General features: G+C 39.0%; 6 protein-coding genes across 7 annotated transcripts; 5 read left to right on the forward strand and 1 right to left on the reverse strand.

The window, feature by feature from the left end:
- Window positions 1-21,213: 21,213 nt before the first annotated feature.
- On the forward strand, window positions 21,214-28,855 carry LOC105201688 (hypothetical protein). Of its 2 annotated transcripts, none has more exons than XM_039457783.1 (4): window positions 21,214-26,827; window positions 27,048-27,334; window positions 27,600-27,732; window positions 27,809-28,855. In XM_039457783.1, the coding sequence occupies exons 1-4, from the start codon at window positions 26,728-26,730 to the stop codon at window positions 28,042-28,044; spliced, it is 756 nt and encodes a 251-aa protein (XP_039313717.1). In that variant the 5' UTR covers window positions 21,214-26,727; the 3' UTR covers window positions 28,045-28,855. The 2 variants fall into 2 exon arrangements, with proteins under 2 accessions (XP_039313717.1, XP_011168108.2); XM_011169806.3 differs by having other exon boundaries at window positions 27,048-27,448; window positions 27,809-28,852.
- Window positions 28,856-28,888: 33 nt separating this feature from the next.
- LOC120359633 (putative nuclease HARBI1) lies at window positions 28,889-33,266 on the reverse strand. Its single transcript, XM_039457781.1, has 4 exons — window positions 32,173-33,266; window positions 30,221-30,658; window positions 29,939-30,085; window positions 28,889-29,752 (listed from the first exon to the last, which is right to left on the reverse strand). Exons 2-4 carry the CDS (start codon window positions 30,502-30,504, stop codon window positions 28,963-28,965), a joined length of 1,221 nt encoding a protein of 406 aa, XP_039313715.1. The 5' UTR covers window positions 30,505-30,658; window positions 32,173-33,266; the 3' UTR covers window positions 28,889-28,962.
- A 12,142-nt stretch (window positions 33,267-45,408) lies between these two features.
- LOC120359651 lies at window positions 45,409-52,417 on the forward strand. The gene has a single exon (XM_039457871.1). It carries the CDS (start codon window positions 49,809-49,811, stop codon window positions 50,619-50,621), a length of 813 nt encoding a protein of 270 aa, XP_039313805.1. The 5' UTR covers window positions 45,409-49,808; the 3' UTR covers window positions 50,622-52,417.
- Window positions 52,418-90,020: 37,603 nt separating this feature from the next.
- LOC120359670 (activity-regulated cytoskeleton associated protein 2-like) lies at window positions 90,021-90,506 on the forward strand. Its single transcript, XM_039458025.1, has one exon. The coding sequence runs from the start codon at window positions 90,021-90,023 to the stop codon at window positions 90,504-90,506; it is 486 nt and encodes a 161-aa protein (XP_039313959.1).
- A 41,211-nt stretch (window positions 90,507-131,717) lies between these two features.
- On the forward strand, window positions 131,718-132,638 carry LOC120359671. The gene has a single exon (XM_039458032.1). The coding sequence runs from the start codon at window positions 131,718-131,720 to the stop codon at window positions 132,636-132,638; it is 921 nt and encodes a 306-aa protein (XP_039313966.1).
- Window positions 132,639-141,158: 8,520 nt separating this feature from the next.
- LOC120359672 lies at window positions 141,159-141,806 on the forward strand. The gene has a single exon (XM_039458034.1). It carries the CDS (start codon window positions 141,159-141,161, stop codon window positions 141,804-141,806), a length of 648 nt encoding a protein of 215 aa, XP_039313968.1.
- Window positions 141,807-144,179: the final 2,373 nt, after the last annotated feature.

Raw genomic sequence — 144,179 nt, forward strand, 5'->3', positions numbered from 1 at the left:
CTTAACCAAAATAAACTTATTTATAGTGTTTTGGAAAGCTCTCGAAATCGACTACAAGAAAATGCAATGAAAAATATACCTGTTTCAGACCACCCGTCCCACCCTTTTAAAACGTAGGGATGTGCTTGTACAAAAAAATGGCTCAGACAAAATTTGCATGATTTCGAGGGATCAACCTGATGATGATCTTGAATTCGACCTTGAGATCGATCTTGGGCATAAAGGTATAAGTCAAAGTAACATTTTTAAAATGTAAAAACGAAATAATCGGTGCCGCCTGTAGGTATTAGCGTTACCTAAGGTGTACCACGTGTAGGTAACAAGATCGTACTTACACCTTATCGGGGTGCTTTTTTAAGGTGGTTCCCCTCGCCGTCACCTTTGTCGGGGTGCTTTCATAAGGTGGTTCCCCTTGCCGTCACCTTTGTGCATACGCATGTTGTTCAGTCTCGATGTTCAAAATGTCCACCACGTGCATTTATACAGGCTGTTACCCTACTTTGGAAATCATCCGTCGCCCGACGAATTTCGTCAGTATCTAGAGACTGAATGACTTGTCGAATTCTGTTTTTCATATCTTCTGCAGTCGTAGGTCGTTCGCGGTATACAAGGTCTTTTATTCGTCCCCACAAATAATAATCTAAAATTGTAAGGTCCGGTGATCGTGGTGGCCAATTATGTGGACCATGTTTACCTATCCATCGGCCGCGAAATATGCGGTTCAGTTGATGACGAGCAATGACAGACGTGTGGGCGGGACATCCATCCTGTTGAAACCACATATTTAGACGTAATTGGAGTGGAATATCTTCAAGTAAACGTGGAAGTTCGTTTTCGAGTAAATCGGCGTATAAAAAACGGTTTAAATTCTCTTGAAAGAAAAATGGTCCCACGATATGCGTATCAACAATTCCGCACCAAACATTGACTTTCCAGATACGTTGATGATCCATTTCTCGATACCAATGTGGATTCTCTTGTGCCCAATAACGAAAATTATGTGTGTTTATTTCGCCGTCACTTTTAAAGGTGCACTCATCAGAAAATAAAATACTTCTATGGAAATTAGGTAATTGTTGAGTAATCCAATTACAGAATATCAGTCTTTGTCTATGATCGTTCAATGTCATGGCCTGGTGAAGTGACATTCGATATGGATGGAATGAATTTTCACGAAAAATTCGACTGATCGTGCTTCGACTTATTCCACTATCTCTTGCTCGTCGCTTTAAAGAATCATTCGGGGTTACAAAGGCAGATGCAATTACATCAGGTGCTCTTACTGAACGAATTGATCGATGAATTTGCCTTCCCTTATTATGATCCGGCTGAACAATATCTTTTACAATTATTCGACGTTGTAAGCGACTGAAAACTTTGCGCGAATGTGGTGTATGATCGGGATATTCATTTCGCCACATTATTTCAGCTGCTCGAAAACTTCCAGCTCTACCCAAAACTGACATCATTAACGCAGCTTCTTCGTTCGGGTAAGGCATAACTACAAATTACGCTTACGACCGGGTTGCTTATTAGAAAACGTGAATTGGTGACGAGTTGCGTAATATTATGAATTCTAAGCAATGACTTTTAGGAGTGGTATGTAAGGGTGCTTTTTCGTGAAAATTACTTTATTGCTACAATAATCAACATTAAATGAAGATTAATATTAATAAATCAAGAATAAACGGCATCATAGAGCTGTACCGAATGTTAGAGATCTCGGTAATTAGGTATCTTCAAAACTCTACGCGTAGGACTATAGGTACACGCACCGGCAGAAATGGTGTCTCTCGACGCTAGCGCTCGGCTGCCGCACACACGCGGAGCCGCGCTCGTACGTGTGTCTAGGCTGCGCGGCGACGATCGGGGTGCGGGCGGAAAGTGGTGGGGGGCTTTACGATAGTGCATCCTCGCTCGACGCTGGGTCGAGAGAGAAAGCATTATTCGACGTGATACCATGGGCGAAGTCGGTGTCCTCTGCTTATATTTTTCATTGCATTTTCTTGTAGTCGATTTCGAGAGCTTTCCAAAACACTATAAATAAGTTTATTTTGGTTAAGGACTTTCCGAGTTATGACGCTTGAAGGTTACAGTACACCGTAACTTTCAAGCCTCACAACTCGGAAAGTACTGAACAAAAATAAACTTTCTTATAGTGTTTTGGAAAGGTCTTGACACCAGCTATTAGATTCTGGAACCAAAAATGAGGTGTCCTATTTAAAAAAGTTAATGTTATTTTGATCTGACCTTGGCGACGCCATCCAAGGTCAAACTGATAAAATCAGTAAATAGATCTTTTAAAACCCTACAACTTTTGTCTGAAACATTTTTCTTTAAAATGTCGCGTTTACGAAAAAATCGGGTGGGACGGGTGGTCTGGGACACCCGGTATATGACGCTTTCTTAATTGTTATAGCTATTGTTTAAAGTTGCGTGATACGCGAGTTGAATTGCCGGAATTCACTCCGAATTGAGTGCGAGCGAGAACTGTGTGAGCGATTAATTTTATCGGTGCTCGGACTAGATACAACCCTGAGCGCGCGATTACGAGAGCGAGTCCGACGCGAGAGCGCGAGCAATGACGCACAGTGGGGCAATAGGGCCGAAAACCGGACATTACCTTTTACATTTGTATTTTTCGAAGAACAATTCAAAATTTAGTAAATACGTGAAGTAAAATAAATAAAAAAAAGATAAATGCATAGTTTAACATTATTTTTAAATACATAACGTGTTCCGTAAAAGTATATTAAACTACAAAAATAATTTTTTCTTTGAGTATGTTGAAACTTAAACGATTATATTTTTCACAGTTATTTAAGAGATTGTAGCCTCACAGTTATGTAATATTTATTATTTGGGACGTGATTTTTTAATAAAATTTGACGACACCGCATAACGATACTCCATTGACAATTCTGTCTTCCGCAGTAGCCATAATACTTTCTTTTTCTCTATTATACAATTTTTATATATTATTTATATTTTTTTAATTGTTACATTTTTATCTTAATTTAACTTTTATTCTTTTGTGCTCTTAGCGTTATCCAGGATCAACGACTAGGACGTAGCACATATCTGATCCCTTTGGGGTGCTTGTTTATTGTGAGTCTCCTTGCCTCTCACATTTGCGAAAAATATCACAATAAAAACTATTTTTATTCAAAATAATTGAATATCTAAACAAAGTTTAGCATTTCATTCATTATGATCAATATCATTATTATTGAATTCTAAAAGATTTTTAACAATCTCAGAAAATTCTTTTGTCTTATTCTTGATAAATTTCCGCGATGATGAAATAATTGGGTCAGATGCGATTAACAAATTGTTAACAATATCCGTATTGTTGGATTTTTGTGACATTTTCCGAGAATAATTTTCTCTGTACTTTCTAAAACATTTGTGGTTTGCTTCTTGAGCCTCTTCAGATAGCCGACCAATTGGTACTACCTCATGTTCAATTATATCTCCTCCATGAAGAAAAAGTTTATGAACAGAGACTGGCATGTAATACCACGGGTACAGAGAAACATATAATTCAGCAGTTTGAAAAGCAAACGCAGTAAATTTGGAAATATTAATTTTCTTCCCACTAGCAATGGCCTGCAAAAGAATTGAAAATCTAATTATTAAGTTTTCATCTAAATCTGTAATCTTTGCTGACAGTTGTGGATTACCAAAGAACTTTCTTGCTGTATTGCCATTATTAGAAGTGCCTTTTCCTTGCTTCACAATATCTATTAAAAGACCCTTGTGTGACTTAAAGCCGATTGTATATTTTTCTTCCTTTCGTCAGTTCTTTTTTTATCATCTTTATTTCTAATTGCCCAACATTTGATATCCAGTCTATATGAAATATGCAATAAGCATTCGAAGCATCTGATCCAACAGTGCAAAGATGACTGAGGAGGGGGGAGAGAGAATATGTAAACATTGTGTAGGACAGATTTGTTGACAGTATAGAATAATTTTGAACTCTGTTATAATGCTTCACCACGTTATTATAACTTTAAACTTAATTTTTTATTAAAAAAGGTGCCCAAAGGTGGGAACAATGATAGGTTTCTGTAAACTAGACACATTTTGCAATCTATTAGTGTATTGCGCATATTGGACCGTATTGCACCATAAACTTTTTGGTAGTTTGAAGTATTGGATTCCGATTGTATAAATTCCATTATTTTAAATATATTGATTAGATATATCCGAATAACTTTTCAATATAAGAATAATTTTTACATTAAGTTTGAAGTTAATTTTTTGTTATAAAAAAATTTCCGCTATCGTTTTAGTTTAGTTTTAATGGGAGATTTCTCTAAATAATATGCATCGAATTGATACATCGTCACTACTTACTTCAAGTATGAACTTTATTAAATAATTTCAACAAGAATTCCAATCAAAATTAATGATATAAATATATTTTTCTATAAATTTGAGGATGTACAATAAGAAAAACATGATGAAACTACACATTTTTAAAAATTACTTTTTTGTCCCGATGTCCGGTTTTTGGTCGTATCGCCCCACTGTGCGACGGTAACGTAACTTTGTATAATGAGAGAAATGGGAGGCGGGAGATGAAAAGAAGGCGAACAGAGTGATCACTCAATGTAATTAAGGGTTCAAAGTTAATCGTCTTTAATCACTGAATTGTTTACCATGTCTCTGCCTCGTTGATTGGCAAGAGCATCCGCGCAATTTTATTCAATAAGCGCGTGTCGACAGTGAACGCAAACTCGCGCGCTTTATAACTCCCGACACTTCCCGATTTCCATCTCGCTCGGTTACGGATACTATGTGAACTTCTTGCGTCGCTTCTCGAATTTGAATCTGTGAATCTCTTGCAGAGAGAGCAAACCTCCCTGCTCTGGTTTAAGCGAAGTAAAGCCGGGAGAAGCAAATTCGGCGGGAAAATGTCTCATTGGCTTGGGTGGACTAATTATTGTATCGTCATCGACGATTTAAAACGGCAACCGGACCGAACTAGTAAACTCACTATTTGCTTAGTCCGACCTTCTTTTGCCTGTACGGACGACCACGACAAAAACTTATTTGCTTCTTATACAAAATATTATTCTCGTTACTGTCGAAGTTTCTCTTATTCTTACTTTCGAATAACCAACGAGACAGAATATTCTCGACGAGATACGGCGCGTAAAACGGATGTTTTGATGAATACAATGATATGATGATTTGCACGAATTTCATAATTTTGAATTTGATTAATAAAATAAATTGAAATTAATAAAATAAGAAAAAACAAAGTACAGTAACTTATAATTAATCTGACTCGACTATACATATTTATTTTGACTTGAAACATCGTATAATTATTTGAACTCGAAACAATGTTGAAAAACTTAATTACAATAAATTTGCAAAAATTAAATTCAGTAACTTCAATGACAAGTGACGAGTGAAACTGAAAGTGACAAGTGAAACTGAAAAGATCTCTTCTCGCAAACGGACTTCTGCCAAATTTTTTTTTTGGGGAAATAAAACAATATTTTCCCATCAAGAATTCTTGAACTGACCTGACACCTTACATCCGTCTTCTCTCCTTTCGAGCTGAATGGTTAAGCTGCTCTGGCGAAAGTTACCTCAGCTTGCCATTCTTCGATGCTTGATTGGATGCAGTGCAGCTTGTGTTGACTAAGTACTGTCGTGTGCTTTTCTTCGGAATAGCACCAAGCAGGTGTGCGTCTTTACCTTGTACCCACTAAAAGAGAGTTGTGGCAGTCCGTGCTTTCTTATAGCTGGCGTAACATACCCACTAAAGAGAGCTGGAGTTTATATTTTCTTAGAGCTGGCGTGGAATACCCACCAGAGGAAACTGACGACAAGTCGTTACTTACTTAAAGCTGGAATAGTTCCTTTTCCCTATATTTCAAAAGAATGGAAAATAGTGCTCGCCTAACTGGATGAGCGGCAGCTTGCGTTCATTGAAATCCGTCTACCTTTGCATGGGCGTGGTAATAACCCCCCAAAATCTAGAAAATCTAGAAATCTTGCAATTCTGTTAATTCTAACAAGTATAATTGCAAGTTGGAGCGGCAATTTCAGCCTAAAAAAAAACTCCCTAAAATTCTAGCTCATTTTCCTATACTTCGAGAGAACGGGAAATAGTGCTCTCTAATCAGATGAGCGGAAGCTTGCGTTCCTTGGAGAAAAGTAGTTTGAGAGAACGGGAAATAGCGCTCTCTTAATCAGATGAGCGGAAGCTTGCGTTCCTTGAATAAACACCAACCAAAGAAATCTTGATGAACTACGCGAACTTAAGCTAACAAGCATTCTGAAAGTTCAAGTTGAACGGTAACTCTTACATTCCTACCAAAAGCAGGAGCCGGCGTTTCTTGTCTTTGAGAATTAGCACAAAATTTTGCTAACTTATTGAAATGCACATTTTGAAAACCATTACAATAACTGAACAAATTTCGGATCAATAAAACATTAAATATCTATTGAAAAATCTTATGCAGTTTCACGTCACTCATTCAAACCAATTAATATTATTTCTTTTGACAGATAACTTAGAAAATTTTCTGAGGCTTACTAAAGTATCAGAAAAATTCATGAAAGCCGATTTTCTAAGGGAAGCCTCTCGCCGATTTTTTCTTAGCCATTAAAACTTAAAAAAATTTTCAACAATTTTTATTGTCAAGAAAATTTATAAAGTACGATTTCACTAAGGTGAAATCCTGTTCAATTTACAAAACTTAAAATTTTGTAAACACTACATTTCCATCCCCTGCTCCTCGAGCGATTAGTCGATGTGTAGCGTATTCTTATATGTCATGATCGCATTAGCTTTTCGCGAATACCCATCCTTAGTTAAGTTGATTAACTAAGCACATAGCCCGTAATTACGAGTCACGATTGCGTCAATCATTCAACACTCTTTTTCCCCTCTCCCAAATTTCATCATTCACATAATTATTGTACTCAAAGAAACAGAACAGACAGAATTACCCTCATTAGACCCTTTTGAGTTTGAAGAAGATTTAGATTCTTATCTTCCGGATACATTAGAATATGAAGATTTGCTAAACCCAAATTCCACTTTTGATTTGATAGAATATTGCGACCCTTTAAACGAAGAAAACACAGTCACGAATTCTAGTGAAGAACATAATTTAACCACGTTTCCAGAAATAGATTCTTGCAACCCTTGTGAATTAGTAGATATTGAATTAGAAAACGATATTCGATTAACGAATTATCTCCTTGTTATCGCTGAAACCTTTTTGCTAAGTAACTTTTCTTTTAATAATTTATAACGCGATTGATCTCTTACTTTAGAATCCAGCAGTATCATCTCACGTTATCTCTGCAGCGTTTACTATGGAAATTCCATTAGTAAGCATCATAAATACATGTAATTAACAATAACCTAGCTTACTAACTCACTCAGAATAAATTTAACTCCCTTGATAGCAAATATCGCACGTGCGAAGGACCAAACGTCATAGGAAACCAAACAAAATAAAACGCCTCATACGACGGCAATTGCAGCAACTGAAGAAGCTTAACCTTCAACTACAAATTCCGAAGGAAGAAATTATTAAGGAAATTTGCGAACAATCGAGAAGGGTATTCTCTCAGCCTTCCCCTTCTAAATCTAGTGTAACAGAATCGCTCTTACTAACTTTTAGCATCCCAGATAAAGTAAAAGAATTATCTAAACCTGTTTCTAATTCTCCCACTCACGAAGAAACCATAGAGCATCGCTCTCAGGATTTGCTAAATTTTGAAGAATCAGAGATTAGAGATCGACACACACAGAATCCTTCAGTACTAGAAGAACTTTTGCATTTTAGTCACATAGATCAAGAAACAGAATACATTAGAAACAGCGCCCTTCCTTCAGATGAGTTCTGGTCAGAAACGCAGATTTTGTTGGATAACCCTCCCTTGACTCCTTAGTAGGAAGAAGCGGGGCAGATTGATGCAAGGGGCACATTGATGCATCATTCGTATCTCCTAATCGACAATATGTAATCGAGTGGCGACATCACTAAAACTTGACTATACCTGGCTAAGCGCAACAGCTGCGATTCCACTCCCATTCAGTTAGTCGATGGCGTTTGGCGAGAGCTAATGTGTTTTGCATGCCTCCGAGTAAAAAAAATCGTGAAATATTAATGTGTTTAGACGTGTTTTTGTGCCATATTTCTACGATCTCAATATACGAAAGGTGAGTTAATGAATTTAACAACAGGATACTTTTTTATTATTTTAAAGAAATTGATTGGTTTATTTGTAGTTTTTTACTTTTTCACAAAATGGTCTTTGGGGCACATTAATACAGCAAAATAGAGGGTACATTGATACGCATCAATGTGCTCCGCTGAAGTTCGATTCACCCCAAAAAAGTATTCTATTTATAAAGTGAAATTTCCTGTAATTCTATACTCTAAGCGACATCCTTTATAGAAAGAGTATTCCTCTTCCAAAACGATATCAAGTGCACGATTAGCTCAGTGTTAGCGTGTTAGGTTATGATTCCAAAGATCTTAGATTCGAATCCCGCTGGCATCGACATGCCTTTTCAAAAATTTATAAAATAATGCGTAATTGTAATAAGTGAAGTAAAATGTTATATGTGAAACAGTGAATACAGATATAAAGCTATAAGAATAATAAAATCTGTTTAAAAAAAGTTTTTTTTTTTTGTTCTTGCAAACATCATGCTTGGATCTTTACGTTAACCTGCCTATCAGAACTAATTGAGGATTGCAACAGAGGATTGCAACATCCTGAAGGAATAAATACAGTCGGGGAAATAAACTCTCAAACTGCTAGCGTGGAAACTCCAACCAGAAGCATAATAAATCTCGAAGAGTTAGGACCACCCACAAGTTATCTGGAACATTTCCTCGTCTCTAAGGTTATTACTCCGTCATTGTACTCCTTCGTATCACCAGCCTAGTTCTCGGCATTCCCAGGTATTGCCGGCCCAGCAGGTAGCCTGAAATTAAAGAGAGCACCCCAGTTTCATGTGACCGAGGTACGCACAAAATCGGAATTATCTGACCTCCGGGACGTGACAGTTTTTGAATTTTTTGGTGGCAGCCGTGGGATGGCTATAAGGCTGGTTGAAAAAAAAATAATACTGTTGGAAGATACGAGCGGTGACTGATTAAATCATTTTTATACGAGCAGTGGGATAGCCAAAACTGAATAACATTACAAATCTTTGTGATACAAACGGTGAAATCATACAAACGATTGATTTTGGAACATACTTTTCTTGAAGCATATTTGAATAATAAGCATCTAAAATGCTTACTACGCGTTCGCAAGATTCAAACCTCTCTTCAAACCCGCCCTTAGAGAGAAATTTAGACACTGCCTCTGGTGGTTTTTCAGCAATGTCTCCAGCAGAACTGGAAAGTATTAGCAGAAAATTGATCGACAAAGAGAGAATGTTACGAGAACACGCTCAAGCTTTGAGACTCCGAGAAAAAGAAGTAGAGCAAAGATGCAGAGAAACTGAACAAGGACGACCCTTGATTGATACAAATATAGATTTGCGGCTTAACTCAATGAAACAAACCATAACTTTGTTAACGGTGGATTTGCCTGATCGATTAGACGATATGTCTCAACGCATTACAAACTTAGATGAAAAAATCAATCATGGTACTTTTAGAACTCCAAGAGATGAGGAACCAAGATTACGAACTCATGGACTAGGACCGGAATCTCCAACTGAACCCCCAATGTCCCCCATTTGCTTAAAAAATGTTATAGATAGCATTCCAAAATACGACGGACATAAAATGTCGGTATTTTACTTCTGCAAGATGTGTGAGCGAGCACTCAAGTTGATTCCACAAAATCAAGAATATCATTTGGTACAATTAATTCTGAATAAGTTGCAGGGACACGCATAGGCCGCAATAGAAGGCTCTGAATATACATGAACTAACTGTACATGAACTAACTAAAAGATTGAGAAAAATTTTTGGCCCAAATAAATCCACTGATCAATATCGAGGTGAATTAGCTAACATTTACATAAAAATAATGAGAATCTCTTTGATTATATTGAACGTGTGAAAAAGTTACAAACCGCCATTGTAGACGGCGAAAATACCGACTACGGCACTATTGATTCAACGACTAGAGCTGCAATTAAATTTACTACAAAGGAGAGTTTCATAAATGGACTCCCGATCTTTTGATAAAAGTAAAATTAGAGCAATGTTATACGTTAGAGGATACCATAACAACTACGATTCAATTATCTAAACAGTTGGAAGCTGAAAATTTACGTAAAAGAAGTCATCCAAATAAAGAGAAAACATACAATTACTCATCGCGCTGATGCACCGCAAAACCGTGATCCATCACTAAGTAATAGAGCAAGAACTGCTAGGACTTTTTAAAATACATCCAATCTTAATTCAAGTAATCCCCAGAGAGGAAGCGCAGGCCCCTCTTTCATTAAACCCCTAGCCCCAGGACGACCTGGACCAAATGCACCTCAAGCATGCTTTTATTACAAAACTCCAGGGCATTTTATGAATGAATGCCGTAAATTAGCTTATCGACGAAATATGGAGGGAGCAGCTGGAGCAGTTACTCCTGATTCGGGAAACGCAACGAGCGTCCCGGGTACAAGCGGCGTTGACCGCGATGCGACCCCGTCCGGACGCCCAGTAACGCAAATTCTGATAAGCCGGAAACCGGCGTCACAAATTACACCTCTTCCTTGCCGGAATGAACACAGGAAGTCCGTCTGGTTATCCGATGATTACTCTATACTTGCTTGATACTTTGAAACCTTGCTCATATATGATAGATTCAAGCTCAGGAGTAAACTTAATCAAGTAGAGTTCCGTTCATCCTTTGTTTCCTTGGAAAGATAAACGCACTTATTCTCTAAAAGGCATATATCTCCCCACCTTGTGGAAACTTTAGGCTCTGTAAAGATATCATTCATGGGAAAACCTACTCTTTTTCATGTTTTATTCGACTCAGTAAATCTTATTTCAAACGGAATACTTGGCAACGGATTTCTCTATGAGCGTAATGCAAATATTGATTACAAAAATAAATGCTTGCACTATGACAACAGTAGTGTTCCATTTTCAGAAAAGTTTAACGTAATAATTAAGAAAAGAACTGTTTTTCCATGCTATTTGATTATCACTAATTCTGAAATACAAAGTGGTTATGTGCCACGAGTGACTCTAAAGAAAGGTGTCTACTGTGGACGCTATTGTAACAAACATTAAAAGGAAAAGCATATCTGCCAATAATAAATGTAAACGAAATAGATTATAAGGTCGAGATACCTTTTATAGAACTGGAAGAATTCGAAATTTTGAAATCTAGTAACGATGATGAAATAAATATAAATAAGCCCCCTTGCGAAACTCGCGACCATAAAATGGCCGAGTCAAATACATGTACAATAATCTCTGAAGCGAGAGAAGTTCATAAACAATCTCACGACAGACGTCCCGATAAAGATATCGAAATCCGAGGACACACGATGAAGAATGTCGAGTCAACTGCTGAAACCCGAGGGCACACAGTAGTTCTGAAGAATCTTGAAGATTATAACTCACTGGCAAGGCCAGGAGTTCTTGTGGAAAATACGCATCTCTTTGGTGCGATCGGCTTTGTGAACAAGGCGCGATCAGGAGTCTTAATGAATTATTATTGTTACGACTCAATGCTGCAAGATGGCGGCATGCACGCACCGACCGATACTCAATCGTAATAGGTGGGGGTAACCCCGAGCAGTTGCTAGAGGAAAAAGAAAGGGAGGGAAATCAGCAGAGAACGAGAGAGAATGAAAGAGAGAGAGAGAAAATAAACCTGGGTAAAGGAGAAGGAGAGATGGAATTTATCCAAAATTAGAAATCTTCCTTTTAAACGGGCTCTTCAGATATTGCAAGGATTGTCGGCTTGGGATCCTCGTATGAGGCGGAGTGTTCACATTCAAGAAACTCTATGAAAAACATTAAGTTCACGGGGCACGTTCCGCAATCGCGAATTACCTGAATGGTAGTGAGAGAAACCCGCCAGAGTATGCAGTTTCTGATTATAATTTGTGCCGATATTTATATAATGGCGGTTCTTTTATTGTAATGCTCAGAAATATTCGAAGGAAAGTTCTGGTGGCAAGTCTCGCAAATGATATTGTGATGGTCCAATCGATGACGGAAAAATACGGCGCGTACACAGCAAGCGGTTGCTACCCAGTCGTATTAGGCGACAGGCAAATTGCTAGAAACTACCTGACGCGATTGAGAGGCCTAGATAAGCAGGCACATTATTTGAGAACTCGGCGAACGAGAGAATTGACACGCCGTAATATTGACTAATAAAACCCCGGCATTAACCTTATTTGTAGAAAGGAGTGGATAAGCCTCATCTCTCCGTGGTAGTGCTCGGTCTCACGCCGTGGTTTCCCCGGGTAGAGTAGATGCTACGCCACTGGATCTCTCACTCTCGGCAAGGACTTATGGTAGTCTTGTTGCACACGCGAGTGAAACACGTGGCATTGTGTAATGTTGCGCAATATTGTGTAGGATCAATAGAATTGAATTAGACTGAATTGTATATCTGGTAGGAGTGACACCAGGTATTTAAAATAAACACAGGCTCTATTGTTACACACCATATAATGTTTAATAATATCACTTATCTTTACACAAATCTAATATTACAATTTATGGCCAGGTTCAATGTTTAGCTCTATGCTGTATTACGCTCGAACTTAAATTAAGTTTAGAATTATTATAATAGAGTAAACGAATTTAAAATTAATATTGAATTTAGAGTTAGAAAAGCAACAAGCATTAAGTTGAATTTAGAATTATTATTATAAAATAAACTAATGTAAAATCAATATTAAATTTAGAATTAGAATTAATTTGAATTAGAAATAAATTTAGAATTAGAATTGGAATTGAAATTAGAATAAGATCTAGTAGGATTTAGAAATAGGCGTAACTTTACAGCACGCCACGTGGTCTGAAAACGGAGGACGTGGCGCGAGTGTGTTCACATGTTCGAGTCCGGCGACGAAGTGTGTGGCGTCGACTTACGGAGGCGTAGCGTTGCCATCCCATGCGGCCCTATGTGACCCATGCTACCGAGCGCGACGCTGATATCGAGGAAGGAGACGCTCGCATGTACGCGGCAGGCTGTCGTCGCCATGTGGTTTTGAGTGACCCACGCCACAGGGCGCGGCGCTGATATCGAAGAAGGAGACGCTTTCTATCCTGTTTCCATGGATACAGTCTTAGTCAAAAATTTTATATTTTAAGCTTTATTTGATAACCAATCTTGTAAAAATTTATGTCGGGAAATGGCGGATGTAACACCTCCCCCCATTGATGAAAATGTTGATTGACCATGTCCAACATTTTTCCTAATCAATCCTACATGTATATTAAACTTATACTTACTGCTACGGTTATACTTCATTATATATATATATACAGGGTGTTTCAGACCACCCGTACACCCCTTTTCTCTTCGCAGGATTAGGACCAATCAAAAATATGTTCAGACGAAAGTTGTAGGGTTTCAAAAGATCTATTCAATGATCTTATCAGTTTGACCTTGGATGGCGTCGCCAAGGTCAGATCGAAATCACATTAAGTTTTTTAAATGGAACACCCTATTTTTGATTCCAGAATCTAATAGCTGGTGTCAAGACCTTTCCAAAACACTATAAGAATGTTTATTTTCGTTGACTACTTTCCGAGTTGTGCGGCTTGAAAGTTACACTACCGCCAGCATCAGCATTACTCAAGATGTACCATGTGGTGGTTACTTAATCGGATTTAATCTTGTGTGTGGGTGTGTGCATACGTGCATGCGTATGTGTATGGGGGAGGAAAAGGGGAGTCAAAGTTTTATGTACTCTGCTTTTGTTTATTAACTGGATTGATTATGTTTGATGATCAATCATGTCCAGATTGACTGTATGCATTTTCCCGTGCTTAGCATTATCCAGAATGAACGACGTGGACGTGACGAGAATTTCATCCCATTGGGGTGCTTGATTCACGTGAGTCCCCTTGCCTCTCACGTTTGGGGTGCTTGATTCACGTGAGTCCCCTTGCCTCTCACGTTTGGGGTGCTTGATTCACGTGAGTCCCCTTGCCTCTCACGTTTGGGGTGCTTGATTCACGTGAGTCCCCTTGCCTCTCACGTTTGGGGTGCTTGATTCACGTGAGTCCCCTTGCCTCTCACGTTCGGGAATGAATGAGTGTATGTTTTGTTAAGCGACTAAATGTTCAAAGTGAGCACCATTCTCTGCGATGCAAGCATCAACTCTATTTTGAAAATCATTGCTTGCTCGAAGAATTTCCTCGGCACGTAAGGATCGAATTGCTTCACTTATTCTACGAATCATATTATCCCTCGTAGTCGGACGTTCATGATAGACCAAGTTTTTTATCCTTCCCCAGAAATAATAATCAAGGACGGTGAGATCTGGTGATCGGGGTGGATAATTGATTGGACCGTATTTGCCTATCCACTTGTCGGGGAACATAGTATTTAATGCCGCACGAGCAACTCTCGATGTATGAGACGGACATGCATCTTGTTGGAACCACATGTTCAGGCGCAATTGCAGAGGAATATTTTCTAGTAAGACAGGAAGATCTGTCATTATCAAGGCGGAATATCTATCACCGTTTAGATTTTCGTCAAAGAAAACAGGACCTATGATTTGACTTCCAATAATTCCACACCAAACATTGACTTTCCAAATGGTTTGATGATCTACTTCTCTCAACCAGTGAGGATTATTTTGTGCCCAATAACGAGAGTTCCAAGTATTAACAGATCCATCACTTTTAAGTGTACATTCGTTAGAAAATAAAATTTTCAAGTGGAAATCAAGTGGTTGCTGTCTTATAAAGTTGCAAAATACAAGTCTCTGTCTAATATCGTTGTAATTCAACGCTTGATGAACAGACATTCTGTAAGGGTGAAATTTGTTATTTTTTAGAATGCGCCAAACACTGATTTTACTAACACCAGAATCTTGTTCTCGTCGTCTTAAAGAATCATAAGGGTTCAATTCTGTCGATGCAAGAATTTCCACTGTTCTTTCATCCATAATCGGACGACGAATTTGTGTACCTTTGTTATGTTGAGGCTGAACGACACCTTTAATTTTGATTCGTTTAGCCAAACGTGAAAAAACATTTCGCGAGTGAGGAGTCCGATCAGGATAACGTTCCCGCCACAATCTTTCCGCTGCAATGAATGTACCTCGACACTCACCTAAAATTAGCAGCATATCATATGCTTCTTCATTGGAATAGGACATGGCTAAATAAACCTAGACTAATAAAGAGGGTTGGATTTTTGTTGCGCGATTGATACTGATATGACGGTTATTGAAGACGTAGGTGACAAGTTTGAGAGAGTTATTGTCACTCGTGTTGAGTTGAGTCACAATAGCGTTGTGGTGAATACATCTCTACTACATCCTATGCAAATAACAATATGTATAAAATCACGAGTTAGACATCGTTACGCAGAAAGCCGCGCTCGTTATTGCTCGTGTGCTACCGTTAAAGTAATAATGTAATTACATAATATTATGACATACATATGTATGTGACTATCTACGGTCGCGACAGCTAACTTTCACGATTTTTCATGATCTGTTTTTGTTGGCCCGGCTCGCGTGTTTACTTTTTTTGTGTCGGCTGCACGGCTTTTTGCGTAACGCGTGATTTTATATTGTTATTTACATGGTGTTGGCGGTAGTGTAACTTTCAAGCCGCACAACTCGGAAAGTTGTCAACGAAAATAAACTTTCTTGTAGTGTTTTGGAAAGGTCTTGACACCAGCTATTAGATTCTGGAATCAAAAATAGGGTGTTTCATTTAAAAAACTTAATGTGATTTCGATCTGACCTTGGCGACGCCATCCAAGGTCAAACTGATAAGATCATTGAATAGATCTTTTGAAACCCTACAACTTTCGTCTGAACATATTTTTGATTGGTTCTAATCCTGCGAAGAGAAAAGGGGTGTACGGGTGGTCTGAAACACCCTGTATATATATATATATATATATATAAGAGAGAAAAGAAAAAAGAAAAATTTTTATTACAAGTTTTCGGTTTCCAAGTATTTACGCAGTTGACTATATGATTGCTCGGTTGAAAGTTTCTCGCTCTGCCCCTCCGTTTGCTTCGTGGAAGTCGTTTCTTGGTTGAATATTATTTTCCCGTCTCTGGGTTCCGGGATAAGGACGTACTTCCTGTTGACGACTTGTGTAGGCGTTTATTTCCTATGTGCAGCAAAATGTTACTGAGCTCCATATGGCACCCAATAAGTGCATACTCCATCCGTAAATAGAATGTAATGCATACCCATATATAAATGTGTCGATGATTAATTTTACGATTCTTATGACAAATATTGCCAGCACTCCTGCGCTAAATGATCCAAAAATCATGAATCCGTTCCAGATTCATTTACCTGCCTCTTCCGCAATATGATCTAAGGATTTCTCGTCTAATAAATTTAGCATTGAAATGCTACCTGATGGTATGTCTTGTCCCGCTTGGGTTATTGTGTTTAGCATGGAAGGCTTTTCCACTGGGAACATTATGTAATCCCTGAGACTATCGAGGTCTTCCGTGGTGTATATTCCGCTAACTGCCAAGGAATCCGAGCTGACATACTTCCATGACGGCTGCGTCAACGGTTGTATGATCGGCGGGGCAATCGTCTTCTCTGGCCTAGTGGTGACACGGAACCATGTATCCTGGATTTTGTACATCGTTGGAAGTAACCCATGACAATCTCGCGGTGTCCCTTTCCGCGTGAGAATTCGTGACCTTGGTAATAAGACTCAGGTAATAAGATTCGTTCCGGTACGTCACGGGAAGTTTGATATGGCAACTCTCCGTATGTCGGACTTTGCATTGAACCGGCACGTACTTAATCAGGTGAATTACTTCATCGGAGATTACAGCGGTGTACCCCGGTATCTTCATCATGCGGAATGCCATCTCGTCTGGGGTAATGCTGGAAAGAGATAGAACGTTTTGCAGCACTTGCCACTCCAACGCGCACTTTCGCTCCATCGGGTCCTTGTGTAATCGCGTGAGTTGCAATTTTATATGCTTTTCAACATACACAAATTTTGAATTCACATACGCGAACATGTCCAAGTCATTTACTGACACTCGCGATCGCGATTTAAACGTACGCCCGCGTTGAGTTTTGAAAATCAACAGCTTTGGATGCTCCGTTTTAAATAGTTTATATCCGCACACGTTTACATCACCACTCTTTGTTAATGCGAACGTCGTGTCCCTTGAAGTTACCGTGTATACGACAGGCGTTACTTGACCCTTTGCTGGGGAAAGTTTATTTGCTATGCCCTCGTATAGTATATCATAGCGGTCAAAATGGCAGCTGTCGGAGGGGACCATTTCCCAGTATGTTTCTGATCCGTCGGCATCAAAACACACGCTCACGGCGCAGCGCGTTCCAGACGGTAGGATCTCGCAGGTTGATTGCTTTGTGTTTGCTTCGAAGGTTCGAAGGGAGATTTTGGCCGTTGCTTGAACAACGACATTATCCCACGTGCCATAGCTATCGGTGTATTGAGCTCCTTAACAGCTTCCATCGGTTGCAATTCTTCTAGTCAGAGTAATGCTCCGCAAATTTGTAGAATTTGCTGCCAGTTTGTCGATCGTGGTCGTTGAAACAGTTAAGGTTCCCGTCTCATGGAGTCGGCGGCATGCGTCGGCGCCCAATTCTCGTATGTATTGTCGCCACCCGTTGCCAACAATTGATACGTGGGAGTGTATCCCGCAATAGTAAATAGTCCGGTCTATTTCGACGGGACACTGCCTTGCAGATATGGGATTGTAGTCTGACAGCTCCATCAATTAAACGTAAATTTCATCGTTTATGGGTTCTACGTCATCGAGATTGCATGATCCAGTTTCCAGTAAAGAGAGGGTTCTTATATTTAATCCTTCTCCATGACAGTTGTAGCCTATCAGACCACGTACACACACGGGTATTACGAATAATATTAAAATGGAGCTCGCGCACATGATTTCCCTTTAGGCTGCTAGGTATCAATTAACTGACGGGGAGTCGGGTCCACTGCTTTCCTTTCCACGCTGTCACTGCTGGATGGTGGGGGAGCTGCCTCGGGAGGGGGGGGGGCTCCGCGTGAGCTATCTTTAACTTATCGCTATGTACTACCCTACATTTACCGCTGCTTAACTTAATCTTAATATTATGCTTATCAATAATTTCGCTTACTTCATACGGTCCCGTATACTGATTGTCGAGTTTATTTCTTACTGGTTCTTTAAGCATGTATACAAGATTGCCTACGCTAAAAGTTAGAGGTCTTATTTTCCTGTCATAGTAATGCTTCGATCGTAGCTTAGCTCTAATTAAATTTTTGCGCGCTATTTCTTGAGTTTCGCGGATTTTACAAAAAAGGTTAGTAAGGTAATTCTCGTAGGTTTCATTCTGTACGCCTTCTATCTACGGGTCCGGTGCCGGGACTTCTGCTATTTTCCCGAAGACCAACTCGTGTGGAGTATAATGGGTGGCCTCGTGCACGTTTGTGTTATAAGAAAATGTCGCAAGGCTGCTCCCTCTTGGGTCGACCCCTACAGAAATGCAGAGTCTTGTTTTAAGAAATTTGTTAGCGGGTGCGCGATTTTTGAAAAGTTTTGAATAAAACGGCGGTAGTAACCGGCCAGCCCTAAGAATTGCTTTATTTGTTTAGGATTTGTGGGCCTCGGGAATTCTTTGACGGCACGAATTTTCTCGTAGTCAGGCTTAACTCCATTTTCTCCTATCACGTGACCTAGGTACGTTACTTCCTTACGGAGAAATTCATATTTATCTGGCTGTAAATGCAGGTTTGCCTGTCTAAGACATGCAGCTAATTTTTCGAATTTTTGCATGTGCTCCCGCAGCGAGCTTGAATATATAACAATATCATCGAGATATACGAACAATTTGGTGCCTTGAAGTCCGGTCAATATCAGGTCCATTAATCTCTGGAATGTAGCCGGAGCGTTTTTCAACCTGAAGGGCATTCTATTCAAAATAGCCATATGGCGTGAAAAATGTAGTTTTATGCGCGTCGGCCTCGTCTATCAGTATCTGATGGAAACTTGACGCTAAATCAAATATACTAAAGTACTTTGCACTGCCGAGCTGGTCAAGGATTTCTGTTATATTTGGCAGGGGATATGCATCGCCAATCGTTTTTTCATTGAGCATTCTGAAATCTATGACTATCCGCCAGCGTTTATTACCCTTAGAGTTTGGTTTTTTGGGCACGACCCATAAAGGAGAGTTATACGGTGAAACGGATGGTTTTATTACGTCATTCTCTAGCAAGGTTTTAACCTGTTTGTCGATTTCTTCTTTGTGGATCGAAGGAAACCGATATTGTTTAGTCTGTACTGGTTGCTCGTCCGTAGTTTTAATTTTATGTTTTATTACATTGGTACATTCAAGTTTATCGTTTGGCAGTTGGAATATATCGCAATGTTTCTCGACTATATCGTCAACGTGTTTCAATTCCTCCTCATTCAAATGCTTTAAGCGCAATAAACTTTTTACTTTATCCTTTCTTCCCTTGACTCCGGCATCGCTAAGATGTTGCTTGAGTCGTTACCCTTCCCTAAGGCGGGTGTGGGGGGGGGATCCCTTGTTCCGGAAAAGACTGTTTAGGCAAGTTAAAGTTTTAGAGCTCCACCGTAGGAGTAGGCAGGATAATATTCCTGTTCGACGTATTGTAAGCGCGAAGGTAGGCTTTACCCACGCGGTTTGAAACTATCGCTTCACCGAGATAGATGTTTTTATTGATTGCTAATCGCGGGACATAGCCGGTTGCTACGTCGGTATTTAATATGTTTATGCACACTACTACACTTGAACGCGCCGGAAATTTAGTCATTTCGCGATTTAAAAATGGAAACGAGGCATTATGCCACTCTAACGTTTGTTCAACAAAATTTATCTTACCCGCGCCACGAAAGAAATCAGCTCTTAAGATATCGTCGCACGAGACTGGGAATTCCGAGGGTATGACGTGGAACTTGACTTCTCGTCCGAGCATTTTCGCAATGACGCACTCTAAGGTTTTAATACGTCCCTCCGTGATGCCCGTGAGAAAGATACTAGAGCTAGAATCAATTTGAACGCTAGGCAGTATTCTATTAATTTTAATCAAATTAGGCGCCGCTCCCGTGTCGACCATTAAAGCGACATCCGGCTGGAATATATCACTAGTTATATTAATAGTAGGTGCGTGGCTAGAATTTTTTATTCGGAGGAGGCCGATTTGTTCTTCTCCTTGAGATCCACTTCCACACATTTTACCGGACGATTCGGCGGGGGCCCGGCTCGAGTCGCACCCGGTCTGCTCGAGGGGCCGGGTGCGTTTCCCTGTCTATTCTCGTTATATTGCCTTTTACGGCAATCCTGGATTTTGTGTCCCGGATACTTACAATACCGACACCATATCGAGCTAGTGTCTTGAGATGCATTTCCGGCGTGTTGATTTGTTGTATTCCTTACAACCCGTCGGTCATCGTAATGCTCACGAGGTTTGCGCAAGTTTCGATATTTGGTCGATCTGCGGTACTTGTCCGCGGGAGTGTGAAGTTATTTGAATGATTGTTATAGGACTCGCGTATATCGCGTGCGGCTGGATAATTAATTGGCTCCCAATATCGGGCCGAGAATCTCTATATAGTTTCGCGTAGGGGCATTACCTGAGAAGGGTCGATTTCCCCCTCTCCTATTCAGGCGATAGTTAGGGTCGTATCTTTCTCTTTCTAACTCATCGCGCTTGGCTATTGCTTTAGCGGTGGCGAAGGCTTCGAAAGGCTTGCTCTTATGTTCGCGCCGCATGAGCATACGGTACCGCAGCGGGAGACCATCGCAAAAAGATCTTGCCGTTAATTCATCAACGTCATTGATTACTGCTGCGTCTAATACGCCTCGTGTTCGACGCTCGGCATCTAAAATGGTTGAGCGGAGCTCTTTGATTCGCGATATAAAATCTAAAATGTGCTCATTAGGTTTCATGCATGCTCTACTTAATTCCCCGCGATATTGGGTAATGCTATTAAGTGAGCCGAAAGCTTCGTTTAGCAAATCAATGAGCTGAGTAACCGTCTCGCAGGGCTCATCCTCGACGGCGACGTATGCGCGGTCCGACAATTTATTTACTAAAAGTCACGTTAAATGCTTTTCATGGTTTGCGGGCGCGATTTCTCGGGCGCGCCGACGGGCGCGTGCAAATTGCGTTAAGAGAACATGGTATCTGTCAAAGCGTGGGACATCCTCTAAAATTTCACGAAAGGAGAGTTTTGGTGCGCCCGAGCGGTAGGGAGAACCCCGGCGGCGCGTTGGGGAGGGGGTAGCACTATGCATGCGTTGCCCAGCAGGTGGAGTAAGGCTCCGCGTAGCGCTGCGGCAGTTTCCTACATATTGCCGTAACATATTAATTTCGTGCATCATCTCATTTTTTAGGGCGGACAATAATCCACGCATGTCTGAGGCAATGGTGCTCTCGGTATTTTTATTACGTTCGAATTCTCTTTTTTTGCGATTCAACCAATTTCTTTCTTTATCGAGGGCAGCGGATTCGACGCGGAGACGCTTTTCATGCTGTGCTTGTGCCATCCGTATGGCGTCGAGCTCTTCCTCGGAGAGCGCCTTCTTTGAGGGAGGCTTAGCACCGCCGCGCGTTTCCATAATTAACGAAATTCAATATCTATACAATAATAACGCGTATCCCACCGCTGTCACCAGTTTTATGCTACAACTCAATGCTGCAAGATGGCGGCATGCACGCACCCGTCGATACTCAATCGTAATAGGTGGGGGTAACCCCGAGCGGTTGCTAGGGGAAAAAGAAAGGGAAGTCAGAGCAGAGAACAAGAGAGAATAAAAGAGAGAGAGAGAGAGAGAGAGAGAGAGAGAGAATAAACCTGAGTAAAGAAGGAGAGACGGAATTTATCCGAAATTAGAAATCTTTCTTTTAAACGGGCTCTTCAGATATCGCAAGGATTGTCGGCTCGGGATCCTCGTATGAGGCGGAGTGTTCACGTTCAAGAAACTCTAGGAAAAACATTAAGTCCACGGGGCACGTTCTGCAATCGCGAATTACCTGAATGGTAGTGAGAGAAACCCGGCAGAGTATGCACCGTTCCTGATTATGATTCATGCCGATATTTATATAATGGCGGTTTCTTTTATTGTAATGCTCAGAAATATTTGAAGGGAAGTTCTGGTGGCAAGTCTCGCAAATGATATTGTGACAGTCCAATCGATGACGGAAAAATACGGCGCGTACACAGCGAGCGGTTGCTACCCAGTCGTAATAGGCGGCAGGCAAATTCATAAAAACTACCTGACGCGATTGAGAAGCCGGAATAAGCGAGCACATTACTTGAGAACTCAGCGAACGAGAGAATTGACACGCCGTAATATCGATTAATAAAACTCCGGCATTAACCTTATTTGTAGAAAAGAGTGGATAAGCCTCGTCTCTCCGTGGTAGTGCTCGGTTTCACGCCGTGGTTTCCCCGGGTAAAGTAGATGCTACGCCACTGGATCTCTCACTCTCGGCAAGAACTCATGGTGATCTTGTTGCACACGCGAGTGAAACACGTGGCGTTGTGTAATGTTGCGCAATATTGCGTATGATCAATAGAATCGAATTAGACTGAATTGTATATCTGGTAGGAGTGACACCAGGTATTTAAAATAAACACAGGCTCTATTGTTACACACCATATAATGTTTAATAAAATCACTTATCTTTACACAAATCTAATATTACAATTTATGGCTAGGTTCAATGTTTAGCTCTATGCTGTATTACGCTTGAACTTAAATTAAGTTTAGAATTATTATAATAGAGTAAACGAATTTAGAATTAATATTGAATTTGGAGTTAGAAAAGCAACAAGCATTAGGTTGAATTTAGAATTATTATTATAAAATAAACTAATGTAAAATCAATATTAAATTTAGAATTAGAATTAATTTGAATTAGAAATAAATTTAGAATTAGAATTGGAATTGAAATTAGAATAAGATCTAGTAGGATTTACAAATAGACGTAACTTTACAGCACACCACGTGGTCTGAAAACGGAGGACGCGGCGCGACGCGTGTTCACATGTTTGAGTCCGGCGACGAAGTGTGTGGCGTCGGCGTGCGTAGGCGTAACGTTGCCATCCCACGCGGCCCTATGTGACCTATGCTACTGAGCGCGGCGCTGATATCGAAGAAGGAGACATTTCCTATCCTGTTTTCATGGATACAGTCTTAGTCAAAAGTTTTATATTTTAAGCTTTATTCGATAACCAATCTTGTAAAAATTTATGTCGGGAAACGGCGGATGTAACACTATAACTCTGAGGTGAATCCTAGAGTTCTGAATACTTATTAGAAGGGAGAAAAGGAAGCTCATTTTTGTTTTAATTGTGTTACCAAAAGCCGAAGGCACATGGAGCATAATTCTGTTGATAATCCGATATACTTTTACGACTCAATAGGCAATGATGACGAAAGAAATCGTCTTAGTAACATTCTTCCACTTTTACGTCTAAACCATTTGAATTCTGAGGAAAAAGAAAACGTAATATCTTTAGTTAGCAAGCATGTGGATAGATTCCACTTGCCTCGAGAAAAATTAGGAGTCACGAATGCAGCACAACATTTTATACCTATAATTAACGAAGTACAAATTCATGTTAAACAATATAGATTTCCGCCGATCCACAAAACTGAAATTGATAATCAAGTTCAAAAGCTACTTTCAGATGGACTAATAGAAATGTCTACTTCACCGTACAATTCCCCCGTGTGGATCGTACCCAAGAATAGATTCTTTAGGTAATAAACAATGGAGAATGGTAATTGATTATAGAAATTTAAATGAAAAAACTATTGGAGATGCCTATCTTTTGCCGAACATTTCCGATATCTTGGATCAATTGAGAAATGCAAAATATTTTTCAGTTCTTGATTTAGCATCAGGATTTCATCAGATCCCGATGGCATCGCAGGATGCCCCGAAACTGCTTTCGCAACGCCCTACGGACATTATCTGTTTAAAAGAATGCCATTTGGATAAAAGAACGCTTCCTCAACGTTCCAAAGGCTCATGGATAACGTTCTCTCTGGTCTACAAGATAATGAATTATTCGTTTACATGGACATAGTTATCTATGCAAAATCTTTAAGAGAACACAAAATAAAATTTGAAAGATTAACGAAAAGATTGAAAGAAGCAAATTTAACATTACAGCCAGATAAATGCGAATTTTTACGTCGAGAAGTCGCTTATCTTGGACATATAATCTGCTCTGACGGAGTCAGATCAGACCCGAATAAAATAAAAGCAGTTATTGATTTTCCTGAATTAAAAACACAAAAGAATATAAAACAGTTTTTAGGACTTGTTGGATATTATAGGAAATTCATATCCAATTTTTCTAAAATTGCAAAACCATTAACTGATTTATTGAAGAAAGATTCAACTTTTACTTGGCAATTAAAACAAGTCAAAGCTTTTGAAGAATTAAAATTATCATTATGTTCGAAACCTATCTTGCAGTACTCTGATTTTCATAAGCCGTTTAATTTGACTACTGATGCATCTGGATACCCGGACAGCACAGGGACATCCTAGGCATATGCTGAAGATATCGCAGCAGTAGGTCACGTGTATCCCGAGGATTTACGAGATCCCGACTGCGATATACTGTGGGAAATGCTGAGCACCTTCCTATGTCCGGCGTGATTTGATCCATAATAAATCCTGAGAATATCTCGCAGTATGCGCAGAGGATAAGAACCGTTAAGGTGCAGTATTCGAGGTACCATGCAGTATGCGCAGAGAATGGGAACGGTCAAGGCGCATTAGCTCATGTATACACGCATACATTTACGCATCATTGAGCGTGCGTACTCACACGTGTTGGATTAGGTTAGGTTAGGTTAGATTAGGTACGCGGGAAAGACTAATGTCTTCTCACTCGAAGTTGCACGGAAAATCGAAGTATACTCGGTACGTGCAATGTGTTCCAGCCTTCTTCACAATGCATAATATCGAGCATTAGAAAAAAAAAGAAACACACACGCTAAATATACTTTCATATGCGTACAACTTCGTATGAGAAGGCATTTCTGCCCCCGGGAGAGTTCCGATAGCGCACATCCCGATAGCCCACCAATCAATCATCTTGACTTATCTAACCCAACCTACGGAAAATCTCTAGGCATCTGCCATTGTGAGTGGTTTGTGTGCTATCGAGACCCGCCGTCTGCCCCCATGTATATCTTTCAATAATAAATTTCACAAAAATGTAGAATTTTATTTAAAGATATGTGTACCTAATCTAACCCAATAAAATTTTACGTATCCGTGGAATTTCATTTAAAGGTTAAATTAAAGGACTTTTATTTAAATACAATTTACAAATATATAATTTATTTTATCAATGAAATATCAGTTAAACAATAAATCAGTTAAACAATACATGTATATAAATCAAGTAAATCAAAACAATAGAAAATACAAAATACTTTCCGCAATAGCTTCCGTGAACAATTGAATTGAGTGTTTATATCATCTTTTCACTTTTTTAAAATATACTTAAAAAATATTTTAATTTTATTCATAAAAATAGCGTTGGAAAATACGAATCATAATGACAATACATTTTTGTAGATTTTTAACAAAGGCATTTGAATGCCTTCGTTAAAAATTGTCTATTTTATAAGATTTAAGTACTTTTTGAAGCAAAATAAATTTTAATCTCTAAAGTTGCGATCGTAAATTATACGACACTTTGGTTACAATAGTCTCTTGAGTTGAAATCATCAGCCACTATCAGTGATTTTGTGAATTTTTGTGATGTAGTCCACCGTACAAACGTGTCAGGGCGTTACGTCTATTTGATTCGCCCACCATCCCGAAAACCTTGATAGAGAAGAACGTGTTACTAACTCCGGTACTCACACAAAGGTACAAAGACCCGAATTAATTTTCTTCATCCTGGTTTTCTCCTCGGTTTTCTTTTAATGTTCCTCTGTTAAACCGTTCAGGAGCATGGGCTAACCATATTTTAATTGGTGCTGCAATTTGATTTGATTTTTTTTGCATTTTTTTTTACACACTAATGAACATTAAAGCCCGTATTCCAAAATTCACTGTCAGTACTGAAAATCTATGATGTACAAAACGTAAACTATAAAGTGTCAATACAGGCAGTGGTTTTTGGAATAAAATATTTATTTGTTAAATATATGTAATGTCGAGATACTTACATGGAGATTTAAAGACTCTGAGTCGCAATTATCAGATGCACCCACCAGAAGTACAGAAGTAACTTGTTGAACAAATAAAGTATATGATAAAGGCTGCGTTCCGTTTCGCGCATTATGCGCACGGATTACATAGAAAACGTTCCGTTTCACTCAATGCGCGCATAAACAGCGCTTAGATTTCCCTAGATCCCCACCACCTGCAGCGCATAACGCACGCATCAGCTACCTCAAGTTCGAGCTACGGCAGCTTATGCGTTCCATGCGATTGCGTAATTGCATATGGCGGATTGTGAAATATTAGTTCACGGGTCCGTGTTGTACAGTGTTGTAATTCATTGTAGTTCTTCAAGAAAGTGAAAAGTGAGAAAATATGGAAGAACCATTGTTCGAATTCCCAGTCTTCTTTGAAGAAACGCAGAGCGTCATCACATTATTTCTTACTCAGGAAGTAATGAATAAAGTTCAAACAGGTAACCTTTAGCGGATTTAACCGAATATATTTGCAGGTTATGTATAATTTGAACAAACATAAATAAATGGATATCTCTTATGGAAAAAAAACCTTTTGAAAGTAGCGAAAATACTCCTAACTAGTATATTTTCGCTACTTTCAAAAGTCATTTTTTTGTAGATTTTCATATTTATTTGATTTTTAAATGTAAATATAAATTATGAATACTACTGTTACAGATGAAAACTTGCTGCAATCGCTCGTGAACGAAGAAATCGCTAAGAATAATTCTTCTTCTACTTCTTCAAGAATCAGTCAGACTTCAACGTCTTCTGAAAATCTTGATTCCGACGAAAACTGTTTGACTACTAATAAAGGATTTATATGGCCCGATGCTGCGGTATATTTACTATTAGAGTTGTATCGGGAGAAAGAACTTGACTTCAGTTCAGGGTTCAAAAGAAGTACTACTATTTGGGCTGAGATAGCAGAAAAAATGAAAGAAAATTCAAATGGAAAGTATGCTGTAAGTAGGCTGCAATGCTCTGTAAAAATGTCTGGTCTTAAAAGGACCTTTAAAAACATAAGCGACCAAAATAAAAAAAGTGGAAATTGTCGGAATACATGGGCTTTTTATTCGGTAAATCTATATTTCTTATTTCTCTAAATAATTCATTAAAAAATAAAACAAATTTGATACTGTTAAGTTTATATGTAATCTCTTTATATTTTGAGTAATTTTTTAAGTAATTGATTTATATAATTTAGTAAATGTTTTTATAATTTTGAAGGTGATGGATTCAATTTTTGGAAAGAAGGCTTTTGTGATGCCATCTGCGATTGCATCGAGCGAAGGTCCACTTAAGCCAATAAATGTGGAGAACTCGGCAGTGGCCGAGTCAGAATCACCCTCATTGCCTTCTAGTAAATAATAATAAATCAATGATTTCAATTCTTTATAATTTGTACATATCTGTTTAGTAATTAATTTCTATTTTAGATCCATGCAAAAAGCGGAGAGTTGAGACTCTCCTCGAGTCTTTTATTGGTGATATAAAAGAAAATAGAGAAATAGCAATGGCCAAAAAGGAAAAAGAAAGGAAAGAACGTGAAAAGTTAAAAGAACAGCGGTATGCTGAACGTAAAGAAGAACAAAAGAAGATTCACGAAGATAAAATGGAGGTCCAAAAATCATTGATCGAAATCATGAAAGCTTTAGTTGAAAAACAAAAATGATTTTGATGCCTTTATATTTATATAATAAGGTCCGGCGCACAATAGAGACATATTAGATTTTAGAAATAGGAATTAGAATTTTAAAATCAGTTTCATCAATAAACACTATAAATCAATAATAAATTATGTTGTATTTTGTACATTTATATCTTACATCTTATTCGTATTTATTATGCGTTACGATTAATGTTTATTGAGGAAACTAATTTTAAAATTTAATTCTTATTCTTAATATCTAATATTCCTTTATTGTGCGCAGGACTTAACTCAAAATATTGTTGATATTATTACTTCCGCATTGATATTATAGCGTTACTTTGGCGGTGTGCCTTATATTTTATTTTCTGTGTGATAACTAGTTTGTAACAAGTCTGTGATCTATTGATCTGAAGATCTAACTTTATTAATACTATCATACACATTTAAATTAATAAAGTTTTACTTTTTACGGAGATTTAAAAAATACGGGTGATTGACTATTAAGCAATACATACAAGTGATAATAATGCAGTATTAATTAGTAAAAACTTGTAATATTTGTAGTTATATACATTTGTAGAAAAAGTATTTTGGAAATGAATGATATTGTCTTATATGTATGTATAAGTGTTATTGAATATTTTAAACATTCATATTAAAATAATATTCAGTTTAAGTATTATTTTTAGTTTCAGTAAGAACTTTATAAATGGAGTAAGATTTTATGTTCTAACTGCCAAGTAAAAAATTGGTGTTTATTTATAATTTTATACTTACATTTTATAATAATTTCAATATGCGAATTATAATTTTGTACCAAAGATGTATGTATGAATTCACAATAAAATAATAAATAAGCAAAAGCAACGTTTAATTTGTTTATTACATAATATATGCATTTTTATTTTTATACACATGATGTCGAGTTACGCTTTAATATTATATTTTCCTTGGTAAAGTATTCATAATTACCGTTCTTTTAGCATTTCCTAACTCAACTGTGTTATCATGTAAAATAGGTCTCACTTCTTCTTCATTTGGATATATACCCAGTTCAATTATATCGTTTTTCAAAATACAAATGTTGTGCAATACACAACAGGCTAAAATAAATTCTGAAATTTTTCTTATATTTGTTAAAGGTAAACAATCTAAGAGAATTCTAAAACGAACTTTGAGATGACCTATTGCGCGTTCAATTGTCATTCGCGTAGATGATAGACAATAATTGAAATTTTTTTGCGCATTTGTCAGATGACCATTGTCTCTAAAAGGTACCATACAATGTGGATGGATACTATACGCAGCATCTCCAATAATGTGTGAATTATCAGGAAAATAGGTTTCAGGTAATTGAAGAAAATCTGCCACTGGTGAGTTCCGAAAAACTCTTGCATCATGTACAGAGCCTACATGTCCGGCATAACAATGAGTAAATAGTCCACGCGACTCACAGACAACTTGTACATTAATTGAGTGGAAACCTTTCCTGTTTATGTATGAGACTGGATCTTCTTTTGGAGCACGAATCTTTATATGAGTTCCATCAATACAACCTATCACGTTAGGAAAACCACAAACTTGTTCAAATTTCCTCATTACATTTGTAGCAATTGCACCTTTGGGCCATTGAATAAACTGAGGAGCAATACAATGTAGAGCATACGTTACTCGTCTTAATGCTCTAAATGCAGTTGCTTTTCCAACTCCGAATTTCGTTGATACTGACCTGAAGATAACAACACAAATAAAATATTACTCTAAAATAATTAATAATTTTTTAATCTTCTCTCATGTATGTTTGAACATTGTCGATTTTAATTTAACTTATTATAAATTAATAATTTATTTGTTTTCTTTCTTTAAATTTATATAATAATGTTTTTATATAATAATGTAATAAATGAAATCATACCTATAAGAGTCAGGAGTAGACATAAACCAAATTGCAATCAGGAGTTGCTTTTCGGCAGAGATTGGTTTTCTTCCAGGCAATGCATTTATGGCTTTTAGTCCTGGCCCGATTAATTGTAACACCTCTTCGAATGTTTCCGGAAACATTCTGCAAAACATAAACTAGCTACTATAATTTCTTGTCATTGCTTTAAATTGATAAACAATTGAATATGGAAAATAAGTGATACTTTAAAATATTTACAAATATACCAAATATTGTATAGAAATATTTTGCACTCACCGAAAATGTTCTTTGAATATGTGCCTTGTGTATCCAGGAATAACTCTTTCAACAAAATCTGTTATTTTTTCTTTTACAACCGTTTCTCCTCGTGTTTCACCCACCATTAAAATTAAATATAAAATTTCCAATTCGTAATCGATATTCAAAACGTTCTCATATTCTTCGCCACTATAGTAGTCGTCAAAACTGCAACTAGACGATTCGATGTCACTTTCATTAATGTCATCAATTAAAAACTTTGTCACAATAGTGATAGCGCAATTTATTGTTGTGGAATCCATTTTGATTTCACGCTTCTAATGCGTTTAACATCGTTCCATTTCAAAGCGTACATAGTGCGCATATTGAAACGAAACGTATCCAATGCGCTAAGCATATGTTATGCGAACAATGCGTGCTATGCGCGAAACGGAACGCAGCCAAAGAGAATCTATGCTGTAACAAAATAAGAAATTAATTAATACACACTAATGGACATTAAAGCCTGTATTCCAAAATTCACTGTCAGTACTAAAAATCTATAGCATACAAAACGTAAATTACAAATTTTCAATATAGACAGTGATTTTCGGAACAACTAAAATCGTCGAATCATAAAGAAAAAAAACAGGTAATACTGAAGGAGACGGTCTTCCTCACCGATTTTGATGAAATTAGGATCATTCGATGCGTTTTCACATGAAACTAACGAATCTGGCAGAAAAAAGTGTCGCTCGGCCACACGAACCGAGATATCAATCGTCAAAGTTAGCGATTGTACAGGTTAGAATATCAGTCATCTCGGCGTAATGTAACGAACTGAGCATGCGCTGTGATAGAAATATGCACGAAATTTGAAATGCTTATTAATAATTATATCACTGCCACATTTACTACACTTGCTTGTACTTGCTAAAACATTATGTTGGATTAAAAAAGTTATTAGTTTTTGTGCAATGTAGATTTTTTTATTAAGGCATGAAAACAATTTATTTTATAAAATTAATTAATTTAATTAATAGACACATTCCACTTACAGATATCTTGAAACGAGGTCTACATATGTATTGCTCCCTCCACATGAGTTTGCGACTTTCCATACGAAGGGAGGTCCACCCCATTCCCACCCCCGCGCGCGCGGGGGGTGGGATGGGGTGGACCTCCCTTCGTATGGAAAGTCGCAAACTCATGTGGAGGGAGCAATACATATGTAGACCTCGTTTCAAGATATCTGTAAGTGGAATGTGTCTATTAATTAAATTAATTAATTTTATAAAATAAATTGTTTTCATGCCTTAATAAAAAAAATCTACATTGCACAAAAACTAATAATTTTTTTAATCCAACACAATGTCTACTTTTTATTGAACATTTGTATAATATATTTTATAATTAACAGGGAGGGAGGAATAAAATATACAATGATGTAATTATTAATAAAGAAACGTTTCAAATTTCGTGCAAATTTCTATCACAGCGCATGCTCAGTTCTTTACATTACGCCGAGATGATTGATATTCTAACCTGTACAATCGCTAACTTTAATGATTGATATCTCGATTCTCGTGGTAGAGCGACACTTTTTTTGCCAGATTTGTTAGTTTCATGTAAAAACGCGTCGAATAAGCCTAATTTCATCAAAATCGGTGAGGAAGACCGTCTCCTTCAGTATTACCAAAAACCATAACGCGGTAAAGTTTTTTTAAGCAAACCGGCAACTTTTGGAGCACCCAAGATATAGGTTACGTTCCGTCTCACGAATAATACGCATCCAATCCAGTTACTATGAGCTCTCCTTCCGCAACAGGAATGTTACGGCCACACATATAATGTGCATAATGCATTATTTATCCTTGTTTAATATTTAATGAATAATAATAAGGCTGGATGCTTCATGTATATGCGTGACACGGAACGCATTTGATTATTACAATTACATTGACTATTATTACAATTTATATAATACGTACCACGAAAGCAATAAAAAATTACAACGATTATTTATAGCACATGAAAAAGCACTCAATCCACTTGATTGAACTTGATTACATTAGCTCGGATCACGGATCAAAAGCCGTTCACGCGGTTAAGAGTTAAGCAAGAAGAAACCAGAACAGGAAACGTAGCAGACGGCGCTAAGATCGAGCGCATGAGTGCGTTCAGAATAAACGTCCGGGTGCGCCCAGATGTCGTTTTATCTTTGTTGTTTACCGAACATTAAACAAGGATAGAATGATGTCTGGGTGCACCTAGACGTTCATTCTGAACGCAGCTCAGTTTAGAGTATCTCAAGTAATATTATTTTAAAAACATATATTAAATCATAAATTTTACAAGAAAATTAATATCTATCTTTTTTTTTATTTCTTATGTATTCGACCATACGCGCGGATAAAAGCGTATTAATTGTATATCCTACGTCAATCCTGTGCATATACGTACGTGGATATTCTGAAAAGCGATATCCTGAGGATGATTCTAAGCTGATACGGATGATCGTAGTATGATCAGTATCAAAATGGGATGATACTCAGGATATCCCCTGGCGGAAATAATTCTCCAACTTTTTATGCAACAACTGTGCCAAACTACTACCAATTACGAAAAAAAATACGCGGAAACTACAAGTAAAGTAGAGATTCTACATGAAAATAAGAAGTTTTAATGCTAAACAATGCTAAGATTACAACTAATCACAAAAAATGCGCGATTTCGAAAACTTTCTTAATAATTGTTTGTAGATGAGTGTAAAAAATACTCAAACATTTTTAACAACTCCGCCAAACTACAACTAACTACGACAAAAAATCCGCGGAAACTACAACTAAGTTAGAGATGCAATTAACTTAATGCCAAAGTACGCTAAAATTGCAACTATTCACGAGAAAATGCGCGGTTTCGGACAGTTTTTTTATTTGTTGTAGATAAGCATACTAAGACATAGAAATCATTAATTATGCGTAGAAACTTGTTACGCATAATTTCTACGTTTTTCTCCGTCTAATTACAACTTAAGATGACATTTTATGGGCAATAGAACAGCAGCGACAGATCGTACTGATTGGCTACAAAATAGAGAAGTTCTTGAGTTTTTAGAAATTCTCTGTCTTGTAGCCACAATCGGTACGATCTGCTGCTGTTGTTCACTGCCCATGAAATGTCACCTTTATACATATAAATCTACGTAATAATTTTAATAAACTTTATTCAGTATACATAAAATCTACGTAATAATTTTAATAAACTTTATTCAGTATACATACATACATACATACATGTTGAGATCACTTGCTTATGCAAGATTTACAAACACACAGGTCAATTTACCGGAACGTCCTCGTAGAACAATGACGCCAAACTCTCCGATGTAACGTAATATATTAACGGATTAACGCAAACGTGTGCATCGTTGGTATACAAAAACAATTTATTAGGAAATAAACTCTTGAATGCAAGATCTGTCTCTTATGCGCAGCGCTCGATACTACGAGATCTTAATAGGCTTTATCAAATATATAATTGAATATATAAAAAAATACAAAATATAAAATCAAAATTTCCATAATCCAACTTTTCTGCAAAATATTCTAAGACTAAGGGAATTACAATTAAGGGACATAAGTTCTTGAGGCAATGTGTTTCCTACATGTACGGGGATCCAAGATTTCAAAATCCAAAGATTCTAAGAGCAGAAAACTCTCGAGACATCCGAGCTTAAGGACTAATGAATTTAAAAACACAAAAATTGTTTAGATGCTTTTTACATGGATTTTACGAATAAGATCCTAAAAATATTGTGTGAACACTTACAATTTTGTAGGTTTACATTGATCATAAAACAAAAATATTTAGTATTATGTATCTATATGTTATACAAGAAGTGTTAACTGTAGTTTATATAAAAGTAGTTCATATAAAAAAAAACAACGTACATATATTAAACTAAATCACAAAATACTTTGATTAAATTGCACGTTTTACGAACACACTTAGCGCACAATGAAAGGAATAGGGAACAAGGAACAGAGAACATTAATATTGAACTGTTTCCTATTCTCTGTTCCTTGTTCCCTATTCCTTTCATTGTGCGCAACCCCTTAAAGTACGCTTTGGCTGTAAATAAAAGGAAAATAAAAAAATTATTTCTGACTCATATATAAACTTTACATTAATCACAGCTCGCTTCCGAACTCTGAGAGCAGGAATGCTCACTATCTGACTTGTCGTCTCCAGAAACTTCCAAATTTTGTAAATGTTCAGTTGTAGGGTTCTTTTTTTGTGTCACTTCAGGATTGGGCGTTTTTATGGTCTTGTAATTAATTTTCTTCCTGGCTGCTGAAATTGCCCCGTTGAAGTATTTGTTCAGTTTAGTTCTATTCATTTGCTCCTCAATAAAAGTCTGCGGCATATGTTTCTTATCTCTCATCCAATGGCAAAACAATGATGAAACTGCACTTTTTTTAGTAGGAGTTAATGTCGGTTCCTTAACATTACGTTGTTCACGCACAGAACGTTCAGCCAGCTTGTCGGGTCCCCAGACAGCATAGCATGCACTTTTTATGAATGAAGTGAACTCTTTCTCACGCATAAGTTCCTCGTAAATCATTGTAGGTATCCAAACATCATTTCCTATATGGGTTGTTCGTTCTTTAAACGCATTAATTTTATTCTCATATTTCGCAACTTTTGCGAACATCCTACCGAAGGTGTTGATGGATACCGCCGATATACTATGTCGACATGTGTACCTCCGAATCGCACAGATACATCTATAAGATGTAGAATGCAAAATGCGTTAAATAATGAAATTCTTCCAGTTATGAATATGGGAATTAAAGGCCCGTCGGTACTGATAAATCTGGAAGGATTTAATTTGGTAGATGGAATAGTACCTGATTATATGCACTCTGTTTTATTAGGAGTTACTCGGCAATATACAGAGATGATATTAACGTCACGAGGAGAAGAATATTATGTTGGTTCGCCCAATCAGTTAGCTATAATAAATCAGCGTCTAACTTCTATTCGACCACCAACATGTATCACACGATTACCAAGAACACTTGAAGAACGAAAGTGTTGGAAAGCTTCGGAATGGCGTTCTTGGCTCTTGTGGTACATGTTGATATGTCTGCGGGGATTATTTCCTATGAAATATTTGCGGCATGTGGCACTATTAATAACTGCCATTCATATATTATTACAAAAATCTGTAACAATAGAAAATATTGATCGTGCTCACCAGTTGCTGATTAAATTTCTGGTCAAATTGCAAAAGTATTTTGGAAAATCTTCTATGACGTTCAATATGCACTTGCTCTTACACTTAAGTACGAGCGTAAAGAACTGGGGACCTTTGTGGACTCATAATACTTTTCCATTTGAAAATGAAAACAGATTAGTACTTCAGATGAAGACTAGTCCATATCTTATAGCTGTACAGATTGCGAGGAGATATTTCTTTTATAAACAACTGCCCATGCACTTGAAAAAGTTTCCAAATGGTAATAGATTTATAGACTTTTGTGCACATTATTTTCAAAACAGATTGAAATATGTTTGTAAAATTGACGATTGTGTATTACTTGGATCAGGTAAAGACTATACTTTAACTTTAGAAGAACAAAATTGTTTTGGAAGTGCTATATCTTGCAAAGTATTCCATAAAATGCTTTGCCACGGACTTCGTTTCACAAGTGAAATTTACACGCGAGCGAATAAGTCCAATGATTCCATCATTGTTACTCGAGACGATACGAAAGGTATAATTACAAATATATGTTCTTATGAGATTACTGAAAATGATCGAGTGGTAAGAAAAATTGTTGTGTTTTTTCGAAAAATTAATATATCATGTCAACCGTATCTTGCAACCAATGATGTGATCGTAACTCATATTAGAGAATGTTTCATCACCGGCGGTTTATTGGAGAAATGTTCTCCTGCATTTATTCAAGGTCACTGTATCATGATGACGTTGAATGGTAAACATTATATTAGTGACATACCAAGAGGATGTCTTGGCGATTAATATTGATATTATTTTCTTCCTAATTTTGTTAATAGTAATATCTGTAACAAATCTTTGTAATACAAATAAAATTAATGTAATTATAAAAAATTGTTTTTTATTTATCGAGTTAGCTTTATTGTATATTTATCGAACAACTGTTGAAAGTTGTAATTGATTGTAATCATTTTAATGCTAATGTACGATTAAATACGTCTTATTTTGCAGAAGTTCATATTATATTTTGAAAAAGTGTAGAAATTTTTTACGCGAAATTACGTCTTATTACAACATTAATAAATTTTTATTTTAATGCCAATGTACGATTAACTACGTCTTATCTTGCAAAAGTTCATTGTATATTTTGAAAAAGTGTAGAAATTTCTTACGCGAAACTACGTCTTATTACAACATTAATAAATTTTTATTTTAATGCCAATGTACGATTAACTACGTCTTATTTTGCAAAAGTTCATTGTATATTTTGAAAAAGTGTAGAAATTTCTTACGCAAAACTACGTCTTATTACAGCATTAATTAAATTTTTATTTTAATGAGATTTTACGATAAACTACGTCTCGATCGCAGAAGTTCATTGTATATTCTCAAAAGTTGTAGACTTTTTTTACGAGAAACTACGTTTTATTACGACATTTACAATTTTCATACTTTTTCTTACTATTTCGTAATATTTCCTATTTGGTTGCAGAAATGCGTGATTTAACAGTAAAATCACGTAGTTCTTTGTAGTTTTTTTTCCGCCAGGGTCGTATGCTGTATAGGTATGCAATTGGAGGAGTTCTTAGTCACGGATAAATTGGAAAAGATTTACCAAAGCTTACACTTCGAGAGTACTGAACAAAGCCAAACAAAATTATTCTACAATTGAAAAAAATGTTTAGCAATAGTATACTGCGTGAACCATTTCAGACCATATTTGTACGGAAACAAATTTACAATAATCACTGATCACAAACCTTAGGTTTGTTCGAGTTGCTTAAAATCCCTAAAAATTTTTGCACTCGAGATGAGATAAATATATATTTGATCGTAAGAAAAAGAGAGACGACAAAGAAAATAATTCAAAAAGGGCAGCAACACGAACAGGCCTCTTTAGTATGGTTACATTCAGTTAAGGACCGTACTTCTAGATTATGGAAATGGCGTCTTAAATTAGAAGAATACGAATATGAAATACGAGGTGTGATCAAAAAGTAAGGTGACTTTTTGAATTTTGCGCGCTCTGTACACTCAAATTTCAAATTTTTTTTTGTGTGTGTTGGTACACCTGTCACGATCATATGTTCACAGTTTTGACTATATATTAGGAGTTCAAATTGAAAACCGCCGTTTTCCAGTAGATGGCGCCAGCGGTAAATGCTGGCGCCAAACGTTAGATCAAAAATTTTAAATGTAAGGTTGGGCATCTGGCAACAATTCCTTATCATTACAGTTGTGAATTTTTATCGGCGTTATATATTTTTTTACGATCGAAAATGTCGAAATTTGTGCCCAATAAGCGTCATTTGCGGGAAGTTTTGCTTTTTGCCTTTAATTCGAAAAAATCTGCGGTTGAGGCGCGTCGAATGATTGTAAAAACTTATGGTGAGGCTTCCATTAGTGAAAGAACGTGTCGAGAATGGTTCCAACGCTTCAAAAGTGGTGATTTCGGCGTAGAAGACAAGGAGTGTCCCGGACAGGTGAAAAAGTTTGAAGACGCACAATTGGAAACATTACTGAATGAAGATTCATCTCAAACGCAACAGGAGCTTGCAGATTCATTGGGCGTAACTCAACAAGCTATTTCACATCGTTTGAAAACCATGGGAATGATCCAAAAGCATGGATACTGGGTGCCATACGAATTAAAGCCGAGAGACGTCGAACGGCGTTTTTTCGCGTGCGAACAGCTGCTCCAACGGCAAAAACGGAAGGGTTTTCTGCCTCGTATTGTAACCGGCGATGAAAAGTGGATCCATTATGATAATCCAAAGCGAAAAAAATCGTGGGGCTACCGCGGCCATGCATCAACATCGACGGCCAAGCCAAACATCCATGGCTCGAAGCTCATGCTGTGTATTTGGTGGGACCAGCTCGGCGTGATTTATTATGAGCTGTTGCAATCGGGTGAAACCATCACAGGAGTTCGCTACCGAACATAACTAATGTGTTTGAGCCGAGCATTGCAGGAAAAACGGCCACAATACGAGCAAAGACACGAAAAAGTGATGTTGCTGCACGACAACGCTTGGCCACATGTTGCTCAGCCACATGTTGGCCACAGGTTGTTAAAACCTATCTGGAAACATTGAAATGGGACGTCTTACCTCATCCGCCGTATTCTTCTGACATCGCCCCTTCAGATTACCACTTGTTCCGATCAATGGCGCATGGCCTGGCTGAGCAGCACTTCCATTATTACGAAGAGGCCAAAAACTGGGTCGATTCGTGGATCGTCGCAAAAGACGAGCAGTTTTTTCGACGCGGGATTCGTATGCTGCCCGAAAAGTGGGAGAAAGTAGTGGCCAGCGATGGACAATACTTTCAAGAATAAGTATGTAATTATTTTTCAACAATCAATCCTCAAATTTTGACAAAAAACGGCGGTTTTCAATTTGTACTCCTCATAGCATGTGTTGTTGTTATGTGAGAGGCATAAAGGTTAGACTCGTGTTTGCGTGCTCGGCGATTTTTTGCTGTTGAAAATAATGGAGCAGAGAGTTTGTATTAATTTTTGTGTAAAAAATGGTATTAAGTGTTCAAAATCTCTTGAAATGTTGACAGTGGCGTACGGTGAGTCAACTTTGAGCAAAAAAAATGTTTATAAATGGTATAAGTTATTCCAAGAGGGCCGAGAAAATATTAACGATGAATCTCGCTCTAGACGGCCCAACACGTCAAAAACCGACGAAAATGTTCAGGAAGTGAAAGAAATTGTGTTGAAAAATCGTCGAATCACGATTAGAGAAATAGCTGATGATCTTAACATATCGTTTGGTTCATGCCAATCAATTTTAACGGATGTTTTGGGTATGACACGTGTGTCAGCGAAATTCGTTCCAAAACTGCTTAATTTTGATCAGAAGCAGCGTCGCATGAACATCGCCCAAGACATGTTGAACGACGTCAATGATGATCCTGATCTGCTCAAAAGGGTTATAACTGGTGACAAAACATGGGTATATGGTTATGACGTCGAAACCAAAGCCCAATCATTGGAAGAGCCCGGGAGAGCCAAGACCGAAAAAGGCACTCCAAGTTTGTTTGAATGTGAAGGTTTTGCTCACAGTTTTCTTTGATTACCATGGCGTTGTGCATCAAGAATTCCTACCACAAAGTCGTACGGTAAACAAGGAGTATTACCTTGAGGTTATGCGGCGTTTGCGTGAATCAATAAGAAAAAAACGTCCGGAAGTGTGGAAAGAAAATTCATGGATCTGCACCATGATAATGCACCTGCGCACACGTCGTTACTACTGAGTACTTTTTTGGCCAAAAACAATACTATCATCATGTCTCAGTCACCGTATTCACCAGACTTGGCCCCCTGCGACTTTTTCCTCTTCCCAAAATTGAAAAGGTATATGAAAGGACAAAGATTTGCGACGATTGAGGAGATTGAGGCTGCATCGCTGGAGGAGCTCAAGGCAATACCCAAAAGTGCATTTCAGAAATGTTTTGACGACTGGAAAAAGCGCTGGCACAAATGCATTGTATCAGAGGGGGATTATTTTGAAGGGGATAACATAATTTTGGATGAATAAATGAATATTTTTTTATAAAAATGAAAAGTCACCTTACTTTTTGATCACACCTCGTACAATACAAAAAGGAAAATTAAACAGTAATGCAGATGCGTTATCAAGGAACCCGGTTGTTAATTTAACATATCCACTTTAGGCGAATCAAAAGACGTCTCGTCCGACGAATTGATATTTTCGACTAGCAACAAAAACGATAAAAGGAAAAAGGTTAGATTTCAAGATAGCCCTCAACTTAGAAGCGACGAACCCGTCGACGATAATGCAGATTATGTAGACATAAGCAGAAGCAAGGAACAGGAGCCGTTGCATCCACTTGCTCCTGACATCGATTAATTCCGACGAATTACTAAACCCTAAAGACAAAAGTGACTCTGATGAAGATGAAGATGATCACCGAGAAAGTTTAGTAAACACTGATTTTGATATTGATGATGATCAAGCATACCAAGAAATTATGGACCCAATAACTTTGCCCTATGAAATTAGAGAAACAATTTCTGTGCCTCAAACTCAGAATAATCGAAACTCGAGATAATTTAATAAATTCGCACGATAATCATGTAATCTTTATTTTAATGGATGGAGAACCATTTGATAACGGTGCTTTAGAATATTAGAGAAATAATCCATTGCCCAATTATCAAAATCTTACTTATGAGAGAACAAACGTTAGACTCAGAAACATGCATCATGTATTAATTTCTATCCCCATAAAGTTCAATCATAGGACTCTTGCAGAATCTCAAACTCTAGATAATTGCTTACAATCACTGGTAGACGTAATAACTGAATTGGGTCTTCCATCCATCAGCATTAGTAAAACCGAACGTTTTGATGACATCCCTTGGCGTCATATAATTAAAAGAATTTGTGAATATTTACGAGATAATCATATTTCGGTGACAATATGTGAAAATTTGATACAATCTACCCCTCAGGAACGCGAAGCGCTCATAACGGAAAATCATTCTTCTGCATTAGGAGGTCACAAAGGCGTAACGAAAACGTACAACAGACTAAGAGCTAATTATTATTAGAATACAATAAAGAAAGATATTCAAAAATTTATTCGGAAATGTCGACAGCGCCAAATTAAAAAATTAACTAGAGTAAAGACTAAACAGCCGATGATAATTACAGATACACCCGGCACTGCTTTTGATAAAATATCCTTGGATATAATGAACCATTACCAATCACTAATAAAGGAAATAAATATTTGCTTACCATTCAAGATTTGTTGACAAAGTACTCTGTAGCAGTCCCGCTAAGAGAAGCAAATTTGTTAGCAATAGCAGACGCTTTTTTGAAAAGATTCATCTGTATATACGGATCACCTAGAGCAATCCTTATGGATCAAGGAAATAATTTTCTTTCAGCATTTATAAGGAACTTAACCAGGAAATTTAATATACGACATTATAAAACTACAGCTTACCATCCGCAGTCGAACGCATCACTTGAAAAATCTCACCATGTCTTAATGGAATATTTACGAACTCAAGTTGATAAGGAAGAAAATTGGGATAATTATATAGAATTAGCAATGTTCTCATACAATACTAGTGTTCATGAAGAAACACAGCATACACCCTATGAATTAACGTTTGGAAAACTAGCCCGCTTACCTTCTGCACACGTACCTATTGATTGTAATTTAGAATTAACTTATCAGGAATATTTAATTGACCTATTTAACAAAATACATGATTTACAAGAAATAGCTCAACTTAATTTAATTCAAGCAAAACAGAAAAGTAAAGAATATTATGATAAGAGAATAAACCCAAAACTATTTAACGTAAGATCTAATGTATTCTTGTTAAAAGAGCCATTTAAAGGAAAATTTGCGACTCAATATAGTGGACCATATCGTATTATAGAAATGCTTCCTAATAATAATGTTAAAATTCTAATTAATGACAGACCTCGAACGGTCCACGAAGACAAGCTAAAACTATCTTACATTGATCCAGGATGAAATAATAATTTAACCTTGTGGTTTTTAGCTCATGTTATGGTATAGGAATCGTCCTCATGCGACATTCCTGGAACCAGACCCACCAATTGCTCCCCAGTATATGCTGAGGTTCACAAATTGTGGACGTTTAAGGTGCTATGTAGACTATAACGCGAGTGTAGTTTATTGCACAAACTGTTATTTTATTTAGAGGATTTAAATTCGCCTTTCAATTTCAAACTATTACTATCGCATTACGTTGTTGATGGAATTACAAAACCTCATATGCCGTGTTCAAAATGTTTCAAGGAAATACCAGAGTATAAATTATTACGCGAATGTGATGTCTGCCAAAGAAAGTACTTAATTTTCCTCGCAAAGAGAGAAATCAAGATGTCGTAAATGGAGATAAAACCTTTATAGTAATTCAGAGTGGTCAAAATTTTAGCTTATCACAGCCTAATGTGCATACTGATAATGCCAGGACCTAAACCAATCTTGAATCTGTTCCAAGATAATCTCGAACTTGTTGATAATTTCATTATATCTTGTAACAAAGTTTTCGGATATCTGTACACCAAATCTCCGCAGCGAACGTACATTTGTAACCTGTGCGTGGATTTCCATAATACAGAACGCATAGTCGGACACGGATTCACGGAGGGTGTGCCTAGCATTTTTAATTGTGAAGTTTGCGAAAAATCAATTTACAAAACGCAACCAATAATTAACTGTTCAAGCTGCCTAGTCGCTCGTGAGCGAATACTCAAGCACCTTGAGGAGGCAAACATACCTCGACGAAATTCTAGTTTATGACACTGATAATCGCTAAATAACATATTTGTCTTACTTGAAACCGCCAGCTTATGAAATTGTGCGTGGCGTAAATCTGAATTGACTTGTATACGAACAGCGACGCGACGCCAGACAATAATTTGTAACTACTATTGTACCCAGATAAATTGTATATGGAGCGGTCGTTCAGTAGTCCTTGCCTATCCTGAAAGATATCTACTATCTTGCATCAAAGGAGTTAGATAGCAGCCCATTAATAGTAGTATACCCGGGCACCTTTGCAAAAGGTGTGCCGAAGGTCTTGAACTTGATTGTGAAATGACACATGGATTTCTGGACGGCCACTGTTTGCCTCATGCATGTATCGAATGTAACGGACCTCTTATAAAAGTACGCCCGGTAGCATCTTGCCGATTGTGCTTTTTAGCATACTGATATCTGATGAACAATCTCGCTGTTCATGGAATTACTCACGAACACATTTTTCGACTTTTGTACGATGTAGACTCTCATAGAATCACTGACTTAGTCTTGCGAGAGTAAAGCCATAATCATGATAAGTGCACAAAAAATTGATTACAGTACACAGGAATTTTTACTGATTGCAATATTAATATTGCATATAATCTTACTATTGGAATTAGGATTATACATACTATTTGCCACACTAGACGTGGAATTAGGAACGATCATGCTGATAGTGTGTGTCAGCATTTGTTTAATTATTATTATTATGATTATATTGATTCTTTGCTTTACGATAACTACGTTTTTGACAAAAATAATAGAGGATCTTGTTGATTAGATAAATTTTAATCATCACTTGAATGAATGTAAAATGTTTCAAGTTTTTCCATTACCAGTAACAAGAAAACTTAATAGATTGGAGGATCTTACACTACTCTTGGCATTAGATAAGGTACTGCGAGATGCATCCAAGTTAAGCCTTTGCTTAGGCATTGACGTATACATTTACAACTTCTCAGGATATCGGGAAATAAAGAAATTTTTGCCAAATCGATTTTGTAGATGAAAAGATAAATTTTTTTGTAACCAAGGACGACAGAATTAGTATTCAAGGCGCCGAACGCCTCTCGGCTGTCCTCATCGGAAATAAAGTTGTCAAACACTACAAAAGATTTCAAGAATTAGGATTAACGATTTTCAAGGATAAATCAGGAATATATTATTTTAAAAGAGAAGTTATACCCTATCATGTCATCAGAGAAAACATGACAACCTTTGGTGATGTATCACTATGGAAAGATGACGATTGGACAAATTACTTTAATGTGTGAAAAGAGAAATGCCCCTCATTTTGGGACTACCCACGATGTCAGCATTTCCATTGTCTCTATTTCTCCTGATTTAACTAAAATACCAATCTTGCGGAAATGATAAAACTCTTAACTTTGACTAAAGAATTGCACAAGCTGCAAGACATTGCGCTTGCACACGTAGCAAACAAAACCTTGTAGGAAGCCTCTGTATTAAGTTCTCGATTGAATGTTAACGTTTACATTTATAATTACCCCGAATACCGTGAAATTAAAAGGGAAATATTCAACGAATTTTGCAAAGAAGGAAAAATTAAGACATTAGTAACGAAAGATAATAGAATTGCTGTAGAAGGAGCTATCTACCTCTCAACAGTTCTATCTAAAGATCAAGTATTAATCTGGTTTGAGTATTTCCACATACAAATGGGCTTATTCATTTATTTGGACGAAACAGGAATATTTTACTACGAGGAGAAAATTACACCTTATTTATTTATTAAAGAAAACTTAGATTCACTTGGAGATACATCAGAATGGTCTCACCATTATTGGAAAAAATATTTTATTTTGTGGTATGAATACGGTCTTTGTAAGACTCATGCACAAAGTAAGCATTTTAACATTTCCTGATTCATCTAAATAATTAATTTACGTCGCTTACCATTAATGCTACAAGTAACAAAATGATCAAACTATTAACCCTTAAACATGTAAGTGGGTCTGAGAGACCCATATGAAATTTTGAACGCTTGCTATGTGAAGACGGAATGAGATAGGAGGTTCGGACCAAGACATAAAAAAAGTTTGAAATCTCCTCTTTCAATTGATATAGTTGATCAACTTTTTTGGTCAACTAGAATTTGAACGGCATGGCAGCAAAGTTTTGTTAGGATCAATGCGACCCATATAGTGTGTAAGTGAAACTTCTTTGTGAATATTTTACATAAAAAAAACTGGACAAAATACTTTCGAACAGGTCGATTTGCAGATGTTACTCGCATATACTCTGTTTAAGTTAAAGTTGGAATACTATAAAATGTTGTAGAAAAAAGAGTTTTTCCGAAATATATTATGAAACACATCAATTTTCAATTTTAGACATGATTTAATAAAAAATTCCTCATATTCTCCATGTTACATAATTATACTTTTTAAAAGAAATGACTTTGCCAAATTTTATTTTGAAAGTGTGACTCTTTAGCTTTAAAATGCCGTATTTGAAAGTCCTTAAACCTTTGTTGTTACGAAGATATGATTTTTTGAAGGAAAAGTAGATTTTTGACCAATTTTTCATTTTTGCTTAATGGTTTTGCTTTTATAACTTCACAATAAATTATTTGTCGGTAATGCCGATTATGTAGTCACACTCCTGAGATTTTGAACTTTTGTTTAAAAAAAAATCGTAGAAAAATATTGATTGTAATCAAAATTATAGCTTCTCAAAGTTGAAAAATCTTCCAGACCCAAAAATGTGTTTCCGTATTTTACAGGATTGATGTGTTTAAGGGTTAACATCGACCAAGAAAGTACATATGCTGCAAGATTATGCACTTGCGCATACAGCCGATAATATGATACGAAAAGCGTCAATTTTAAGTTACCAATTTAATAAGAATTGGAAATCGAGAAACCAAAAAGAGTAACTATATTGATTTTGCTAATCAAAGAATTTATTATCTGACAATGAGCGATGACAGAATTGCTACAGATGACACTATTTGTCTCTCAGCAATCCTGCCCGAGAAACGAGCGTTAAGTTGGTACAACTATTTTAGCGAACAAATAACCATGTAAATTTACACGGATGAAACGGGAATATTCTATTTTGGAAAGAAATTTGTCTCTTATTATTAACTTAAGGATAATCTGAGCACACTCGGTGATACCACCGGTTGGACTCACGATAACTAGAAAAATATTTCTCTTTATGGAACCAAATTGGTGCACCTATAACTTGGAAACAATATCAGCAATTTTACATGTTTCCTGATTCATCCGAATAACCAACACATAGTATGTAAAATTAAGAAACCTCAACATGTTAATATGCACCCAAAGGAAAATTGCGCCCAATCAAAGAATGAGACACGATAATTCTCAACCATCTCTTTGTTTTTTAACCAATAAACAAAGTAGTTAAAAATCTGCGAACGAGAGCGTTGGTAGACGACAAACGGTTGAAGAAAGACTAAGGTGAAAGATCATTAAAGGACTTTATAAAATGTTTAAGATTTATACACAACTTCCAGAAGATGTACACGAAGTATATCGTTTACAGGACCTTGCATTACCTCCCGCTCTCGACAAGATACTGCGAAGCGCCGCTAAATTAAGTCTTAGATTAGGTGTTGATGTGTACTTTTATCATTTTTCCGGACTATTTTTATCATTTTTCCCACCATAAAGCAGTATTATAGCACAGATTTTTTAGACGAAAAAGAAATAGAATTCTTTATTATGAAGGATGACAATAGAATGGCGATAAAAGGATCAGAGTGGTTTTCTGCCATTCTGCCCAGGGATAAGATGTTAAAATGCTTTAGGCAATTCCAAAGGCCAGGATTACGAATTAAAATAGATAAAACGGGGATATTCTATTACGAAGATACTTTATTGCCGTCCAATGTTATTAAAACACAATTTTGCCTTTTTAAAGACCCTTCTGAATGGTCTCGAACCAAAAATAATTGTTATTGGCACTTATTGATAGATAAATGTTCATCTCTTAAAAGTCGGCATGTCTATCGATCCCCGGCAGTCCCCATTTTACCTAGCAGTAAGGTGCAGCCACAATAACACGTTATTTGTAAAACCAAGTATATTTGTTAGCACTTAAAAACTTATACTATTACATATATTCTCTATTAGTTCTTATTTGTAATGTTATAACGTCACGTTGATCATGTTTCCACAAAAAATAATTGCAAAATTAATTATTTCTAATATTTTTGTATATCTTTGCGCAATTTTGTACACATTAGATTTAAGGATATGAAGATTACAATCGAGTAATTTGCGAAAGCAAAGAAAATAAAAGATTTTATGTTACTACTTGTAATGAAACGCCCCTCCACCTCGCGCGCACTGCCACTCCGCTCCGTCCACCCGAGCACCGCGGCAACAAGAACCACGTGCGCGCACCGGCTAACCTCTTGACGCGATCACGCGACAGCACGCGCGCCGTCCGTGGCGTTCTGTAACGTTTCCACTCCGAGCCCGCCGACCAAGCGCGCGGATTGGTTCGTCCAGCCGCGCGATCGGATATATAAGCCGGCAGTGGGAACACCGAGTCAGATCTTCCCGGTCCGCCGAATCGGACAGATCGAGAATCCTTGACCGCACCTCCGATTCCCGTAAGGACGAGAATACTCGCCTATTCCAGTACCTTCGACGAGAATCTTCGGCTACCCGACGTACTTCCGAACACCTTCTCCGCAGCCAATCACGGCGAGCATCCTCGCCGCGTTCCGCAGCCGAGCATCCTCGGTGAATTGCGTCACCGTCCGCGACGAGCATCCCCGTCGAGTTTGTGGGCTAAGCATCCCTAGCCAATCAGCTTCGAAAACTCGAACATCGTCAGAACATCCGCGTTCTGACGATATCCTTGCCTCAATTTGCGGCTCGGGCGAAGCGCGGAACCGCCACCGTCGCACCGACTCCGCGTTCCGCGAATCCCCGATCCCTCCGGACACCGTGTCCGCTTAAACCGTGCGTTTACCGTACAGTTTATCATTGCGACTATCGCGATAATGTAGATTATGATCATTGTTACTATTAAGTTCTTGCTTACATCGATTACTGTTTTTGTTGTTTATCTTGATTACCGCGTTAACATAGATTATTATTCTTCTTATGTTTTTTTCTTTTCCGCTATTGTTTCGTTACTCCGAGCATCACTTTACATTGAATTGCACTAGCACGAGCGTTTCGGATTGCACGAAAGCGTTTGGTCACTACGATCACCGAGAGCCAATTGCGATTCAGCTTATACCTAGTACGAGGCTCTTTCATTAAAATACCATCTCTCAATGTAACTCTTAAGTTCTTTAAATAAAGATCTAGTCTTTGTTCTATCTAACATTCGAGTGCGATTATTTTACCGAATCCGGCCAATCCGGCGAGCTTATCCGCAACCGTATCCTGATCCTCACCGAACCGACCAAAAACCACCAGCGTTACGTACTTATGTTACCATTCACGTACCTAACCAGTTCTTGTTTACCTTTAACTTTTATTATGACAACTACTTAAGATACAATTTTAACCGTGTTTTAACCATGTTTTGTAAAACGTAGAATTAGTTATTTGTTTATACTAATATCTCAAAGCACGCATTAGGATATCGCTCCGTTATAAGTTTAAACAATTATATTAGTGAGTGAGAAAATACGAAAATTAAATAAAAATTTTTACTACTGGCGTACACAATAATCTCTTGCTTTTCTTATGCATTATTACACGCAACTTAAACGTTCCCTGGCGAATAAGTCGCGAAATCATATAGAAAATAAGTTCAAATAGTCTTAAACTAATTAAAGTATAACCTGGTAACTTCAAAACAATAAGAAAAATCATGAAAAGCTAAGACAAAATCGCAAAATATAAAAGGTTAAAAATCAAATATTGTTACCCCGATAAGCATATCTTTCATTATTCTTTTGTCTGATTTTAGTATCACCGACAATAATTATTATAAGCCAATAATTAAGTGAATCTCCGCGTGTTACAGACAATGTCTATAATACTCGCAATCTTAATAATTGTAAACCCCGTGGCATTCCTCGGATACGACTGCGGAGGATAACACCTGAATATTACTACTATCTCGTCATTGGACGTAGGCGAGTGTAATTTAAACATTAAAACAGCAAATGCAACAGAAGTGTACATCCAGCTACTGCAGTTATCTGTGTACAACTATGCCAAAGTTATCTAGTGTAAGGTGGAAATTTCGCGCACCGTCTAACATTGTAGAATGCACTCCTACATTTCAGCGGTCCAGAACGGCAGAGCAAACTATCTTCATGAAGTTGGACACGACCAGTGTATGAGAACGGCACTTTCTCATTTGGACCTAACAACTATATGACGGGTCTGAGAGTCAATCAGACCACTACCAGAAGTATTACTCTCGCAGGCGGCACCGATAATGAAGGAGGCTGCGAAACAACTCAATATTCAGATCAATATGGAACTTGGAGGAATGTTATAGTACAAGGAGTAGCAAAGATTACTCTTTGATCTTCCTACGCTCCAGTTCACTTGGAATCCGGTAGAATAATATTAAAATCTAGAACAGTTTGTCAACTAAAAGATGGAACTTGCCTTAACTCAGACGATGGATATTCATTCTGGAAAGTCGCCCCAGTATCACCCTGTGACTTTCACCAGTATGACGTACTTTATGAAGGACGAGCAACAAAGATGCAGGAGAATTCAACCAACTCGAATTCGCCAGTGGTCTACGGCTTTACCACTTAAGATACTACATTTGCACTTACTAAAACTTGTGAAATGCCTCTGTGCGGTTATACGCTGTTCCGCACCGAGCATCCGAAACTCTTTATATTGGAAACAAGTAAAGGAGATACTCTTTCCAACCAGAAGCAGATCCCCATAAAAAATCTAGACATTTTTGCATACATGAACTCTAAGTTCGTGTACGTTGGAAAACATATTCGACAACAAATGGTTTCATTATACCATAATGTGATGCAACAAAAGTGTAAACTCGAAAGATAAGTAATCACTAACGCCCTGTCTTTTGTTACAACCTGACGAGTTTGCCTACAGATTAATGAAAGGACCTGAATACATGGCCGTCACCACAGGAGAGGTTATATTTGTGATAAAATGTATACCAATCGACGCCATCGTGCTCCGACCTAAGGAGTGTTACACGGAACTTCCAGTAACCGTGCACAACACTAGCATGTTCCTGACTCCGAAGTCCAGAATACTTACTAAGGTGGGAAATCAACGAGAATGCAACCACGAAATGCCCACTCTGTATCGAATCAAAGACACCTGGATGCAGATGTCACCGGATCCACAAGTTCGACAACTGCCGCCCCAACAGCTTAAACCAATGGCCCAATTAATCTGGAGCTACTTGACACCTGGACCCCTCGCTGTCAGTGGAATCTACTCAGAAAAGGACATAGAACGCCTACGAGAACACATCATGTTCCCCGCCAAGAAACCAGCTGTGCTTAACTCTATTGCCCGAGGCTTGACCGGACACTCGTTCGACCCCAACACCGTTTTCTTGTATAACATGTTGGACGAGGACGCACTAAACAAAATTGCAGAATCAGCAGTCTCTAGAGTTTGGCGAAGATTTATCTCATTTGGATCAGCTACAGCAGGATTATTCGGAATATTTCTGATAATCCGACTGATAAAAATCATTATTGACACTACGATGCATGGTTACGCTTTGCACACTGCATATGGATGCAGTATGCATCTCCTGGGAGCCTTGTGGAGCTCCATTACTTATTTCCTTCTTCACTTGGCCAGAGGACCAGTCGACAAGGATGAAAAACAGCAGCATGACGACCGGATAGCAGTCAGTAAACCAATCGAGGTAACCTCGCGAGCCGCTTAACAGATCAAACTTGAAACCGACCGATTACGTCTTTTAGACTAACGTCACGAGAAACTAACCAATAACATGAAGGATTTGAAAACTAAACTTTTGATGACAGCTCTGGAGGAATCCAGACTACCAACCAAGTAATTTTCATCTAACTATTATTATGTCGACAACCAATAAGCATTCAATGACGGAATTATGATTTTTTACTAGTTATATTATTTAATTGTTTTATGATTATATGGTAGTTATCATTTTATCGTTTTGCTACAATTTTATTATTTAGTTTCTATATTTTCGATCTTTTGTTACTGAACTTTATTATCAGCCTCCACTATATTTGGGATAGCAAAAGTATAATCCATTATTATTCTTTTGCACAATTGTTCAATTATTACTATTCTCGCGACCGTGACACGTGTATTAACCGCGTTGCGATTTTTGACCGATGGAATATAAGATAGCTTTAAGATATTTCAGTTTAAATTTTGCAATCATGACGAACGTATGATTCCATTTGTGGTGATCAACCAAGGTAAGAATATTGCCTTAATCCTTTTACCTTTCAATTCTGACAATGGACAGATTTAAAATGACACATTTTGAAACATAAATAATCTTACACTTACCTGCCTACTCTTGACGTCTTGATTAATCGATGGCAGCATGATTCCCAATTCTTAAAATTAAAATTCTAATAACTAAGAACGTGTTAAAATCAACTAAACAGTTTTTGATCAAATAACGTTTTATTTATTTGCACAATGAAATCAATATAAATGTGAATATCTAGTTTTGCCGAAAATAAATTTTAAAATAATTAATATTAAACTCTTAGTGAACGAAATAAATTTGATTTCTATAAGTTCTTTAACTATTAGCTACACTCTACATGTTACACTAAATTAAATTATTTTCAAAAATTTGATATCTCAAAAATATTTTGTATCTCAAAATTTTAATCGACAAGCTAAATTTTTTATATGACATTAATTGCGTAGTCTCTCGCCCTGAACCCGAGAACCGCAGTCCCATGTCCATATCTTAAATAAATTTTCTATAGTAACTAAATAAACTGGAATAATTTTATTAAAAAAACTTAACCTATATAGTCAGTGTTGGTACACAACCCACATTAGGACATTTACAAAATCGGGATAAAATAATATTATTTTCTTAGTTTTATTATAACTTCAAAATTTTTGATCGATAACCTCAGAAACTCATAGGACATAAAATTACTAATAATCAAAGATCTAAACAATCACACAGGAAGTACCCAAATTTAACAAATTTAACCCATAATAATATAATGATATCAAAAATCTTACGATGACTAGGTGAGCTATGTATTGGCATTAATACCGTTTTACCTCCTCTATAAGCCCACACTAATATTTATCACTCATATTAATATTTATAATAAACTTTTAATTTGTTTAAACAAAATACAAATTTGGAATTTTTATAAATCTTATCGTACAACTTCTTGGGACCCCCAGAATTCAACTACACACCTTTTGTTCGAATCAAAAATATCAACTTTTTTAATTGTTTAAATAAACAAATTATCAAAAATCCGAGATATACGAGAAGCGCTTTCCTCAAAAACAATTTTAGGAATTTGTTTGAACTCTTAATCTCTAACCGTTTCGGAGATAGAATTTTTCAAAGTTACTTACCCCCCCCCTCCCCCCGGCCCCCTTTGCTCAAATTGCACTTACAAGGGGAGGACCAAGTGAGAGACCCTGGGATTTTGATCCCAATTTTTTTAATTATTCTGGAGACGAAAAAAAAGTTTACGTCTCCCGGCGTTTCATCGAATAGGCCTTAGTTTCGAAATAATAAATTTGTGAAAATTGGCCATATCGCGGCGCGCCATATGAGCCTTCCCGGTAACTTTTCTCGCAACCAGTGCAGTTGGCTCCGTGCGTTAGGTGCTTGCTTCACAATCGTAAGATCCGGGTTCGCTCCCGGATGTGTGCAATATATATATATTTTTTTATAAGTGTATTTATTTATCTTGATATTGATATTGTTACGTCCTGCGGAGTAACGATTCTTTCCTTCGCAACCAACGGATATTCTAATTAACGGGCGAGCGACGGTGATCTCACCCCGATCCCAAGAATTCGGTGACTCTCACGGCAATAACCGGATGTCGGAAATTAAGTAGTTATAAATACATCAATTGAGGAGATCTGAGGTGACACCGTTGCTCGATACCGGAAACACTCAAGATAGTAAAATCAGGGATCTGGAAGACGCACGTGTGCATCCCTTTGAGTTCTGATGCCCGACACCCGCATAGCAACAAATCAAAGAATTTTTTGACATTTAATGCTTCTGAGAGTTCAATTGTCAAACCTGCCGCTTTCTCGGATAACAATTACCGAGGAATATTAAAAAGTCGTAAAAGTAAATATTGCACGTGGGTGTATTAATGAATAAAGTGGTGCATACGGCCCTCGATGGGACAAAGGGAATCATAGACGAAAATTTGTATAAATAGGCGCGTTTTCCAGCGGAGCGCGCAGTCTAGTCTTGATCATTCCGAATCGCAGTTCCGTGGCATCTTGTATGCTCGAGTTCTCTGACTCTCGGATTGTGGCCTTTAAACTCGTGCGGAGCGTACGTCTCGGTCGAAAGAAAAAGTGCCATTCGAAACGTGGCTGGTTGGGGTCTGCAGACCATTGCCCATCGCACGCGGAATCCCTCCGACCGGACCATCTCCCGCTGAGTACGGCCCAGTTTGGAGGCCTGCGACTCCGAGAGTATTCCATTCACTATTATCAACACTCACACATTCAGCAAGTAGTAAGTCCAGAATTAATCACCTAGTTTACTTCCGCTCTTGTTCTTTTTCTCGAACACCTTTTCTCTCTTTGCGAAGGATTTTTTGTATAAACATAATATATTCACTAAATTTATTACTCTCCGCTCCCATACTCTCTCTCTCTCTCTCCCTCTCTCTCTCTAATTTTCCTCTTTCTTAGGATTTACTCACAAGAGTCAATCCGGAGGAATCTTTTTATTATTAAATTTCCTCTTTCTTAGGATTTACTCACAAGAGTCAATCCGGAGGAATCTTTTTATTATTAATTTTCCTCTTTCTTGGGATTTACTCACAAGAGTCAATCCGGAGGAATCTTTTTATTATTAATTTTCCTCTTTCTTAGGATTTACTCACAAGAGTCAATCCGGAGGAATCTTTTTATTACTAATTTTCCATTCTTCTTAGGATTTACTCACAAGAGTCAATCCGGAGGAATCTTTTATTTACTAATTTTCCATTCTTCTTGGGATTTACTCACAAGAGTCAATCCGGAAGAATCTTTTTATTTCTTCTCTTCAATTGTAAGAATTTCTTTCTTCCTCTTCCTCTCTTTAGATTCAGCCGAACCCTTTTTTTACCTTCAATCTCCTCTGGTTTCACTCGAACCCTGTTCGGGTTAACCCGAAGGAGTGTTTAAACTCCAACCTTTCGATAAACATAGAGAGAAACGGAGTTTTGTTTTGTTTTTTTTTTGTAAATAATGATAATATTCCCCGAATCCACGAATATAAGTCCCGAGCAGCCGTGAAGCGGGACCGGAGTCGCCACAATCGCCGAATCCGCCGCCTCAAAGCCATAGAGGAACAAATAAATAACATCGCTGCCCAAGTTAACTTAAAAATTATAGAGCCTTTAGTTTAAACCGTTGTTTTTTTTTTATGAATATAAATCATTTTTCAAAATAAACAAATTGTATTCTTATTTACTACTGATTAAAATAAACCAGGTACAATAATTAATTGGTGCTAATTTCATAACCACTACCACCATCCCTCGCTCTTACAAGATAAGCACTAGATCCAAGGTCCCGAGGTAAAGCAATTAAGTTTGTTGCCTCAAAATAGGACCAAGGGACGCGAAGCATCCCGGATATTTTGCCATTGGGGCCTCCCGCTGCGGGCCCTACTGACCTATATCCCGGGTTGTCGACGCGGTCTCCCGTGCCGCACGTGCACACTCTCGAATTGTTACGTCCCTCCCTTCTCCCTCTATATCTTGTCTACCCTTCTTTAACCCTGGACGTAACATATGAGAATTTTTGGGGGCTCGTCCGGGATGACAAGTGCAATCTTAAAAAGCAGGGATGAATACGAGGTCCGGATCGAATAAAGAAGAAGTTGAAAGTACTTACAAAGGTGCTATCGAGAATCAGGGTATTCCTGGACGTTCAAAGAACACGATAATACACACATCAACCCCTGTCCTACCCCCTCGAATCATTCCTAAATCAATTAATTTCACTTATTACGATTCAGAAGCTTCATTAAAAGATAACGACAGGACTCTTGTACCTGGTTCCGGTGATTCCGACGATTCTGGCGATTCCGACGGTTCCGGCGATTCCGGAGACAATACCGTGAAAGAGCGCGACGCCGAACTTACCCTTAAGCGTAAACTAAAGCGTAAAAAAATGACACATCCTCTAACTTTAAATACTTTAAAATACGCTGTAGAAGCCGTCCCGTTTTTCGATGGGCAAAACATCCCGCTATCATATTTTATTGAAGGATGCGAAGAAGCAAAATCTATGTTACCCGGCGAGGCCGAATCTCAATTCGTGCGTATTATAAGAACGCGAATTGTAGGCGAAGCTCGTCGGACGATTCAAGACCAAAATTTTGATAGCATTGCTCAATTAACCGCGTTTTTGAAACAAGTTTACGGCCCATCTAAAACTTTATACCAGTTGCAAGGAGAATTAGGTTGCATATATCAAAAAAATGAAGAAGATGTAGTTACTTACGCGAATAGAGTGAAATTATTGGGCAAACAGATATTGGAAGCGTATAAGTCTTGGGGAAATGCTCCCCCCGATCAAAATATTAAAGCGTCATTAGAGAGGGATATGAGCAAATGCTTTATTAGAGGATTAAAACCCGAAATCGAACAAAGAATCGCGAGAAATTTAAGTGTTCAGGAGACAGTATCCGACGCGTTACGAATAGAAAGAGAATTACGTTCAATAACCGATTTACGACAGGGTAAAAACAACACCTCAGGGCAACTATCAGTTATCAATCAATCGCGCGAAACCTGTCAAATCTGCTACAAAGAGGGACACTCTGCCTCTAAGTGTAGGAGTTGACTCAAACTGTTCAGAATCTCGATAAAATTAATCTAGGAACAGAAATTCTAATCTGTCAAATTTGTAAAAAACGCGGACATTCTGCTGACAAATGTCGATTCCGCGATCCTCAGAATCGACAATCCATCAAATTAATACAACAAACTAATATTATTTGCCAGTTGTGTTCCAAACCCGGTCATAACGCCAAATCTTGTCGAACTAATAGAACCGGTAGTCAAAATAAGCCTTCGGTAATTTGTCAATGGTGCGATAGATTAGGGCATACGGCTGATAACTGCTGGAAAAAACAGAATGAACAGCGTAACACAGAAAATAAACCCAGACCAACCTGTCAAAATTGCAATAATTTTGGGCATATCGCGAGAGATTGTCGATCTAACTCGAGGGCAAATGTGGCGCCTAAGGATACAGTAACGTGCCGTTATTGCAAAGAGCAGGGGCATCTCCTTGAGAATTGCGAACTGCGAATTGCAAGTAATAATCGAAGGAAAGCTAACGGTTCGGGAAATGCGAACGGGCCCTCGACGTCGGGTGTGCAGCAGGGGTCCAGAAGGATCTCACACCCGCCGGAAGCCCAAGAGACCAGGCGAGTAACCATGCATTGACCGCCCGTCAGGTAACCATAAATCTCGACAAGCATAGTCGTGTACCTACCATCCAGGTAAAACTTTGTGAGTCAATTCCGCAGACTACCTTTTTATTAGACACAGGCAGTGGACCCAATATAATTAAAGAACGCTTTGTACCCGAAAATAAAATTATCAATTATAACAATATTTTGAAATTAAGCGGAATAAATGAGTACCCTGTTTATACTATCGGAGAAATTATTCTGCCCCTTTTTGAGAAGGACATAACCTTCCACATTGTGTTAAGCAATTTTCCGATATCACAGTCCGGTATTTTAGGCAACGATTTCTTTAAACAAACCTTTTCGAAAATAGACTATGCTAAAGGCTATTTAAATGTATCAGGCACTAATGTTCCTTTCTTTTCTCCAGAAATTATTACCGCAGCTCCCCGGTCTGAGTCACTGTTTTATGTAAGAATAGGAAACCCTGAAGTAAAAATCGGGTGTATCCCTAAACAAAAAATCGCTCACGGGATTTATTCGAGAGAGACCATAGCAGAAAATATCGACGGCAAAGCATACCTTAGCATTATAAGTACCTTGGACGAAGAGGTAGACGTTCAAGTACCTACATTGCATCTTAAACCCTTGAATGATATATTCGACGATTATAAGTTAGAAGATGAGAACAAACCAGAAAAAACTGTCGACTTAAAGGATGAAATTAATAAAGGAGAAGCAGAAGAGAAAACTAATGACGGAAGAAGAAATAATACGCATTACGGAGATATAAAATTGATTGATGATAAAAGTGAAATCTCAAAAATAAAAACGAGAGAGCATGGTAAAAATAAAAATAAAGAAATAAAAAATAGAGATAATCAATCTAAAAACGAGACAAAAACTAAAAGGAAAAACGAACATAAGATTCAAAGGGAGAACAAAACATTAAGTGAGAATTCTAATTCTCGAAATTATGGAGAGGGAAGTTTCCAAACCTCTTCCAAAATACCTTTCGATCCAAAAATTCATAAGGAGGGAAGTTACCAAACCTCCCTTGATTTGTCCAAGGATCTCAAATTTATTAGAGGGGAAAATTTCCAAACCCCTCCCCCAATGCTCCCCACTCCTGCCGATCGTGAAAAGGGAAGTTACCAAACCTCGAGCGATGCGGTTTCTATTCCAAGAGAGCCAGAAGAAAAGAGCTCTTTTACTCTCCCTGAAAAAATAAATGTTCCAAAAAGGGAAACACTTAAAAGAAGTGATGACCTCTCTCGTTCTATCATCAAGAAACCAGCAAAAGAATTAAATAGTTTATGCTGTTCTAAAGAAAGCGAATCATCCTCGGAAAATATGGCCTCATTTCAACAAATAATTGGAAAACCCGAGGATAAACAAACTCCGACAAGCACAGAGAAACAAAGAATGCAAAAAGAAATATCTCACGAATGCTTAAAAATCTCCAAAACAAATGAACAAACCAGACTCGCAGAAATTATAGAATTATTGCGATTAGAGCACTTAAATACGCAAGAAAGAAATAGCGTAACGAATCTTATATCTTATAGTCAAGATAGATTTTACATTCCCGGAGAAAATTTAACGGCAACTCATGTGTTGCAACATCAGATACCGACAACAGATGATCGACCCATTAATACTAGGCAGTATCGGTTCCCACAAATCCATAAAGAAGAAATAAACAAACAGGTCCAGGAATTGTTAGAAGGAGGCATAGTAAAATTATCTCAGTCACCTTACAACACACCCATATGGATAGTACCCAAGAAGGAAGACTCAAAGGGAAATAAACGTTGGAGAATGGTTTTAGATTTCCGAGCTTTGAATGAAAAAACCATTGGCGACGCTTACCCATTACCCAACATTGTTGATATCATTGACCAGTTAGGTGGAGCACAATACTTTTCAGTGTGCGATTTAGCCTCCGGATTTCATCAGATTGAAATGGATCCGGTTGATAGTCACAAAACTGCATTTACGACACCTTTTGGTTACTACGAATTTGAACGAATGCCCTTCGGTTTAAAAAACGCCCCAGCCACCTTTCAACGCCTCATGGATTTAGTATTATCTGGATTACAAGGCAAAGAATTGTTTGTTTATATGGACGACATTGTTATTTACGCTACCTCATTAGAGGAACACGAAAGAAAATACAATCTGTTGATGGACCGACTCCGAAAGGCTAACTTAAAATTGCAACCAGATAAATGCGAATTTTTAAAAACACAGGTAACTTATCTAGGGCATATAATAAGCCGAGATGGCATTAGGCCCGATCCCAAGAAATTAGAAGCCGTCCGACGATTCCCCAGACCCAAAACACCGAAAAATATCAAACAATTTCTAGGATTGGCAGGGTATTATAGGCGATTCATACCAAATTTTTCAAAATTGGCCAAGCCTCTAACAAATCTCTTAAAGAACGATGTCCGCTTCGAATGGACATCGGATCAAGAAAACTCCTTCGAAACATTAAAAGAGAATTTATGCAAAGAACCGGTGCTTCAATATCCCGACTTCTCCAAACCATTTATTTTAACTACCGACGCATCCGGTATAGCAGTAGGAGGTATCTTATCACAAGGTGAAGTGAATAAAGACCGACCGATAGCATACGCGTCGAGAACCCTAACAGATAACGAAATTAAATATGACACTTACGAAAAGGAAGCTTTAGCTATTGTATATTGTGTAAAACATTTCCGACCTTATTTATACGGACGAAAATTTACATTAGTAACCGATCATAAACCTCTGCTTTGGTTTAAAAATGCTCAAGATGCAAATATGAGGATACTTCGCTGGAGATTAAAATTATCGGAATACGAATACGACGTTGTATATAAAGCAGGAAAAACCAATGTAAACGCGGATGCCTTGTCTCGAAACCCCGTAAATATGGAAGAAGTCGACTGCAATGTTATCACTCGGAGGAAAATTTTTAACCCCGATGATCCAAAAGATGCGAAAATCATTTCTAAAATATTAGAAGAGTACGAAGATGAAGAAGGAGAAGAAGATGACGATTTCAAACTTTACCTTTCGGACAATGAGGAAATTGAAGATCTAATACCCGACGAGAATTTACCTGAAGAAAACTCCGATCTGACACCTTCCATGTGCAAGGAACAAAATGAATCGCAACAATTACAAACCACAGAGGAGGTATTAAATCATGAACCACCTCGCTCTACTGGAATGCAAACTCGAAGCCAGACCAAAAATAAAGATATCCAACAAAAAATATCACTTCAAGATTCGCATGAACATATAGATGAAATAGAGCAAATAGAAGAAAGAAACGATCCGCCGGACAAAGGTAACAACGACAGGGATGACGAAGAGGAGAGCCAAGAAGAAGAAAAAGAAAAGGAAGTAAGGAGAAAGAAACATAAATCAAAACCCATTATTATTGAACATCGAATAATTAAGGCTAACACAATCGATTCTCGCGAATTATTATTTTTACGAAAAGATAATATTGCATATTTTGTCAACACTGATGGAAGTCCACTAGATACGGGCTCGCAAAAATTATTCGAGCGAAATGAAATACCAAATTTAGGAGCTCTAACCCTGGGTGAAGCTAAGGCAGTAAAATATAAGAAACATTATCATATAGCTTTGCCTATTAGCGAAAGACAGCGCGAAGGACCAACTATGACTTTAATTCAAATCACAACAGTCATCAGAGACCTACGCAATATTACTGAAAATTTAAAACTGGAAACAGTAAGCATCGCAAAATCAGACTTTGTGAACAACGTCCCATGGAGTAGCATTAAGCCTTTACTACAATCAATCTTTATAAACTCAACTTCAAAATTAATAATATGTAATGGGTTAATTAAATACCCCCCCAAGGATCTTCGGCCAATTATAATCGGAGAGATACATTGCTCACCCACAGGCGGACACCGTGGAGTTACGAAAACGTATAGTAGAATAAAACACCATTATTATTGGGAAAATTTGAAGTCCGATATCCAACAATACATACAACAATGCTTACAATGTCAATTAAAAAAGTTGGTGCGAGTCAAAACTAAACAACCCATGATAATTACTGACACGCCTGGTTCCTCTTTCGATAAAGTAGCTATGGATATTGTAGGACCTTTGCCAAGAACTAAAAGAGGAAGTGAATATATTTTAACATTGCAAGATCAATTAACTAAATTTTGCATGGGAATACCCCTTCCAGATCAAACATCTGAGACAATCGCAGAAGCCTTTGTTGATAGATTTATTTGTGTGTTGGGAGCGCCTAAGGCGATACTAACAGATCAAGGACGAAATTTTATTAGCGAACTAATGAAAAAGATCGCAAAGCTGTTCAGAATTCGTAAGTTTCGGACAACTGCCTTTCACCCGCAATCCAACGGATCTCTAGAAAGATCACATCACGCGTTAGGTGAATATTTGAAACAGTACGCAAATAATCAAAAAGAATGGGATCGATGGATCGGATTGGCAATGTTCAATTATAATACTGGTGTCCATGAAGCCACCAAGCATACACCTTATGAGTTAGTTTTTGGTAAAATAGCAAGAATTCCCTCAGGCGAATTATTCGGGCCTGAGGATAAACTAACAAGCTACGACGATTACTTAATAAACTTAGCCACTCAGCTCCATGCTATCCAAACTAATGCCCGAGAAAATGTAGTTGAGGCAAAAATTAAATCCAAAAAACATTATGATAAAAAAATCAATCCGCAAACATTTAGGCCTGGGGATCAAGTGTTCTTATTAAAAGGGCCTAAACCCGGTAAATTTGGGAATCATTACACTGGGCCACACGAAGTCTTAGAAATACTGAACAAAAATAATGTAAAAATCAAAATAAAGAAAAATAGCCGAATTGTGCATCCAAACCGATTGAGAATTTCCTATATAAAACCTGCCTCTAACAATTTAAATAAATAGTAACAACAATAATCCAAATTTCAGATGGATTCCCGGCTTATTGCTATAATGTTGATAATAGCATGGACGCGCAAAACGAATGGAATAATAGGCTACGATTGTGGATCACCAATGGCTAATATAACTACAATGTCTCTACTCAATACCGAAGAATACGATATACCCCCTCAACGCGTGAACCAAACCAAAACCTACATACAACTCATACAGATTAATGAATTTAAAACCGTAAGAGTCAGGCAATGCAAGGTCGAGATCGATAGAATAGTGAAAACATGCGGAATGTTTTCCCACACCAGCGATGTACTTAATGGCAAATATTCGTACATAGAGGAAACATCTCGTGAATCCTGTATGCGAATGCAATGGATCGGAGTCTATCGACATGGAAACACTGTTATATCCGAATTAAAGGCTAATCAATCAATCTCCCGGCCGTTGATTTTAGCAGGACACATAGATGAAGGAGGGTGCCACGGAGGTAGTTATTCCGATACTTTCGGGAGCCTAACGTGATCGTGCTCGCCACTGTTAAAATCACACTTCAAGATTACGAAGCAACAGTCCAACTAAACTCTAATCGCTTAATGCTCCGCTCAGGAGTGACTTGCGATTTCAAGGCTACTCATTGTATAGATTTAGAAGGAGGAAACACATTCTGGGACCCGCTTCCTGCGGATCAATGTGCACTCTCCAATTACGCATCCCTCTATGACGGATTCGCAGACGTGTTAATAGATGATACCGGGAAGGAATCCCAGATAGTCTACACTGTAAAATCTCACGAAACAATTTTCGCATTAACAATGAGGGGAAAGTATACACATTGTGGGTATACACTCATAAGAACCGAACATTCGAAACTATTGATTTACGAAACAACCTTCGGAAATTCGATATTTGGTAAACAATACCGCCCACAAAACCTCGATATTTTTACCTATATAAACTCTAAATTTTTGTACGTACAAAAAACATGTGCGCACCCAAGTAAACCAGTTATATCGAGATGTTCTCCAGCAACAATGTATTCTCGAACAGAAAGTATTAAAAAATGCATTGGCTCTCGCCACTCACGCCCCAGACGCTTTCGCTTATCACATAATGCAAGGGCCAGGATATATGGCCCTGCTAGCTGGAGAAGTGATACACATAGTGAAATGCGTACCCGTTGAAGTAAAGATCGCTCGTACTGAGAAATGTTACGATCAACTGCCGGTATTACGAAATAATGTAAGTCTGTTTTTAACTCTGCAAACTCACATTTTGTTACGCCAAGGAACAGAAGTTACGTGCAACTCACTTGCACCTGCCATTTACCTTCTCGAAGATTCATGGTATAAGTTTACACCTAGACCAGTCGAATCACTTCCTCCAATAATTATGAAACCCATGACCAAATCGACATGGAAGTATATTAGTCCCGGCTCACTTGCCACGAGCGGAATATATACAGATAATGACCTCGAAACACTTCGAGATCACATAATGTTTCCTGCTGAACGACCCGCGTTACTCAATACGGTGGCTCGAGGAATGATGGGCCAATCAAGCTCTATAAATGGGGGATCTATTTCTAACCTCTTGGACGAAGCCTCCATACAAAAAATAGCCGCGACAGCATGGGAAAATTTTTGGAATCGATTCTTAATTTTTGGAAATGTCAGCGCCGGCATAATTGGAATCTATATGTCGGCAAGAGTCGTTAAACTAATAATAGATACCTTTGTACACGGGTACGCCTTACATACCGTGTACGGATGGTCAGTATATTTAGTGGGAGCAATATGGGATTCTATCACCCAACTCCTGCTACATTTAGGAAAGGAAAAATACAAATTAAAAAAATCATCACCCTCAGCTCCTGCTGAGTCCGAACTACAAGAAGTAAGACTTTCTGAACTACAAGACGATCCTACGCAAGAAAGACATACCTATCCCTTGCTTCCCCCGCGGGAAGCCACTACCTACACCCTTGAATTAAAAAACTAAACCAATCCTTTACTTCCCAGTTCCCATTCTATTGTTATAGATGACTATGGATATTGGCCACACGAACATAAGACTTCTGACAAGGAGCCCATTGAGAGTGAAAATAATAAAAGCAGACGCGCCCACTCTAATCTGGGTACATCTGCAAAACTCTGCTGACGACTTCGAAGGGCTACTAGAGGAACTCCAACGCAGAATGGCACGGCGAAGTCGATTTTTGCACCACCCACCCGAAGACATTAAACCAGACGAAATTGTTGCTGTCCACGATAGGCACAGATGGCAGCGCGGAATTATTCTTGACACCCACGAAGATGGGACAGCCACTATTCTTCTCAGGGATTGGGCTCGCGTCGTCGAACGGCTCTTCTGCGACATTTACCAGCTTGAGGACAGATTTCGCGACTTTGAATGGCGGGCAATTCCTTGCGCAATAGCTCACGTAGGGCCCTGTCCAATAAAAAGGATATGGCCCCGACGAGCCAGAGAGCTCTTAAAGTTCCTAGTTGAACAAAGAGAAGGTTGGATCAGCATCATGGGCGATGTGGAAGAAGAAGCAGCGCTTGTAAAACTAGAAACAAGAAACGACTGCGGGAGCGAAATGCTCGACGTCAAAGACATTCTTTTGAAATTAGGGCATGCTCGGGACACCGAGAATATTTTGGAAAAAGTATACCCCTCGATCTAAAGCACAGATGTAGTAATAATAAAGTTGGTTAGGTAGAAAACCAATAATCTAATAATAATCAAGTAACTATCTTATAAAATACTCACCAATATTTACTCACATAATAAAAATATATACACGTATATACATATCTTGCAATTAATATGTGCATTCTTAAGGCTAAAAGGTCTGCTACCATTCTCTTATAGATATGCAAATCGAACGCACTAACCCAAGACTGCTGACTGAGAACCCACAAGCGGTCGAAGTGGTAAAGGTAGACTCACCCACTCGATTCTGGATACATCTGAAGGACATGCGGAAGGATTTTAAAAAAATGCAAAGAGACTTAAATAAAAAGACGAGCCGAAAGGCACAGTTGTTACAACCTATAATTGATTACGCAATAAGCGGAGAACCAGTAGTTACACGAGAAGGACAAAAATGGAAAAGAGGAATCATTACAGATGGAATCGAAGAAAATGGTAAAGTAACTGTAGCCCTGTTAGATTGGGGACGCATCGTCCGAAGACGACCCACAGAAATCTACACGCTAGAAAATAGATTCAAAACACTACCATGGCAAGGAGTACCTTGCGGACTGGCTTACCTAAAATCAACCTCTGGAGGACCATGGTCACCAAGAGCAAAAAAGGCAATCAAAGCAATAATCGAAAAGCAAGAAGGATGGATCAACATATTGGGAACTCTAAGGGATGAAGTAGCCCTTGTTGAACTACGATTAAGGGGTGAAAACAAAGGTGAAATCAAAATAAAGGAAATAATGATATTGCTAGGACATGGTGAACATTGCGACGATATTCGATCCGTCCCAGCGGTCGAAGTACCAATGAGTCGCGAAGATCCATGGATCACCACGTGGAGCCAGACCGTAAGCCACAATTCACGAAATAATCAATACCTGAGAGAGGAACTTCGATGCATCACCCTGTTAGAAGGACGACCAATCTATATGAGCCTCGACAACTTACAACTGTTTTGCAGCGACTGTTACCAGAAAATGGCGGCTGATCAAAAATCAAAATATACACCGCTGTTCCCGCACAACTTGGTCCATAGGAGATCAGTAGAGCACAGAGACAAATGCACAATTTGCAAAGGAAGGATGATAAACATCAGACCGACAAGCAGCTGTAAAGGATGCACTATGGGATATCAACGTGCCTTCAAAAAACGCTTAAACCAAGGATGGGGAATAGCCATCGCAATCACACCTGAGGACTACAACAATCATCGAGAGAACTCCAGCAACCATCGAGAGGGCGAGACATCTACAAATTTTTAATACCGCGTTAACATTATAAGCAACTACATATTTCTTTATACCATCAGGAACAGTAGCAAAAAATTAATGTCCATCAACTATGTCAAAGATAGTACAACAGAACTAAATACTCAGGGAGGGGGAAGAACCTCCCAATTAAGGAAATTCATCGAATACCTTATCCCCGAATAATAATAATAATAAAACAAAAAAAAATATATATATATATGTATATATATATATGTAGTAGTAGTTAAATATATAACTCAATCGATGAATTTTCAATTACAGCATGTAACATGCGGGAGTCCTTCAGCCTCCACTGGGCCGAGTTGTTCTGGGAAGACTATCTATATCTGAGCGATCTCCGGTGTGTTACCAGCTTAGGAAACTTGAGAGTATTTCAACAACTTGATGATTATTCAAAAATTTGCAGCAAATGCTACGTAGTTCTGACACCCGTCGTGAAACTCAGATATACTCGTCTATTTAGGCACCATCTAATCCATGTAAACGCCGTGCATCAAAACCGTTGCGCTATATGTCACGAAATAATGGTAATGGTTAGAATGGCCAAATCTTGTCAAGATTGTCTAGAACGATTCGACCACACCGACAGAACACTCCTAAATGCCGGCCACGGCATACCTGTAGCCATTTCCTCAAGGGAAACTTAAGATTACGCAAGCGTAGTGTTACGTATAATACTAAGGGAAAATAAGATTGCAAAAAAAAAAAAAAAAAAAATCTCAAAAAATTACTGAACTGATCGTCACCTGTATTTGAGCATAAGGTAAAACGAGGAAAAATCTTCCTCTGTTCCTTTTATCTGTATACATCTATTCACTACTTGATCGATTGCAGCATACGTATACGCAAATGATGTCTGCAATTCGCAACTTCTGCTGGGGAAAAAAGGGACGAGAAGAAGAAGAAAAATTTTCATCACGTTGTCTGAGCACTGTCATACTCATGGGAAAACTCCGATGCGTCACTACATTGAGAGGACGCCCGATATATCAACGATTCATCAGTTATAAAAAAATATGTGAAGGTTGCTACCTGGCGATGACATTCGACCAACAAAGAAAATACGCGGCTGTCTCAGCACACCTCCTGGCTTACATGGATTTTCTCCACAACCAGAACAAATGCACCAGCTGCCTGCAGGTAATGCTGAGATACAGGGATATTGAAGAATGTCAGGAGTGCCTCAATACATTCGAATACGCAGACATCGTGGGCCTGAAAATGGGATGGGGGTACCCCTCTATTGGTCAACAAAGGTATCATAGACCCGGTTAGACCAGATGAATGATTCTCCCCTGCTGTTAACCGCGATCAAGTAGTGTTCCACATATCAGTACAAGAAAGAAAGAGAGAAATAGGTAAACCTTGTGCCAAAGATAACTATAAACGTATATTTTACCAAAGATAACATAACACCTAGCACCGCAGGCGTAACCTCGGTAGTTTAGATAATTAATAGGGGACAAATAAGCAATCAGAAGCATAGAAGAAAAAAATAATAATAAAAATTTACCTTTTCTTCCATGTCTTTACAATTAGGAATAAAGAGAAGAGTATATGCATAATTATAAACATACATATTCATAAAACAATAATATATATATATAAAAAGAAAAAAAATCGTTTTAATATATATATTCTACTCAAAATAGCGTAGGGACCTTAATTCTGTATAAGCATCTTAAATACTAAGATAACTAACAATAAACAATTAAGCAGCTAGCGATAGACCAATAAGTATTCGATAGACCAATAAGTATTCGATAGACCAATAAGTATTCGATAGACCAATAAGTATTCGATAGACCAATAGATATATCACACGAAGAAAAGAAAAGAGATTTAAATTTGCCTTTTCTTTCCGTCATTACTCACACGTAGGATACGCATACGTATATATAAATATACATATATATATATATAATTAAACGCATATAGTAGAATAAAAGTGAAAAAAATGAAGAAGAAAATTATGTATGAAAGGTATATATATATATATATATATACTTCTATCAACAAATTATATAAATTAATAACAAAAAAAAAAAAAAAAATTTATTGATTTTTCTTTACAGAGTGTGTAATTGTAAAACACATATTTATATATATACTCGTATATCTTCCGTTGAAATAATATAGAACTCTAACCTTGTGTGAGTACCTTAAACGTTTAGATAATTAAACGAGTGCTAATAAATAAATAAGTGTTTGGGAACACGAAGGAAATAGAAAAGATTCCTTGTCCTTCCTGTTTTCACCCACATATATAGAGAAGAATAAAGGGATAAATATATGAATATGTAAGAAATGCAAAAAAAAAAAAAAAAAGAATCCTTATAAAAAATATTATTATTATTAAAAAAAAAAGAGGGGAAACCTTTATTATATATTATGCAAATATTTTTATAAGAATATATATATTTATACCTTGCATCTATCAGGGAATTATGTAAAACCTTACCGAAAATAAGAATTTTTATATTATAAACGCGGCGCTGGTAGTTAAGTAAATAACACTAAACAAATAAATAACCAGGAATACGAAAGAAAAAAAGGGAAGGGGATCTGGAGGTCGCCCTTTTCTTTCCTATTTCTATATAACTCACAACGCACACCTGAGCGCATTTAGATATAGATCTTTCCTCTTCAATATAAGAATTAATAGTTGTCGAAGGAAAGGAATCAAATCTCTTTGCAAATGTTGTACATCCCCAACATTTGTCTAAGCCGGGGGGTGTTACGTCCTGCGGAGTAACGATTCTTTCCTTCGCAACCAACGGATATTCTAATTAACGGGCGAGCGACGGTGATCTCACCCCGATCCCAAGAATTCGGTGACTCTCACGGCAATAACCGGATGTCGGAAATTAAGTAGTTATAAATTCATCAATTGAGGAGATCTGAGGTGACACCGTTGCTCGATACCGGAAACACTCAAGATAGTAAAATCAGGGATCTGGAAGACGCACGTGTGCATCCCTTTGAGTTCTGATGCCCGACACCCGCATAGCAACAAATCAAAGAATTTTTTGACATTTAATGCTTCTGAGAGTTCAATTGTCAAACCTGCCGCTTTCTCGGATAACAATTACCAAGGAATATTAAAAAGTCGTAAAAGTAAATATTGCACGTGGGTGTATTAATGAATAAAGTGGTGCACACGGCCCTCGATGGGACAAAGGGAATCATAGACGAAAATTTGTATAAATAGGCGCGTTTTCCAGCGGAGCGCGCAGTCTAGTCTTGATCATTCCGAGTCGCAGTTCCGTGGCATCTTGTATGCTCGAGTTCTCTGACTCTCGGATCGTGGCCTTTAAACTCGTGCGGAGCGTACGTCTCGGTCGAAAGAAAAAGTGCCATTCGAAACGTGGCTGGTTGGGGTCTGCAGACCATTGCCCATCGCACGCGGAATCCCTCCGACCGGACCATCTCCCGCTGAGTACGGCCCAGTTTGGAGGCCTGCGACTCCGAGAGTATTCCATTCACTATTATCAACACTCACACATTCAGCAAGTAGTAAGTCCAGAATTAATCACCTAGTTTACTTCCGCTCTTGTTCTTTTTCTCGAACACCTTTTCTCTCTTTGCGAAGGATTTTTTGTATAAACATAATATATTCACTAAATTTATTACTCTCCGCTCCCATACTCTCTCTCTCTCTCCCTCTCTCTCTCTAATTTTCCTCTTTCTTAGGATTTACTCACAAGAGTCAATCCGGAGGAATCTTTTTATTATTAATTTTCCTCTTTCTTGAGATTTACTCACAAGAGTCAATCCGGAGGAATCTTTTTATTATTAATTTTCCTCTTTCTTAGGATTTACTCACAAGAGTCAATCCGGAGGAATCTTTTTATTACTAATTTTCCATTCTTCTTAGGATTTACTCACAAGAGTCAATCCGGAGGAATCTTTTATTTACTAATTTTCCATTCTTCTTGGGATTTACTCACAAGAGTCAATCCGGAAGAATCTTTTTATTTCTTCTCTTCAATTGTAAGAATTTCTTTCTTCCTCTTCCTCTCTTTAGATTCAGCCGAACCCTTTTTTTACCTTCAATCTCCTCTGGTTTCACTCGAACCCTGTTCGGGTTAACCCGAAGGAGTGTTTAAACTCCAACCTTTCGATAAACATAGAGAGAAACGGAGTTTTGTTTTGTTTTTTTTGTAAATAATGATAATATTCCCCGAATCCACGAATATAAGTCCCGAGCAGCCGTGAAGCGGCACCGGAGTCGCCACAATCGCCGAATCCGCCGCCTCAAAGCCATAGAGGAACAAATAAATAACATCGCTGCCCAAGTTAACTTAAAAATTATAGAGCCTTTAGTTTAAACCGTTGTTTTTTTTTTAATGAATATAAATCATTTTTCAAAATAAACAAATTGTATTCTTATTTACTACTGATTAAAATAAACCAGGTACAATAATTAATTGGTGCTAATTTCATAACCACTACCACCATCCCTCGCTCTTACAAGATAAGCACTAGGTCCAATCCCGAGGTAAAGCAATTAAGTTTGTTGCCTCAAAATAGGACCAAGGGACGCGAAGCATCCCGGATATTTTGCCATTGGGGCCTCCCGCTGCGGGCCCTACTGACCTATATCCCGGGTTGTCGACGCGGTCTCCCGTGCCGCACGTGCACACTCTCGAATTGTTACGTCCCTCCCTTCTCCCTCTATATCTTGTCTACCCTTCTTTAACCCTGGACGTAACAATATAGTATGCAAATTTCTAAAATAGAAAATTTAATTTAATATCATTTTCTAAACTTCAATTTAAATTTAATTTAAAGGGAATTTGAATTCAAGTAATAATATTTGAAATAATAAATAGGTAATACTAATAATAATATATAAGTTATTTGAAATGGATAACATATAAAGGCAACGTACCTAAATTTTCAAATTGTTTAATTTAAAATTTAATTGGAAATAATATTAACAGTATTTAAAAATTCTAGTTTTTAAAATAATTAATTGTAAAAGAAGAATAATAAACAAACATCTGATTGTGAATGTGAATGTAAATACTTTTATTACAAAAGTTAATTATTTAAGTATTGCAGATTTTACTTATATATTATTATTATTATTACTTATTTATTATTTTAAATATTATTACTTGAATTTAAATTCCTTTCAAATTAAATTAAAATTGAAGTTTAGAAAATGATATTAAATTAAATTTTCTATTTTAGAAATTTGCATACTATATCAATATCAAGATAAATAAATACATTTATTAAACAAAAAGAAAAAAAATATTGCACAGATCCGGGAGCGAACCCGGATCATACGATTGTGAAGCAAGCACCTAACTCACGGAGCCAACTGCACTGATTGCGAGAAAAGTTACTGGGAAGGCTCATATGGCGCGCCGCGGTATGGTCAATTTTCACAAATTTATTATTTCGAAACTAAGGCCTATTCGATGAAACGCCGGGAGACGTAAATTTTTTTTCGTCTCCAGAATAACTAAAAAAATTGGGATCAAAATCCCAGCGTCTCTCACCTGGTCCTCCCCTTGTTAGTAAGAGAGGAAGCAGGGCCGAACACTGTGGACATACTCCCGACTTCGAAATAATTTTTTCTCAAAACCACCCCTTCAAATTAAAACCACCCCATAAGAAAAATTACTTCTTAAAAGGTTAGCAACAACCACCTAGGTTTCAAATTTTTTCAACAAACAATTTAAAAGTAATGAATTTTTGCAGTGAATATCTTATGTATCACTCATATGCCTCGTGTATCTCTCATACGTTATATATTGGACACCCTATATATATATATATATATATATATATATATATATATATATATATATATATATATATATAAAGTCATCCCCATGTCAAGATTAGGGGTTGAACATAATATATAATAATTAGAATCATAAAATGACCCTGTAGTTCAATTTCCATAGCAATATCTTAAACAGTTCAAGAATAAATTCATTTTACATTTTATAATTAATAACAATTAACCTCAAGAGAATAAAAATGTTGTCAAACTATTCAGAATTAAAAACTATCTTTAAAATTTAAATTTCATGTCTTTAGCTCAAATGGTTTTTTAAAAGTAATCCAAAAGTTATTTAAGAAACTTAATGAATTTTTATTGCAAAAACGGCTATATATAAAAAGCTCACACTTATATCCTTTATACATATGGACCTAAGGATCATTATGCATTATAGGACAGAGCTCTAAGTAACTTCAATTTATTATAAAAAATTCCGTTAATAATGAAACTTTAATTGTTTATAACAACTAAACCGTTACCCCCACGGCCTTGAAGTATTATTAAAAAACAGAGAGCTTAAGTTAAAGAATACTCCCCTAAAATCTCAACTCTTCAAGACTAATAGTTTTTACAATACAAAATTCCAAACTTTCATGTTATACGTATACTTCGGTATGACAAGATGGCGTGTACACAGGGTACACGAGAAACGCAAAGTCTTATACTTGTAAAATATGAACTTTTCCCATATGACTCTCATTAGATTTCTATAAAATTAAAAATAATATTTTGCTATACTAAAATTCTTATTTCATAATTTTTACTTGGAAACCTTAAAGAGATTTACATTCATTAATTAATTAAAATTATCTCTCTATTTAAAGTAATAGTCCTTCAAATTGAAGCTAAAATATATTGCCGTGATGACATAATTTTAATTTGTTACTGTAATGAAAAAAATTTAAATATCAACTCAATTCATTGTTTCATATATAAGCAACAATATAAAATCATCTTGAAAGAATTTATGATCTTAAGCAGACATAATTTGCTTAGATGAAGAAAATTTTTCTCTTCGTGTAAGTACTATACGAGGTGTGTTCAAAAAGTAACGGGAATTTTTAAATTTTGCGGGTTTGGAGAGTCCGACAGTCAAATTTTTTTTTTTGTTTATGTTGGTATACATGCCCCTGAAATGTTGAGCTGTATTCATTGTTTACTTTGTCTGTGACAGCCGCTAAGGTTACACGTGTTTTTATAAGCTCGGCGATTTTCGTTTCTGAAAAAAAATGGATCAAAGAATTTGTATCAAATTTTGCGTAAAAAATAACATAAAGTGTAACAAAGTGTGTGAAATGTTAATAAAGGCCTATGGTGAGTCTGCTATGAGTAAAACAAGAGTTTACGAGTGGTATAATCGTTTCCAAGATGGCCGTGAAGACATTGAAGATGACGAACGCCAAGGACGCCCCAGCACATCAAGAACCGATGAAAACGTCGAAAAAGTGAAAGAAATGGTTATGAACAATCGCCGAATCACAATCAGAGAAGTCGCTAAAAAAAATACCCGAATTTATGGAAAAACAATTCATGGCTTTTGCACCACGATAATGCACCTGCTCACACTTCATTGCTTGTTCGTGAATTTTTGGCCAGAAACAATACTGTAATGATGCCCCAGCCTCCATATTCGCCAGACATGGCTCCGTGTGACTTTTTCCTATTTCCAAAAATAAAGAGAACCTTAAAGGGCCGTCGGTTTACAAGCATAGATGACATTAAAAGCGCATCGCTGAAAGAGCTAAAGGCTATCCCAAAGATCGAGTTTGAGAAGTGTTTCGGGGATTGGAAGAAGCGCTAGCATAAGTGCATAATATCTAATGGTGACTATTTTGAAGGCGACAACATTAATGTAGACGAATAAATAAATGTTTTTTTCAAAAAACGAAAATTCCCGGTATTTTTTGAACACACCTCGTATTGCCGTGATAACATAATTTTAATTTATTATTAAAAATCGTAATTCTATTAACATTATTTTTCAAACAAATATTCGTATCCGGGTAAATTTCTTTATGCAATTAAAAATTACAACAGCGCGCGACAAACCGCGGTATCCCATATACCGGCCGTATAGGCGCAAGGGATACCATTTCTGTCAGTTTCTCGAACGCCTCGATTCCGTGTCTTCTGTCTCGATGCAGCGTCGAGCGAGAAAGATGCGGTATCGAAACGGTTCCCACTACTTTCTGCCGGCACCCCAACCTCCGCCGCGCTACCGTGAAACATGTGTGTGCGCGCCTCGCGTGTGTGTGACAACCGAGCGTCAGCGCGAAGAGACACCATTTATGCCGGTGCGTGTACGTGTAACTCGGTCCTGTTGTGGCGACTGGTTGGTTTCCCCTCTACTCGCCTAGTGAGTTAGAATCTAGGGAAGCAAGGCACGTTCGTTGCCTGCTTGTGCCGTCGCTCACTTGTCTGAGTTAGTCGTGGTTACATATACTCTCTCGTCAGTTCTCGTTGAGCCTTCGCGTCTTCGCGTTAAGTAGTACTAAGTTGCGTCATTATGTATTTTGGTTCTCATTAATAAATTTGTGTTGTTATTTAACAATCAGCGTACTCATTAAGCGAATGCCCTAACAAACATTAAAATTATTGTGGCTAGTTCCCACACTGTGCCGAAGCATCTGCCATCTAAGGAGCGTTTAGTGAACTACAAGTGCAAGTCGGTAAGTCAACTCCTACGGTAAAACGTGGAGACACCATTATCATACACCCTGTATATATACAGGGTGTTTCAGACCACCCGTACACCCCTTTTCTCTTCGCAGGATTAGGACCAATCAAAAATATGTTCAGACGAAAGTTGTAGGGTTTCAAAAGATCTATTCAATGATCTTATCAGTTTGACCTTGGATGGCGTCGCCAAGGTCAGATCGAAATCACATTAAGTTTTTTAAATGGAACACCCTATTTTTGATTCCAGAATCTAATAGCTGGTGTCAAGACCTTTCCAAAACACTATAAGAATGTTTATTTTCGTTGACTACTTTCCGAGTTGTGCGGCTTGAAAGTTACACTACCGCCAGCATCAGCATTACTCAAGATGTACCATGTGGTGGTTACTTAGTCGGATTTAATCTTGTGTGTGGGTGTGTGCATACGTGCATGCGTATGTGTATGGGGGAGGAAAAGGGGAGTCAAAGTTTTATGTACTCTGCTTTTGTTTATTAACTGGATTGATTATGTTTGATGATCAATCATGTCCAGATTGACTGTATGCATTTTCCCGTGCTTAGCATTATCCAGAATGAACGACGTGGACTTGACGAGAATTTCATCCCATTGGGGTGCTTGATTCACGTGAGTCCCCTTGCCTCTCACGTTTGGGGTGCTTGATTCACGTGAGTCCCCTTGCCTCTCACGTTTGGGGTGCTTGATTCACGTGAGTCCCCTTGCCTCTCACGTTTGGGGTGCTTGATTCACGTGAGTCCCCTTGCCTCTCACATTCGGGAATGAATGAGTGTATGTTTTGTTAAGCGACTAAATGTTCAAAGTGAGCACCATTTTCTGCGATGCAAGCATCAACTCTATTTTGAAAATCATTGGTTGCTCGAAGAATTTCCTCGGCACGTAAGGATCGAATTGCTTCACTTATTCTACGAATCATATTATCCCTCGTAGTCGGACGTTTATGATAGACCAAGTTTTTTATCCTTCCCCAGAAATAATAATCAAGGACGGTGAGATCTGGTGATCGGGGTGGATAATTGATTGGACCGTATTTGCCTATCCACTTGTCGGGGAACATAGTATTTAATGCCGCACGAGCAACTCTCGATGTATGAGACGGACATGCATCTTGTTGGAACCACATGTTCAGGCGCAATTGCAGAGGAATATTTTCTAGTAAGACAGGAAGATCTGTCATTATCAAGGCGGAATATCTATCACCGTTTAGATTTTCGTCAAAGAAAACAGGACCTATGATTTGACTTCCAATAATTCCACACCAAACATTGACTTTCCAAATGGTTTGATGATCTACTTCTCTCAACCAGTGAGGATTATTTTGTGCCCAATAACGAGAGTTCCAAGTATTAACAGATCCATCACTTTTAAGTGTACATTCGTCAGAAAATAAAATTTTCAAGTGGAAATCAAGTGGTTGCTGTCTTATAAAGTTGCAAAATACAAGTCTCTGTCTAATATCGTTATAATTCAACGCTTGATGAACAGACATTCTGTAAGGGTGAAATTTGTTATTTTTTAGAATGCGCCAAACACTGATTTTACTAACACCAGAATCTGCGTCGTCTTAAAGAATCATAAGGGTTCAATTCTGTCGATGCAAGAATTTCCACTGTTCTTTCATCCATAATCGGACGACGAATTTGTGTACCTTTGTTATGTTGAGGCTGAACGACACCTTTAATTTTGATTCGTTTAGCCAAACGTGAAAAAACATTTCGCGAGTGAGGAGTCCGATCAGGATAACGTTCCCGCCACAATCTTTCCGCTGCAATGAATGTACCTCGACACTAACCTAAAATTAGCAGCATATCATATGCTTCTTCATTGGAATAGGACATGGCTAAATAAACCTAGACTAATAAAGAGGGTCGGATTTTTGTTGCGCGATTGATACTGATATGACGGTTATTGAAGACGTAGGTGACAAGTTTGAGAGAGTTATTGTCACTCGTGTTGAATTGAGTCACAATAGCGTTGTGGTGAATACATCTCTACTACATCCTATGCAAATAACAATATGTATAAAATCACGAGTTAGACATCGTTACGCAGAAAGCCGCGCTCGTTATTGCTCGTGTGCTACCGTTAAAGTAATAATGTAATTACATAATATTATGACATACATATGTATGTGACTATCTACGGTCGCGACAGCTAACTTTCACGATTTTTCATGATCTGTTTTTGTTGGCCCGGCTCGCGTGTTTACTTTCTTTGTGTCGGCTGCACGGCTTTCTGCGTAACGCGTGATTTTATATTGTTATTTACATGGTGTTGGCGGTAGTGTAACTTTCAAGCCGCACAACTCGGAAAGTAGTCAACGAAAATAAACTTTCTTGTAGTGTTTTGGAAAGGTCTTGACACCAGCTATTAGATTCTGGAATCAAAAATAGGGTGTTTCATTTAAAAAACTTAATTTGATTTCGATCTGACCTTGGCGACGCCATCCAAGGTCAAACTGATAAGATCATTGAGTAGATCTTTTGAAACCCTACAACTTTCGTCTGAACATATTTTTGATTGGTCCTAATCCTGCGAAGAGAAAAGGGGTGTACGGGTGGTCTGAAACACCCTGTATAATAACTCCCCCTGTGTTCTTATTTTCGCTATCACATCTAACTACAGTGTAACCCGGCACATTTCCTTCACTGTCTTCTATCTCACTAATCAGGCTGGTCTCCGACATCGCTATCATCACAGAATTTATCCTTTTCATAACTTGATGGTGGAGTTCGTCTATGTGCGTTGGTAAACTCTGCGCATGTGTATACATAATATTTCTTCTTTCTTCGGTAGTTGCTATTTTGTATCCTGCCAACCTGCTCTCTTCTTTTCTTCCTGTAACGCCCTCTTAAAAGTCGGACATTTTCGATTGATGGCTTCATGTTCGTCATTTATTTTTAGATTGTATGTTCTATTTTTGAACATACAATTCACACATTTGCTCTCCGTCGCTGTGCAAACACGCGAGCTATGATTCCCTGCGTATTTGCAGCATGTTTCTTCTCTCGTACACTTTTTAGCAATGTGAAAGTATTCCCAGCATTTATATCATCTTTTGACACTGACGTGATTATATACAGGACATTTCTTCCATCCTATATTTAGTTTTGATTTCTTCAATATCAACTTGTGTGTTTCTTCATCTACTTTCATTATTATTGATTCTTCTTCATTTCTTCTTTGATTATTACTCTTTTCTTTAACCATTCTCTTCACAATTCGTATATTTACTATATATATTTTATTTTGCTTCTTAATCATATTTATAAGTTCATTATCATCTAAGTTCATCTCTTCTAAATTTATGTTAATAATTTTTACTTTTGGTTTTGATTGAGACGACTCCAGCACTTTATAATTCTCTCCCAGCTTAGCTTGTACTGTCTCTTTCAATTTTTTTACCTTTTCACCAGGTTCACAACCCATAATTACTACTCCTTGGCTTCCTTTCTTTAATTTCGTTACTCTTTTTGCCATATTATTTATATCTACCTTCTCTTTTATTACTTTTTTTGTATCTTTACTCTCCTGTTGCAATTTTGGTTTAACTATTATAACGTTTTCTTTCTTCTTTTCTTTAGCTGCTTCACTGTAGCAATTCTGTGGTCCTTCCTTTGACCCATACCTGTTCCCTGTATCATTTTCTTCAAGTTTTCTAGTTCTTGCTTGATATTTCTTAATTCTTCTTGAACTACTTTTTTAATCATTATTTTAATTTTATTTTTACGTACCGTCTCATTTTTTCTTTCTTTTACAGCTCGTATAATCCAATCTATTTTTAAATCAATGCCTGACCCTTTACTTCCACTGCTCATTGTTGTGACTGCTCCTGTAGACCCTACAGATCTTGTTGATGATGTCCTATCTCTTCCTGTCGATGTCGGTACTTTCTCAATATCAATCAAAAATTCTTCAATTGGGCTCTTACACGGCACGTACTCTTGGTTTCTATCAAATATTTTATGCTTTATTACACATCCTGGATGGTAAAAAAGCTACGGGCAAGTTTTACGTTTAACAACTTTGCTCTTAATTGCCTTCTTACATGCCGAGCATCGATATTCTGCGTATTCCTCGTCCATGCTGATAATTACCGGCCGAAACCGTTAATATCAGCATAAGCGATCCGTCACCTGTGATCCACTTACACACGTCAGCACTATTGTGTCCACGTATAATGTCTACTGTCTTGTGAGACTTCGATGTCCCGAACAATAATTTCACTGTTCAAGTTCACAGATCGCCATATCCCGGCTAGATAAGTTTCACTATTCTCGGTCTATGACGGCGTAAGTCAAACAACTTATTTTACGTCTTTTTTTACTTTAAACCATTTAAAAGTTATTACATTTACGGAGCAATTCTCGACAAGTCTTCTCCTTGCGCGCGCGTGCGCGCGCGAGAGAGAGAGAGAGAGAGAGACGTGTCCGATCAAGTTTGAACGTGTATCACTTATCATCTTGCACAGCGATCAGCCTTTATCTTCACGAAGACAAAATATCCATATGAAATTCGAAATTTTCCTGTTTTCTTCTTAAACTACATCACTTATCACATTCACTATAATCATTCTTTTGGTCGAAAAATACTAACGCATACAAATCACTATAATTATTTCTTTTTCCAAAATAGAAATGAAGAATTTTGATTGGTTCATTCTTTTATGTGTTATGCATTATGTAAGAGTGTGTGCTTCCGGCTTTACTCAGAATTAATACACAAAGCATTTCAGCCCAGCACATTCTAGCAATGTTGCAGTAACGTTGCTGCAAATGTTATTGCTGAAATGTTGCAATATTAATAAATTTTGTGATGTATCGTTGTAGAGTTTTATTATATTAAATACATAACATTGAAATGTTGCTGGGACATTTCAATGCAATATTTCAAAAAGCGGACACCTTAATGTTGCTGCAATCTTTCAGAAATGTTGCAGCAATATTTTGCAATCAACATGCAATATTACAATGTTTCAATGAAATCATTCTGCAATGTTCCTGCAATCTCTCTGTGCTGTATGGGATATTGTCATTTTATACAAAGCACTATCATCAATTACTATTAGTCGCTACTAATCACGCGTGAGAATTACTAAAAACAAAAACCACGTGTTTACGAGGTGTGTTCAAAAAGTATCGCGAATTTTGAATTTTCGCGGGTTACGTATATTCGAATTTCGATCTTTTTGTGGCGTTATGTTGGTACTCATGTCTCTCACTTATGCCGACAAGCTCGGCCATTTTGAATGTTCACTTAATTGTTGACAGCTGCTTTGCTTGCACGTGTTTTGGATCGTCTTCGATTTTTACCTATTCAAAAAAATGGATCAAAGAACCTGTATCAAATTTTGTGTGAAAAACGAAATTAAGTGCGCGGATGCATTCCGAATGTTGACTGTGGCATACGGAGAAGCTACCTTGGACCGAAGCAACGTTTATCGGTGGTACAAAATGTTCTCAGAAGGCCGAGAAGATGTGAACGACGAAGAGCGTGCCGGACGCCCGAGCACTTCAACAACAGACGAAAAAATTAATGAAGTGGAGAAAATGGTATTGGCCAATCGTCGAATCACCGTTAGAGAAGTTGCTGAGGACCTAAACATATCGATTGGCTCGTGCCATTCGATTTTTATCAATGATTTGGGCATGAGACGGGTCGCCGCGAAATTCGTACCAAAATTGCTCAATTGCGACCAAAAATAGCATCGCATGAACATTGCTAATGAGATGTTGGACTCTGTCCGCGACGACCCAAATTTGCTCCAGAGGGTCATAACTGGTGACGAATCGTGGGTTTATGGTTATGACGTGGAAACCAAAGCTCAATCATCTCAATGGAAGCTGCCGCACGAACCAAGACCGAAAAAAGCGCGCCAAGTTCGGTCGAATGTGAAAGTTTTGCTGACAGTTTTCTTCGATTGCAGGGGCGTGGTGCATCATGAGTTCTTGCCACAGGGTAGAACGGTCAATAAGGAATATTACCTGCAAGTTATGCGCAATTTGCGCGAAGCAATCCGCCAGAAACGCCCGGATTTGTGGAAGAACAAAAATTGGCTTTTGCACCACGATAACGCCCCTGCTCACACATCGTTGCTTGTGCGCGACTTTTTGGCCAAAAACAACACACTAATGATGCCGCAGCCACTGTATTCCCCAGATCTGGCCCCCTGTGACTTTTTCTTATTCCCTAAACTGAAGAGGCCCATGAAAGGACGACGTTACGCTACGCTTGACGAGATAAAGACGGCATCGAAGGAGGAGCTGAACAAGATAAAAAAAAAATGATTTTTTGAAGTGCTTCGAAGATTGGAAAAACCGTTGGCACAAGTGTATAATATCTCATGGGGATTACTTTGAAGGGGACAAAATAGATATTCATGAATAAATAAATAATTTTTGAAAAAACACAAAATTCGCGATACTTTTTGAACACACCTCGTACACGACGACACACAACACGTGTTTACAACAAAGAGGTTAGGTTATATCCTCTTTGTTTTACAAGCAAACAGTCGACTAGTTTTATTATTCGCGTAACACTGCGTGATTGACGTTTTAAAAATCAGAACGCGCTAATTAAAAATTACAAATATTATTGTTGCGCCCATGTGTCACGCCTGTGATCGTGAACTCGAAGATTTCACGCTCATCCCGGATGAGCCCTCAAACGTTGCACTCGCGGCGCGTTTACGGCTCACGTTTCTCGAGCGACTGTCTCTTGTTTCATATCAAACTCAGTCTTCCGACCGTCAAAAATCGGGATGACTTTGAAATCTTTGAGTTTACAGTCACATGCGCAACACGCAGGCGAAATAATATAAATAATTTTTTATCGATACATATAATTTATTTAAAAATATTGCAAATGTAATATTTTTAAATAAATTATGTTGATTTTTTATTACTCATTTCTTATTAATTTTTGTTGAAAATTGTATGAAACATATCATACAATTTCCTTGAGTATTTTATTCACTTTTTATAATATTGTTATGTCCGTCTCACTTGACACTCGCTTAATAATAACACGGATTTTTAAGAAAGAGCTTTAATGCAAAAACTAAGAACACAGTAAAACAGAATATGGTATACGGTATTTCGCACAAGAAACGGAATCGCTCGCACAAACGTCAATACCATTCAAGCGCCCAAATCGGACTCAGATGTCAAACTATTTATTTACATCATCGTCCTAGAGACGATCTTCTGCCTCCCTCTCTCTCTCTCTCTCTCTCTCTCTCTCTCTCTCTCTCTCTCTCTCTTTCACACCCCCGATTTTGGAAGAAAAACAATTTTTAGAATCCCTCTCCCCCAAGGCGAGGATTTTTAGAGAAACACGACGACTTTTGCCCTGAGCTCCTGCCACAGATTACCAAGCATCGCTCGCGTTAACCTCACACCAACATCTTTTTGGAAGAAAAAGAAATCCTAGATTCTCTTTTGTTTTATTCCAACTTTTGCCACGGGTAATCGAGCGTCGTCTTCCACGAATCAGACCAAAATGACGACTTCCTGCTCTATCCTGGGCTCCTGCCACAGGTTACCGAGCGTCGTCCGCGTCTACAATCACAATCTACTTGACGACTTCCTGCTCTACCCTGGGCTCCCGCCACAGGTTACGGAGCGCTGTCTTGAGCAATCTTAAACAAACGACGACCTTCTGCTCTCACCCGGGCCTCTGCTTTGGGAAACATTTACTGCGAATTTATTTTCTTGAACTAAACCAAGAAATTTTAAAATAATAGAAACTAATTCTAAGCTTTTAAGGCAAGAACGGTCCCTTGAATCCATCTTCCAAGGTGAGGATTTCCAGGGAAGCACAACGGCCTCCTGCTTTAGCCCGGTCCACTGCCACGAGTTACCGAGCGCCGCCCGAGTTATTCCCAAACCAACGCCTTTTTGGGAGAAAAAGAAATGTTAGACCATCTTCCTCTTTTCTGAGATGAAATCTCAATCCCGCAAAGAAAAAATTCTAAGCTAAAGCTATCTCTCTCTCTCTGTCTCTGTCTCTCTCTCTCTCTCTCTCTCTCTCTCTCTCTCTCTCTCTCTCTCTCAATGCACCCAAGAAAATTTTAAGAGGAAACGATACACCATGCGTCAATCTTTGTCCTCATTTTTTTTTCTTTATCATTTTTCTCTTCTATAAAATTAAATTTTCCTTTATAATTAATACCATTTTCCTGAATAAAACTATTTTTTTGAATAACTTTAATCCAATTCCTCTTTGTATCTCTAATTTTAAAGAATTTATTCCTTTTAATTGTAAGTAATTTGTTTTACAAATCCGTCAGACAGCGCCAAAATAAATTGCGCACACGCGATCTTATCTTGTACTTTGTAAGAACATTCAGGATAGGCCAGACGCGCTAATCGCTCTAAATCTGAACCTAAAGCAGCTAATTCCTTTCCATACTTCTGTTTTCGATTAGTAAACTGTAAATAATAAGATTGTGCCAAAAGCTCTTTTTCAAAACGTAACTCCAATTTCGCCTTTAAATCTAAAAACGTCAAAGATTCTATCTCCGCGATTCCATCAAGAATAGAACGCGCCTTTCCCCGTAAATTTGACGCAAAAGCTACAGTTTTTGCCGAATCAGACCAATCATTAGAGCGCGATATTAAGTTAAATTGATTCAAATACTTGCGTAAAGAAACACTTCCATCATAAACGTCAGGCTTCAATTTGTAACCTAACTCATAACGCGGATTTTTCAAAAGAGAGACGCCGTTAGCGGGAGGAATATTATTAGAACGACTTAGCTGTGGTAATTGTTCGAAGCGTAGTAACGCGTCATCTCTTTACTGCAAATGAGTAAGAAGCTCTGCCTCTCGTTCTTGCTGTAACCTTCTATCCTCTTGAAGCCTAAGAAGCTCCTCGCGAGGAACTTGTAACGTTTTACTTTTGTTGAGTTGTGCCGGCGTTGCAGGACGAGGCCTCTTTCTGAGCTGAATTCTTTCTGTGCACGATGAGGTTGCCGAAATCATCATTTAACAATCTGTCCGTCAACGATCGGACGAGCCCCCAAAATGTTATGTCCGTCTCACTTAACACTCGCGTAATAATAACACGGATTTTTAAGAAAGAGCTTTAATGCAAAAACTAAGAACACAGTAAAACAGAATATGGTACACGGTATTTTGCACAAAAAACGGAATCGCTCGCACAAACGTCAATACCGTTCAAGCGCCCAAATCGGACTCAGATGTCAAACTATTTATTTACATTATCGTCCTAGAGACGATCTTCTTTTTCCGTTGATCACTTCATATCGATCGACTCAAGCGAAACGCAAGAACAAGACCGAAGGTGACAATATCTTGCAAATTGTGTGTAAGAAAATGTTCCATGTATAAAATATTTCGTTGCCCTGAAAAGGGCAGATTAATTGCTTATTTTTTTCTCACAATAGATGTTTAAAGTGGCCATCGTTCATTGCGACACAAGTTCTCATGCGCCTCAATAAATTTCTTTTAGTCTTCTGTAGAATAGCGTTGTTGATGTTCCAAATAACATAATGGAGCTTCTCAAATCTTCTAGATCTTCAGGAAGCTTTTTATAAATAACTTCTTTGCAGTATTCCCATAAGAAAAAGTCCAATGGATTCAAATCCGGCGATCTTGCGGGCCAAGGTATTGGGCCATACTGGCCCATCCAACGGCCAAAAAATTGTTTGTTTAAATAGTCTGTAACAACTCTGGCAATGTGAGGTCCAGCACCGTTTTTTTGTCAAAGGAAAAGTTGTTTTAGAATAACCCGAGGGGGAATTCACAACCCAAAATTTTGTACACCAATGCCGATTTTTGGCATTGCTGTAAAACACTGCCGACATTTTTGTACACTGCCGACAATGCTTATTGTTAGTCAATGCCTACAATGCCGTCAATCCTATATTAAAATTAAGGCAATGCCATGCAATTATGAACACTACCGCGTGCCCATTATCATACGCCAATGCCTGCACAAGAATTCTAAAGCTTTCCCGAAGTATTCAAAAATTTTTGTGCTCAACCCCATGATCGACTCTGAAGTGAGCTCACCACTCCCCAACCACTGACGACAATGCCGTCAATATTATAGGTCACTGCTTACTTTTTTCGGCAGTCCACTGCCGAAATTTTGTACACCAATGCCGGCTGTGAATTTCCCCTCGGAATAACCTCAAGAATATGTCTCTTGAAAGACATAAGGTTATTCTAAATCACCGTATATAAATCTTTTTTGTTTATTGTAAGGGTGAATGCACGATAATCGGTAATAATCTCGAACGGTATTCCTAAGAGATATACGCGGAACTTATTTAATGCTGTAATTGTAGCGAGAACTTTAAGTTCGTAGCTCGAATATTTTGATTTTGATTGGGATGTTTTCCAACTCGCATAATACACGGGGTGAAATAATTGATCTTGATCGTCTAGTTGTGTAACCTCCGCACCGTTTACCTCTGGGGCCATAAAACGCCCCCTGTTTGGCCGAACACCCGCCGGACAGGCAAACAGGTGCTATGCGCCGATAAATGTTCCATTTTCGCGCGCGCGAACGACCCAGCGAACACGCCGTTAACCGTGCAAAACTCCGCGCGCACGCGCATTAAGCCGCACGCTCCTGGCGTTGGAGCGACAAAGAACACGTACGCGCAAGCGAGAGCGCGATAGTGGACTGATTTCAGAGCAGCGGAGATGCTGTATTCCGAGGAGAATCGGACTCCACCCGAGCATCCTCGACTCTCCGAGATCAAAGTGTAAAAGGCGAGCGATCTTGAGAAGAGATTGACTCTTTCCCGGTCCAGCCTCCGAGCCAGACCAAATCCGTGTGGTAGAGCGAGCTTTGTCACCGCTGAGAGATCTCAGTGATTTCCGATCCCGCCTTCCTAATACCCAAGGAATCCGAGCGGTAGAGCGAGCTCTGCCACCGTCAAGAGATCTCGATGATTCCGCCGAAATCCGTCTCCACCCCAGAGTCCGCGGTGATAACTGCCACCCCGGGGATAAAGTGATCTTTGCCTCCATCGAGAGATCTCGAGGCAGCCGGCACCGGCGCACAAACGGGGATTCCCTACTAAGGGAATTCCGAAGAACACCTGTCGCGAGACCGAATTCCGAGAACACCGGCGCGCCGTCTGAATAGCTTCCCAGCCCGCGCACGTCGCTGGCCTTGAAACCGCAAATAGGTAAACATTGTGACGAATCCGCGTCGTAACCGAGTAGGCGCGACAAAGACAGCATTACCGCGCCGTCCTCTCGCACCGGCCGCGAGCCGAGAGGAAAAGACTAAGCATTGTAAATAACCACCGCCGTTCTTGTATATATAGCATCTCTCTATTTTCTAGATTACACCGCCGTCTTTGTACATACCGCGTTTCTCTATTATTAAAAGCATATACTTGCATGTATTACTTTCAGTTCTCTTATAATAAATTTGTATTTCTCTTTTACGCACTCCCGATCTCAGATTTAATTACCCGACAACCTCCCTTTGAGCCCTGGCTTCTCTGAGCTCATCCGTGATCAGACAAACACAGGTTGTTACAGTTGATATAAAATTGCCCTAAAACCGTGACTAGACGTATCAGTATGGAGTTCGGTATCTGCTCCTATATAATTTTAATAGCGGTTTACAACTTAGAATATCTTTTAATTTTTGAAATGCGCATTTTTGTTCATTTCCAAATTAAAATTGTGTTTCGTTTTTAAGAAGGTCAGACAATGAACGCGCGATTTCAGAATATCCTCAAATAAATTTTTTAAAATATCCAGTTAATCCATGAAAACTTTGAATTTGTTTTACATTAGTGGGAGCTGGAAAATTTATCACTACTCGTTTTTTATGATCAGAAGGGCGCACTACCATTTTCGATAATATGACCTAGGTATTCGATTCGGCCACTGAAGAAACGATATTTATTCCAATTCATATTTACACTGTATTCACTTGCTACAGATAAAACATTTCGCAATTTTCGCATACCTTCCTCTTCGTCGCACGAAGGAATTATCATTTGTCCATGTCCAAGTATTTTTCATATTGTTGTACCCAGTACAACTACGCTAATAACGCGCATAGCAACAGGAAATTAAGATTTCTATTGCTATGCATATGTGCAGCGGATTCAAATTCCGCAAACCCAAAAGAATCAAAAGACGCTGATGGTCTATCGGGCTTCCGCGTTCCGGTCTGAAATACCATCGCGCTACGCCAGCTACTGCTGAGTCGCTTTTCGGTATTCGAATTTTGGCTAAGCGTGGGAGTTGCATGCTGCAAGAATACGATTGGCCAACCCAAACGACAGATTTCTGTATAAATATCGCGACAAAATTGGAAAGCGACGGAGAGTCTAACGAACAACTGTCCGGTATGTTACTCGCCGTGCGTGACTTACACGTCGAGTTTATAACACAATCTGGAGATAACAGCCGACCTATATGTACTGGGCCGTCCGGGAAGAAGAGTACGAGTAATAAGTCTCTACACCAAACCAAAGTGTAACCGGGAATACTAGAAAAAATATACATTTATAGTAACGTTGGAACAGCAAGTATTTTATCTTCAAACACCAAGCGGCCCTTCTTAAGAGTTTTAACTCCTAACGCGCTGTAACAATCCCGATATACCTATCGACGTGCTTGGAGTCACCACCGGGCACAACTTGAATTTGGTGGCAGCGGTGGGATCACGCTCAAGAAGACGGTACAAGCACCGGGATAAATGGTGTCTCTCCGCGCTGACGCTTGGCTACCGTACACACGCGAGCTACGCGAGGCGCGCACGTACGTATTTCCTGGCAGCGCGGCGAAGGTCGGGGTGCCGGCAGAAAGTAGTGGGGGGCGTTTCAATACTGCATCTTCTTCGCTCGACGCTGGATCGAGAGAGAAGACACGGAATCGCGGCGCTCGAGAAACTGAGAGAAATGGTATCCTTTGCGCTTATACGGGTGGTATATGGGATACCGCGGTTTGTCGCGCGCTGTTGTAATTTTTAATTGTATAAAGAAATTTACTCGGATACGAATATTTGTTTGAAAAATAATGTAAATAGAATTACGATTTTTAATAACAAATTAAAATTATGTCATCACGGCAATACAGCACTTACACGAAGAAAAAAATTTTGTTCATCTAAGCAAATTATGTCAGTTTAAGATCATAAATTCTTCCAAGAAGATTTTATATTGTTGCTTATATGAAACAATGAATTGTTGAATTGACATTTAATTTTTTTCTGTACAGTAATAAATTAAAATTATGTCATCACGGCAATATACTTTAGCTTCAATTTGTGGGACTATTACTTTACATAGAGACATAATTTTAATTAATTAATGAATGTAAATCTCTTATTAAAATAATCTGTATTAGAAAATAATTTTAATTCGATTAATTTATAGATATGTTAACATTATCGGGTAAGCCAGTTTACTTTGTAATTGAGGTAAAACAATACTCGGAGAAGTGACAAACTTCTTTATATTTTGACGTTACAAATTACTGTACAAAATTTAAGAAAAATCAGACGTTTATTCGGCTCCTCTCTCAGAGTATTGTTTTACGCCAATTACAAAGTAAACTAGCTTGCCCGATAATGTTAACATGTCTATAAATTAATCAAATGGTTAACTTAACAATTCATTGTTTGATATATAAGCAACAATATAAAATCTTCTTGGAAGAATTTATGATCTTAAACAGACATAATTTGCTTAGATGAAGAAAATTTTTCTCTTCGTGTAAGTGCTGTATTGTCGTGATGACATAATTTTAATTTATTATTAAAAATCGTAATTCTATTAACATTATTTTTGAAACAAATATTCGTATCCGAGTAAATTACTTTATACAATTAAAAATTACAATAGCGCGCGACGAACCGCGGTATCCCGTATACCGGCTGTATAGGCGCAAGGGATACCATTTCTGTCAGTTTCTCGAGCGCCTTGATTCCGTGTCTTCTCTCTCAATCCAGCGTCGAGCGAGGAAGATACGGTATCAAAACGCCCCCCAACTACTTTCTGCCGGCATCCCGACCTCCGCTGCGCTGCCGCGAAACACGTACGTGCGCGCCTCGCGTAGCTCGCGTGTGTGCGGCAGCCGAGCGTCAGCGCGACACCATTTATGCCGGTGCGTGTACAACCGCAAGTTGTGACGACGACAACCGAGCTGAAACGCCAGGAAGCAGCACGCCTAACAACGGAAACAACACCTGCGAGACCACAACGAGAAGCAGAGGACCTAGGACCACAGAAAACGTTAACGAGAACGAGACATTAGGTTTGCCGACCTACATCAACAGCCAGCGCGCCACAAACCGAGCCAGCTGGAGAGAAGCAAGCAGATAAGCAGCGCAACTTGACAACATGCAAGTGATCACGGTGATTCTATTGTAAGTTAGAAAATTTTTTTGTAAATGCCCAGAAGGAGACGCACTCCTGAAGATGCACACAGCGGTAGACATACAAACGACGTTAGGTCAGACTCTTTATCGTCCTCGATAGAAATAGCGGTAACCGCGTTAGAAGATATTCGCGACGCAGTGAATAGAGTATTAAACAAAACGGCGAGCAAGACAAACGACACAGACTTTATCATAACAAATAGAGAATTCCCGATAAATTTAAACGATTTTAGTCTGATTAACACGAACGAGCTGGTACCTCGACGCAACAAACCGACGCCACAACGGCACGCTCTCCCGTCGGAACGTCGAGAAATCTAACTACCGATGTAGCAGAAAATGGAACGCAAAACCCATTAAATACAACTCAACAATACATTGGGTCCAAAGTAAAGCTGTAACAAAACGCCCCTCCACCTCGCGCGCAAGGCCACTCCGCTCCGTCAACCCGAGCAATACACCGGCAGAACGCCACGTGCGCACACCAGGCTAACCTGCCGTCGCGATCACGCGGCAGCACGCACGCCGCCCGCGGCGTTCGGCAACGTTCCCACTCCGGACCAGCCGACCGAACGCGCGGATTGGTCCGCCCAACCGTGCGTTCGGATATATAAGCCGGCAGTGGGAACGCCGAGTCAGATCTTCCCGGTCCGCCGAATTCGACAGGTCGAGAATCCTCGACCGCACTCCGACTCCCAAGAGGACGAGAATACTCGCCTCATCCAGACTCCCCTCGACGAGAATCCTCGTCGCTCCGGCTAGCTGAGGATCCTCGGCTAAACCTGCCATACCGAATACCGCTCCGCAGCCAATCACGGCGAGCATCCTCGCCGTGCTCCGTAGCCGAGTATCCTCGGCGAATCACCGTCCACGACGAGCATCCTCGTCGAGTCCTCAGGTTGGGTATCCCTGGCCAATCACATCCGTCCTCTCCCTCAGGGAAGATTCTCTTGTAACCTAAAGCCTCGTCAGGGCATCCGCGCCCTGACGAGACCTTCGCCTCATTTTGCACGAGGCGGCTCGGGCGAGGCGCGGAATCGCCGTCGTCGCTCCGATCCCGCGTTCCGCGGCTCCCCAATCACCCCGGACACCGTGTCCGTTTAAACCCACGCGATTAGTAAGTAAGATCACTGTAGTTTTACGATTCCGTCAGTATTATCACGGTTCTAGTAATTCAGTTCTTATTATGTTTCCTTTGTAAGTTAGAATTATTTTCTTTTTCACTTTACCGTTTCATCCGTGTTCTCGCGGTTATTATAATTCTTGTCTTGAAATTCAATCTCGGCTCTCGCCTAGCGTTCTCGTTATTCCACGCGTCACCGTGCGCTTACCGTTACCAACGCTCGCAATTCCGACCGCTCAGCGGCGAGTGGTCGTCGCAACCACCGCGAGCCAATCGCGTCCCCGCTTAGGCCGGATCCACTTGTCACGAGGCGTTAGACGCAATAAGCTATGAGGCTACTTGTACGTATTACATCCAAATAAAGATTTAGTATTTTGTCAACTAAATATCGAGTGCGATTATTATACCGAACCTGACCAATCCGGCGAGCTTATCCGCAACCATATCCTGACTCCCACCGCACCGCACGAAAACCACCAGCGTTACATGGCGCCCGAACAGGGACCGTTTTAAACCGATAATCGCACCCGGAAATAAATGCCTCTCACCGAGTGGACCGAGCAGCTACCGCGAGACCAGCTCGAGTTATTAGCCCAAACTTATCAGATAGAAACGACCGGTACACTTGACGAGTTACGATACCGCGTAACCCATCACTTCCTTGCGATGACCAATCCGAACCAGCTGGTTCGCCCGCACCGGAAACCGCAAGCCCGTCCCCACCGATTGCCGGAAACGAGTCTCACTCACATAGTAAGATCATGAACCAGATACGCAAATGGGGTTGCCACTTCGACGGTCGCGACCCTCTGTCGTTCTTGGAGCGCGTAACGGAATTACAAGAAGAATATCAGTACACCGACAGCCAGATGAAGGCCGGACTGCCAGAATTATTGAAGGGGGATGCCCTGGCATGGTATCGAAATGAGCGAGAGGCCTGGGAAACATGGGCCGACTTTACCAGCGCCCTGCGACGACACTATCTGCCACGGCGATACCAAGCCAAACTGATGCGCGAAATACAAGAGCGACGACAACAACCTAACGAGGCATACGCCAAATACGCGACCGTCCTGCTTACGATGATGCGGCGCGCCGGGGGTTTTACCCAGGCAGAAAAGGTAGACCGCCTATACGAGAACCTGCAGGCGGAATACAAATTATACGTGCGCATGAGCGACGGACCTTGCCGACCTGGTCGACCAGGCTGCCGAATTCGAAGATATCTCCAGGGCCCGGGAGAGTGAGGTTCGTGCCGAAAGGAAAAAAGTCAACACTGCTACATCCGCCGACGTCCCGCCCTACGACCGCGCAACCGCCTACTGGCGCTGTAAGCAGCGCGGACACAGCCGATTCGAATGCAGAAGACCCGCACGCAAATTTTGCTTGCAGTGCGGGAAGGACGGCGTCCTCACAAAGGACTGTCTGGAGGGAAACGCCGCACCGGCCGGGGACGCAACCGCTCCTCGGCCCGAGTCCACATAAAATACACATCACGACCTCGTGTACCGGTCCGCCTAGGACGACACCGGATCTCCGCTTTACTGAACACCGGGGCCGAAGTGTCTATCATCAACCGGCAGGTGGCCGGGTACGCCAGGGAAATGCGAATATGGCCTCAGGAACAGGAAGAGGCGATCCACCTGGCCGACGGCACCACTGCCACCACGCCCGGACGCGTCAAACTCCGCCTCCGAATCGCCGGCCGTCAGCTCAAACACACTTTCCAGATCCTTCCGTCCTTAGACAGCCCGATGCTCATAAGTACCGACCTATGGGCCCGACTACAGATCACCATACCCCCGCCACCTCCCCAGTTCCGAAAAACGCCACCCACGGCGTACTCAGTGACTCCGGGCATGGTAAAGCGAACCGCACAAGAGGAGCGAGAGCTCCAAGCCTTCCTGGCCACGGAGTTGGCCAAGTTCGAGGAGGTGCGAGGACCGACCGACCAACCAGGCCACCAGATCCGGCTGAAAACGGATGTACCAATCAAACAACGGTACCGACCACGCAACCCGGCGATGCAAAGCATCATCGATGAAGAGGTCCACAAGATGGAAGAAGCCGGTATCATCGAGCCATCGACCAGCGCGTGGAGCTCCCCGGTGGTCATAGTGCGAAAGAAGGACGGAAAACACCGTTTTTGTATTGACTTACGGAAGGTAAACGAAGTCACCGAGCGGGATGCATACCCACTACCGCAAATCCCCGCCACACTGGACAAGCTGCGCGGGGGCCGGTACCTCACTACGCTCGACCTGCAGCAACGGTATTGGCAGATTCCGCTCACGCTTGATAGCCGGCCAATTACCGCATTCACCGTTCCAGGCCGGGGCCTAATGCAGTTCACCGTCATGCCTTTCGGACTGCATTCGGCTCCGGCAACGTTCCAACGTTTGCTCGACCGAATACTGGGCCCAGAATTAGAACCGCACGTGTTCGTCTATTTGGACGACATCATCGTAACCAGCGCAACATTCTCCGACCATTTGCAGCACCTGCAGGAAGTCTTTCGGCGACTACACCAAGCCAAGCTCCGGTTGAATCCGGAGAAATGCCAGTTCTGCCTCAACGAACTCAAATACCTGGGCCACATCGTGGATGGCCAGGGAATCCGCACCGACCCCGACAAGGTTCGCGCCGTCGCACAGTGGCCAACCCCGACAAACGTACGACAAGTCCGACAATTCGTGGGACTCGCGTCATGGTACCGCCGCTTCACGCCTAGTTTTTCCGAGACCGCCGCGCCACTCACCTGCCTCACGCGAAAGAACGCCCGATGGACGTGGGGACCCGGCGAGAAGGCCGCTTTTCGCGAGCTCAAGCGCGCACTAACCTCCGCACCCACCCTCGCGTGTCCAGATTTCTCGCGCCGGTTTGTCCTCCAGACGGACGCCAGCACGTACAGTCTTGGCGCCGTCCTCTCGCAGCATTTTGACGAGGGGGAGCGCGTCATCGCGTACGCCAGCCGGTCGCTCAACGGCGCGGAAAAGAACTACAGTGCTACCGAGCTCGAGTGCCTGGCCGTGGTGTAGGGCATCCGGCATATGCGCGGTTACGTGGAAGGATACGAATTTACGGTCGTCACCGACCACCAGGCCCTCCAGTGGCTGCGTCGCCTGGATTCCCCCACCGGCCGACTCGGCCGATGGGTACTCGAGCTCCAACAGTACACATTCGACGTCCGGTACCGCGCGGGAAAACTAAACCGGGTCGCCGACGCGCTCTCCAGGTTGCCAACCGTGTGCAGTAACCAAGCACACCCCGCGTGCCCGTGGTACCGCCGCCAGTTCATCCGCGTACGGAAGCGACCGGGGGATTTTGCGGACTACGAAATCCGACACGGTCGATTATACCGCCGTATACTCCACTCGACCAACTTTAAGGACAAGCTCGCCGAGACGCAATGGAAGCGATGCGTGCCTCGCGACGAAAGAGGGGCCGTGCTGGCACGGGTACACGACAACCCTGCCACCGGTCACCTCGGCATCGCCAAAACCATTGCCCGGGCCGCGCAATATTACTACTGGCCGGGGATGTTCTTCGATATCGCGCGTCACGTACGGGCGTGCGCCAATTGCCAGGCGCACAAGAGTGCCCAGGTCCGACCGGCCGGACTGATGCACGCAACCTACGTGGAAGCGCCTTGGGAACAGGTCATCACCGATCTAGTAGAACCTCTCCCGCAGTCTACCAACGGAGCCGCTTGGCTGCTGGTCTTGCAAGACCGCTTCACCAAGTGGGTGGAGTTGGTGCCGCTGCGACGAGCAACCGCTACCGCCATCGCCCAAAACATTACGGACCGCGTCGTCTACCGTCACGGTTGCCCCGAGACTCTGATCTCCGACAACGGGACACAATTCGTGGCAGGGCACGTGCGCGAACGGCTGCGCGACCTGCGCATCCGCCACCGGACGGCTCCAGTACACGCTCCTCACTGCAACCCCGTCGAGAGGACCAACAAGACGGTCAAAACAATGATCGCACAATTCGTCGGCCGGGATCACCGCCACTGGGATCAGCACATCCCGACACTGCAATTTGCGTATAATACCGCCATCCACGATGCCACCGGCTACACGCCCGCTTACCTGAACTACGGGCGGTAGAGTCCCTAGAAGTAGAGAGTCTGGACATCTCGGGGTTCCACGTGATTGGATGCACGTGATTGTGCACCTAAAATGGCAGCACCAATACGGATCCCTGTTTAATCTTCTTTAGCCAATGCGATAACAGCATACAACACGTTCAAGTGCACACAATGATAAACATTCACACACATAAAGCTCACGTACATACACTGACATATTCATCACCGACATTTTAGGGGCAGATGTCCAGACTCTCTACTTCTAGGGACTCTAACGGGCGGGAACTCGAGGCGCCACCACGGGACCCAGACACGAGACACGCGCCAACAACCGCTCCAGCCGCCAACCAGCGACGACTCCAGGAGGCATACGAGGTGGTCCGAACGAACCTCGCCCGGGCCTTCAACCGCCAGGAACGATATTATAATTTAAGGAGACGGGCATGGAAACCCGTAGGGGACATAGTCTGAAAAAAGACCATCCTCTCTCGAACAAGGGCAAAGCCTTCAATTCAAAGTTGGTGCCCAAATACGTCGGACCGCTGGAGGTCCGAAAAATCCATTCTCCAGTCATTGTCGATCTATGGGACAAACGTGGCAAGTGGCACCGACACGTGCATGTGCAGGACCTTAAGCCTGGTCCCCGGCACGAACAGACCCGAGGAGCAGACGACGCAGAGACGGACCTTGGGGAAGCAGCTGACGCGGAAGCAGACGACGCGACCGCAGACGACACCGAGGTAGACGCCATGACGGACGATGGCGGAACCGACGAATCCGGAGCAGACGACGCCGAGGATGATGCTGCAAGAAGGAACGATGACCCGGTCGGCAACAGGGCACGTGCCGATCACGCCCGGACAGCATGACCGCCAGAAGGGAAGGAGCTACCTCCCCCAATCCAGGACAGTATATAAGGGGGACCATCGCGACCTAGGAGATGCAGAAGGTTCGAAGCAATCATGGAATCCGACCGAGACGCACTCCTGACGATGCCGAGCAACGACGCCGAGTTCGAGGTCCTGTGGGAGAAGATGATGAGGACCTCGCCGAAACAGACCGACCTGTTCTCATCACAACCGCACCGACGACCAAGCCCGGCCGCGGACACCATCAGGAAGCCGGAGCATCCGGTACCCAACACCAACAAGAATGCACCGACAAACTCTGGCCGCCAACAGAGCCTACCCGTCCTCCCGGGGACGCCACCACCGGCCACACCAAAAGACGCAAAACTGGTCCGCGTCATCCGCGCGCCGCCTCGAGAGCTGGTACATAGGGCGAAGCCGGCCAAGTACTCCGTCACGCCGTTGACTACCGGGAAAAGGAAGCCTCCAATAGTCGGGGTCCGGGTACAGAGATCCTCCGCAGTCAACGCCAGGAAACTCGCTGCGCTGCTAACCGAACCACCGACGCCGACCAGACGAGACAAGCACCAAGCGATTACGGATGGCGGAAACCAGCGGGAGCAGGCCCGGAGCCGCCTGATCACGATCTTCGGCGATGCTCTGTCAGACCTCGACGACGAGATACGACCGAACGAGGGGCCAATCACTGGGCATGGCCCGAAAACCGGACCAGCAGACGAAACCTCCGCCGCACAGCCACCGGCAAGGATCACCGCCACGGTCACATCCGAGCCACCACGGCCACATCCGACGCCAGCTCCAGTGTGCCGCCAACAATCAAGCCAACCACCGGGGAAACCGGTTGGCCCGAGCGGCCGCCCATACCTGTGCGCATACGGGACGATTTAACCGTCTACGTCCCGTACTACGCGGCCACGATATCGAGGGTCTACAAAGTGCGACTCGCGACGCGGCGGTACACCTTACGATTCGGGCGGGACGGCCAGTGCCACTACGTGCGGGAATTCCCGGCGTAGTGGCCAAAGTTCGCCACTCACAAAGGGGGGGGGGTGATGTAACAAAACGCCCCTTCACCTCGCGCGCACGGCCACTCCGCTCCGACCACCCGAGTAATACACCGGCATAGAATCCTATATAAAGAGAGAAGCGACATCAAACACCCACCACAACCTTCGGTATCCAATTGAGTCCTCCACCGCCATTTTGGGACCGCTTTAACGTCATCAAACACCATTCGTATCATTCTGCAAACAGCTGTGGTCACAATATGGCTGCTCGCTTAGCCAATCAAGTATCAATCAGATTACCAATCAGAGCTTCGGACATCAATGTCGCTTCTCTCTTTATATAGACTCTACACCGGCAGAACGCCACGTGCGCACACCAGGCTAACCTGCCGTCGCGATCACGCGGCAGCACGCACGCCGCCCGTGGCGTTCGGCAACGTTCCCACTCCGGACCAGCCGACCGAACGCGCGGATTGGTCCGCTCAACCGTGCGTTCAGATATATAAGCTGGCAGTGGGAACGCCGAGTCGGATCTTCCCGGTCCGCCGAATCCGACAGGTCGAGAATCCTCGACCGCACTCCGACTCCCAAGAGGACGAGAATACTCGCCTCATCCAGACTCCCCTCGACGAGAATCCTCGTCGCTCCGGCTAGCTGAGGATCCTCGGCTAATCCTGCCATACCGAATACCGCTCCGCAGCCAATCACGGCGAGCATCCTCGCCGTGCTCCGTAGCCGAGTATCCTCGGCGAATCACCGTCCACGACGAGCATCCTCGTCGAGTCCTCAGGCTGGGTATCCCTGGCCAATCACATCCGTCCTCTCCCTCAGGGAAGATTCTCTTGTAACCTAAAGCCTCGTCAGGGCATCCGCGCCCTGGCGAGACCTTTGCCTCATTTTGCCCGAGGCGGCTCGGGCGAGGCGCGGAATCGCCGCCGTCGCTCCGATCCCGCGTTCCGCGGCTCCCCGATCACCCCGGACACCGTGTCCGTTTAAACCCACGCGATTAGTAAGTAAGATCACTGTAGTTTTACGATTCCCTCAGTATTATCACGGTTCTAGTAATTCAGTTCTTATTATGTTTACTTTGTAAGTTAGAATTATTTTCTTTTTCACTTTACCGTTTCATCCGTGTTCTCGCGGTTATTATAATTCTTGTCTTGAAATTCAATCTCGGCTCTTGCCTAGCGTTCTCGTTATTCCACGCGTCACCGTGCGCTTACCGTTACCAACGCTCGCAATTCCGACCGCTCAGCGGCGAGTGGTCGTCGCAACCACCGCGAGCCAATCGCGTCCCCGCTTAGGCCGGATCCACTTGTCACGAGGCGTTAGACGCAATAAGCTATGAGACTATTTGTACGTATCACGTCCAAATAAAGATTTAGTATTTTGTCAACTAAATATCGAGTGCGATTATTATACCGAACCCGACCAATCCGGCGAGCTTATCCGCAACCGTATCCTGACTTCCACCGCACCGCACGAAAACTACCAGCGTTACAAAGTAAAGAACAAATTACAATTTGCTCATAACAAAAAATTTCCTAATGCATGAATTATTGCGCACAATAAGAGAACTGCGGGTATTGCTCACAGGAAATGCGCCAGAATTAGAAGCTTCGCCTAGAGAACCGACGCGAGAGTCGGTAAGCTTTCACAATCATGCGCTCGATTTTTCCTACGGACGATCAATGCGTGATATTAGAAATCAAAGAGGATCAACAGCTTCCTCACATTAAAGGATGCTCGTAATATGATCCCGAATATAGATAGGACATCTCGAGACCGCGAAAAAGAATTTTTAAACTCAAGTTTTTTTGCAATGAAGAACGTACATCCCGCGGAAGAGCACGCACTCGAGACAGTACTGTGCACAAAATTCAAAAGAAGGGTCGTGACGGACTTCTAAACACGAGACGTTCAGAATTACGAACAATTAAAGAGAGAACTAGAAAAAGAATATCTAAGGAAGCGCAGATCTGGACACCTGCAATTAGAATTTAACTCCCTAAAACAGAAATACAATGAAAATGCGCAAGACTTTGGTCGCCGGGTGGAAACCTTGGCAAATGACCTATACGAGTCAATAGAAGAGGACAAGGAGCATACCCAGGCCCAACAGCAAGGCATCCTAGAAAGCATAAAGGAACAGGCTCTGCACAACTACCAAACGGGATTACGCGAGAATATTAAACTTGTAACGATATGGCCCTCCACCGTCCGTGCGCTTCCGTTCCGTCCACCGAACGACGAACACCGAGTGTAGCAGGGGACCACGTACGCGCACGACCGAACTTCGCCGTGCGAACACGCGGCGACACGCGCGCCGTGGCGTTCCACAACGTTCCCACTCCGGCTTGGCCGAACGAGCGCGCGGATTGGCCTGCCGAGCCGCACGTTCGGATATATAAGCCGGCAGTGGAAACGCACAAGGCAGATCCGTCCGACTCTCCGACCTGTCTAGACGACCGAGTATTCTCGATCGCTCCCGAAGATGAGCATACTCGTCGCTCTCCAGTTCCTCGACGGGCATTCCCGTCGCTATGATTGGTCGAGAATGCTCGGCCGAGTATTCTCGACCAGTCACCACCAATCTCCTAAACGAGCATCCTCGTCAGTATCACCGGCCGAGCATTCTCGACCAATCACGTCCGAGATCACCGACGAGCATTCTCGTCACTATCACCGGCCAAGCATTCTCGACCAATCACCGCCATCATCGAGTACCTGGACCTCCATATAGACCCTGAGTCAAACTTCGTAACCTAGACATCGACAAGGCATTCGCGCCCTGTCGACCAGCGCTCTTTAGAGTCCCTAGAAGTAGAGAGTCTGGACATTTGTGGATTCCACGTGATTGGATGCACGTGACTGTGCACCTAAAATGGCAGCACCAATACGGATCCCTGTTTAATCCTCTTTAGCTAATGCGATAACAGTATACAATACGTTCAAGTGCACACAGTGATAAACATACACACACATAAAGCTCCATACATACACTGACATATTCATCACCGACATTTTAGGGGCAAATGTCCAGACTCTCTACTTCTAGGGACTCTAGCGCTCTTTTGCCTGGGGCGCGCTCGGGCGAACCGCGGACACGACCGCACCGGCAACGGACCGCGTTCACGCGACTCCGACAACCAATCACGCCGCGTTCTGCGATTCCCCCGACCAATCGGACCGACCGTCCGTATAGCACACCGCCGATTAAAGTCACGTTCATTTATTGCGAATTATTATGAATCAGCCTTAAAGCCGTTATTTTGATTAATATTGCGAATTATTATGAATTAGCCTTAAAGCCGTTATTTTGATTAATGTTGCGAATTATTATGAATTAGCCTTAAAGCCGTTATTTTGATTAATGTTGCGAATTATTATGAATTAGTCTTAAAACCGTTATTTTGATTAATGTTACGAATTATTAGCCTTAAGCCGTTATTTAGATTAACTGTCCGGTATTGCCCACGTAGCTGTAAGTTGTTCTCACGTATCCGCCGCCATACCCACGAGCTGCTATTCTCTCTCCTTCTGTTATTTTCGTGCGCATTGCGGCGTTCACGAACGCGAACTACCAGTCTAGTCCACATGGTATTGACACTACATTTCTGTTCTTTCAAACACCACTGTATCGACAACTACGATTACAATATTTGAATAAAACCTTTTCTTTTGCTTACTTGAAACACTGGGTATAATCGATTCGAACACCTGACCAACCGGCGAGCCTTATCCGGTCCAATCCCGAAGTTCCCGCACCGCACCGAACCGACCGGAAAACCCGTACCGTTACAAACTCATCGTACGCGTTCAGCGTTACTCAACGTTAACAGCGGCGACAACGGGTGCCACTGCTGAAGAGAAAATAAAGGGGGCAAATTATCAAAGTTCGACATACCAAAAATGGAACAAGACAGAGCCCCAGAAACTGTCCCCGTCATGGGGTACCGCATTGCAAAAAATGTGGAAAAACAGGACACTACGGGCAAGATTGCCGAAGTAATCGTTACGCAAACCGTTTCACAATACTAAAGCCTGAGGGACGCACTCACATAAACACGTATGAAAAATTCAATAATTGTAAGAAAAAAAGCCATATTTGCCAAGAATGTTGGTGACTAAATAAAGAGGCAAAAAATTATCAAAGAGAGAAATACGCCAAGATTGAAAGAAGGCCGGAAAAAAGACGAGCAATAAAGAGCTCTAACGCGCGGAGTAGCGAAGACGAAGAAGAGAGAGAGAAGGGAAATAAAAAGGCAACTTCGTCGCCTCGTATCGGATGACGAACGTGCGATACGCGCCGAGAAAAGATACCGGGCTAGACCTGGTAACTCTGCCCATAAAAGAAGCACAGAAAAACCGAATTACGTTACTGTTCGACACAGGAGCAACCATCTCTAATTGTAAAACTTAAAAAACTAAGAGATGAAGTAAGAAGAGAAAATTAAATTAACCGGCATAACAGGCCACTTAATTACAACACTGGGAAAGACGTACGTCCATGTGTACTTACCAGATGAAAAAATAAGTCACCCAGTATATGTGATAAAGATGATGAACCTTTAAAGTACGACGGGATACTCGAAGCTGACTTTGTAAAAAAAAAAAAAAATAAAGTAACGTGCAGTTACGGATCAAGAAAAGTAACCAAGTGGGTAAGGCAAGCTTTAAATTGTTTCTTTATTAAATAATACTATTAAAACCTCGCAGCGAAACCATTGTTCAAGTAGCAACAAATAAATATGAAACCGGAATAGTCAAACCGGAAGAATTGAGACCAGGAGTTTTTATCGGTGCCTAGTGGAACCTAACGAGTTTGTATGCTCTGCGAGTATAATAAACACCACAGAGGAAGAAATCGAGATACACACCGCAAGTAACTATAGAAGAATTGACGAGTAAAAACAAAATGGAACTAACAATAAATAATATTGCAGAAGATGGTAAAAATTTCACGAGAGGAACAAATATGAAACCTACTACGAATAAGCCATTTAAACGACGAAGAAAAAAAAACTTTGATTTGCATATGTAAAAATTTTAGCGATATATTCCATTTAAAAGGAGAACGATTGACGTACATTCAAAAAATATCGCACGAAATAAATATTCGCTTGGATGCAGCAAGCGTAAACGTGACACCATATCCTCTCCCCGAAAAACATAAATTAGAAGTAAACAAGCAAATAAAGGAAATGCTGGATCAAGGAATCATACAGCATAGCGTGAGCCAGTGAAACGCTTCGCTACTTGTCTTCCCAAAGAAAGCAGACGCATCGGGCAAACCAAGACTACGCATTGTCGTAGACTTCCGTAAATTAAACGAGTTAACAATCGGAGATTCATTTTCCATACCCAATATTACAGACATTTTGGACCAACTAGGCAATGCGAAATACTTCTTGACATTAGATCTTGCATCAGGATACCATCAAATCCCGATGGCAGAAAACGATAAGCAAAAACGGCTTTTTCAACCGCACATGGACATTACGAGTTTAACGAATGCCATTCGGCCTAAAAAACGCGCCGGCAACTTTTCAACGCTTGATGAACAGCGTTTTGACCGGACTGCAAGGGTTTAAATGCCTCGTATACCTAGATGACGTAATATACGAGCCAAGTCAGGAAGAATATAGCAAACGGCTGATAGAAATATTTAAAAGATTGCAAGAACAATTTAAAACTACAGCCAGATAAGTGCAAATTTTTTAGGAAAGAAGTGATATATCTAGGGCACATAATTACAGAAAATGGAATCTAGATCCATCTAAACTAGATGCAGTAAGTAAATTTTCAACCCCCCGCAGAGTAAAAGATATTCAAGCTTTTATAGGCCTGGCGGAATACTACAGGAAATTTATTGAAAACTTTTTTAATATCACCAAACCACTCACAAAACTAACAAAAAAGACGGAAAAATTTGAGTGGACAACCGAGCAACAAAATGCGTTTGACATACTGAAAAATAAATTAATAACAGCATCCGTATTAAAATACCCGGACTTCAACCAGAGTTCATTGTGACGGATGCGTCAGACTTTGCAATAAGAGCCGTGTTATCTCAAGGAGTAGTAGGCCAAGATCAACCGATTGCATACGCGAATCGGGTACTAACACAAGCAGAAAGAAATTATAACACAACCGAAAAGGAGTTGTTAGCCATAGTATGGGTCGTGAAACATTTTAGGCCATACATATACGGCACAAAGTTCAAAATAATCACGGATCATAAACCATTGATTTGGCTATTTAATGTAAGTGATTTGGGCTCATGATTGATCAGATGGCGACTTAAACTCGAAGAATACGATTATGAGATAATTCATAATGCCGGCAAAATAAATAAGAATGCCGATGCCCTTGTCGAAATCCGATCCGAACAGACGGACAGATAAATGCAATGAAAAACGACGAAGAAAAATAGAGGAAGACAAAGAAGAACAAGAAGGAGAACTAAAAGATTATACAGAGGAAGAGAAAAAAAATATATTATACGAATACTACGATCTTCCCCTCGGAGGACATCAAGGAATTAAAAGAACTCTAAATCAAATAAAATTAAAATATAACTGGCAAGGAATGAAGAAAAATATCGAGACGTACATTGCAAAATGCAAATTTTGCCAGAAAAATAAATTGCTACCAAAAACAAAAATGTCGTTAGTAATAACGAATATAGCGAGCTAAGAAGTCGTTCGAAAAATGTGCGTTATAGCGAATTCGATTGGCGTGCACTCGCCCCGCGATCCAGTGGCTGGTAACTTTTTGTTACTAGGAGCACTTGATCGGAGTGTGTATTTTTATACTGAACTGAGTGCGGATATTTACACTAACGTAGATGAAGTTATTTATACTGACCCAACTCACAAGGAAACACAGGGAAGTGTCCGCCTCAGATTAAAATGAGTTTTTAATATGTTGTAGTACAGATAAAAATAAGGGACACGTATTTTTTTATACGTGCCCATACGCACTTTAAGGGGGTGAAACACCCCTTTGAAGAAAATCGGTTTTTTCTTTTCGAAGTGTATGCCGTCGAAACTATAAGAGATAGAAAAAAATGTTTTAAATAAAAGTTGAATGGCTCGAAGAGTAATTTATGACAGCGGAAAAAAAATTTTTTTAAAAATTTTTTTAATACTTTCCCCCACCACTTACCTATTTTTTTTCAAAATTTTTATTTTTTTTATAAGCAAAATAAAGCTTATTTTATTACGAATTCAACGGTATATGATAAAGTTACGATACAACATTCCCATTTTCCAAAAATAATTAAAAATCTTTCGATACGCACGGTACGCGCACCCGTCCGCGCGTTCGTGCGCTACAAAAGTGACTCCCTTCGATTTCGACGTGCCTTTAATATGTTGTACAGATTAAAATAAGGGACACGTATTTTTTACACGTGTCCTAATACACTTTTAAGGGTGAAACACCCCTTTGAAGAAAATCGGGTTTTTTCTTTCGAAGCGTGTATCGTCGAAACTATAAGAGATAATAAAAAAAAAACTCCCGACTGCTGCCAAAAGTTGGTTTAATAACAAGAATTAAAAAGTTTAAGATTAAAAATTAATTAATAACAAAAAAATTAAAAATTTTAAAAACAATTTAAAAAATTATAAAGTTAATTAAAATTAAATAAAAATTAAAAAATTGAAAAGTTAATTACAAAAATTACAAAAATAAGAAAAAACCAACAAATTAATAAAAATTAACTAAATTAACAAATTTAGTAAAAAATTGGAAATAAAAAACAAATTAACATAAAAACAGAAAATCAACAAAACTAAAAGATAATAATAAAAAGATTGCTTTAAAAAGTTTGAAATAAAAATCAATTAAACAATTAAAATAACAACAAAAAATAAAACTACGGATACTAAAAAATAGTTTTAAAAGTTTGAAATAAAAATTAATTAAAGCAAATACTTGACATTTTAAATGCTAATTCTACTTTTAGCACATTATTGTACCAATTAAAAATTAAAATTGGAATTTACACTTTGTTTAATAAAATACTTTTTTTTCAATAATAAATTGTACTTAACCAGCAGTCGGGAGACGCCACGCTGAATGTTATAACTATTCAGGATATAATGTAATGTTATATTTATTATTTAGCGTGGCGTCTCCCGACTGTTGGTTAAGTACAATTTATTATTGAAAAAAAAAGTATTTTATTAAACAAAGTGTAAATTTCAATTTTAATTTTTAATTGGTACAATAATGTGCTAAAAATATAATTAGCATTTAAAATGTCAAGTATTAGTATTTGCTTTAATTAATTTTTATTTCAAACTTTTAAAACTATTTTTTAGTATCTGTAGTTTTATTTTTTATTGTTATTTTTATTGTTTAATTGATTTTTATTTCAAACTTTTTAAAGCAATCTTTTTATTATTATTTTTTAGTTTTGTTGATTTTCTGTTTTTATGTTAATTTGTTATTTATTTCCAATTTTTTACTAAATTTGTTAATTTAGTTAATTTTTATTAATTTGTTGGTTTTTTCTTATTTTTGTAATTTTTGTAATTAACTTTTTAATTTTTTAATTTTTATTTAATTTTAATTAACTTTATAATTTTTTTAATTGTTTTTAAAATTTTTAATTTTTTTGTTATTAATTAATTTTTAATCTTAATTTTTTTAATTCTTGTTATTAAACCAACTTTTGGCAGCAGTCGGGAGTTCTTTTTTTATTATCTCTTATAGTTTCGACGATACACGCTTCGAAAGAAAAAACCCGATTTTCTTCAAAGGGGTGTTTCACCCTTGAAAGTGTATTAGTGTCCCTTATTTTAATCTGTACAACATATTAAAGGCACGTCGAAATCGAAGGGAGTCACTTTTGTAGCGCACGAACGCGCGGACGGGTGCGCGTACCGTGCGTATCGAGAGATTTTTAATTATTTTTGGAAAATGGGAATGTTGTATCGTAACTTTATCATATACCGTTAAATTCCTAATAAAATAAGCTTTATTTTGCTTATAAAAACATAAAAATTTTGAAAAAAAATAGGTAAGTGGTGGGGGAAAGTATTAAAAAAAATTTAAAAAAAAATTTTTTTTTCCGCTGTCATAAATTACTCTTCGAGCCATTCAACTTTCATTTAAAACATTTTTTTCTATCTTATAGTTTCGACGGCATATACTTCAAAAGAAAAAAACCGATTTTCTTCAAAGGGGTGTTTCACCCCCTTAAAGTGCGTATGGGCAAGTATAAAAAAATACGTGTCCCTTATTTTTATCTGTACTACAACATATTAAAAACTCGTTTTAATCTGAGGCGGACACTTCCCTGTGTTTCCTTGTCAGTACAACTGGTAACTTGAATTATAACTATTGCTATATATTGATAATTATTAGTTGATTAATCTATTGATTACTACCACTAATAAATTATTAGTCATCTGTTATGAATTTTTTTTTAAAAATGCATAAAAAAACTACGCACATCTCCAAATTCACGAGCAACTAATCTTTTTCTATCTTCTGTATCTGGCATCTTTATTATATTTGGAGCAATATAATTAAAATATTTCATAACATTTGTTATGATAAAATGAAAAGTAGATTCTGCTACATTAAATCTAGATGCAATGTCCCGCACACATTTGTTTCCTGCAAACCTGTAAATATAATATTATTAAATACTTATGTATATACATATTAATTACATAAATATATAAAAAGCATACCATAAGAGGGCTAATAGCTATACATCACTATTTATTGTTTTACGCCCACCATACTCTGTTGTTGTATTATAAATTTCTAAATTTAAATAAATATTATTCAATATATCGAACGTGCTTCGTTTCAAACGCAAATGTCGCTGAAACTAATAACAGATGTTTTAAATCTAAAATAACAAATATTGAAATTTCGTACAGCATATCTCCTTGTCAGATTATTTATTAATAATTTCCATCATATCTTTTACTTTTGGAATATTTTCACATTTCATTAATATTGTCATTATCTCTTCATTGCTGGAACTGCTTGAACTATCTAATAGTTCGTCAATATTTTTTCCATTATATTTTTGCCATCTCCTACTATTATATACGTTGTATCAATTTTGTACTAAACTATGTTCTATTTTACACCGAGCACTTGATACGCGCACTAACTAGTAATTTTCTATTAAATTATCTTAATTTTGAAAATAAATTTAAAACATAGTATATTAAGTTGGTACAATATGAATCGAAATAATTAAATATATGTATTATGTATACACGCATTGTCGAAAGTAAGATAAATTAATAGAAAGTTACGAGTTAGTATCAAGTGCTCGGTGTAAGCTAGGCCTATAAGTACGGAACGCACTGTCGAAAATCTCGGTGCGGTTCAGTGCATTCTGTACTAGTGTAGTGCGTTCAATCGAACATAAAAGTATCACTGAACTAGAGTAGTGCAATTCAATCGAACATGTTTTTACTAGTACCTTTTCAGTGCATTATCAATCGAACACATCATAGTTTCTGAACCAGTGGAGTGCACGCCAACCGAATACAACACACTAGAAGAAGGCGCATTCAGTGCGCACCAGTGCATCCAATCAAATTCGCTATTAGATATTGTAGGACCGCTGACGGTCACTACATTCGGAAATAAATACGCACTGACATTCCAGGACAGCTTAACCAAATTTAGTAAAGCAATTTCTTTAGGAAACCAAAAGAGGCAAATACAATAGCAAAGGAATTCGTAATAAAAATCGTACTGGAGCACAAAATACCTAAAAAAATTTTAACGGACTAGGGGTACAAATTTTACGAGTGACATTTTTAAGAACACATGTAAACTATTGAAAATTGAAAAAATATAGAAAATCGCTTATGATCTAGAGACAAATGGAGCATTAGAGCGGTCGCATAGGACCTTAGCAGAATATCTAAGGCACTATATAGATGAAGATCAAACAGATTAGGACGAATGGTTACCATACGCAATGTTTACGTATAATACCACGCCCCACACAGTCACAGGCTTTACGCCATTTGAGCTACTGTACGGGTATCAAGCAGCCATACCTACAGCATTAACAAAACCACCTAAATGAAGGTATACGTATGACTGTGCGCAAAAAGTACGAGACAGAATACGAGCCACAAACCAAGTGGCAAGAGAAAAATCAAAGAAAGAAAAAAAAGCAAAAATCCAGTTCAATAAAAAATCTAACGAAGAAAAATTCCGAGTAGGAGATCAAGTACTGCTATTCGATGAAATTCTACCACGAGGAAGATCAAAGAAACTTGACTCGCAATGGACAGGGCCGTACACTGTGATCAAGAAACACAGTGGACGTAAATCTCACGATAAAGAAAGGCCGAAAAAAAATACGCGTACACGCGAATAGATTAAAATTGTTTATCGAGCATTAGCGCGACGCGAATAAATACAAATATATAAATACACGAGAAAAGTACAAACTACAAAATATAATAAAAATATATAGTTATAATAATATGCAAAATTAAATATGCATATATAATATATACACTCAAAAAAAATAGGGAACATCAAAAATTAGACTATTTTCAAATGACTGTAACTCGGTGAAAAATCATCGTAGATAAAGATAGAAAAAGCATTTTGAAGCTTAAAGATCCAACTTTAACGCTCTATCAGCAGATTTTCAAAATTCTTTTAACTTCCTTGTCTTATGCAGTAAAAAAGCACACCTTGTTTTGTTTCTTAAAATTTCGTATTTTTGACACTTTGCAGCTAGACCAACAAATTTTTCTCGAATAATTCAAGTAAAGCTTTATAAACTACAACATTTTGCCTACAAAATGTTTTCTTCTAAATTTTTCTACGATTTTTTTTGACCGAGTTACGCAACTTTGAAGCTAAATCTGCATTTTTACAAATGATATCCGTACTCTGTGAAAAATCATTGTAGACAAAAAATAAAAAAACTATTTTAAAGCTCGAAGTTTCAGCTTTAACGCTTTAATGTTATTAATGATTAAAAAAAATTTTTCCAATTTCTTAGTACTATGCCCCAAAAAGGATACACTGTTTTTTCCTTAAAATTACGTATTTTTAGCAGCCTGTAGCTCAATAAAAAATTTGTTCTCAACAAATCCAATGCAAGTACCATAAAATATGACATTTTTTCTACAAAATACTTTTTTTTTAATTTTTTCTACGATTTTTTTTTGACCGAGTTACAAGACTTCGAAGAAACACATTTTTTACAGTACATTTTTCCGAAAAATGACGTCTACCGCCGACATTAGCATTATCCAATGTGCAACACGCGGAGGTTGCCGGTCGGATTTTTGCACATCGTGTGCATGTGTGTGCATGCGTGCGCGCGTGCGTGCGTGCTTGCGTGCGTGCGTGCGCGCGTGTGACACAGCAGAGATAAGGACCCCACAGTTCGTCACTTCTGCGGTATTTAATGACTCCAAACCCTCTCTGCTGTGTGTGTGTGTGTATGTGTATGCGCGCGCGCGCATGAGTGTTCAATAGTGTGTATTTTCTCCTCTCTGATCAATTACTGCTTGCAAGCGTTCTCGCATATTTATACGTCTTGCAATACGATCTTGCGGAATGTTGTGCCAAATTTTTGTTAAAATTTCTCCTAATTTTTCTAAATTTTGCGGCTGTTCTTTGCGACGCCTTAATCGTCGTTCCATTTCATCCCAAATGTGCTCGATTGGATTTAAGTCCGGGCTATTGGCGAGATGATTTAACAGTCTAATTGCGTGTCGTTCAAAAAAACGTCGCGTTATATTCGCCGCATGAGGTCGAGCGTTGTTCTGCATGAAAATAAAGTTCCGACAGGTTCGATTTAATGGCAAAACGTGTGGTCGTAGAATATCGTTGATATAACAAACATCCATCATTGCCGGAGGTGGCAGGATCACTAGATCACTTCGTTTTGTAAGTGATATACACCCCCACACCATTACGGAACCGCCGTTGTAAGAACGTACTGGCATAACGCAACGTTGATCATAGCGTTTATTATGTCGACGCCAAGTAGGTATACGAGCATTATTGCTATAAAAGCGAAAACGTGATTCGTCGGAAAAATATACATTTCTCCAATCCTTTGCGGTCTAATTTATGTGATCGCGCGCAAATTGATAACGTACTTGGCGATGTACGAGTATGAGTCTTGGTACTTACGCACGAACACGAGAACAAAGACCGGTTTCTCTCAAACGGTTGCGAATTGTTTGTTCGCACACATGGCACAAATGAATGTCGTTGCGAATGTTTCTTGCGGTAATTATTCGTCTTTTTAATGCATAACGAACAATGGCTCAATCTTGTCTATTTGTCGTTATTCGAGAACAACCACTACCTTCACGCATCGTGTAATTTCCCGTGTCTTGATATCGTGACCAAGCTCTACTCACTACGGACACGGATGCACCAATATCTTGCGCCATATAAAGCATACTAAAACCTTGTTGCAAAAGCGCGATTATGCGTGCAACTTCTACGGCCGATAAATGTCTACGCAGCATTTTGAAAATTCCGTGTGGCTTATCACACTGCGAAAATTGCCAGCGCACTAAACAAAATTTTATTGTATTGAGCATGCAATGTTTACATATGGTCATCTTTTTCTAAAAACAAATTTTCTTTAGAGTAAGACAACTATATGTTTACATATAGTCATTTTTGCCTTTATGGCAATGATGATTGTATACGTACTTGGCGTCGACGAAATAAACGCTATAATCGACGTTGCGTTATGCCAGTATGATCTTACAACGGCGGGTCCGTGATGGTGTAGGGGTGTATATTACTTAAAAGACGAAGTAATCTAGTGACCCTGCCATCTCCGGCAATGACGGATGTTTGTTATATCAACGATATTCTACGACCACACGTTTTGCCATTAAATCGAACCTGTCGGAACTTTATTTTCATGCAGGACCACTCTCGACCTCATACGGCAAATATAACGCGACGTTTTTTTGAACGACACGCAATTAGACTGTTAAATCATTTCTAATAGCCCGGACTTAAATCTAATCGAGCACATTTGGGATGAAATGGAACGACGATTAAGGCGTCGCAAAGAACAACCGCAAAATTTAGAAAAATTGGGAGAAATTTTAACGAAAATTTGGCACAACATTCCGCAAGATTGTATTGCAAGATGTATAAATATGCAAGAACGCTTGCAAGCAGTAATTGATCAGAGAGGAGGAAATACATACTATTGAACACACATGCGCGCATACACACACACGCACGCACGCACGCACGCACGCACGCACGCACGCACGCACGCACACACACACATACACACACACCCGGGACCTCCGCTTCCGTCGCAAGCCCTTTAGTTTTTCCATTCCTAACTTTTCTTTTGCCATCTATATATCATTTTCTTGAGGCTTCTCACTTTTTCTCTTCACGCATACACACACTCTCTCCTCTCCGTTCACTCTCTCTCTCTCTCTCTCTCTCTCTCTTTCTCTTTCTCTTCCTTCCAACTCCTTTTCCCCTCTTCCTCCATTATTCCCTCTCTCTAAATACTTTCAATCCTTTCAGTTACTCTTCTCCCTCTCCTTCCTCTTCCAGCACCTCCCCCACCATTTCTTCCCATTCTCTCTTCGACCCCATCTCCCACACTCCTTCCATACATGCTTCCATGTCTCTTCTTCTCTTCCACACATCCTACGCATTCTCTCCTCCTTTCTCGTCCAGTACAATCTTTCCTTGATCCCTTCCCTCAAACGATACCTCGCGATTCTCCTTCACCTACTCTCTGCCCATCCTTTTTTCATGTATCCCGGTATCCCTCCCCTTTCACCATCTTGTACCATTTATTATATTGCGATTCTCTGATCTTCCTCCACGTTTCCTCCTTCTGCATGTTCCTATCCCATTCCTCCAATTTACTAAGATCGAATTTCCTTTCCTCTTTCTCCTTCTCCACTTTCTTTAACTCTTTCCCTCTGTCCTTAAAAATTCTGTCTCTCATTTTTCCATGTTGATAAGTTCCCCTCTCATTGCCCTCTCTCTTATCTCCTCCCAACAGTTCCTCGCCAGCTCGCTTCCTCTACTCTCTGCCAACCTCGTACCCCCACGCTCTCCTTCCTGCCCTTCCTTTCAGCTTGTCTCTGCAATTCTTCCCTAATCATATACCCCGAAACCTTCCACCTCGCCCCCATCAACCATCTCAAATACCTTTCTTGCATCCTTTCCAGTCTCTCTCTCTCCCTCCACCCCCAAATTTCTACCCCATACGTCATTACTGTCCAAACCAACGTGTCAAACAGCCATACTCTCTTTCCCCACTCCCTTCCAAACTTTCTCTTTCCTATCTCCCATACTTGCCCCATCACTGCCACCTCTCTCTTCACTCTATCCTACACATGCTTTTCCTGCTTCCCATTCCTTTGAAATACATATTCTAAATACTTGTATCTTTTCACTTCCTCTACCTCTCTGCCCTCCCATCTCCACCTTACCTTTCTTCTTCTCTCCCCTCCTCTTCCAAACCTCATAATCTTTGATTTCTTTGCATTCACCTCCAGTCGTTTTTCTCTCATATATCTTTCTAACCTACTTATCATTGCCCTCATCCTATCCTCCTCCTCCGCCACGATGTCATACGCGTACGCCAGTGTGTATATCTTTTCCCCTTTGAGCTTTATCCCTCTCCATCCACTTTTCTTTATATACTTTTCCAAATCCGCCGTTAATAAATTAAATAATCACGGGTTTAGTAGACACCCCTGTCTCACCCCTCTCCCTGTCCAAAATACCTCACTTAACCTTTTCCCCACCCTTACTCTATTCCTCGTTTCCCTCAGCATGTCCTCACATCTCTTTACTAATACCTCCTTTATCCTCCTCTCCATCATCACCTTCCCCAGTACCTTCCTGTCCACCGAATCAAAAGCCGCTCTTAAATCCACAAAAAACGCTATCAATTTCTCCCTCTTTTTGTGTATCTGCCTGTTAAGATAATTTAGCACATAAATGTTGTTGATCGTTTCCATCCCTTTTCTAAATTCCGTCTGGTTTTGTAGGATCATGCCTTTCTTCTCTATTTCATCTTCCAATCTTGCCCCCAGAATCATCGCGTATACGTTGTATAACGTCAGCATTTGCGTTACCTCCCTATACTCCTCCACCCTTTCTCTCTCTCTCCTTGCTTCCTTATTGGCACTACTATCCCCTTACACCACTCATTTATCCAGTCTTCTCCTTTCCAAATCCTATCACAGATTTCCCACACTAACCTCTCCAACCTCTGCCCCCCGTACTTCCACACCTCCCCTGGTATTCCGTCTCTTCCCGCTGCTTTCCCCTCCTTTAACCTCTTTAGTGTCTTCTTTACCTCCCCCTCGTGATCCCTTCCACCTCATAACCCCTTCTATCTCCTCTCGTTTCCCTTATCACTTTTTCCCCCACCCCTCCCAAACCCCCATAAAATATTCCACCCATTCTTTTTTCTTTATTTTCCCGTTAATCGCTTTTTTTTCTTCTTTTCCCTGCTCACTACTTCTCACACTTGCCCTTTTGTCTTTGCCTCCTTCGCCTTCTTTACCCACCTTTCTCTCTCTCTTCCTTTTTCTTCTTTTCACACCTTTTATTGTACTCTCTTTTTATTTCTCTGTACTTTTTCCCCCCTCCACCCATCTTTCACCATCTTCTTAATTCCCTCCTCACTTCCCTTTTACCCTCCCTGCACTCTCCATCTCACCATCCTCTTCTCTCTCCTGCTTTCTTCCTTCCCTGACCCTCCCCAAAAATCCCCTTAATATTCTTCCTTACATCTTCCCATCTCACCCCCAAATCCTCCCCCCTCCTCTGCCATCTTATCTCCAATTTCTCTCTAAACAAACTCTTTTCCTCCTGCGACCACTCCCATTTTCTCCCCTTCCCTCCCCACTTTTTTCCGTTTCCTCCCTACTTTTTTCCCACCCCCCCTCTCCTCCTTTGAACCTAACCTAACCTAACCACTACCGGAAAATGATCTGAATCAATCCTATCCTTCACTTTTATTTTTCTCACCTTTTCCCAAACTTCTTCATCTTCCATCACATAATCCAGCACTGACTGCCCCCTTCCCCCTGCGTATGTCTACTCTTCCTCTTCATCCCCCTTCCCTCCACCATTAAATATCCACCACTCCGCTTCCTCTAATGCCTCTACCAAAAGCCTGCTTTCTCTGTTCACTTTCTTATCCTTTGGTCTTCGTCCTCTCTCCTCCTCTTTTCCCGTTTCCCCCTCCCACCTGCTTCCTTCCTCTCCCGTCCTCGCGTTAAAATCCCTCCCGTTCTTATCCTCGTTTCCTTGTCCTCCACCCATTTCCTGATCCCTTCCCATTTTTCTTTCACATCCCCGTTCGCATACATCCCAACAATTTTGTCTTTTTCATTATTTCTTCCGCAATTCTTTCTTCCGCTTCCTCTATCACTTCTATCCCTTTCTCACCCCTATTGCCATTCCTCCTATTGCTTTTCCTTTTCTATTTTTTCTGTTTGCACTTTCCACCTAAACCCCCTCGTCATCCACTCTTTCATTCTTTCCTACTCTTTTTTCACCTCCATCACCACCACATCCCAGTCTTTTATTCCCTTCCAAAACTTCCCGTCCTTATTCCCTAGCTCTGCCACGTTCCAAAAGGCTATTTTTTCTTCCTTACTCTCCCCTCTTCCCGCAGTACCATCCCTATTCTCCCACTTATTCCCCCCATCCTCACTTCCTCTCTCTCCTTCTTCCTTCCCTTTTCCATTTCTAACCCCTCTTCTCTTCTTCCCCCGACTCTATTCTTGATCCCCTCTCGCCCCCCACCTTCTTCCTCCACTATTTTTCAACCTTCTCTTTTCTTCATCCCAAAAACACCATACCCCGTTTATTATCACCCTGTTTTCTCCTACCCATACTTTTGCCCCTTTTCTTTCCTCCTCCCTTGCCACTTCCCTAATCCTCCACCTCAACTGCCTTTCCTTCCACGTTAGATCGTCCTCCATACTTTTCGTCCCCTCAGCCCTCTCTTCTTTTGCATCACTTCCCTTTTCTCCCCTTCCGTCCTAAAACTTACTACCGCAACCCCCCCCCTGTTCTGCTCGCCCTGTTTTTACCTGCCTCACTTCCTCCACCTCCACCTCTGCTCCCACCTGCCTTAGTATTTCCTCTACTTTATTTTTCACATTTTTTTCCTCCGTTTTGTATCCCTTTATTACCACCCTCTTCTTTCTTTCCTTCCTATCCCTTTCCTCTTACATCTCCTCCATCTTTCTTACTCTCTTTTCAAGTTCTCTCTCTCTCTTCCTCTCACACTTCTTCCTCTCTCACTTATCTCCAATTTTCCTACTCTTTGCTCTAATACTTTTAACCCTCTTTCTCCTCCTTCACTCCTCAATCCTTCCTCCCATTTCCTTTCCAATTCCTCTATTCTCCAACCTCTCCCTCTCTCTCCTCCATTCCTCCTCTCTTTTTTTCATCCCTTTTAACTCACCTATTATCTGCGTCATTTTTTTTCCATCCTCCCTTCCAATCTCTCCTCCATACTCTCCCACCTTCCCATCATCTCCTCCATTAACCTTCATAGCTTCCATTATCTCTATCTCTCCTCTCTCCGTTACCTTCACTGGCGATCTCGCCGTTTTTTTACACCTCTGAAATACGCCTCCTTTTCCTTTCTCTCCTGTCCCTCCCCTTCTACCTTTTGCTCTCTTTTCCTCTTCCACATCTCTAGCGTCCTTGACGTACTTCCACTACGCACCCTCCCTACACACTTTAATCCCATCGTCTTTCCCATTATCAACTCCTCCTTCTTCTTACTCTCCATCTTTCCTTTCCTTCCTTCTCCAAAATATAATTATGATTCCAAAAAAGAACCCACCTCTTACCGCTATCCGTTCTCTCCTATTTTGTTGCTTTTCTCTCTCTACTGCTTACTCCCTGGCCGCGCACGCGCGCTTTGCCGTCCTCGCCTCACCGCTTGCCGACTCTGTCACCTATTCCGCCTCTATGCTTCGCGCTCACGCTCGCGCACACTTTCTCCCTTCCCCGTCCTCTCCGTTCCCATCCTTTTCTCTCTTAACCTCACTTCTACTCTGCTCTCTCTTCTACGCACTTTCTCTCATTCACTCCACTCAACTTCACTCCCTTTACTCACTCCACCTCTCCGCTTTACTCACTCTCCTCCCACACACCTCAGTCTCTTTTTCTATTCCCCGCAAACACTCCACGCCTCTAAATACAAATCTCTAACTTGCACCCGTCCACTATCACTCGCTCCGGAAACGGAAGTTATATATCTCTACTATTTTTTTTAATTTTCATCTATAATTTATTGTGATTTTACGAGATTTTTAATATGCAAACCATAAAATAAAATTATAGAGTTGGATAAAAGTTTACAGTCATTATTTTATAAACAAATAAAAAATTTTGAGAAAATGTGAAATAAATTGTATGAGATATTTAAAAAAAATATTAAATACTGTGTATGATAAAATAGAAAAAAATACGACATACACTACTCAAAAAAAAATAGAGAACACTTTCAGGCACCAAAAATTAGGCTATTTTCAAATGACTGTAACTCGGTGAAAAATCATCGTAGATAAAAAATAAAAAAAGCATTTTGAAGCTTGAAGATCGAGCTTTAACGTTCTACCAGCAGATTTTGAAAATTATTTTAACTTCCTTATCTTATGCAGTAAAAAAGCACACCTTGTTTTGTTCGTTAAAATTTCGTATCTTTGACACTTTGCAGATCGACCAACAAATTTTTTTCGAATAATTCAAGTAAAATTTCATAAACAACAACTTTTTACCTACAAAAAGGTTTTTTTAAAATTTCTCTACAATTTTTTTTGACCGAGTTACGCAACTTTGAAGCTAAACCTGCATTTTATACAAATGATATCCGTACTCCGTGAAAAATCATCGTAGACAAAAAATCAAAAAACCATTTTAAAGCTCGAAGTTTCAGCTTTAACATGCTATTAATGGTTTTTAAAAATTTTTTCAATTTCTTAGTACTATGCCCCAAAAAAATACACTGTTTTTTTCTTAAAATAACGTATTTTTAACAGCCTGTAGCTCAATAAAAAAATTTTTCTCGACAAATCCAATGCAAGTGCAATAAAGTATGACATTTTCTCTACAAAATGCTTTTTTTTAAATTTTTTCTACGATTTTTCTATAATTTCTACTTTTTTTGACCGAGTTACAAGACTTCAAAGATATACATTTTTTACAGTACATTTTTCCGAAAAATGACGTCTACCGCCGACATTAGCATTACCCAATGTGCACCACGTGGAGGTTGTCGGTCGGATTTTTGCACATCGTGTGTGTGCGTGCGCGCGTGCGCGCGTGCGTGTGTGCGTGTGTGCGTGCGTGCGTGCATGCGTGTGTATGTGTGTGTGTGTGTGTGTGTGTGTGTGTGTGTGTGTCACAGCAGAGATAAGGAGCCCACAGTTCGTCACTTCTGCAGTATTTAACAACTCCAAACCCTCTTTACTGTGTATGTGTGTATGTGTGTGTGTATCACAGCAGAGGTAAGGACCCCACAGTTCGTCACTTCTGCAGTATTTAAAGACTCAAAACCCTCTTTACTGTGTATGTGTGTGTATCACAGCAGAAATAAGAACCCCGCAGTTTGTCACTTCTGCCGTATTTAATGACTCCAAACCCTCTCTGCTGTGTGTGTATGCGCTCGCGCGCATGAGAGTTCAATAGTGTGTATTTCCTCCTCTTTGATCAATTACTGCTTGCAAGCGTTCTCGCATATTTATACATTTTGTAATACATCTTGCGGAATGTTGTGCCAAATTTCCGTTAAAATTTCTCCCAATTTTTCTAAATTTTGCGGCTGTTCCTTGCGACGCCTTAATCGTCGTTCCATTTTATCCCAAATGTGCTCGATTAGATTTAAGTCCGGGCTATTGGTGAGATGATTTAACAATCTAATTGCGTGTCGTTGAAAAAAACGTCGCGTTAAATTCGCCGTATGAGGTTGAGCGTTGTCCTGCATGAAAATAAAGTTCCGACAGGTTCGATTTAATAGCAAAACGTGTGGTCGTAGAATATCGTTGATATAACGAACACACACGAAATACACACCATTGAACACTCATACACGCGAGCGCATACACACACAGCAGAGAGGGTTGGAGTCATTAAATACTGCAAAAGTGACGTACTGCGGGGTCCTTATCTCTGCAGTAATACACACACACACACACATGCACCAACATACACATATACGAGTACACAGTAAAGAGGGTTTGGAGTCGTTAAATAGTGCAGAAGTGACGAACTGTGGTCTCCTTATCTCTGCTGTGACACATACACACACACATACACACGCACGCACGCACACACGCACACACGTACACACGCACACACGCACGCGCGCGCACATACACACACACACACACACACACGATGTGCAAAAATCCGACCGACAACCTCCACGTGGTGCACATTGGGTAATGCTAATGTCGGCGGTAGACGTCATTTTTCGGAAAAATGTACTGTAAAAAATGTATATCTTTGAAGTCTTGTAACTCGGTCAAAAAAAATCGTAGAAAAAATTAAAAAAAAAAGCATTTTGTAGAGAAAATGTCATACTTTATGGCACTTGCATTGGATTTGTTGAGAAAAATTTTTTTATTGAGCTACAGGCTGTTAAAAATACGTTATTTTAAGGAAAAAACAGTGTATCTTTTTTGGGGCATAGTACTAAGAAATTGAGAAAATTTTTGAAAACCATTAATAACATGTTAAAGCTGAAACTTCGAGCTTTAAAATGGTTTTTTGATTTTTGTCTACGATGATTTTTCACGGAGTACGGATATCATTTGTATAAAATGCAGGTTTAGCTTCAAAGTTGCGTAACTCGGTCAAAAAAAATCGTAGAGAAATTTAAAAAAAAACTTTTTTGTAGGTAAAAATTTGTTGTTTATGAAATTTTACTTGAATTATTCGAAAAAAATTTGTTGGTCGATCTGCAAAATGTCAAAAATACGAAATTTTAATGTACAAAACAAGGTGTGCTTTTTTACTGCATAAGATAAGGAAGTTAAAATAATTTTCAAAATCTGCTGGTAGAACGTTAAAGCTCGATCTTCAAGCTTCAAAATGCTTTTTTTATTTTTTATCTACGATGATTTTTCACCGAGTTACAGTCATTTGAAAATAGCCTAATTTTTGGTGTCTGGAAAGTGTTCCCTATTTTTTTTTTGAGTAGTGTATTTGAAAGAAGATCTGATAAGTGAGGCATAAAAACTCATATTTTCTTCATTCCTTTTTATGAGAAAGTGATCATTCTATGAATAAATATGATATATTATTTAAGAAATTATGAGATATTTTTAAATAAATTATAAAAGTTTTTTGAAAAATTATAAGAAAATTTTTCATCGGAGCTTGTACGCGTGCCCACGTATCACATCATGGGGGCAGTGTGATACATTCTTGTGCGCACGGCGGTATTATCACTTTACCCTCATGCCGTGAAGGTAACGAAAACCTTATAAGATAGTCAGAGTATACATATATAATACATATATTATAATTATATAATACGATAAATTGTGATTTTTATATCCACTTATGTCTCCATCACGCGTGATTGCACTATAGCGATCTTTTATGCATATACACTGTGACGGTGCAACTTGCGTACGTTATCCGTCACAAGGGCCTTATGGCCTGACCGCAAAGCGCGACACAGATGCTGCGTCCTTCCGGCTCGAAAGCAGACGCGACCTTTTAAGTGTGTGTGTTCGTCCCTGTGCCGTTTCTACGCTCGTTATTAAATTGAAGTAAGCGGTAGGTCCGTCGAGGAGATAGCCGTACACTGCGAGAAAACACCTTGTCCTAGTAAAACGCCTTGTCCACCCGGAATCACCGAGGAGGAAACAAAAATCCAGGAACATCGCCGAGGGACTGACAGAGCACCACGAGACGCGGTGGCTCGCAGGTTGTACCGCTCACACTGTCTTTCCCGTTTGCCGCCGAACAAAAACCTTGTCTGTCAGGAGTTAATTTTTCAGGAACGGCCGAGTACCATTCCGCAGGCGGGAGTTGCGTGAAGCTAGGCGAACTAACGCGCGCAAAGGCACAAACGAGAACGAGGCAATAGCTAAAACCGTGCAGAGGAGGCGTTACGGGCCTGAGGCGGCGACCATCCGCCACCGGAGACAAGGCCGGCCAATATCAGTTTCTGGGGACGCTGAGAATTACCTGCCGAATTTGGCCCTCGCGCGCTATCAATGTCAGAATCGCAGAACGATAGAATAATGCGCACACCGCCAGGATCTAGCCGCCTGATAACAGCCAATGCGGAAGCGGCAGCGGCGATAAGTGGGGCGCGACACCGCGGGCCTTCCGCAGGATCGAGGATCGATGCTCACTTGTGCTGTGAGCGTGCCCCAAGCCGGAGATCAGAGCCGAGAATTCAAAACAATATCCAAAGGGGACGCAAAAAAGTTCTGTGCCGCGCCGAAGGGTAAGACGAGCGCCAAACAAGAATTGTAAAGTCACCGATTTCGCGATCGAAAACGTCGCGATTAACAGAATTAAGTAAAGTCTACTCCGTAATTATCGCGTGCTTTCGTGTAATATTGTAACGTCCGTTAACGTAACTATGTTACAGCCGCGACGTCGCTCGCTCGATCTCGCCGTATTGACGTAATCTCGTTTGTTCTGGTACTCTCGCCTGTATCGCCACAGCCAAGCCGCCGATGTATTATAAGTCTTGTAATTGTGTGTGTGAAATTCGTATGATTTTGCGGGTTAAACGTAGCTTAATCGCGGTAGTAGTGGGAAAAAAAATCGCGAGATCCTTCGCCTAACGTGTGCATGAATTACGTTGTGATATTCCATCTTTGTCGTGTGCACCTTCTCCCGCGGCAACTGCCTCACCACGATTATTGAATCGTTCCGCTCGTGACTGCCGTACGATATTGTCCGATTATTTAACCGCTTCGAGTAACATTCCGCGATTTTGTAATGCATTCCGCATATCAGCCGACCGCGTGCGAGGCTTTGTATTCTGCTAACCCGAGGATTCAAAATATACGTTGTTACATTATTTTTGTTAATTCTTGCTTCGTTATTTTACAATTTTCCTTCGCTCTCTCAATTACCACCTGCCCGCACTGACCTCCCCCCCTCCCCACCGCGCCACTATCGACTTAGCGAGGAGCTGCCGGATTGTCATTTCGTCACCGCTCACGGTCATTAGCGCTAACGTAAAATCGCGAGAATAGTGAATCGAAAAGAGTGGCACGCTCTCTCGTGCCTGGCGCCCACTCCCGCTAATGATTTGAGAGGGATGACTATCACGTTCTTGAACCACGCTGTGAGCGGGCGACTGAGACTTGTGTCAAGTTCATAAAAACACTGTCACAACACATACGTGCCTCCATCATATTGTGAAGGCACTGTGATGCACTTTTGCACGCACAGCACATCACGATTATCACACCGTGAGAATAATATGACCTTACAAAATGTTATTTGGGTGCCTCTGTTTTGCGTTCTGATGGACCCATATGAATGTTCGCTATCACGTGACTAAGGAATTCTATCCGTTGCTGTAAGAATTGGCACTTCTGCCAATTGATCATTAATCCGGCTTTACTCTCGACTTTCAATGCTACTCGAAGGTTCTCTATTCCTATTTTACGGTCAATAGACGGTATAATCAAATTCTCCATATAAGTTAAATCACTTTGCCTTGTATTAAATTTTGAAAAATTACATCGATAAATCTCTGAAAGATGACTGGAAAGGGCGGATCCCGTTTAGACACCACCACTCACAGCGGCCGATGCCTACAGTTTTTTTGTTGGTTGGGTTAGATAAGTCAAGATGATTGGTTGGTGTCCAATCGAGCTGTGTCCAAACGGGTATCACCCGGCTGGAGAGTTGCATAAACTAAAAGGAACTCGTAAAAATTTAAAATGCCTATCTGGCACGAAGGCTGTAAATTTTCAACTCTGGTCGTCCATCGGAAAGTCATAAAATCCATTAAATCAAGAGTACTAAAATATTTTGCGCTTTGCAACAAATCAAGTTGATCCTAACTTCTTGTTTGGCAAACAAGCATTCGAGAAACTTAAAGCAGAATTAACGTCGTATCCAGTGTTAAAATTATACAATCCACGTTTCCGTTTAGAAACGGAACTTGCAGACGCAAGTGCAATTGCTTGGATGAATTATTCTGTTACAAAAGCAACCATAGAGTTTTTGGGGCTCCGTTGCTTATTACAGTCAAGTCACTAATAACGCGGAAAATTAAATATCACTCTTTTGAGCTAAAAATGCTAGCCATTGTAAAAGCTGTGGAGAGATTTTATATTTATTTATATGAACTCTCATTTACAGTCGTTACCTATACAGCACAGAAAATTGCAACAACATTGCAGTAATGTTGCAATATGCAGATTGCAATGCAATATTATGGAACATTGCAGAAACATAAATTAACAATATGCCTGCAACATCTCATGGCATATGCCAGTAATATTCTAAAAACATTGTAATATCATAATTTTTTAATAAAGTAATGGCAATAAAAAGCCAAAGCAGAATATTTGCGTTTTAACAAACCGCCCGCGCGACCTCCCCCCAACGGACCGGTCATCGTCCGCCAAACGCCGGCCGAACATCCGCCGAGCATAGAACAAGGCGCTACGCGCCGATAAACAACTTCAAACGCGCCAATGCGAGCAGCGAGGCATCCGCGCGTCGCGGTATCTCGCCGCGCATGCGCACCGGCCCAAACCGGCACGCGCTAACGACGTGCTCGCTCGCCTCCGTCCGCTCGCCACGCAACCGATCTCGAGCGGCGGGGACGCTGGCACCGACGCGAACCGAACCGCCACCAAGCGTTCCCGACGTCTCGAGATTCGGGTATAAAAGCGCCGGAGCAGCGAGATGCTGCGCTTCTTCTCCGCCGACTGTTCGGACCGCTACTCCGCCGACTAGTCTCCGAAGAAGTCTCCCGAGGTAGTCCTGGGGTCAAGTGTCTTGGCCTCTGTCGAGCGTTCTCGACGGCTACCGCTCTCACCCCCGTCTCTCCTCGCCGAAGCTGGGCTCAAGCGTCTTGGGCTCTGTCAAGCGTACTTGCCCGACCGGCTTTCCTCGGACCGATCCGATCCTACCGCGGCGGCTACAGAAAAACGGGGTAAAGCGTCTTTGCCTCCGTCGAGCGTACTCGACGTAGCCGTCGCATCCTACCTGCGAGAAATCACGCGTTATACAATCAGCGGATTTAAAGGGACGCTCAGCCGAGCGCCGCCCCGCGCTCCGCTACCGCTCCGACGACCGCGAAAGCCGTGCACGCGACCTCGCAAGGCCGATAAACACGGGACCGCCCGACGCGCCGAGAAGAACGCCGGCGACGTAAACACGCACCTGTCGCGTGAATAACGGCAACCGCGCCGACGACGATCCGCGCACCGAAGCCGGAAAACTCGCGACTTTTGTAAATAGTAGTGTTAAGACATTTGTATTTCGTCCATGTGCTTTACATAATAAAAACTGTATATACTCGTATCTTACACGTCAAACCACAAGTCTAATTCTCTCTTAACCCGGATCGTGCCCTGGAATTCCCAACGAGCTACGTCCGTGCGCGATATCTAATCAAGAAACACGGGTTGTTACAGCGTATAATAGGCTGTGTCGGTTTTTTTTGTTTGAAGCAAAATTCTTAATCTCAAAGTTCTTTGCTCAAATTCAAATTTTTATTAAATAAAAGTTTTAATATTAAAGGAGTTAGTTATTTGATAATGTAGGAATGTAGAAAAGTATTATAACCGTGAATTTTTCTATTTTCCCTTAGCTTTCCTAGTTTGTGCTATATGACACAGAGAGACGATCAAAGGATTAACTTAGGATTTGGACGACCTAAGAACGTCCTTAGGCTCGGCTTAGGACTTAGACGTCCCAAGGACATCCTTTGAATACAGTGTGCTGTGTAGGCGACTTAAAATTACGTCCGGTGGGTATAATGTAGGCTGTATATAGAATTCCTTTAGTTTATTTAACATTTCTCGGGAAGTCCTGAAATTTTCATCCTAGTACAATATCCTAAGTCCGGCCCATTATTGTCCCGAGACATTCAGGACAAATTCAGGATCATCCTTAGGATGTCTTGTGCTATTAGGGGATATATATTTTCTAATTGCATTCTTATTTAAATAAATAACAGAAAAATTATTTTAGATACTATTCTGCATTTGCAAAATTAGTAAAAAAATCTATAATTTTATATTTGTTTATATAAATACTGTGCTTTAATTATACATATTTCATTTTTTGATAACGTATATTGACCTGATCTGCTAGTTATATACAGCATAAAGTGTTCACAGGTCATCATGAGGAATCAGTTCGCAGCGATCACGGAGGTTAAACAACGTTCATCGGAGACGCGACTTGGGTTACCGCTTAGAAATTTCCGAAAAAGAATTTTTGAATCTTTTTTGCGCAAAATGTTTTTTAAAATGTTACAAAAATATTGTTTTGTTTATTGGAATTATGTGATGTAATAATATTTATGTAAAAATTTTGGAAAAATTTATAACATTGCAATGTTGCTGGGATGTTTCAATGCAATATTTCAAAAAGCGGACATCTTAATTTTCCAGCAATGTTGCAGCAATGTTTTGCAATTAATATGCAATATTACAACCCACATAACAAAAATTGATCCCAGGGATATCCTGCGGATGTATGTCAAGGAATTTCTAATATCTTGAGGATGTACTTAGATAAACTTAAGAGGTCCTACGGATATCCTGTGGATGTCTGAATGTCCGCTATGTAGAGCCCTAGGATATCGTAATTCAGATATCCTCAGGATGTCTTTGGATAATCAAATTTGGTCCTGAGGATGTCCAATAGATGTCTTAAAATAACTTTCAGGACTTTCTAATTCTATAAATTTTTGCAAAATATTCACATAAATATTATTACACCACATAATTCCAATGAACAAAACAATATTTTTGTAACATTTTAAAAAACATTTTTCGCAAAAAAACCTTGGGAATTTTCGAAAGAAAATTCCCAAGCGGTCATCCATTCAAGTTATGACCGCGGTGGACGATGCTTGACTTCTACGATTGCTGCAAATTGGATCCCTCGTGATGATCTGTAAACACTTTATGCTAATACGTTTATACAGGGTGACCCATTTTAACTTAGGCAGCCAAATAACTCGAAAAATAAGCACACTACGAAAAAATGTTTAGAATCAAAATTTCGTCATTTCGAAGGGGACGTACAATGACGTTAAAATTAGCTCCCCCCCACCCCTTCCCCTGGGCGGTGAGAGGGGCAAGTATGAAATCTTAAATGGGAACCCCCATTTTTTATTGCATATTCGGAATCTTTGACTAAAAACACATACAATTTGTCTCAAACATTTTTCTCGATTCATGATAAATGGCGCTGTAATCGACGAAATTCAATTTCTTCGATTTCTCTTACTGAGAACCCATGCTTACGATTCTGCAATAAATTAACAATAAAAATACCACGTTTTTATTGTTAATACTCAAAATTAGTCTTAAAACAAACTTCTCATTATTTTTTATTACTCATTAATTACTTCTCAAGAAACTGCTTTTAGCTTAACCCAGGAACAACGACGTAGACGTAGCAGTTTTCTGTTCCCTTCGGGGTGCTTGATTAACATGAGCCTCCTCGCCTCTCACAATTCGGGGTTATTACGAGATCTCCTTTCAATGTTTATAATTTATTGATCAGTAGGATGACGGCGATTTGGGAATCGCTCCGCATAAGTACGGGCAGTAAGTCTGTAATTTCTACCACATTCACCAAAGGATATAAAAATATCGACTATTTCTGTAGGCGTATAATTTGCCATTTTACCAGAATTTTATCAGAGTACAAATGTTAAAAAAAATACATAAACACTTGTGACTTTGTAACGTTACGTCCCTCCGCCGCGCCATCACTCCGGTCCAAACGCCGAACGCAACGCGTAAGACCGAGCACATGCACGAGCTCAGCTAAGCTTGCCGCGATCACGCGCTACCGCGCGCCGCGTTCGGCAAGCGTTCCTACTCCGGCCGGCCCAACCGCGCGCGCTGATTGGTACTTGCGACCGCGCGGACCGCTATATAAGCCGGCAGCGGGCAGCCGAGATGAGATCGCTCCGAGCCACCGATCTCAAACCTACTCCGCTCCTGCGCCGGGTATTCTCGACGCTCCTTAGCTTGGGCATTCTCAAGCACTTCCTCGGGAACAGGCATTCTCGTTCTAACTTTCTCGCGACGGGCATACTCGTCGGTCCTAACGGCTGGGAATATTCGGCCGATCCCATCCTCCGTCCGCGACTTGAATACTCGTCGTTTCCGCGGCTGGGTATTCTCGGCCAATAGGAACCGTCCGTCCCGCAATTCCGTTCTCGGGGATTCTCGAGACCAGCACCGTCGTCGGAAATGCTCGACGCCGTCCTCCGGCTCATTCCACAAACCTGTTCTACCGTCGACCGCTCTCGCGTATTGCGGAACTGTCCGCTGCACCGCGCACTGCCGATTCCGCGATCGCGACCGTCCGTCGCGCGGGCCCGTTTAACCGTAAGTTAAGTTAGCCGCTTCACGGCAACTCCGATCATTGCTTCCGAGCGCCTGGCGCATAATGCCTGTCCGTCTGTTGCTATAACTATCCGAGTCCGTTCTTTAATATTAAGTGACACGCGCATTATATTTTCTTGTCCGCGGAACCGATGATTGTTTAACCGAGCAATCCCGATTGCTACCTCCGAGCGCATAGCGCATAACACGTGTCCGTCTGTTTCCAGAGTTTCTAAAATCTGTTTCTTCTAAGTGTTTAGATATTAAGTACGCCGCGAATACATTGTGACCGTTCTCTTAGTTTCACGCGGGCCGACGACCGCACAATTAAGCACTCCAGTGCCGTAATACTATTCGTGGAATTCAGTATTATCCGATAACGATATCGGGACCTTATGATTCTTTTGTACTAAACCATAGCAAAATATATTTAAACTATTTCGTTTCCACTACCAAACCACGGCGTTATCATTTGACACGAACCCGAACATCCGGCGAGCACATCCGAGCAACCGATCCTGAACTTAAATCCCGTAACCGACACCGAGAAACTACCAGCGTTACAACTTTAGCACTAAATGGACAAAATTTTGGAAGAATACTTAGAGGAACTCCATCAGATGGAAAGTCCAAAATGTCTCGGTACTTTGGACCATTCAAGTTGCCTAAAGAGCAGGTTACGCTAAAAGTAGTTTCTTGAGAAGTAATTAATGAGTAATAAAAAATAATGAGAAGTTTGTTTTAAGACTAATTTCGAGTATTAACTAATAAAAACGTGGTATTTTTATTGTTAATTTATTGCAGAATTGTAAGCATGGGTTCTCAGTAAGAGAAATCAAAGAAATTGAATTTTGTCGATTACAGCGCCATCTATCATGAATCGAGAAAAATGTTTCAGACAAATTGTATGTGTTTTTAGCCAAAGATTCCGCATATGTAATAAAAAATAGGGGTTCCTATTTAAGATTTCAAACTTGCTCCCCCTCACCGCCCAGGGGGAGGGGTGGGGGGACTGATTTTAACATCATTGTACGTCCCCCTCGAAATGACGAAATTTTAATTCTAAACATTTTTTCGTAGTGTGCTTATTTTTCGAGTTATTTGGCTGCTTAAGTTAAAATGGGTCACCCTGTATAACTGATAGATTAAGGTGATGCTGGAGTGACGGCCGAACTCCGACGGTCCTGCGCCATCTACTAAGTGGAACTAAAAATGTCGATAATATCGATATTTTTAGATCCATTATCATTTGAGTTCTGCACTCATCCTTGTCTTTTCAACAAGCGAAACCGCCCAACTCAGTACCGTATATTTCGACAGGCACGCTCGGGCCGTTTTGTAGGCGGATGAGTTTACGCAAAACAATTTTTTATCCGACCTGTTTCTGCTGTTGAATAAGGACGTAATGTGTTGGCAATATACATTGCACTTTTGATACTACACTATCTCTTTTCGCTGCATGTAACAAAAAGAGATTGACGTTAGTCAGACTAAATGTTTAGCACATTTATTGCCATTTCATTAGAAAATGATGTATATAATACATAATACTAAAATTATATTTTCATGTCGAACATGAATATGGCAATATTTTGTAGGCAATATGGAATGAATCCTTCATTCCCATCGCCCATTTTTATGAAAGGCAAAAATTTTTCATAGTTTCTCTATTCTCGTTTGCTTATGTTTGCCTATAAGATGGGCAAATACAAACTTAAAATAGTTAGCCCACGATAAACGCCTCTGATAATTAATTAAAAATAGTCATCCCACGGTAAACGCCTCTGATATCTAATTAGTAATAGTCAGCACACGGTAAACGCCTCTGATATTTAATTAATAATAGTCAGCACACGATAAACGCCTCTGATAATTAATTAAAAATAATCAGCCCATGGTAAACGCCTCTGATATTTAATTAATAATAGTCAGCCCACGATAAACGCCTCTGATATTTAATTAATAATAGTCAGCACACGATAAACGCCTCTGATAATTAATTAAAAATAATCAGCCCACGGTAAACGCCTCTGATATTTAATTAATAATAGTCAGCCCACGGTAAACGCCTCTGATATTTAATTAATAATAGTCAGCACACGATAAACGCCTCTGATAATTAATTAACCCTTTCAAGACGGTATACATGTGTACCTGGTACACATGTGTACCTGGAAAGGGTTGATAGTCAGCTCACGATAAACGCCTCTGACAGTAAATGATTAATAAAAGTACAGCTTACCACTGTAAACAGTCTGTGATAACAGAAACCTTTTAACATTATATTATCATTATAGGTATCCTACACCTCTGCATTATATCCTCTTTTGGACAAGGACAGGTTAGGTTGACGACATTTAAACACACACTAAAATGTTTATGTCAACTATAACTTCACCGTAATTTTACGCCCCATCACTTTCCTTTCCCTCTCTCCAATCTCCGCAGCGGTACCGAGACATGTACGTGCGCGCGTTTCTCCCGCGGCCACGCGCTCGCCTGGTCACGAAACATGTCACGCTGACCGAATCGTCGCGCGCGCCGTGTCACGCCTCGGCTCGTTTCGAAGATCATGCAATAGAACTAGTCTTTCCCTCTCACTCCCTTCGCTCGCTCGCGCGCAATAATCTCGATGGCCCAAGCGCTCAAGAATTCTTTTCACTGTCGTATACATGTTATATGTGTATATATAAGTGTGCAGAAAAATATAAAAATTTACATGTAATATTGTAAATTAAACATTATAGCAAATCATTTAATCTTTCAATAGCATTTAAACAATTTCTATATTATAAAAAAATTTTATTAATTAATTAAAATTATATGACAAATCATAATAAAAATATGGAATTACTTTTATGTCAAAAACATAATTTTAATTCGATAGTTAATAATTTTAGTTTTTCAATATTATAATAGCCTCGGAATATATTATTGTTTTATGCTATAGGAAAAGAAATTGGTGTGCCATGAAACATTTATATTTTTAATATAATTTATAATTACATTACATTTTTAATACTAAAATAAAAAAAATTTTAAACTATAATAATAATTTAATATTTATAGTATTCATAACGCAATGTAATAATATTTATTAGTATTGTTCATTAATAACTCTTGTCCTGTAGACCATCTTTCGTCCTTTCATATGTAAAATGTGAAAATAATAATAAATATTATTACGTTTTATTATAACCACTATATATGTGTATCAATATACATATATACTTGTGTGTACTTTACATTATTATGTTCTGAACCCTCTGAAAACTAAAATAAAATTTACATTTTAATGTATTTACGTTTAAATTTTTTAAACATATTTTTTAAAGATAAATATTTTTTTAAAGATAAATATTTTTTTTAAACATAAATATTACGTACGCTAAAATTGCCTCCATTCAGTAAACATTACAATTCACGGAGTCTTCACTCTCATTTATATTTTACATTTTACAGAACTTTTTATTTTTGGGACATTATATGGGTTAAAATTTTAATTAAGAGCTTTAGTAATAAAAGAAAAGTAGCCAATTCAACATTTTATGATTAGAAACTTAGTAATGTACAAAAATTCCCTCACAGGTAAGCACACAGAGCGTTAGAATCACGACAATGTTCAGAATTACTCATATATGAAAGTTATCGTTCCCAGTCAAAAAAGTGAAATTTTAAACCAGAAAGGTCAGGGAAGAAACAATAGGTTTATCGGCGAGAACCCGCCATTAGAAATAACTTTTAATTTATCTATTCGCCATTGGAGCTTTGTTTCATGAGTTATTCAGCTCTAAAGTCTGTTACGATAAGCTTTGTGGGAAGTGAAAACTCATTATATATGGGAAAACACATCTAATCATGTTCAGATTATAAAAAAACCAATTACTGCATGAATATTAATCAAAAAATCCGTGTAGCATCGTAAAATAAAATAGTAATTTGTTTAACGAAGTAGAGCTTTCTAGCTATAAAATGCTTTTTTCAGAATTTCATTATCATTTTTACAAAGTTTTACACTTGAAATATTTGTCTATTTTTCGGAATCAGAATAATGTTTGATCAATTTTGTTGTTATGAAGTGTATAATGATAATTATCTCATTTGCTATTTAATTTTTAATAATAATAATTTGTTTATTTAAGTAGTGGTATATTATTTTTTTAATATTATATGCTATTTGTATTATATATATATATTTGTTGTAGGATATTATTGGATAATTGTTAGTCGGTCTTATTAATTTTGGTTATTGTCATACATATATAAGGTATATGATTCGTTATTCAATGAATTAATTATTAATTTGTAGTTTTAGTGTACTTTTCTGTCAGTTCTGAGCCTTGATTGTATGTTAATTCAATTTATACCTTGTGTAATTTTTTGACTGACGTATGTCAAAAAGTCTAAAATAGATAGCAAGTTTTCTCAGTGATACGTGTTCCCAAGTCATACAGATTTTGACGCAAGCTTTATTAGCACTAGTACTAGAAAGAAAAACGAGATACAGGCAATTGGAAAATTAATTACGAAAAATAGCTTCAAAAAGACTTGTGGTAGTCATGGTAGAATTGACAGTAGTAGCGACAAGATATAAATTGAATTAACATACAACCAAGGCTCAAAACTGACAAAAAAGTACAATAAAACTACAAATTGATAATTAATTCAATGAATAACGAATCATATACCTTATATATGTATGACAATAACCAAAATTAATAAGACCGACTAACAATTATCCAATATCAAATATTATCCTGTAACAAATATATATATAATCCAAATAGCATATAATATTAAAAAATTAATATACCACTACCTAAATAAACAAATTATTATTATTAAAAATTAAATAGCAAATAAGATAATTATCATTATACACTTCATAACAACAAAATTGATCAAACATTATTCTGATTCCGAAAAATAGATAAATATTTCAAGTGTGAAACTTTGTAAAAAATGATGATAATGAAATTCTGAAAAAAGCATTTTATAGCTAGAAAGCTCTACTTTGTGAAACAAATTACTATTTTATTTTACGATGCTACACGGATTTACATTTTTGAAAAGGACATTTTTTAAAAGGAAAGGAAGCAGGAAAGCGCGACACAGATATAGAGATTAAAATAAATAAAATATAAATTATTTGGATTATTATTTATATTAAAAGTATTTTAAAGATTTTAATTAGAAATTAAATGTATAATAAATTATGCTATACAAATATATAGCATTTATTTCAATTAACTATCAGTCAAAACCTTACACATTTTTATGTATCATATGAGAATAATTATTAATCATTTATATTACTAATTAGTTAAATCTCTACCTATTTTAAATTATTTTCATTTGGTATATTTATTTATTAATTTTTAGTAACTACCCACATAGCACGTAATATTTCTGTGATATCACAGAAATATTACATATTACTGTGAAATATCACAGAAATATTACTGTGATATTACACAGTGATAATGACATTGAAATATTCCACTGATATCACAGAAATATCACAGAAATATTATTGTGATATTATACAGTGATAATAACATTAAAATATTCCAATGATATCATTGCAATATATTGTTGCAATATTTAATTTCAAAGAACAAGGTAATGTCAAACCACGTTTTTATTATGTCTCATTAATGCAACGTCACTATCTCTTTGATTAATTTCGATATTTTTAGTATCCTTAATATTCTTGGTAATTTCGGTATCCTATAGAAGAAATCAACTTACAAATAAAATAATTATGTCTTTGCTCCTTCGTGGAATAAAAGTAAATGTTAAGAAAAAAAATTAATTAACTTTATTATTAGTTTAGATATTTACTTAGTTTATTCCTTAAACTGTATATATGTATAAACTATAATGTACGCTCTTCTATGTAATCTATCAATTTAATTGTTGCTTTACAACTCGATCAATAATGATTTTATTAAAAAATTACAGAAAAACCTTTGTATTTATCTTATTGTCATTTATAATTTTTACAGGAGCATAAAATTGATTTTAATTTTTAAAAATTTTTATCATGAAGAATTTAAAAAAAAAAATGTTTACAAAAAGTTTTGTTAATACACATTTATTATTCACTTGGCAATAAATATTTCAAAGTATATTAAGAAGTTTTTAAAAAAATATACATTTTTACGTCATTTAATATTTATTGCTCGGTACATTATTTTGTGAAATATTTTATTCATTAATATTGATTAGACTATTATACACCACAGTAAAAGGTTTTTCAAGTTAATTAAAATATTAAATTTCCAACAAATTTTTCTTTAGATTTCACTTTTTTTCAACTCTATTAAAAAATATGATTATATATATTCTATCATTAATTAGGTATTTTACAATGTTCATTAATTATATGTATGTATATAATGTTGCGACTGTCACAACATACGACGAAACAACCGAGCGCGTACACAGCCGCTATGCGGTCCCGCCGTGTGTATAAGACTCCACGCAAACAAGTGAGTGCTGGCACCACCGCTAGGTGGCCGCGCCGCTGGAGACCTTGTGGCGTTCTTACACTCTTTCACTTACACTATTTATTCTTACACTTACACTTTCTACACTTGTTACTTAGCAACACACTAAACATCTTTTGTTAAAAACATTTACTTCTTTATTAATATATTGACTGTCAAGGAATGAACACGTTTATAATAAATATCTTTCAATCTCGAATAAATCTAGTGATTTATACATTAAGTCGCTACATTTTTGGTGACCCCGACGTGATCACGGTGTGAGCTGAAATATCTCTTGACGCGGGAAGTTTGATTTCCGAAGTGCCATTTGGTGTCTACAAGAATCTTCGAATTTTGATTTCTGGATCGTCTTGGTTCTTCTCTGGAAGCATCAGTTTAATAAAATGCCTGTGGACAGAACTCCTGTTAAATCTGAGTCAACTCCGTCAACTTCTACTACTTCAGCGTCAACCGTGAGCCTACAACAACAGGTCGGAACAGAGATTTTAAATTTATCTTCTGGTTTTGAACATCAGTCATCGGGTGAGTCCACTCAGATCCATTCAAATGAATTTCGCCTTTTGAAACTTCCAACCTTTTGGCATAAACAACCTAAGCTGTGGTTTGCTCAGATTGAGAGTGAATTTACTGTATACCGTATCCGTTCTGAAGATATTAAATATAGTTCAGTTATTCGTCATCTTGATGAACAAGCGTTAGTCGCGATTTCGGAGATTGTTGAAAATCCGCCTGAAATTGATAAATATAATCAGTTAAAGAAAGCACTCATTCATCGTTTCACGGATTCTGAAGAAAAACGTTTGAGACAATTATTAGCTGGTATTGAGTTAAATGACAAGAAGCCTTCAGAACTTTTACGTGAAATCCGTCAATTATCCGGTGGTTCTTTAGCAGATAACATTTTACATTCGATTTGGCTACAACGTTTACCATATAAAGTTCAAGCGACTCTTGCAGTGGTTGAAAACGTACCTTTAGTCAAGCTCTCGGAACTCGCGGATAAAATAGTTGAACGTGATACTGGTTTTCAAGTCGCGGAAGTTAATACGCAATCTACCTCTAAACAATCTGATTTTGCTGATTTGGAACAAAGAATCGCTGCTCTTGAAGTATCTCATCGTCGTGGCAGATCTTTTAGCCGATCTAGAAGCAAATCAAAATTCAGATCAAATTCACGAAATAAAAGGTCTAATTCTAAAGATCAGTCAATTTGTTTTTATCACAAAAAATTTGGTAATAAGGCAAAGAGATGTACCATTCCTTGCTTGATGTCAAAAACTCTTACCGACTCTCAGGAAAACTAGAAGCGCCGTTGAAGATTGAGGCTGCTTACAACGGTTTACCTTGCCATCGCCTCGTAATTTTTGACAAATCAACTAATTTACATTTTCTTGTTGATACTGGTGCTGATATTTCCTTAATACCTAAGAGAGTTTTGTTTAAACCATTACCAGCTAATTTTAAACTTTTTGCTGCCAATGGTACTCAAATTCATACTTATGGTTCTAAAACTCTTTCTTTGGATCTTGGCCTCAGGAGAAATTTCCGTTGGAAATTTTGCATCGCGGATATTCAACGTCCCATTTTAGGTGCAGATTTCCTTGGATATTTTAATCTCCTAGTTGACATTAAAAACAAACGCTTGGTCGACTCTGTTACTGGCCTTAAACATTTTGGAAAGATCCAAGAAGTTTCACAATTATCCATATGTACCATGTCTCCTGACTCTCCTTATCACAGGATTTTAGCGGAATTTCCTGGTCTTACTCGATTTGCTCCTCTTTCTTCGGTGAAGTCTTATGGAATTGAACATCGTATCATCACGGAAGGATCTCCTAAATTTTCAGTTCCCAGAAGACTTTCTCCGGAAAAACTCAAGTTTGCCAAGGAGGAATTCAAGTTTATGATGGAACAAGGAATTTGTAGACCTTCGAGTAGTACTTGGGCAGCCCCTTTACATATGGTTCCCAAATCGGAAAATGTTTGGAGACTTTGTGGTGATTATCGTGCATTAAATTCGGCTACCATTCCTGATCGTTACCCACTGCCTCATATTCAAGATTTTACTTCTGGGCTTTATGGTAAGAATATCTTCTCCAAGATTGACTTAGTAAAAGCGTACTATCAAGTACCCGTCGCCAAAGAGGATATTCACAAGACCGCCGTTACCACACCTTTTGGACTTTTTGAATTTTTAGTCATGCTTTTTGGTCTTCGTAACGCAGCTCAAACTTTTCAAAGATTAATGAACTCACTGCTCAGTGATTTAGATTTTGTTTTTTGCTATCTTGACGACATTCTTATAGCTTCCAAAAATGAACAAGAACATATTGCCCATTTGCGCATTATTTTTAATCGTTTATTACAAGCCGGAATGTCAATTAATGTTTCCAAATGCCTTTTTGGACAAAAAGAACTTTCTTTCCTTGGATACCTAGTTTCAGATCAAGGTATTAAACCTACAACAGAAAAAGTAAAATCTATTATTGATTTTCCTAAACCTAAGACAATTCATGATATGCGCAGATTTATTGGCATTATCAATTATTATCGTCGCTGTCTTAAAAATGCAGCCGAACATCAAGCTTTACTTACTGAATTTTTAAAGGATAGTCGCAAGAGAGATAGAAGAGTTATCCCTTGGAATAATGAAACTGAAACAGCCTTTCAAAATTGTAAAGAAGAACTTCTCCGAGTTACTACTCTTTCTCATCCTGCTCCACATGTTCCTTTGATTTTAACTTGTGATGCTTCTAATTTTGCTGTTGGAGCGTCTCTAGAACAAACCATTGATAATGTTAGTAAACCTATTGCATTCTTTTCTAAAAAACTTGATCAAACTCAGAAGAATTATAGCACCTATGATCGAGAACTACTTAGTATTTATTTAGCTATTAAGCACTTTAAATATTTACTTGAAGGACGTCAACTGATTATTAGAACAGATCACAAGCCTTTGATTTATGCTTTTCGGCAGAAACTTGATAAAGCATCTCCTAGACAGATCAGACAATTGGATTTTATAGCCCAATTTTCTACTGATATTGTTTATATTTCAGGCAAGTTAAATTCTGTAGCCGATGCTCTTTCAAGAATTGAATCAGTTTCAATGCCAATTATAGTTTCTCTTGATGAGTTAGCTGATTATCAAAAAGAAGATGAAGAACTTCAAGACTTACTTTCTTCGAACTCTTCTCTTCAGTTAAGGAAACTTATTTTTTCTGGTTCAACTTCTCCTATTTATTGTGATTGTTCCTCTGAACTAATTCGTCCTTATGTGCCTAAATCTCTTCGCAAGAGGATTTTCGATGTTGTTCATGGTCTTGCTCATCCCAGTGGTAGATCAACAGCTAAACAACTTTTGCATAAATTTATTTGGCCATCTTTAAAAAAGGATGTTAAAGAATGGACTCGTACGTGTCTACCTTGCCAACGTTCCAAGATTTCAAGACACACGAAGAATGTTCCTGTTAGAATCGCGATTCCGGATCAACGTTTTCAACATGTCCACTTAGACTTGATTGGTCCTCTTCCATCTTGTCAAGATTTTCGTTATTGCCTCACGATTATTGATCGTTTTTCACGTTGGCCTGAAGCTATCCCTCTTAAGGAAATCTCTGCTGACACTGTTTCTACAGCTTTTTATACTCATTGGGTAGCTAGATACGGTTCTCCCTTAACCATCACCACGGATCAAGGATCGCAGTTTGAAGCATCTCTTTTCAAGGCTTTAACCAATTTGATTGGTTGTGACAGGAAAAGAACTTCGGCTTATCATCCTGCTTCAAATGGCATTTTGGAAAGGTGGCATAGGACTGTCAAGACTGCCATTATGTGTCATCAGACGAAGAATTGGCTAGAGTCTCTTCCTTCAGTTCTTCTGGGTCTTCGTTCATGTTTTAAAGAAGATTTAAAAGCTTCACCTGCGGAACTACTCTATGGAACCACTCTTCGGATTCCTGGAGAATTTTTTATTGAAGAGGATTTTCCTGCGGATCCTGAAATCTTTTTAGAAAAACACAGAATTCATATGAGGAATGTTAGATCTTCACCAACCAGTCATCACATCAAGAAATCTCCTTTTGTACATAAAAATCTTTGTGATTGTACTCACGTTTGGATTCGTGATGATGCTGTCAAGAAATCTCTTCAACCTCCTTATTCTGGGCCTTTTCTTGTTGTCAAACGTATTTCTGATTATTTGTTCTCTATAAACGTTTCAGGTAATATTGTTAATGTTTCTACGGAACGGCTTAAACCAGCTTTTCTTCCTAGAGAAGATTTCTCTGCAGTTTCTACTTCCTTACCTTGCTCTTCTTCTACGGAACCTGTAACCAGTTTGGATGTTCCCGCTTCTATTTCTGTTCCTGTTTCAAGACCTTTAAGAACTTACCCGGCTAAGAAGAAAGTTCATTTCGCAACGTAGTCGTCGCTTAGGGGGGAGTACTGTGGCGTTCTTACACTCTTTCACTTACACTATTTATTCTTACACTTACACTTTCTACACTTGTTACTTAGCAACACACTAAACATCTTTTGTTAAAAACATTTACTTCTTTATTAATATATTGACTGTCAAGGAATGAACACGTTTATAATAAATATCTTTCAATCTCGAATAAATCTAGTGATTTATACATTAAGTCGCTACAACCTTCTCGTGAGTCAAGTGCAGTCTCAGGTGTTATATCTAGACGCCACTGCGGCCGACCGGGCCGACTCACCACGACTCACTAGCTCACACTTCAGTGAGATTTTGAAGAAAATTGTTGCTTGTTGTAATTTGGAAACGAATACTTGTTCTAATTTTTTTCCAATGTAACGTCCCTTGAAAAAAAAGTTGATAAACTTGTTTCAATAAACTGATTACTGATCAGTAACTGATTATATTTTGTCAGTTACTGATCAGTAATCAGTTTATTGAAACAAGTTTATCAATTTTTTTTTAAGGGGTACGTGTGGAACGCTGTTTCATATAAAATTTTATATTTTTACATGTAAATAATATTTTGTATTGTTATTTAATCTTGAACATAAATTAAAATTATAATTCAAATTGAATCTTTTTTAACAAAAATGAAAAAGGATACAAGAGACTTTTTTTGTAAATTAAACATTTATTACGTTTACATTATTGTATTCTGTTTTAATAAATATAATTAATTTTTTATGTTTAATATATATTACATGTAATGATATGAAAATAATATTAAGAATAACAATAAAAATAAAATAAATTGAAATAATTTATTTATTTAATTTTTTGCAATATTATTTAAATATCACATAAACATCACAGAAATATTGTGAAATATCACAGTAATATTACTATGAAATATCACAGTAATATTACTGTGATGCGTTTTCGCGGACATTTTGATATTACTGTAATATCACAGTAATATTTCGTGATATTTCTGCAATATTTCATTTGTAATATTGCAATGTAAAAGTGATATTGCTATGATATCACTGCAATATTACGTGCTATGTGGGTAGTCATTTGAAAAAACCTTTAAAATACTTCTTGAATAGTAAAAAATAACACAAATAAAATTTGCGCCAAACACGTTATGACATGTCTTTTTCATCATTTACCGTGCTTTTGAGGTAAATCCTAAGATTTACCAAGTGAATGGTAGTAAAAGTTCGAAATGAACGATGATTACAGAACTGTTCGGACTTTTACCATTAAGAGTTGGTAAATCTTAGGTTTTATTGGAAAATCTTAGGATTTACCGTAGTTCGGGCTTTTACAGTAACATATATAATTTGTAAATCATTTTTAAATATTTTATGCTAAGCACGTTATTATACCAAAATATTAGGAAGTTTAGAAATGCTTTTGTATTATCAATTAAATTAAAATTTCTCAAGAACACAAATGATATTATCATAAAACAAATAATATTATATTTGCCATGAAAATTTTCAATGAATGTTCTAAGAACGTCAGAAAAAGTGTAAAGTTTTTTAACTGTGTGTCCAATTTTAAGTTAATTTAATTGTAGAAGAACATTTTTGAATTTCTGGTTTTTTTTAATACTACATTTTGCAAAAAAAAAATTTTGTCCCGAGGAATCGAACCTGGAACCTTCAGCATAGTAGTCAAGAATCATGACCGTCCAACTACAAAGGTCAATTTAGAATTTTTCTTCCGTAATAGTACTATAGCTGCTAAAAGTGTTGATCTTTTTCTCAAAAATGCTTAAACGAGTTCCATCGCAGTAAATGTATGAATAAATATTACAATTATATCAAATTTCATAAAGTCGGTGACTAAAGACCGAGTTCCTTTCGTTAACGCAATACTGAAAAATTTTCGTCGCATGATCGGAAAATCGAAATTGGAAAAAAAAAAAATATATATATACAGGGTGTTCGTTAATGGTTGTCCAGCCTTTTACCGTACGTAGATGCCGTACCGACTGAGCTTGCTAATTTGCTAAACGTTTCCTAGATGACAGCTGCTTCGGTTGAGCGCGCGAACGCGATCTCGCAGGACCGAGTGACACGTACAGGCCCCTGGAAAATTTTTCTCATATTTTTTTCGTATAATTTTTCCGAACATCTGTATAATTTTTTATGAAACGTTATAAAATGTAAAAAAGGTAAAAGTATTTTTTTTAAAACTGTGAGATGAGAAATCTCAGAATACTTCAGAATGTACGTGTATGAAAAGTTCTAACAATAAGAGATGTAGACTTTCTAAGTATTATTTCTACGTATTTCTGAAAAATGTTCCTATTCGTATAAAAATTATGAAAAAAACTGTAACCAGGAATGTTAAATTCTATAAACGAGAAATTTTATAAAAAATTATTAGAATAGTTTTTACCGGGGAAAGCTGTGCATACTTTGTTATATTACATTTGTTACTAAGATTACTATTTCTATTTATTAATCAAATTAATAAATAAAGTAGTAAATAGAAACGTAGAATACTGAATACATTTAATAATATATCCACACAATTTTTATCACAAATTTTTAATACTTGTAATCTTTTGAATTTAAATATTATCTTTGAAGTACTTTTAATTTAAAGAACTTCAGAAATAATATTGTAATGTGATATCAAGTAATGAAAGCTAAATGGTAACGTGGACTTCCACACCACCTTTGAGGTTCCACGATTGGCGCGTTAGGTTTTTTGAAGTGGACCTTCGCCTAGAGCCATATTATACCACATTAAAGACCTATTTTTTTGGTACATAAAGTTTAAATAGATATTTTGAAGTCATATTGCGTAAGAACACACGTAGATGAAAAGTTACATCTACGTATGATCGTGCGTAATATGACAACAAATTATCATATTTTTAGAGCAAGTGCTCGAAGTGTCTCCCTTCCTCCTGCTCACAACGTAAAGCCCGACTCAAGATTGCTTGCTCAAGATGGAAGCGAGCCGATTTCAAAGCTTTATGTACCGTACTCAAACGAACTCCTAGATTCCGCGCTATGGTTCGTATACTGATGGTTGGATCATCAGTAACCATTTGTCGTATTTGCGCGGTATGTATGCGCTGTGGTCGCCCTGTACGGAGTATAAAAATAATGATAAAACAATAGAATATTTAAAATTGTATTATCAAAAAATTTTATAAATATGTACCTGCAGGCTTAATACGAGGTGTGTTCAAAAAGTATCGCGAATTTTGTGTTTTTTCAAAAATTATTTATTTATTCATGAATATCTATTTTGTCCCCTTCAAAGTAATCCCCATGAGATATTATACACTTGTGCCAACGGTTTTTCCAATCTTCGAAGCACTTCAAAAAATCATTTTTTTTTATCTTGTTCAGCTCCTCCTTCGATGCCGTCTTTATCTCGTCAAGCGTAGCGTAACGTCGTCCTTTCATGGGCCTCTTCAGTTTAGGGAACAAGAAAAAGTCACAGGGGGACAGATCTGGGGAATACGGTGGCTGCGGCATCATTAGTGTGTTGTTTTTGGCCAAAAAGTCGCGCACAAGCAACGATGTGTGAGCAGGGGCGTTATCGTGGTGCAAAAGCCAATTTTTGTTCTTCCACAAATCCGGGCGTTTCTGGCGGATTGCTTCGCGCAAATTGCGCATAACTTGCAGGTAATATTCCTTATTGACCGTTCTACCCTGTGGCAAGAACTCATGATGCACCACGCCCCTGCAATCGAAGAAAACTGTCAGCAAAACTTTCACATTCGACCGAACTTGGCGCGCTTTTTTCGGTCTTGGTTCGTGCGGCAGCTTCCATTGAGATGATTGAGCTTTGGTTTCCACGTCATAACCATAAACCCACGATTCGTCACCAGTTATGACCCTCTGGAGCAAATTTGGGTCGTCGCGGACAGAGTCCAACATCTCATTAGCAATGTTCATGCGATGCTGTTTTTGGTCGCAATTGAGCAATTTTGGTACGAATTTCGCGGCGACCCGTCTCATGCCCAAATCATTGATAAAAATCGAATGGCACGAGCCAATCGATATGTTTAGGTCCTCAGCAACTTCTCTAACGGTGATTCGACGATTGGCCAATACCATTTTCTCCACTTCATTAATTTTTTCGTCTGTTGTTGAAGTGCTCGGGCGTCCGGCACGCTCTTCGTCGTTCACATCTTCTCGGCCTTCTGAGAACATTTTGTACCACCGATAAACGTTGCTTCGGTCCAAGGTAGCTTCTCCGTATGCCACAGTCAACATTCGGAATGCATCCGCGCACTTAATTTCGTTTTTCACACAAAATTTGATACAGGTTCTTTGATCCATTTTTTTGAATAGGTAAAAATCGAAGACGATCCAAAACACGTGCAAGCAAAGCAGCTGTCAACAATTAAGTGAACATTCAAAATGGCCGAGCTTGTCGGCATAAGTGAGAGACATGAGTACCAACATAACGCCACAAAAAGATCGAAATTCGAATATACGTAACCCGCGAAAATTCAAAATTCGCGATACTTTTTGAACACACCTCGTAGGTTTAAATTGACCGTATGTTCGCTGCCTCGACTCCAGCCTTGCAAACATATTTCGATATGGCTGTCGTCGCTACGGATATCTGCGCGTATAGAGCAACGTAGCTTCTCACGAATCTCTGTCGCACACTGCATAAATCATGATCATGTCACACATTTCATCAAACGTAAAATTGTGAGCCATATTGCATGCACGTTCTCTCACATTTTTAATAACTTTTTTCAATTTATACCATTTTTATGTGTGGTATACAGTAAAAGTAATACAAGTAATGATAAAAAGCACAATAATGAATACTTTATCATACAATTTTATAAATAAATATGTATTGGAACATAATTTTAAAGAAATTGATCGTTTTTTCGCAACTACAACTGTAGCCTTGTAAAGAAAGATATGGCTTGCTTGCTTCTATTCTGAGAATTTTAGAGTAAACTTTCAAAGTCTCCCGCGGAAAAGAAATATCTGTCGATTTTCAATTGTTGCTGTTTCTTCGTTGTTTCTTGCAACTGTTTTTGTCGTCTCGTCTCGATCCCGTGTGAGAGAACGTGCGTGCAACCATGGCTCACAATTTCACGTATGACGAAATGTGTGATATGATAATGGTGTATGCAGTGTGCAACAGGAATGCGCGAGAAGCTGCGTTGCTCTACATGCGTAGATATCCGGAGCGGCGACAGCCTTATCGAAGAATGTTTGCGAGGCTGGAGTCGAGGCTGCGAAGATATGGTCAATTTAGACCTATTAAGCCTGCAGGTACATATTAATAAAATTTTTTAATAATGCAATTTTAAATATTCTATTCTTTTATCGTTATTTTTATACTCCGTACAGGGCGACTGCAGCGCATAGATACCGCGCAAATACGATAAATGGTTACGGATGAGCCAACCATCAGTATCCGAACCATAGCGCGGAATCAAGGCGTTAGCGTGAGTACGGTACATAAAGCTTTAAAAGCGGCTCGCTTCCATCCCTACAAAGTAACCTTGACTCAAGAGCTGCATATTAACGATGAAGCTCGCAGATTGAGATATTGTCAGTGGTTCTGTAATGAATGTGAGGAAGATTATAATTTTCCCAAACGCATTGAATTTTCGGATGAATGCGTTTTCCATAATAATGGCACCGTCAACCGCCATAACATGCATTACTGGGCCACTGAGAATCCTCACTGGATGCAGCAAGCACATACCCAAGTGAGGTGGTCGGTGAACGTTTGGGCAGGTATTCTTGGAGACCACATCATTGGGCCATATTTTTTTGATGGTAAGGTCGATGGCAATGCATACCGAACATTTCTTGAAAATCAATTTGTCGACCTGATGGGTGAGGTGCCACTGGAATCACGTATTAACATGTGGTTCCAGCAGGACGGCCATCCTGCACACACCGCCAGGGCGACAAGAGAATTATTGAATCGAAAGTTCGGTGCTCATTGGATCGGTCTTCACGGTTCTCATGAATGGCCACCGCGTTCACCTTACACCACTAGATTTCTTTCTGTGGGGTCATTTTAAACAGCAGGTGTATGCAACACGACCCGAAAACGTTCAGGACCTGAAAGATAGAATTGTACGAGCTTGCCGTGCAATAAGTCCACAGGTCTTGGAGCGGGTACGTGAAGCAATCGTGAGTCGGGCTTTACGTTGTGAGCAGGAGGAAGGGAGACACTTCGAGCACTTGCTCTAAAAATATGATAATTTGTTGTCATATTACGCACGATCATACGTAGATGTAACTTTTCATCTACATGTGTTCTTACGCAATATGACTTCAAAATATCTATTTAAGCTTTATGTACCAAAAAAATAGGTCTTTAATGTGGTATAATATGGCTCTAGGCGAAGGTCCACTTCAAAAAACCTAACGCGCCAATCGTGGAACCTCAAAGGTGGTGTGGAAGTCCACGTTACCATTTAGCTTTCATTACTTGATATCACATTACAATATTATTTCTGAAGTTCTTTAAATTAAAAGTACTTCAAAGATAATATTTAAATTCAAAAGATTACAAGTATTAAAAATTTGTGATAAAAATTGTGTGGATATATTATTAAATGTATTCAGTATTCTACGTTTCTATTTACTACTTTATTTATTAATTTGATTAATAAATAGAAATAGTAATCTTAGTAACAAATGTAATATAACAAAGTATGCACAGCTTTCCCCGGTAAAAACTATTCTAATAATTTTTTATAAAATTTCTCGTTTATAGAATTTAACATTCCTGGTTACAGTTTTTCTCATAATTTTTATACGAATAGGAACATTTTTCAGAAATACGTAGAAATAATACTTAGAAAGTCTACATCTCTTATTGTTAGAACTTTTCATACACGTACATTCTGAAGTATTCTGAGATTTCTCATCTCACAGTTTTAAAAAAATACTTTTAACTTTTTTACATTTTATAACGTTTCATAAAAAATTATACAGATGTTCGGAAAAATTATACGAAAAAAATATGAGAAAAATTTTCACCAGGGGCCTGTACGTGTCACTCGGTCCTGCGAGATCGCGTTCGCGCGCTCAACCGAAGCAGCTGTCATCTAGGAAACGTTTAGCAAATTAGCAAGCTCAGTCGGTACGGCATCTACGTACGGTAAAAGGCTGGACAACCATTAACGAACACCCTGTATATATATATATATATATATATATATATATATATGCACATATAAATTGAACGTATGTTCAATATACGTATAATTATTCATGTGTGTATATATATATATATATATATATATATATATATATGTGTGTGTATATAAGTGAGAAACATAGAATAGCAATACGTCGCGCGCGCGCGCGTCGCAACTCGGTTCCGCAAGACGAAAATCTGAAATCGTTTCACTAAGCTATGCAGTGTTGCCGGCTTGTCCTCATTACAAGACAAGCCGGCAACACTGCAGAGAAAGCGAGAACACTCGAGGCAGAAGAGGATAGTCGAAAAGGAGAGAAACCGCTTAAAAAAGGAGACAAAAGAGCTCCCCACGCATCTTTCTCGCTTGACGCTGGATTGAGAGAGAAAGCATACGACGTGATCGTACAAGCAACGGCGCGCCGTTGAGTCGGAGAAGATTCTTCTGTTTCCTTCTCTCTCAAGCGTTCTCTTTCTCTCTCCAACTATCCTCTACGTTTCGAGCTGTCTGCTTTTCTTTCGTTACAGCTGTAGATACGTAATTTCCGATCTCGATTTGCTGACCATGCGACGAAAATTTTTCAATATTGCGTTAACGAGAGGAACTCGGTTTCTAGTCATTGATTTTATAAAATTTGATATGATTGTAATATTCATTCATACATTTACTGCGATAGAACCCGTTGTTCAAGCATTTTTGAGAAAAAGATCAAATACTTTTAGCAGCTATAGTACCATTACGGAAGAAGAATCGTATATTAACCTTTGTGGTTGGACGGTCATGATTTTTGACTGCTATGTTGAAGGTTCCAGGTTCCATTCCATTCGATTCCTCGGGTCAAAAAATTTTTTTTTGTAAAATGTATTAAAAGAAAACCAGAAATTCAAAAATGCCCTTCTACAATAAAATTAACTTAAAATTGGACACAAAATATATGTAAAAACATATGTAAAAGTTATTAAACTTTTGTTGACGTTTTTAAAACACTCATTGTAAATTTTCATAGCAAATCTATTTTTTGTTTTTGAGAAATTTTTATTCAATTGATAGTAGAAGAGCATTTTTAAATTTCCTAATATTTTTGTATAATAACGTATAATTCATAAAAGTATACCAAAATAAAATTTTTTCGAAAGTCTATCTGCAAAAGAACGATTTATTTTCTTATAGTATTATATTTTCTTATATTATTTTTTTTAGAATTATATTTTCAACGTTTTTTTCTGGCAACAAAACATGATTTCG

The sequence above is a fragment of the Solenopsis invicta genome, chromosome 15 (assembly GCF_016802725.1).
Source record: "Solenopsis invicta isolate M01_SB chromosome 15, UNIL_Sinv_3.0, whole genome shotgun sequence".
Classification (NCBI taxonomy): domain Eukaryota; kingdom Metazoa; phylum Arthropoda; class Insecta; order Hymenoptera; family Formicidae; genus Solenopsis; species Solenopsis invicta.

Coding starts and splice junctions, on each gene's coding strand:
- LOC120359651 (XM_039457871.1), top strand. CDS start 49,809: ATGAAAGGACCTGAATACATGGCCGTCACCACAGGAGAGGTTATATTT.
- LOC105201688 (XM_011169806.3), top strand. CDS start 26,728: ATGGAAGAACCATTGTTCGAATTCCCAGTCTTCTTTGAAGAAACGCAG. Junction 26,828..27,047: donor AATGAATAAAGTTCAAACAG/GTAACCTTTAGC, acceptor CTACTGTTACAG/ATGAAAACTTGCTGCAATCG. Junction 27,449..27,599: donor ATACATGGGCTTTTTATTCG/GTAAATCTATAT, acceptor ATAATTTTGAAG/GTGATGGATTCAATTTTTGG.
- LOC120359633 (XM_039457781.1), bottom strand. CDS start 30,504: ATGGATTCCACAACAATAAATTGCGCTATCACTATTGTGACAAAGTTT. Junction 30,086..30,220: donor ATATTCAAAGAACATTTTCG/GTGAGTGCAAAA, acceptor TATGTTTTGCAG/AATGTTTCCGGAAACATTCG. Junction 29,753..29,938: donor TCTACTCCTGACTCTTATAG/GTATGATTTCAT, acceptor TGTTATCTTCAG/GTCAGTATCAACGAAATTCG.
- LOC120359672 (XM_039458034.1), top strand. CDS start 141,159: ATGGTTACGGATGAGCCAACCATCAGTATCCGAACCATAGCGCGGAAT.
- LOC120359671 (XM_039458032.1), top strand. CDS start 131,718: ATGCCTGTGGACAGAACTCCTGTTAAATCTGAGTCAACTCCGTCAACT.
- LOC120359670 (XM_039458025.1), top strand. CDS start 90,021: ATGAACCAGATACGCAAATGGGGTTGCCACTTCGACGGTCGCGACCCT.